The 144,179-nt window shown below is 40.9% G+C and overlaps 4 protein-coding genes across 8 annotated transcripts; 3 read left to right on the top strand and 1 right to left on the bottom strand.

The window, feature by feature from the left end:
• Window positions 1-39,929: 39,929 nt before the first annotated feature.
• On the top strand, window positions 39,930-63,559 carry farsb (phenylalanyl-tRNA synthetase subunit beta). 2 transcript variants are annotated; one of them, XM_034700474.1, is made up of 19 exons: window positions 39,936-40,024; window positions 42,001-42,056; window positions 42,565-42,621; window positions 42,855-43,009; window positions 43,282-43,354; window positions 43,498-43,613; window positions 44,259-44,409; window positions 44,500-44,608; window positions 44,846-44,916; window positions 45,011-45,072; window positions 45,327-45,378; window positions 46,900-46,961; window positions 47,164-47,371; window positions 47,465-47,545; window positions 48,459-48,551; window positions 49,546-49,663; window positions 51,319-51,471; window positions 62,009-62,156; window positions 62,563-63,559. In XM_034700474.1, exons 1-19 carry the CDS (start codon window positions 39,967-39,969, stop codon window positions 63,347-63,349), a joined length of 2,610 nt encoding a protein of 869 aa, XP_034556365.1. In that variant the 5' UTR covers window positions 39,936-39,966; the 3' UTR covers window positions 63,350-63,559. The 2 variants fall into 2 exon arrangements, with proteins under 2 accessions (XP_034556366.1, XP_034556365.1); XM_034700475.1 differs by lacking the exon at window positions 42,565-42,621 and having other exon boundaries at window positions 39,930-40,024; window positions 62,563-63,551.
• Window positions 63,560-64,100: 541 nt separating this feature from the next.
• On the bottom strand, window positions 64,101-78,136 carry sgpp2 (sphingosine-1-phosphate phosphatase 2). The gene is made up of 5 exons (XM_034700476.1): window positions 77,800-78,136; window positions 76,332-76,493; window positions 69,906-70,085; window positions 66,718-66,807; window positions 64,101-64,847 (listed from the first exon to the last, which is right to left on the bottom strand). Exons 1-5 carry the CDS (start codon window positions 78,001-78,003, stop codon window positions 64,302-64,304), a joined length of 1,182 nt encoding a protein of 393 aa, XP_034556367.1. The 5' UTR covers window positions 78,004-78,136; the 3' UTR covers window positions 64,101-64,301.
• Window positions 78,137-78,824: 688 nt separating this feature from the next.
• On the top strand, window positions 78,825-85,182 carry LOC117824957 (E3 ubiquitin-protein ligase rnf152-B). Its single transcript, XM_034700478.1, is given in 3 exon segments — window positions 78,825-78,901; window positions 81,980-82,263; window positions 82,265-85,182. Coding segments are annotated over 2 exon segments (771 nt in total). The 5' UTR covers window positions 78,825-78,901; window positions 81,980-82,212; the 3' UTR covers window positions 82,985-85,182.
• A 5,425-nt stretch (window positions 85,183-90,607) lies between these two features.
• On the top strand, window positions 90,608-119,896 carry pax3b (paired box 3b). 4 transcript variants are annotated; one of them, XM_034700832.1, is made up of 9 exons: window positions 90,608-91,084; window positions 91,630-91,865; window positions 92,006-92,063; window positions 92,530-92,673; window positions 107,561-107,760; window positions 108,653-108,818; window positions 109,993-110,207; window positions 113,593-113,877; window positions 118,304-119,896. In XM_034700832.1, exons 1-9 carry the CDS (start codon window positions 91,000-91,002, stop codon window positions 118,319-118,321), a joined length of 1,407 nt encoding a protein of 468 aa, XP_034556723.1. In that variant the 5' UTR covers window positions 90,608-90,999; the 3' UTR covers window positions 118,322-119,896. The 4 variants fall into 4 exon arrangements, with proteins under 4 accessions (XP_034556723.1, XP_034556722.1, XP_034556720.1 ...); XM_034700831.1 differs by having other exon boundaries at window positions 92,009-92,135; window positions 113,593-113,872; window positions 118,304-119,882; XM_034700829.1 differs by having other exon boundaries at window positions 92,006-92,135; window positions 113,593-113,872; window positions 118,304-119,882.
• Window positions 119,897-144,179: the final 24,283 nt, after the last annotated feature.

The raw sequence follows: 144,179 nt of genomic DNA, 5'->3' as shown, positions 1-144,179 counted from the left end.
GCAGAGGAGCAATATTGTTGATGGTAAAAACACAGGGGGGAATGATAGAAGAGAGGAGGGCTTGGGGAAGAAGGAAACAAGAAAGGCCTGGAGCAATGTTTAGGCGGGGAAGTAGGATAGAGGAGAGATGCAAAGACCAAGGATGAAGCCTGGAGGCAAGGGGAGGGAGAGGGAGGCAGAGGAGATGCACAGTACAAGGGAGGAAGGGAGGAAGGGGAAGCTGAATTAAAATGAGGAAATTTAGAAGGTAAGGGAATTTAAAAAGAACAAACAAAAGTGAGGATGCAAGAAGACGTTTTATGTCCAAGAGGAAATGAAGTACGGGAGAGAGAAAGGGGGGCTGATGGAGCGAGACATTGAGAGGTTTAAGAGCGCTGCTGCAGCCGCAGAGCTGGGGTAAGAGAACATGGGAACATGCTGGCTGTTCTGCCTGGCTGCATCTGCTCTGTCTTTAGGGAGAGCAGCTGAGGAGGAGAGTAAGAGGGTGAGGCAGAGGGGGAGGAGGAGGAGGAAGGATTGCTCTAGGTTTGAATTCAGAGCAGATATGGAAAGAGAGAGAGGTTAGCTAGAGAGAGAGAGAGACATTTGAGAGGAAGAGGGAGCGAGGGGAGAGGAAAGGCTTCATTGACGATGATGATGAACTGACTGTCAAGTTGTTAAAACCAAAAGTGGCCCACTGAGAGTCAAGAGGGAGCGCAAAGAGAGACAAATGGACAGAGACTGTGGGGGGAAAGGAGCACTTTAATAGTAGAAGCACAATGAAAGAAAGATTAAAGAAAGGCTGAGTGGAAAAAGAGTGAAGTGGGAGCAGCGTTCCAGGAGGCGTTTTTAGAAAGATTGAGTAGCAAGACAACGAAAAAAGACAAAGTAAGAGGGACAGTAAGTCACGAGAGGAACCGAGGAGAGAGAGAGAGAGAGGGAGGGAGAGGGAGACAGAGAAAAAATAAGGAGAGGAGAGAGAATCGTGTCAGAGTGATTGTGAGACGGCGAGGCAGTTGCTCTGGGCAGGGTGAGAGGAAGTGATGCGTGCCCTAACAGGAAGGAGCAGATCTCGGCAGCACGCGCCAATCAAACACCAGTCCTCCCAGGCGCCCTCCTTGACCACCAGCACAAACACACATATATTACCAGCACGTGCACACACACACACACACACACACACACCCGCATGGAGGCATTATGAAGTAATGAGGGGGGATCCTGGAACCGCCATGACAACAGACAATGAATGTACTTGCACAAAACACAGGATTAACTGGAGCATTGTGGAAGCTCACATGAGCCGCTCATACACACACACACACACACACACACACACACACACACACACACACACACACACACATGCACACACACACACACACACACACACACACACACACACACACACACACACACAAACAGGTCAGTTGGCAGGCCCTCAGTGGCATGACACAGTGTCCCAGCGATGTCTGGTTAGTTTCTTTGCCCCAGCGAGCCACAGTTTCTGTTCCTCTGCACTCACACGCAATCCAAACAACATATAGCTGTTCCGTGAGATGTGCATCCAGTTAATAGGAGCCTATAAAGTAAAGTGTACACAAACTGGGATGCAGACCTACATGTCACACATCCAACATTTAACAGAATCAGATTGGGTGTTCAACAGTTCTGTGTCTCTTTCTAAAAATACTTTGTGTTCTTAGGAGGACATTTAAGGTTTCTCAGACCAGGCTGAAACACTATAAATATTTATTTCTACTTGTGTCTTTTAACAGGTGATGTAGGATATCCCAAGAGGTTGCAAAAGGACTCAATGTGGAAACTATAGCATGGAATAGCTGCTGCCCAATGTTGTTTTTCTGTGGACTGTGTATGATTTTTTTCTCTGAGCAAGTTTAGGAGAGTCACAAATATTTATCTACAGGGACATTGAAGTATCTGTCCTTACCTGGCAGTGTTAAATGCTCAATTCTGATTGGTCAAAACCCCACAACAACGGTAGTTCTTAATAACAGTATTAACATTAGCTATATCATGATCACACTTGTCATATCAATTCAACCAGTGGAAAGGTGTTCCTTCATATTTCACCTCTGCCCGTCGACACTGTGGCAAAAACATTAGTTTCCGTCTCAAGCAGAGCAGCTTGAGGAGCTACTGGACCCCAACCATCTCTGAAAAGGTAAAGTGGAGCAACTTAAACCATGAAAGTTTTGAAATTTGCATCATTTATTTAAAAAAATGTGTCATCTTCAAAGCTCAGAGAAGAAGGAAAGCTGTATGAAGACATAAATCAACATAAGGCGTCCCGCTCATGTTCACCTTAGTGTGAATCATAACAAATAAGCAGGCTATTGAGTTGACTTGATTATGTATTGAAATCCTTAGTTTATTGATAATTCTTCACAGAATGAGGCTGACAATCCATTGTCATGCAATCATAACCTACCATAAAGCTGTACGGCCTATTTTGGAGCTGTATAAATAAATCATTCTATCAATGAAAGCATCTTTGCATTATTATTATTTTAATCAATGCTTTAACATTTATTTATCTTATTGAATTATTTATTTATCTATTTATTTCTTATATTCATCTGATCTTGTTGACGCTACCTTATTTCTAACTTTTCTTTCTAACCTTACTTATTTAATTAATTTTACTGTATTGATTTTATTTTATTTTTAAGTATTTATTCATAATCATACCTTTTATAATTTTACTATTGCTATTGCTTTCTGTCTCTCTGTTATTTTTTGAAGCACTTTGGGCTGCATGTTTATATGTATGAAAGGTGCTATCTAAATAAATTTGAGTTTAGATGAGTTTGTCTTATGGTGAGAAAAAAGCCCTCCACTCTGCATCAAGGTTCTGCTCACCCTTTCCAGATTCTAGTTTGCAACACCACCTGCTCACTGTACATTATCCTTATAGTCTCATCTCGTTGTAAAAATGTTCACATCAGCTTTGTTCCAATCCCTAGCTCCTGCAACCTGCTTGTTGAAGTGCCCTTAGGTGCCAGACACTGAACCTCTACTATAGTGCCAAGCCGGCAGTAGGTAAGTGTGCTTTAGTGGGATTAGTGAGTTCTGATGGTCATTTTGTATGGCATGGGTACCATCTGAGTATGAGTGGGTGAATGTGACATGTTGTATTAAAGCACTTTGAGTGGTCTCAAGTCTAGAAAAGTGCTACACGAGTGCACCCATTTACCTTTTTCCCCAACATGAGACAGTATTGAATTCATTTTGGGGGCTCTCTCTTCTTTCACCTGGGAGCCTGCAGCGTCCCCTGTGAAAACAATACAGCACTGAGAGTTATTTCTCCCCTCACCATCATCTTTTACTATACAGCTTACATCCAAGCATTTCTAACTATTATCTATACTGCCCATTCAGTGGGAGTCTGGAGCCACTCCCTGCAGTCATTAGGCAAGAGGCCGGGTACACCCTAGACTTGTCGCCTGTCTATCTCAGGGCTGACAAACAAACATTCACACTCGCATTCACTCATAAGGAATCATATTTCCCTGACTATATGAGTCACGCTTCATTCACACATGAGCTCACATTTCATAGAAAATTTTATAAATCCAGGTCCGGACGTTTTCCAGACTTTCCCCTCTCACATGCACCTCACAGTGAGAGCAGCACTACAATATGTACATGTGCATTTAAGCCCTATAAATACAAAAATGCATCTGGTTTCAAAGCAGCAAACTCTGCTCAATGTGAAAAACGTCATCACTCCGCCCACTCGCTCGTTGTGAATGTTCCTGCCTATTACCTGCTGCATACACAACGACTCACCCAGAGACGTTTTCCTAAGGGACTGAGAGGAGGAAGTGAGTCTCAAGTTAATCTTGAGACTTCACATGAAACGCACCTCGGCAATGTCTGGAATGTATCAGGAGTGCAGTGCACGTGTGAAATAGACCTTTTTATGAGGCTGTCCTCGTGTAAACAAGGCTTAAGACACACATGTAAATGTTTGTACTCAGTGCTGTCCACATGTGATAGGATCACCAAGGATGTTAATACCAGGTGAACAGGACCTTTGTGCCTCATAGAAGCCATGTGACTATATTACATTATCATTTTCTGTTCCTCTTCATAGGCTTCTTTAAAAATAAAAAGTGTAAAAACATTACCATTCAGCAGGAAAATATTCATTTAGCACGCTTATCTTGTTGAATCCTCTTATGTGACCTTCACGGTGTTATACAGGCTTCAAATGGCAGGTCATAATATGATGCATAAATAGCACATATTCAACCTGACGTGCCCTTTAAAGCAGCTCGACTCTTAATGTTTGAGCGGGCACTTACACCACATACTGTTAAAGTCATGAATATGAATGAATTCCTGTGATTTATGAGCTTTTAGTCTAACTTAATTAAGAGAATCTACTCTCTGCTGTTTTTCAACAATAGATATTAGACATAAGATGAAATTATCATTGATCAACTGATGTAAAAAAAGAACGAAGCATTTCCGTTCAGTCGTATTCATGCTCTCTAAGCACTCGATTTTTAAGTGTCTCGATGAATTATTAATCATTCTGAGGGAGTTTGTCTGTTGTTTCTGCGGTGACACTGCTTTTCAGGTCTTACAATTTAGTTGCGGTGTCAGCTTCACACAATGCACCTCATTCATAAAAAAAATCCTAATTTATTCTCACAATCTAAATACGTCTCAATGTTGTGGTTCAGTTACAAAAATCTCAATGTAAAGCACAGAGCTGAGCTAAATCCAGCTGCTGTTTCTAAATTAAGAAAAGGTTTGTAGATATATTTTTGTAGTTTCTTTGATTTATTTTCTTGCCGTGATGCTGCCAGAGGAGTACTTCAAAAGAGCTCACATCCTGTAATCTTGTTTAGCTATGTTTGGATTTATCCAGTGTTCTTCCAAATATACTGACCTATCAAAAGCTAGAAACAAAGTCCAGCCTTGCCTGAGGAACAATGCTGCATATCTGCAATTTATGTCTTATTTCTGTCATCACAGTCGTCGAAATGATTGCACGATGAAATCCAGGATAAAGTCAGAGAGCATGTTTTGTAAATGAGGCCCCAGTGTTTCCTTACATAATTCCCAGGAACAGAGGGACACTGGACATTAGACAGGTGCTCTTCCGCTGCACTGTGTCTGCTAAATGCTTGCAGAGAGAGAGCAACAAGGTGACTTACACTGACAAGCATACATATATAAGCACACACTGACATACAATACATCTCAGTGGACATATACACGTGCATGCACACATCCCTGCCCCCTTTGAACCTACTCTTCTCTTCCATCCTGGACCTCCTCCTCCTCTTTCGCCACACATAACAAACCAGAAAGATCCCCATCCATCTACATGACACACTCTCCTTATATAATCCTCACCACTAGAGATCATTACAGAGGCTTTAAAGCTCCAATCCGTCACTTTAACCGCATCCCCAGCCCCTGCCACTTTGTTTAGGGTAAGCTGAGCGATGTGGCACAGCAAAAAAATCTTGGAAGCCTGTTCTACCAACCATGCCAGGAAAGTGGCTCGAAATGACGAAATGATGCTCCTTACACAGTTTAATATCTCCAGGAAGAACAAAGAGACAAAAACCTGAAGGCTAATGCCTCATAACCGGACCTTCGGTTACAGCTTGTCTCAGACCAACTAGGGTATGGTTTTTGTGAGTGCTGTCTGTTGCTTAGATGCTGCACAGAGAAGGAAACAATGAGAGACAGAAAGGTGGGCAACGATATTTTTCCAGTACCAACCCAACAGTGTCAAAGTGCTCTGCTGGAAATAACTTCATGCACACTACAAAATCTATGATCTGATTAGTGTATTTCAATTGCTTCACTTTATATGAGTCACATTCACCTGACAAGCCCAGTTTAAAATCTTATTTCAAGGTATTATCAATCTAATATTGAGGAATTAAAGGTACATTTTTGTTTGTTTGTTTGTTTTTAGGTGGGGTCACATACACGGCTTGTCATGAGTAAGTGTGTAAATCATAAGGGTTGCCGCTCTGCTAGGCACCCTCATTAAGAAATTGTGACCTGCCAAGTGACTGCAGATGTAAATGAGCTTTAAGCTAACTCTGGTGCAATGCATCAAATGGTAAAATTAATGATCAGTATTGTACATGGTCCTTTTGTTTATGAAACAAATTTAATTGAATTAAATAACCGTCAACAGAACCAACAGCTAGGCTGTCAACTGAACCATTTCATTTAGATAATTTTAAGAACTCTAACCAAAACACAGATGTCGGTTGTAGATATTTTTATAGACCTGGGACGTCAGAAGGCCCATTCATTTTTGCACTATTCTGGGACATGACACATATGTGTTCTTTCACCTGCAGCAGCACCTAAAATTAGCTAAATGATGTGGTACAGATGACCCTGTCTGCAGGGGATGGTAGCCTAGCTTCCGCTCTGGTTCCCTGGCTGGTTTTAAACAAAGACTATTTCCAGCCTGTAGTGGATGGTATGCAATGAAAGTAGTTGGAGGAGCCGAAGCTCATTAATGTATATGGATAGCGAAGGCCAGCCCATTCATTCAACAGAAAGGCTTTCAAAGCGCAAACTGCTTAAAACGATAATCCTGGTTCTGATAGAGAGTTGTTAAGACACACAGTGCATCACAGTTGTTGTGCAGTTGCAAAGCAGTCCGGGTGCCCACGCTGACTCCTGTCCACCACTGACAGCACCCACAGTGAGCACATTAGCATCAAAACTGAACCATCGAAAGCAATGGTATAAGGTGGCCTGGAGGAACACAACAATGAGCTCAAGGTGTTGACTTGGCTTCCAAATTCCCTGGATCTCGTTCAAATCCAGCGTATGTTGGATGTGCCGGACAACCATGTCTGATCAATGGAGGCCTAACTCACGACTTCTAGGACTTTAAGGGTCTTCTGCTAACACGTTGGTGTCAGATACCCCAGCACTTCTTTTATGTGTCTGGTGGGGTCCATGTCTCGCGGCATCAGTGCTGTTTTTAGCGTGATCTGATGAAAGGGGAGCTCATTCAATATTAGACTGGAGGTCTTAATGTTATGGCCAATCAGTTGATTAGTTGGTTGTATCAATCTTCTCATATGATGCTGAAGTATCTGATAGGAAATAAGTAACTGATGTAAAACAAGTCAAAGAGAAACCTATGTTGCCCCAGACATTCAAGGAATTTTGGTTGAGACCCCCTTCCAATTTAGTGACATGCATGGACAAGGTTTGTAACCATTAGGCTAGCAGAGCCCAGGAGGGTATAGTAGACAACTAGAGATCAAGATAAGTTTGGGCTTTGCAGTAGGCTATGTCATTGGCTCAAAGACCTATAAAAGGTGCTGGTCAACAGCATTCTGGGAGTCAGCAGATTTGCAGAGCTGTCTTCCAGGCATTCCGCGGTGCTTGTCCGATACTGGTATTGTTTTCTTGTAATAAATGTATTACTAAATAAGCAAGTCAGTGTCACGAAGATTCCTTCTACATCTACACATCACGGGCGGTCCAGATACGACAATGCTCTGCAAGAAAGTACATTTTTCAAATTACAATAGCAACATCACTATTATAAAAGCACAAGAGATGCAAGTTTAACCGCAGCTATGCAGCAGAGTTGTGTGATCATACATGGCTGCGATGTTAGAAATAGTGGCTGACTTCCAAGAGCCGTTTACGATCCGTAGAAATATGTTTTCAACAAAAATGCCTCATAAGTATCATGTGACTCCTGAAAATCTCCAAACGTAAAGGAAACTTGCTTTCACTTTAACTCTGTTATTTCAAAGTTAGTCTGTCAGCATCAGCAGTTAGTCATCCGACTTTGGATGTAGCTACAAGCCAAAGCTCCATCAATAATTCTTGCCCTGGAGGGAGTCAGCAGTAAGACTGGCTGAGCCGACAGATGGACGGATGAGTCAGCTGCCTCTTCAATGGGAGAGAGCTAAATGTCAGGAGGACCTGAGAGAACCATTCATGACATTTGTGTGGTTGACCTCAGAGATGAAGGTGAAACGAGTCCATGTAGATTATCCACGCATACTCAATCTCTGCATTCAACACACTCATTATACATCCAAACACATTCATTCACAAATGTTTTCAAATATCAGCATCAAGGAGTAAATGTGGAAGAAGATGTGCTTGCATACATGACGGGATTATAGATGTGATGAACATGTTAATATGGAACAGATGATATAACATCTAGCAGGAATAATAAGTGACTTTCACAGTGCAGTCTGGTCCAGCATATGCTGGCCTTCCAGCCTCTTGTGAATCACCGGGTCGCTCTACAGGCCTACAACAAGGACAGCACAGACCACAGTCTGACTCCAGTCACAAGGGTACACCTTCAGCCTGCGTCTGCACATCCAGCAGATGGTGTGTGTGCGTGTGTGAGTGTGTGAGGTTATAGGGCTGGAGATGTAGGGTTGCATGCATGGATGCAAAAACGAACATGTGCCGTCATCTGTCTGTCTGCATGCTACTATCACTGCAGGGTTAAAATATTGCTTTATCATGTATATTTAACACGTTAACGTTACATTTGAAAATTACTTTCGCATCATTGTGCATCACATCTGAGAGAAAGGCTTGTGAATCCGACTGGGTTCATTTTAAAGTCACTGTATACTGAAGGCGCTCTTGTTTGACACCAGAAGATATACAAACACATGAGGGAGTAAATCATCTGTTGGGTAGCAGCAACCAAAACACTTCACTTCTTCTGACTGTTTAAACTCTAGGAAAGTTAAAAAGACAAGAATAAGTAGAGAAAATGGTGTGATAAAATTTGAGCTGCAATAATCCACTCTGAATTGGTGCTAAATTTAAAACAAATGACGATGAAATGCAGGACAGTATCTGTTTGATTATCTACTTTTATGTGCAAAGTGTGGATGGAATGTGTTTCTTTGGATACAGGCTGAGGGACTGTCAAGCTGTGGGTTGTCAAGGCTCCACTGTGTTTGTTCCACCCCTGAAAAATGGGAGAAATATCCTCTAAGGTTCCCCTGTTGCCAACTACTTTAGCTGAGTTTGCGTATCAAAACTTGTACAGGCATACAGAGACAGAATGTGTACCCTCTATTTGAGTTATAATAATACACTTGAAAAACCTGAAACAAAAGTCTAAAGCTGAATTCATTTCTGCAAAACTCCTGAAAACTTCCAGAAATTCCTGAGGTGAGCTGCATTTGTGAACGCAAACCTGGAATTTTTCCAGCTAGTCCCCCTGGAAAAATTCTAGGGTGAGAATATGTGAGAATGCAGGAGGAAATATTTGGAAAACAGATCAGTGGGCGGGGGTTTTGATGTTTAACCAGGGACAAGGACTATAAATAAGCCACAGCTAGAAGTCCCATATGCACTGACGGCATCGGTTGCACTTTGATTAGATGTAACAATGCCTTCATGTATTGTCCCTGTCAAATAAACTGAGAAATAAATAGATGTACCAGTCGACAGGTGCAAACCTGAAGATGCCAAAAAAAGATCCAAGGTCACATCACTTCTGTAAATCTAAAGTAATTTATTCATTGTTGTATTGTAATGTTATAGTATTTTGTAAGAATCAGTATTATACAGCATTAAAAAAAAAGGGGGAAGCAAAAGAAGGAGTACATACGTCTCTTCTGGAACATGGGGGGCTTTGGCACACAAGAGGCTTTGCTCCAGGGCTGAAGATGGGAAGTAGGATTTGAATTACGATGAGTTCCTCAGTTACGTCAGAAGAGACAGGAGCAATTGATCTCAAGCAGATTAAGGGCATATTGCAGATTGCAGATGAACTCAATCAATCAATCAATCAATCAATCAATTAATCTTTATTTTGTATAGCGCCAAATCACAACAAACGTCTCAAGGCGCATTTACAAACACAGCAGGTCTAGACCACTCTATGTCAAATTATGAACAAAGACCTGTCACAACTCTGCTCCTGGTTCTCAGTATTTTTCCACTCAGCTCTCGTCTGCTGCTCCCTGCCTGTCGGTCACGCCCACCTCATCAAGCATCACCTGAGCACCCAGCTGCAACTCATCTGCATCAAGCCAGTATTTATACCTCCTCTGTCCACCAACTCTTTGCCAGATTGTTCTCAGCTCTCATGCAAGACTTTCCAGCACTCCTTTTTGATTTGATTTCCCAGTTCCGACCTGTCTTTTGCCTTGTCCCTACTTGGATTGTTTTTTATTACGGACTGATACCTGCTTCTGATCCTGCTGCCTCCTCCACGACGTCCTCTGCTTATTCCCCCACGGTACTGTTGAGTGTTTCTACAATTAAAAGAAACAACTTGGATTTTCTGTTTTCACATGCTGCTTTTGGGTCCTAACACCGCCCGTCACAGAGACCCAACCACCTTAATCCACCATGAGCATTGCGCCTTGCAGTATTTAGCTAGTTACAGCGGCAAGGACAAACTTCCTTTTAACAGGCATAAACCTCGAGCAGAACCAGACTCATGTTAGACAGACATCTGCTGAGACTGAGTTGGGTCTGGAAAGAGGGATAGAGGAGAATAAGAGATAGAGGGTGCGGTGGTAGTGATGAGGCGAGGAGTAGTAGCTTTTTGCCGCTGGAGTCCAGCACGTCTGTATCAGCTGGAGTCTGGAACGTCTGCAGCAATGAAATGAAAGCAGAACAAGCTAACAACATTCTTTAGCAATTACATTTTTTCCATATGATTTTATGGTTTGAGCCATTTTTAATCATTGCATTATCTTTGTTACCTGATTGTCAGATCATAACACACTATGAATTAATATTCTTCTTTGAAACATTCTGTAGACAAAGCATCGTGTATTATCTCATAACTTAAACAGTGATGGAGAGAGTAACATTCAAACCTCTCTGGTGGAGGAGAGCGATACAAAATCAACAAATGAGGAATAGACCTGTGATGAAACCTTTTCAGAATCACTCTCGAAAAACAGGAAAACAATACAGGACTGAGACGCTGTAGTATAATGCATAATGCATAATGTGGTTTTACAACCAAGGCTTTTTATACATATGGTAATTAAGGAGTAACCCACACATTCAGTTCAGAACAACTTCATCCATTGCGTAGCCACAGAAAACAGACTCGCTTAAAGTCAAAGCAATTTCCTCCTCCTGCCATAATGCACTTAGAGGAGACAAACATAATTTTGAATCTGTGGAGGGGTGTTATGTCCTGTTTTTTCATTCTCTCTTCCTACACACACACTCATCCAGACACAAGAACTAAGTTACTAATTGCCCCATCTGTGTGAAAGGCCAACATAATAGAGGATGATTGGATGTGAGCTCCGTATGGCTGCTTTAAGGAAGAGGAGTTGTTATAAAAGGGGATAAATATAAGAGGAACAAGAGTTACTGAAGACAGAATACTGTTAGGCTTTTAATGAGAGATGGAGTATTGAAAGATGGGGTAATAAATAGGAGAAATGTATGAGCTACAGGAATACAGGACACTCATATAAATATAAACCTTGAATCAATCTGTATAAATGTCTGTTTCTTGTTTACAATCCTTAAACAGAAGAGCACACACAGCTCATCATTTGTCCAAACAAGCACAAGCGTGATGTGCTGGACCCTGCAGGAAAGAAGGAAGCGATGGGGAGATGAGATAGGAAGAGGGAGAAACAGACGATAGGGAGGGGGTGGTGAGAAAAGGGGACGATGTAATCATGAAATCACTGAGCAGATCAACTTTGACCTTCTTTGATCTTCACAAGGCCAGTGACCCCCGCAGGAAGTGAATGTATTTTCAGAAATGCATTTTACCTTGAGAAGCAAACACATAAAAACATATCCCTGTATTTCATGTGTGCCAATTCTTGACTGAATGAAAAGGTAAATGATATAAAAGCTCCCCAAAATAGAAGCCAAAACATCTGGAGCTTACCCTACTGACTGTCTGTAGAATAGGATTATAAAGCCTGCTTCTTCCATATTAACAGATGGAACATGGGTCAAACTTTGAAAATACTTTGAAAAACGTTCTCAAAAAAGGTTTCTGTCACTGCAGTTAGTTCTCATCATGACGATTTATGTTCAAGAACGTAAAGAACCCAGATCATACAGGCATGCCAATTGTGTGGACTTTTTTCACACTGTCTAACGTGCTTTTAAAGTATCTGAATAAAATGTTTAAATGAAAACACCTAAATCTCAGTTAGATAAGCACTGCCAGGTAGGCCTGTAGTGAGCTGCTTGGTACTGCGTCCTTTCAGTGATATAGTGTAGGGTTCAAATCCTGGACAGAGACATATTTGGTGGTTAACATTAAATATTTTCATCACAAAGGAGACAAGCTGAGCTTTTGAAGTGCGATTAAGGTATAAATAAAAAGGCTTCGAGAGACAAGCAGAGGCAAAGTGGACAGGGTTGCTGCCTTTCAATGCAAGGGTCCTGGGTTCAAACGCCAGAGGGGAGAAACTTTCCTGAAACTATAGTTTGAATATTACAAAAAACAGCTCTTCAAAGTATCCCTGTGGTGTTGAGGATAGGCCTGTTACCTTTCAATCTGATGGTTCTGGGTTCAAATCCCACTAAGGGCTTCCAATGTGAGATGGAAATGAAACACATTCCTCACAATGTGTGTGAGCTGTGCTTTTAAACTACTACAAAAAAATGTGAAATGAAAATACCTTAAGAGGCAAGCACTACAAAGTTGCCCTGTGGTGTGGTGCTTTTCAATCCAAGGGTCCTGAGTTTGAATCCTGGTGGGGATGGCCCATGGGTGATGGAAATGAAAAACATTCCTCACACTGTAGTTTGAGCAGTGCTTTTGAAGTACAATATCCAAATGGTGGAATGAAAACACACAGCTTTTCAAAGCAGCCCTGTGCTGTTGAGGATAGGCCTGCTACCTTTCAATCTGATGGTTCTGGGTTCAAATCCCACCAGTTTTGGCCTCACTTGGGATAATTGTTGCTGTTGTTCTGTCCATGGTTTTATACAGTCCATATTCAAATCGCAAAATCAAGGGCCTGACCTGAGGTGTAGTTTGGCTGAAGTTTTGTGCAGTGGAATGCAGAGGAGATGTGTCGTCCATCTTTATACAGTCTTGGTATCAATAAATGTCATAAAGACTCATGCAACAAGTCTTGAAACCAGGGGGTTAAATATAACTCAGATGATTAATTTTTCAGTGTAGAAAGGGAAAACAGGGAACAGATTTAATGCAGCCTCTAAAGACCAACTGAACAAGAAGGGCAGCTGGAGGTGATACATAACGTAAAAAAAGATGAGAAAGATGAGTTGAGAGGCTGATGGCTGCAATATGTGCCTCTTCCATTCTGTTGTCAGACTCGCATGACATGAAAATCACGGCTGAGCTCATATTAAGCATGAGCCTCGTTAATTAGCTTTCAACCTCGGTGCTTCAGCATGATAAAGTAGACTCTGATGGCACGCATGGACGGAGCATACACGAGGGGGAGGGATGAAGAGATGTGGAGAGGGGAAAAATAGAGAAAGAGAACCAGATAAGAGTTGTTGAATTTGCAAGAACAGCCCAGTTTTTGTTAATACTCTGAATTATATTCATGGATTTGCATATGACTCGGACTTTGGTGATATGAAAACAGGAGACAGTGAGAGCGATGAAAAGGAGGGTGAGGCAGATGAGGAAGGTGGAGCTATATGGATGGATGTGTGCACTATTTGGTGAAGGGGGAGAGCGGAAATTGAAGATACATTATGAGTATGTCAGAGAGGGAATAATGGGCAGAGGAAGAGGAGGATAGGACAGTGATAAAACTGTGAGGAAGGTTATGAAGGACAAAGACGGATACGCATATTGAGAAATGGGAGAAGACAGAGTGTGTGACGCAGATGAGGACTGACTTCTTTATGCTGTTATATGTGCACACAGCTGATCATATCCCACAACCATGATTAGGACTTATGTCACAATGAAGGGTGTTTGTGTCACACTGTGTGAGATGTGCTGTGTGATCTCTGTGTTGGATTTCAGCCAACAGTCACATGAAGAGTCAGTGAATCATAAAATGACATGTAACACTTTTTGAAGAGTAAAAGCAACAAATTGTTCTCCTTTCGGCTAATAATGTCAAAAACTGTATGCACAATGGACACAGCCACTGTGCTGTCACACATTGTTTGTTTGCTTGTGTACATAATTCCTTGAATTGAGCCTCTGCCATGTTGGTTCTCTGAAGCCAGGAGTGACCACATTTGAGAAGAGGGTGGGGTTAGAGAGGAGCAGAGGAGCAAGGGGTGGTCAAACGCTAAGCCATCAAAGCTAAACAGTCAAGGCCTATGGCTTATTCTTAAGCTAGTGAATCAGCTAGTTTACCTTCATGTCTTGCATAGTGTAGGATTCTGTTTGTGGTTGTCACTGACCACAGTTATTCATACATATTACTTAAAAAGGAGATGTGCTTGTTGAGCTCAGCTGGTAGAGCATGCGCCCCATGTAAAAAGGCTATAGAAAGATTTTCTGCATGTCATCCCCATAGACTTTGTGACTCAAGTTTATTGGATTTTGAATTTTTAACAACACATATCAACAACATACAGGACAAAATAGTGCCAAGCCGAAGAGTGAAAAAAAAAAAAAATCACGATAAAATGTGTGACTTTGACTGGCATGAAAAATAATAAAAAACAGACAGACAAGTAGACAAAACAACAAACAGAGAAGAAAAATACTGTATCAGACAATAAAGAAAAAATAACAATAATAAAATAATGCACAAATAATGAGAATGACAATATACCAGTATTAACAAGACATTTTGGACAAGTTAACAAGATGTCCAATGTACCACTGTCACATGCCTCTATCACTACCTCTGCCTTCCTATCTTAGATTATTTTAACTCACTTTAAACTAACATTTTAATGTAATTTTTAATATATTTCTAATTTTCCTTTTCTTTTCTGTTTTATCATATTTGTCATTTTAATTATGTTCTTTTATGCTTGTCTGAATGTCTCCAATGCTTTTAATGTGTTAATGTAAAGCACATTGAGTTGCCCTCGTGTATGAAATGCGCTATACAAATAAAGCTGCCTTGCCTTGCCTTGCCTTGCCCTCTACCCATACTTCACAAAAAGATATTTAATTAATGTTCGTCCAACAGTGTCCACACTGCTTCCTTTCAACGCACCATCGCCACACCTCCTGCATTCAGTTCAGAGCCCCAACAACCACACCGCAAAGTAAATGTCTTAATATTTTTACAAATACAAACAACTTGTTGTACAATGTACACGTCATATAGTCTGGCATTCAAAAAAACCAATCAGCTGGTGCCCAGAAGGTTCCCCTGTGGTGAGTGAAAATCCCCATAGACTTTGTAAATCGACGATGGCAGCCATATTGGACATTTTCTGTTTTACTGTTGAAAGCTCAAAAAATAATCGCATACAAATGGCAAGAAAGATAGCCGATTGTGTTGGATTGTTGCCTCAGATTGTATCTCAGCTGAAAAGTCAATAGGTGACCAATGCATATCGGGTGACTTTCAAGTGATATCAGGCTGAATTCATTACAGATCATGGAAACAAGAAACTGGTGACAGCATGACATGTTTTGGGTCATATTAAAGTACACAGTTGTCATGAATAATGATGGACTACGAATAGTAAAACCATGTCTTGATTCAGGCTGTAAATGTGTTTATACTGAAAAATGTGCATTAATGCCTTAAAGGTGTTTTTAAGGCTTTTGGAGCCAGCTTCTAGTGGACACAAGAAGAACTGCAGGTTTTTGCACTACTGCATTGACTTAATTTTCTTTATATATATATATATATATAGTTTCCCTCCTCTCTTTTTAACAAACAGCTGCCCTTTGATTGATTATGTGCATGATTGATTATGTGCATGATTATTTTATGATGATGAAAACAAAATAATGAAGACGTAACTGGATTCACCTGCTCAAAAACACTCGGTGTATTGCACCGCTCTACAGACAGTCATAGTTTAGCTTTGAGTGATTCAAAATGAGTAGAAGACCTATTTTAAGCCCAAAGAGTACACCACTCTACCCCAGGGTACAACTAACAGCTGTGCTTTTACACACTACAGTCAATGGTGTGTCTCTGATAACGCTCAAGTTCAGTAGGCCTGCACACAGTGAATCATATCACTGGTTTTTGGGAGGATATTCTGCCTTTATGCAATAGCAGCGAACATTGCTTGCCTTGTTGTCAGAGCAGATAAATGTAGCTCCAGCATAAATTAGCTATTTTTATCATATTTCACATTTTGGGTATATTTCTGTTTAAAGGAGTCCTGATTTAGCTTTGCTATCTATAAAATGCTCGGACTAAAGATGGGCTGTAAAAAAAAAAGTATCAAAGTCAACAGAACAGGACCAGAGACATCATCTTTCTTATTCCACACTTTCTTCTACCTTGATAAAAACTAACTACAGCAGGTTTTGGACAGTCGGTCAAACACAACACCAGTCCACCATCCTTCAGTTCCCTTATAAATACCTGCTGTAAATATCTCATTGCTGAAAATAATGCAAATTAAACACAGAGGAACATTGTTTAAAGATGAGACTGGCTGACAGAGAGAAGGGAAATCTTCTGTGATGTTTTGTTTCAAGTCATTTAACGCTAGCTTTCCTGATGGTTGGGCACAGAGGTAGTGAAAGTCTAGATGGGCCAGATCATTCAGCCTGGATTTCACATCATAACCTTCAGAAAATGTAATCAGTGCAGATGAGGAGTTGTCTGAGTGTTGTGTATGGAGTGTTGATGTGTACATTGAGAGGGGCTTACCACACACTGCAAAACTAAAATCTTGGCAAGTATGTTTGTCAAATATCTGGTCAAAATATCTCATTACAATTAATTTAACACATTCATCCTGACAAGCCCATGTTTCAAAATAGTTGGAGCAGTTTGGGAAATGATGGGCTCAGTTTCTGGAGTTTTAAAGTGACATGCTGTCCGACTTTTATTGCCTTTTTGGTTCATGATGGGCAGAATGTTTTCGATGGGTGGAAAGACAGGACTGCAGGCAGGGCAGTTTAGCACCCGATACCATATTCAGCTGTATGTGTTGTTCACATTGTTGTGCTTTTCCAAATATACAAACTTGCAAGGCCATGGGCACTCAACGTTCCCCATTCCATCACGGATCCTGGCTTTTGAACTATTAGCAAACCGGATGGTCCCTGTCCTCTAGAGTAGAGAACACAGTGTCCATGATTTTCAAAAATGTCAATTTTGATTTGTCAGACCACAGGATATTTTCTATTTCATCTCAATCCATCTTAAATGTGGTCACTGGTGTTTCTGGATCATGTTTGTATGTGGTATGTATGTAACATGCACCAAAGAAGAACTTTGGTGCATGTTACAGTTTTAACCTTCATTTGTGGATGCAGCGACAAACTGTGCTCACAGTCATTTCTGCCTTTACTGCAGTGCCTCCTTAGGGCTCATAGATCATGACAGTTTAGTATTTGTGCCTTTTTTGTAAAGTTCTCCTGATTTATCTGAATCTTTTAATTATCTTATGTACCGCAGTTGATGAAATCTCAAAATTCTTTGCAATTTTCTGCTGAGGAACATCATTCTGAAACTGTTAAACTATTTGCTCACAGATGGCCCTTTTCTATCGGCCCATCTTAGCCCTACTCTACTCGACTTGACTCGACTCTACTCAGTTTGTGTTGCGTTTCCACGGGCGCGGTACCTCGTGTCAGGTACCTGCTCTGCTCTGGTTCCAAGTGAGCTGAGCCGATACTAAAAGGTGGCGTCGACGGACTGCTGGCCACTGATTGGTCACAGAATGTCGTCACCGAGGAGTCAAGAGCACAACGCCCAATCGCGCCCAACACTGGAATCAAACCCGCCATTTTAAAAAAACGACATCAGTACTCTTTTGCTTTCCTCTCTCGCTTGGCCTGCGACAAAAGCCACAGACCAAGCAACAAGTACACCATGGCCTCCATGTCCTCCATTGTTTGTGATTGTTGTGTTTTTGTAGCGTTTACAATGACGTGAACGTGGTTTCGCGCAGCTGTGTTATGACGACCCCGCCCACCGTGAGTCGGTACTCGGGCTGGTGGAAAAGAAACCCAAACCGAGTAGAGTCGAGTAGAGCCAAGTCAAGTCAAGTAGGTATTGTGTAGTGTATAGTGGAAAAGGGCCAAGAGTCAACCTCTCCTCATCTTCACTTCTGAAAAACTCAGCCTCTCTGAGGTGCTCTAGATCTTAAAGAATCATCTCTACCACAGGTTATTGAAACTCCTGCCTCCTGCTCCACCTTCTTTCTAACTAGTGGCAGATACGTAGCTTGAGAACATTTTCAACATCTCTGTGATGCTGACACAAACCAGATGTTTGCAATTACTGTCTGTATGATGTTGCATTAAAGGATATTGAAGGCCACAGATCCACATTTATTTCTAAAGGGACAACTCAGAGCTCCATAGAATAGTAAACACAGCTGAAGTCATTAAAGCTAATCAGCCTGACACCCTGATCATGTGCCCTGATGAACGACAAAGTTTGACAGTAGTTGCTGTCAGTGTTTGCTAATTGGCACATCCCTGTCAAATTTACCCTTTTTTCATTTTATTAGCTGCAGCTGCTACACCCTACTGTGACAGTTTGAAAAAGCTCTGTGTATGTGCAGAAGCAGAAGTGTACTGACAAGTCACGTCAGTAATATTTATAAAGCCTAAAATCACAAGTTTGTCTCCGAGGACTTTTATTGACGTCACTTCCAGTCGGTGCAAAAAGATCTGGCTGCTTTTTACAGTCTGTTTGGGGAATTTTCCTGGGTCCTTGACACCACAGTGATAGACGGACGGCAGTGATGAGAAACATCCAAGCAGTTATTGCTTCAGCATTCTCCCCAGTGACAGCTCCAGATGGTGAGTGTTTGACGAGCATATTTCATTAAAAAGGTATCGAGCTATGGATACAGGCAGTTTGTCATGTTTGGAAAAAAAAAGAAATACATCATTTAATCTGCGGTGGAGTTTATTTCCCTCAAATTAAGCATGACCATGTCCTCATTATTTGTCGTAGAACATAATCCAACATTTGAAAAGAATTATGCTCTCTGAACTGTTAGAAGGAATACATTTTGTTAATACTTAGAGAAACCTACTTCTGAGATTTGGTGTAGTCCATGGAAACAAAATACACGTGCTTACCAAAATAGAAACAGCTTTAATCTGGTCGTCTAAATGAATGAGTTTTGGTAGACAGCAGAACCAATCTGTATTTCAGACAGAGGTTAGGTTTGGCTTAGCTTTGCCAGGCCTCCCACTGTGAGTCTCTGAGCAGGTGGTCATCATGTTTCTAATCAGCTTATCACCTGAAAGAGCAAAGGGTCCCTATTTTGGTTAGGAGCTGGGCAACAGAAAAACACAGATGGATTGGTTATGATTATGAAAAAGCTCCCCCCTTTAACAGATTTCATGCTTTTATGAACAACAGTTTTAAAATTTACTTTTATTGCACTCGACTGGGATTGGCAATACAGCAAATGTAGGATGTGCCAGGCCACCTAGTGGGCTGCAAGACCACCACCTGTAATTTAGGACATTACAATATTTTGGGGGGGAAATGACTCCAGATGTGTCCCGTTTGGATGGAGGTCTGGTTTACAGACAGGAGGGGAAAAATGATGACCTGACAGCTCATCAAAAGCAAAGCCAGAAACTTGCTGGTTGTATTGTAGGCCATAACGTCTACCTCCTCCATGCTAACAATTGGGACATGCTTCAAATTATAAAATGCATACTACTGTGAGCAACTTTCTGTTTGTGTTGATTTTGGCACCCCTTATGGACAATTGGACATATGCTTTGGAAAAGGGAAAACCAAAGGGTTTTCTTCCCCACCCTGTAAATAATCTCATCAAATACTTACCCCCCTCATCAGTGACAGGCATCAAAAATCACAGTATAGAAATTGCTTGCTTCTGTGGGTCTTAAGGAGGAATCACTGTTACCTTCAGTCCATCTCATAACCAGTTAAAAACTCCTCAAAAGGAGCTACAAAAACAGGTTTAATCTCATGTTGGAATTTGACTGTATAGAAAAGAAACAAAGGTGAAAAAACAAAGATGCACCTAGTTTTTTAATACAAAGCTTCAACAAGCAGAAGAGAGAGGCAATACTTAATCGCTGAACAGATGAGGTACAGAGAGTGAGTGGTGTTTGTAAGAAGAAAGAGGTGAACTGGAGAAACATTATTTTCAGATTTTTTCCCCAGTCCTTAAACACACAAAATACACATCTCCACACACCCAGCAGAAAGGTTCTGGGTTTTGTTTGTTTACAGCAGAAGCCATGGCACGTCCGGTCTGCTGTGAGTGTCTCCCTCTGCTTTGCCCTCCATCTCACCTGCAGCTCTTTACACAGCCATGACCCAGCAGCATGTTCTCATTCACAGGTCAGCAAATACTGACATTTCATCAAGACACTTCAGCTCCTCATTCTGACAGACAGGGTTTCCCTAAAGCGTCTTTTGTAGACAGACGAGGGCTGAGGAGGAAGACAGCAGTGTCACTGAGTCGCTCAAATCCTTTCAGTATGGCCCTGTTCCTGCTGTTGACTGAGCGTAACAGAGTTAAATGGCTTCTCTGTACCAGCACTAAATATGGGCTGATAATAAAATAGTAAAATGATCCTATTTTGTGGGTCATAAGACTTTTCTGTTGTACTGTCAAAAGAGGTATCTCAGTTCTTTAATCGTGTCAATTTAAAAATTCTGCAATTTTCACAATCCCACTGCCTGAGTCATGAGGTGTTGTGGTTTCTTACCTCGTTCATGCATCCAAGCAATCATTTGTCCAAGGTAACTGAAACTGGCACCTTCAGACATGTCTGCAATATATAGCTACACCAGAATTTCTTGGTTTGTTACATCCCCAGAGGAGAACTTGTTGATCTGTTTCTGGTGAGTCTCAGTTTCACTGTCAATAGTCACACAGCGGATTCATTCTGGCTTCACATGGCTAAAACATATTTTTACTTATTTGTTGATCATTTGATCTTGTGAGACAAAATGGAGAAATAAAATTGTATTGCTGCTAAGGGACTCTTATGAGTAGTGTGATCTTCTCATAATGGAGCAGCAGTGCCAACAAGTACATTACAATCTCCAAAGCTGACTTTAAGTCAAAGTTTACATAAATAGATGTAAAAGGTAGAATATTGTGGAAAGTTTCAGGGCTTCATACAGTCTTGCATAGTTAGAGTCAAAGACAATTTAACCAGATGATTTACTCAACAAATTGTCCAAAGCTCATAATTACTTATTTTACAATATAAAGAAGCAAATCATGAGCTGGATCCTTAATTTTGTTTCCCTTTCTGTTTATGAAATATATCAAATAATCCATTATTGAAAAATATGTCACCCTCTTGTTGTTGAAGTGGTCCAGCTGACTGTTTTAGCTGTATAGAGATAAATAATGAATGATATGAATTATGAGTGGAATTAATGGCTCTAAGAGTTTCACATATGTATGTAAAATCTTGTACATCTCATTAATTATTATTCCTAGTCTATTTATGGAAACTGAGTGCTGAGATTTTTATATGAGACATGTAGGAGACAAGTTTGGTGTTTCCCATTGTTGAGATCATAGTGAGACATACATGAAAGCTTTACTGTTAATTTATTCTTTATTAGGATCCCTATTAGCTTTCACAAAGTGGTCTCTGTAGTCTTCCTGGAGTCCACATAAAAGGGAAAAATAAGACAGACAGCTATCCGGAATCACACATTAATCCTAAAACAAAAATACAATAGAGGCCATAAATAACAATGAAAAATAAAAATACTTAATAAATGAAGTACCTCTGCAAATAACCAAAAACGAGCATTAACCTACAAAAAAATGTAAGCAAAAACAAAATGATCACAATCACATGACACCAAGACATAATGAAACAAACATTTTCAAAACAGTGATTCTATAACAAAATCTAGCACCACTCACATCTGCCTTCTATCTGAGAACTAGGAATGAGCATCTGTAAGACAATCGAACTCAGACTGTGAGACAGAGGTGTGAACCTGAAAAAGAAAAGTATGACCTTGTGGTTACTCTGAAATTAACAGGTCTTTGTGCAAAAAAACCACAAACATATTAAGGTAAAGATGTGTCAAGTAAAGTACAAAATGAAAGCTCTGTCAGGTCTGACCTCAAGAGGAGAAAAATACAATTTTAAAACACTTATTTGTTGAATGGAGGGTGGATTGATGATTGATCGATTGATTGGCTTTAATGACACAACATCAAGTAGACTTTTTGCTCAAGGTCATTTCTTTTTTAACCTAGTATAAACTGTTAGCAGCACTTGTATGCAGATATCTGTTAAAGAGACATTGTTGTCAGATATTGCCAATGGGGGCTGGAATGTGCATTCCACCTGCTTTTGCTCTCCATATGGACTGTATGTTCCTGCATACACCAAAGCCTGCTGATATATGAATGCTACTCAGACTTCAAACACAAGCTTTAACACTTCTTATACTAAAACGCATGCTCCTGTTTCAATAAATTTAAGGTAGAATCTGTAAAATGGAGCTTGGGTCCATTACACTGACATCTAAGATAACATAGGAGTCCTGTCTGAGAACACTGAGTGAAGCTGAACGCAGCAATGAAAAGTATTTATCAGATAGATTATTTGTAAGCAAACACATTGGGAGTGAGTTTGCTCAGAGAGGTTATTTAATCATAGTTTGAATAGTGGCAGATATTGCCTGGTTGACATGCAGCCCAGAGTCCATTATCAGCTTAATGAAGCTACAGCGGAGGAAAAAGACGCAGTCATGATTGATGAGACCATGAATGAACAGCCAGAATATGAACATGCTATTAGTTATTCATGATTTACAGCTCGATCCGGGAGTCATTTGGAATCTGTCTCTTTTTTTTCCGCTCTCTCTGGTTTGCTTTTGTGATGTGTATTTAAATGTGTGTGTGTCGTGTGTGTGTATGTGTGTATAAGGGCTGCATGTGTGCTTAATATGCACCACAGGCTCAACTCAATATTCTGCTGACAAAGACGGGGGGGGGGGGGGATTAGTGGAAAACGTGAACGGAAATGATAGCGCGTGTGCTGAATTTATACATTAAAAGACCTGACTAGCATGTGATGTTAGAGGTTATAGAGTGCAAACATGCATGGTGGTGGTAGTGATGGAAGGAGGAGGGAGGGCGGGATAAATCCGAGCCAGAAATGGTAAAGGAAAGAAAAAATGTGACAGGATATAGAATGACTCCAATGTATAATATATTAACCCTAATTTCCCATCTATTTATAGCCTTAATTTAAACTACAGCTTTTCATTTCCACCTGAAAGAGCTTCAGAACATATCCAGTCTCTCCATCATACACTTACTTATATTTACCTTGTCTGCCTCGTTAAATGAACCAACGGTAAACACAAGTATCATCCATGCGAGGAGTCATTGAGAAGTCACACAGCAGAGAAAACAAGCCAGGCAGACATTTTGAGGTTAGCATCGGTTTACAACTTACATCTGATGTATCATAGCCCACGTATCTGCCGTGCAGAAAAAAGCCTTTTATTTCTGTTGCATTATTCATCCGCTGCTATGTAGCTGACACTCTGAAAACTCTCTCCAACCTAAAGGGAATACTTGTACAGTATGTACAGTAGCTGTCTCAGAGAGAGAAACAAGAAGGAGATGGGAATATTTAAAAGCTCTTTGAGTATGATAATTAGAGTTGTAGGGTTTGAAGTAGCTAAGATTGAAATGTGCCGCTGAGACTAAGAGGGCACGTGTTTGTGCCGTGTCTTGCCATGAATCAAAATCAAAATCCATGAAAGGTTGTTTCTATTTATTAACAAAAGACTCAAACTAATTCAGTATTAAAAAAGATCTAAATGAACGATGATAGTGAGGATGATGATGGTGGTCAACAAAAAATATTCAAACCCACTCACCCGCTTTGTATGCCTCCCGCCACACAACTGAACCAGTAGATAAACCACACCCATGAACCCAAAACTGGAAATGAAATAATCATGATAAACAAACAAGATAAGACAATCAATACAATGGCCCCTACAATATAGGTGATGGACGAGTCACTTTCATACCTGCAGCATCATTTTCCAGTGTTCATTTGGGCAGTAATTTCAGTCTTTAGACGAACATGAACGCTAGTTTTGGTGACATTTTAGTCTTTTATGCACTTGTGTCTAGTTTTGGAGAATAAAAGGTCATCACATGTGAGTCATTACTTGTAGTTAACACCTTTCCTCTCTTTAAAGTAATTCAATGAGTCGATCAGAAATTGATACCAAGGTTGTTTTAAGTGTTTAAATCAGCAGCATTTCAAATACTTTTATTTGTGTCCTGTCTAGACGTCTTACTGTAATTGGATAATCTAGCCTGGACTCATCCACCAATGAAAAGATGCTGTGCTGTCCCTGATGGTCTACTAAGGTAGGTAAGGAAAGTGCATCACACACTGATGGAAATGGAAATGATTCTTTAAGTCAGAAAACTTAAAGTCACTGTGGGTATAATTTCTTCATTTGACTTCAAATGAAAGAGAAAAAGGCTGCACTGCACTTAAACGCCAGTCTCTAACTCTTCTTGTGGTGACAGGAGCTCAGGGCAGACATTCAGTTCACGGCGCTCGGCCTTCATCTTTGAGATGAACAAAGCTACAAAAATGTCATATTTTCAGATATTGTAGAAGCAGAGTGGAGGATTCTGACACATCTTCACCAACTTCTGAGGTGCATGAGAATAATAGAGAAGAGAAAGAAGAGAATAGAGGTTTCAAAATGTGCCTGTTTGACATCACACAAGCACAGTTTTAAATCCCTCCTCTGCACAGGTGATGCACCACTTATGGACCTAATAACTATAGGTCTCTCATTGGACACTCAACCAGGGACAATAATTGGCCTGAAGCCTCATGACCATTAGCCCAACCCACCTTTGTAGCAGCCCCATTGGCTGATATGTATGTGGATGCAAAAGATTAGATGTTTTTGATTGTTTTGTTGGGGTTTTGACCCTTTTAGTATTTTCGGAAATCCTGAATAGCTTGTAATTCGTAAAAAAGGCCACTACATTAAGAAAAAATGATATAGTATCTTAATCTATAATATAGATTAGGAAAATATGGATTATGAATGTCTGACAGTCCAACAATAACAATTTAGTCCCGTCTCACGAACAAAAAACAAAACATAATTTTGTCAGAGTTATTATCATCAACGATGAATTCCTGGTCCATTAACTAACACTGTAAATCACTGATTTTGTAGGTGAATGATTTTTGCAGCAAAATGTAGTTATAAAAAAAAATGTTAAAAGGATTCAGAAAAGCCAACACTACCTTGTTTTGGTTTCTAGTCTCAGATGAAAACTGTAATCTAACCTAACACCTCTCTTTCATGATCTCTGAACTGCAGCTTCTCAAGGTGTTCTCCACCTCCTTGTCTTCATGTGCACCAGCCAGGTTTTAAGTGTGTTGAATGCCACATTAATTGAAAAGCATTGATTTTCAGATGAATAAGCATTTCCTATTCTAACACAGCCTCCATCTAAGAGCATTCTCTGCCAGCTTGTGCTATTTTTGGCCGAGGTGCTAGTCTGAGTGACAACTCCCTACAAGATAATGGTTGCTGTATAATGGCTCGCTGTGTTTAACGGTGGGTGATGCTGGAGTGCTGTTCATCAAAATGGTAACTAATGCTGACAATGGAAATTAGTACAGACGTGTGGAAAAGAGAGATAACAAGACGATGATTACGTGCTCCTGTGGAGGTACACACGCACAGACACACACACACTCAGACACACACACGCACAGACATGGTTTGCAAAGGTGTCTGAATAATGAGTGAATGTGCAGAAGATAAGACAGCACGCATGGTAGTAATAGTCCAGCAATTGCACACGCTCTTACAGAAGTTGGTGTGTGTGTGTGTGTGTGTGTGTGTGTGTGTGTGTGTGTGTGTGCATGTGCGTGCGTTTGCGTGCGTGTGTGTGTTGTGTGTGTGTGTGTGTGTGTGTGTGTGTGTGTGTGTGTGTGTGTGTAGGCCAAATTAGGCTTTATCTTGAATACCTTAAGCTTTAGTAGGAGGAAGTTCATCCATGACCATTCTTTACCAATTAACCCACGAAAAATGAAAAACTTGACTCCACATTGTCCACTGACTTAATTGTTTTTTCTAAGAACCTGGGATACTGGTTCCATCACACAAATTCAACCAATCCCTGTGTATTGTTTTGATTTTGGGGGGCAAAATTTGACTTTCACCACAACTTTTTTTTTTTTAAATGAGACTTATCAACCTACCTCAGGTATGTCTTCAAACATTATAAGAACATGTAATGCAAAATACCTTTTTAAAATTATTATTTGCCGTGATGCAAATAGCTGCATCACCTTCACTCTGGTGTGACTGTTTCTCTTCATGAATCTCGTGAGTCGTAATTAACCTTAAACTACAAAGTCAAAGAATGGAGACTCTAGAGAGTTAACCCAAAGTAATAAATTCAATGATCGATGTCTTCTTGTTATTCTTTAACCAGTGAGAAAGTGATATATTTATTGACCAATCACAGGCTGTGTTCCCACCTACCCACTTATCTGGTCTGCTGCACATTTGAGTAAGAGTTGATCTCAGAGAGTAAAATGGTAATCCTCCTGTCCCCCAACATTGGCACAACCTTGTCCCATTATCACAGTTCTGTGACATTTAAACAGGACATTATAGGGCTGAAATATTTGAGATACTGGAGATAGGGAAAAGGTACCCATTTTATGAAGACACAGCATCCGATATAAGTGTTGCCAAGTGTAATAGGCAACATTTGTAGTGTCCTATCTGAATATTGATATGATAGTAATCCTCACTTACTATGGGACATAAGCATTTTATGGCATCTAAACATCATAACTGGCATCAACACTTGTCAAGGATCTTTCTGCAACAATCACAGAAAAAATGAAAAAAATCTGGAGGTGCTGACTAACTTTCCGGCAGTCTTCAGAAGTACAAGGTAAAAAATAAACAAAAAACTTGCATATACTCATAAATGTAATCATTTATTGGTTTGCTCTTTGTGCCCTCCAGTTGCCCTCCCAGTGACTGTCCATCAATATAAGCCTGTAGCAGCTGGCCCAGTATGACCGCCCACTAATGGCTCTCCTGCCAAGACTGTAGAGATTTACGGACTCCGCCGGTCTAGTGGGAGCAGGTCACAACAAAACAACCCTGACAGCCGCTAACGGTCTCTGGAAGGCACCAGCGGTTTGTGCATGTGAGTATGTGAACGTAATGCGCTCTTGTAAGTGTGTGTCCCTGCAGAAAGAGAAGGAAGAGGTGGGGGAAGAGAGAAAGAATGAGAGAGACAACCAGTGGCTAATGGCTTCCCCACAGGGCCATCACTTCCAACTCAGAGTAAAACGTGGGAAGACACAGGGGAGCAGCTATTAGGAAACCTCAGACTTCATCTTCTAACAAGCTCGGGGAAGCAGTTCTGCCTTTTCCAGCTTATGAGAAATAAAATAGCTATAATGATGAGCATTGCAGACAAAATGATCTGCTTATAAATGTTGAAGTCTTTTCACCATTGTGGTTTAACGCTGCCACTATATCTCTGCCAAGAACAAACTAACACTTTACCACTTATATAAGGGGAGGATGGAGCTGCATGAAGAGGATTGATGAAACTATTTCTTACACATTACTCCGTAAACCGTTGATTATTTCTACATTAAAGGTGACATATCATGCAAAATCGACTTTTTAATGGTTCTCTACCTGAAATATGTGTCCCTGGCATGTCTACAAACCCCCCAAGAATGAAAAAAATTCATTCTGCCCCTGTTCTGATTTCTCCACCTTTCTGTAAATGTGTGTGAAACGAGCCGTTTCAGACTTCCGTGTTTTTGTTACGTAACAATATCCGATCTGTCACGGAGTCAGAGCTCGGAGCTTGTTCAGCCCATAGACTGTATAAAATAATACTGAATCCCTCCTCCGTTTTTCATTCCCTGCACAAATGTGTGCTAACAAGGAGCTTAGGAGGGAGGCATGCTAGTTGTAGGCTGTCTTAATAAACACAAAGGTCGGTTTTACTCTCCACGTCTGCAGATTTGAAGATCTAGTGGATGATTTTTATTTACCATGGATAAGTGCTAGTGCTAGTTAGCATAGCTACATAGCTACTTGTCGTAGCTGTAGCTGTAACTGTGTACCAAGACACACGTCGACATACTGACAAACAAAACAACAAGAAACACTAAATCTGCGACCAATCCTTCATAAAAGGTCCTGCTGCCTTTCTGGTAGAGGTCGGTTTTACTCCCCACGTCTGCAGATTTGAAGATCTAGTGGATGATTTTTATTTATCATGGATAAGTGCTAGCGCTAGTTAGCATAGCCACATAGCTACATGTTCGTAGCTGTGTACCAAGACACATGTCGACATACTGATAAATAAAACAAAATCTATGACCAATCGTTCAGAAAGGTTCTGCTACAGGCGCCTCTCCGTCAGGATCAGATTCTGGATCAGATTCAGAGGGTTGAAGTAACGTGATCTCTGAGCAGCCGTGTATATTCAGCCAACATGTAAACATTAGATCAACGTGCTGGAGAGCCGAGGCACATCCACTTCCTGAGGGGGCGTGGTCAGAGAGAAAACAGAGTGTTCTGAGGAGGACTGAAGAAGAGGGATTTTCAGGCATGCCAAAATCTGATTTCAAAGTGTTTTTTTGAGCATAAACTTTAAAGACATGTTTTGGGGACCTCTTAGAGCAATTTATATTGATGAAAAAAGCGTGATATGTCACCTTTAATATCAGGGTCGATTTGTGATTTAGAAGATCATGCTCAGAACTAATGTAATGCATGAAAAGTGATGATAAACCTCCCTTTCTCAAACCAAAGGGATACCACAGGGCACTCTATTGGGTCCATCATTCTTAATTTCATTTACAAGCTATCTGAGCAATACAGCCATACGCTGCAAGAAGTTTGTATCTTTATTTTAAATCTATTTAAATCTCTATATTCTGGTTACCCATTTGGAGGAAATTGGTGGTGTTTTTTTTTCTTGGTTGAAGACTTCTTTTCCCATGAGTACCATCAACCAACAGTGTAAGGATATGTCTCTTGCCAAAGTTTGCATTTGTTGTTGAAGCAAACTAATGACATACAGATCTTTTTAATACTACTTTTGTTGTTTAAGACAACTTTTTGCAGGACATGCACACAGTTTAATTATTTTATCCTTAAAGAGCAGATATGCATGTTTTGCCCTTTGAGACAGCATAAACATGATGAAACAGCTTTGTTTTGATTTTTTTTGCATTGTTTGTAACGTTTGCTTTTTTGGGGGGGTATGTCTTTTTGTGTATTTGTATTTAGTTTTTGACATGTTCGAAATAAACACTTTGAAAATCTAAATCAAAAATCAAAACATCAAATCATATTCAAAGTCATTTTGCTCTTTTACCAAGTTCAGCTCTGGTAGTCAAGATTCTCCGCCAACAACAATACTTCAACATTAAATGTATGTTTCTTTGCTAATCCTGCTCCAGTATCAGCAATGAGTATAAAACATTATATAAAGAGAAATGCAATGATCTTTAAAAAAAACTCCTCCTGCTTGCTAACATACTCCTCACTGTCAAAGTGTATCTGTAGAGTTCTATACATTGAGTGAGGGCTGAATATCAGATTTTTGTGGGAAATCTGAACCAAACACTGGCACCCAAATTTGGTATGAAGAAATAACCAATCTTGTCGCTGATTAATCTAATTTTACTGTTTTACAGTAGGTCCTGAAGAGGCATCAGTGTAAATGACTGTTTCAAAATCTGTTGAAACTCCGATAGTTCCTTAAACAATATACTGTGCATGAAGGATTTCTTGATGCTAAGTGTGTCATTGAGTTTAATTTTTAGATATGTTCTTGTCTTTATAGAATAGAACCGATCATTTCAGCCCTTCTATAACCAGAAATGCTTTTGTCCAAGATGCTCTAGACATGTCCTTGTTCACCTCATGATTCAAACATTACGTATTGTACAGAAAGAAAATAAGTGAAATGCTAAAAGCACCGTCCTGTGTGAAAATAAGAGCTGTACTCTGGTTTTGCTTCATTAACAAAGTCCTAATTGGAGAGTGTTGAGGTACTTCATTGCAGCTTTTCGGAAGTGGATATAAGTCTTCTTGTAATCCCTCAGAAAACAATCTAATCCTCCTGCAGCCTTAGCGAGGACTCCAGGTGTCTGACCATCATATTTTCTTGCTTCTACTTATTATAAGATAATGAAGCTGGATCAGAGAGTTGAGTTTCCCTATGTGCTCAGAACAGTGCCTGTCTGTTTGTGGACTGCGCCACGTTGACCTCAAACTTTGAGCTGCTGCACGGTTCACTTTTCAAAGTCCATTAAAGCGAAATGAAAAATTCATGAGTGTAAACAAACATTTGGGGGCATGAATTTGGTGCACAGAACCAAACTTAAATGAGATGAATAATAATCCCATCAACAACACAGTGAGGTGGAGTTCAAAGAAAAGTGCTTTTGAACATGAATATTCTGGAGGGTTCAGTGGAAATGAATTGATATCCAGGCCAAAAAACATCGATTCTGTTTTGTTCTGTCCAACCAGAGCTGCATGCAAGATACACAATTAAAAAACTAAACAGATCAGAATCAATTAATGTCAATCTAAATGTAGAAAGATGCACATGGACACCCACTCAACATCACACACACTCACACACAGCAAGTGTTTTTTATTCCCTTGCACCATAACAACAGTCCATCGGTCGTTTCTGTGAAAGCATTAAAATTCTGGTCAAGTAAGCAATCTATCTATTTCTGCATTCACTCCCCAATCAATTCTCTAATTCCCTCTGCCAATCACTCTTTGCTTATTGGTCCATATATTCATTCAACCAACCCTCCAGTAATGTAATTTGCACGGGCAACACGCAGGCATCCACTTTCATGCCTTTTCTTTCCATCTCTTCTCAATCTGATTACCTCATACCAAGAAATACTGAGTCGCAAACAGTTCTCTTTTCCTTGGTTTTGCTTTTAACTCTATTAAAAATGTAAAAGAGTGCATTTTTGAGAGGGTATTAGAATAACATCTACATTTATCAACAATATTTTTTGTTTGATTGACGTTGAACCCTCTCTGTAAGCTTCCCCCTCTGCCGTTCCTTCCTTCCTCCGCCATTCCTTTGAAAACTCACGGGAGAAGTGCGAGCCGTGATTTCATTTACTAATTGTTTTTTCCAGCAGGTGTGAGCCGTCTGTCACGTCCTCCTCTCTGTGAGCGTCAGAGCCCAGGGAGGAGGGGGAGGAAGATGGAGAGTCCACAGATGTGTGTTTGTATTAGTGGGTGTGGTGTTGGTGTTTGTTTGTCAGCGGCACATCTGTCAGACAAGGTGTGTTTCAAGCTGTCTTGTTTCTTCGTGGTATTAAAAAGAAAATCTCGAGAAAGCTTGGAGGAAGATTGGATAAACAAGTGCTCTCGCCCTGGAGCTCTAAAAACAACATGTGTGCAGCAGGCGAGGGCTGGAGGCTAACAGCGTCAGGTTATTGATTCAGTTTGAGCACAATGTTTGTCTGCACCAACAGAAAATAATCTGAAATTATAATTGTACTGATACGTTTACTCCTCCTAATCCTTAACTATGACTGGTTTCTATTCAAGTTTTAAGTTTTAAGGACACAAGCGCTGTGCCAATTCAGAGGCTGCGTCTATTGAGGGACACATTTCAAGAACCATCATCTCACAGCTGTGTAACAAAGCTATCCCAATTTAAAGGCTTCTTCAAATGCAGCTGAGAAAAGATTCCTTTCTTTGGGCCAGGAGGGATGGCCAGACTCTTTCCAGAATTATCATGCATTAATCCAAACAAGATAGCGACTCTCAAACATACAATAAGTTGTAAGTATTTGGTATTCAACTCAATCAAAAACCTAATGATTCAAATGTGAATAAACAAAAGGGGCTTGGAAAAATATCTTCAGTGATAGGTTAAAGCCTGACACACAGTAAAAGCTCTTGTTAGTCTTGACAGATGAAAGATGGATGTGACCAGTGGAGGACAGTAACAGAGTAAATTTAATTGAGTACTGTACTTAAGTACATTTTTTGAGTATCTGTACTTTACTTGAGTATTATTTTTTGAGGAAACTTATTACTTTTACTCGACTACATTCAGAAGAAAATTATTGTACTTTTTACTCCACTACATTTCTATCAATACTCTATAGTTACTCACTACTTCTGCTTTGAAGTCAGCTCATGAATTTGCTTCTCTTTTCTGAAATCTGATCCCAAGACAGTAAAATGTGTTTGTGTAGTTTTGTTTGTCTCAGTGGTTTAGTCATACCTGTATATCGTGTGTCTCCACGGTTGAACGTGGAGAAAACACAGAGCAAATTTCACTCAGATCAGGCAGTTCATTTAGAGGTGGTAATGTTGGCTATAATTCTCCACATGAGCACCCATGGCCATATCTTCAGCCCGTGTTAGAGGTTTTTGAAATGCAGAATGATACGTATCGTATCGGGCTACATAAGATTTGTTTAATTCCAGATGAACATTTCAAAGTAAGTTGTCTGTGCTTGGAGTAACTCAGTTTTTATTCCATGGTATAGTTTTTAGAGATTTCAAGTAATGGTTTCTAGATAAACAGAATGTAACAGAATGTACTCCTATGTATTCTAATCTTCTCTGCTCTTATGTATTGTGAAAATACAATGTTTTGAGATTTTTTAAGAAGTACTTTGAATACTTCAGTATTTTTAAAAGCATGTACTCCAGGACTTAAACTCAAGTAATAATTTTGACAGAGCAACTTTCACTTGTATTGGAGTAATATTTGACCAGGAGTATCTATACATTGACTTAAGTAATGAAGCTGTGTACTTTGTCCACCGCTGGCTGTGACTAAACAACAGCACCTGCTATTGTCATAAATCAACAATAAATAGAAAATTACTTAAGACACAAACTCCTTACCCTGTCTTTTGTTTTGGTAGAACAGATTTAATGGGTTTTTTTCTCTACCTAAAATTAACCCCATGTCATGTCTTCCTCTCCTCCTCTCGGATGTAACTCATGTTGAACTGTGCTTCATGAGAGTTGAGTGAGGGAAAGATGTGAGAGGTGAACAGTTGCCAATCAGGCTGCAGGACAGCATTACATCCAGACTTCATTCAAAACCCTGGGAGCTCAAGCTAGCTTCCACCTGAGCAAAGGAAATATGCTCTGAACCTTTCATAACTGCTCACCATTTTACCTCTACACACACTTTTGCTGATTGAGTTCCTTTTGGGTGTAACAATACAAACCTAAGAAAGAAAAGAAGGCCCGCTCAGGCTGCCTTTGTGTGAAGCTCAGGTTTTTATGCTTTGCTACCCTCCTCATTCAAAGACTCTCGTCTCTGCTGTCTGAGCCTACTGGGCAGTTTATTTCCCTGACGCAGGTTACTCTGAATTCATTCCTGGCAGAATTGCAGCCCCTCCAAATACTTCCCTCTTTTTGCTGTCAGGCTTACCCTATTCATCTCTACTTTCATTTTTGTCCAACAGAATGTGTCTGTTGTTCAGCCCGTCTCTGCTCTCCCCTGTCATTTCAGGATTCACTTTGAGTCCTAGCACTCACCTGGAAAGAGCACAAACGATGGCTGATTACCTAACAGCTGCTGAGCTGTTGTGTAACAATTATTCTATTTTTGTTACACCTTATTTTGTTCTATCTTTTGTTTCTTTACTTTCATCTGCTTTTTTTGTCAGCTAAATTATGTGCTTTTAACTTTTGCCTTTTACCAGCAGTGACTTTTCATTAATTCTACGTAGAAAAAAGAGGAGGATCTTACTTAGTGTTATTAGTGGTATGACTTCTATCAAAGACTCTCCAAATTTGGAACAACGTGTATGAAATTCTGACGTGGATTTTACACTCTGTGATGAACAAAGTCTACAGAAAAGTTTATGATTCTGAACATGATGGCAGCTGCAGAAAAAAAACACCAAGTGAGCAGAGCCAGACTTCAAATAAAACCCAACTCAGTGCATCGTTTATACCAAAAGATGTTGCAATGAATCTATTGGAGGAACTCTCTGAGTCCTCTTTCAACCATAAAGAGACCCAGAGGAGCTTGAGTTAAACTCAGATATACAGAAAACTAATGTTATTTTGTTTTTATTGATTGTTGCATTGTTTTTTCATTTGGTTCAGGAAGCTTTTAGTTCATTGGTAGCCTCTAGTGTCTAAAAGAGAGACAAAAACTGTTTGTGAGCTCATCATGTGGTGACTTCAACAAATGTAAACATCATCTGTGTTTGTATAATCTGCATCTGACCTTAACTCATCCATCACAGTGTTTTTTCTTACCCTTCTCTCATAGAAGAGGAGGTATGCAGTGTCCTGCCTCAGCTTGCAGACACTGTCTGCTGCGGTGATGGTGACATGGTTGCCGTCATTATAGTGTAACCAGTTGTCACCTGCAGCATCTAAATTCACATGCGGGTGAACTGATGTAGTGTCCTAACAAGAAGCCAAGTTTCCATCAAATGTTAGTGCAAATTTCAAACAAGATTCCAGAAAATATCAGCAAAATAAGATTAAAGCACTAAGTGTGTGAGTGTAAAAACAATGAAGAAAACCTGATGAAAACCTAATTTTTTCATGTAGTGATGAGAAGAAGGTTACAGGTTCCTCATCAAAGAACACAAATCTCTGTCCCTGAATTATCTTTGATTGTTTTGTGATGATCATCTGAGTTTTAACACTTCTACTTCCAACCCATCATCAGGAAAGTTTCATGAAACTTAAAGCCAAATATTTTGTTTTGTATTGAACTTGTATTGACGCCAATTCTAATACTTTTTAATGCTCACTTCTTTATGAATATGACCCAAAAAGACAAAAGACATGGAAAGCATACTTTTGATGATTTGGTTTTCCTGTGATTTCAAATGTTTCTGCCTTTACTAAAAATGATATATGTTATATATATCTGAGGACCTAATAGAGGACCACATATGGGGTAGCGGGACCTTCACTGAGTGAATATTTTACCTCTGTTCCCTCCTCTGCCTAAGTGGCTGATGACACTAACTAGGCTGTACCAGCTTTCAGCCTGAGAGAAAACACACAAGACAACAGTTAGCTTCATGCACAAAACTGAAACACACACAAACACACACAATAATACACACAAACACAGTCCACATGTTCACACTCTGCATGTTCTCTGGTGTGGGTGTGAATGTTTTACCTGGCTAGAGGTCCCCATCAGCTCTCTGAAGAGCTCAACTGGGTCATGAGTTCATAGGTCGGAGTGAATTTGAACCTCTTCAGGTGTAGCATGAGGAACCTGTGGACAGGAAGCGAAGCAGTGGTGAGGGAAAATGAAGGCAGACTTCTTAAACTAAAGAAACACTGAAGATAAATAAACAGAACACAATCACTACATGTCTCTGCAACAAAAAGAGACTCAGGGAAGTTTGTGATGGATGTGATGTCACTTACTTTGGCATAGTCAGGAAGGTGGAGCACTGTGTTGATGTGGTGCATCCGCACTCACATCTAAATTCTAGCTTTGTCTCCTGCACAGAAAACATGAGCTCAGTTATGTTCTTTGTAACAAACCAACTAAAAACTCAGAAATAACAGCAGAGTGAAAATGTTCAGCTTCATATCAGTTAGTGTTGATGTTGATTCAACAAGAACTCCAGCTTCTCTTACCATCTGGTACTGCTGGAGCATCTGCTGCACCAAACCTCCAGGAAGCAGGTTGAGAGAGAGGCTAGTGAACTCCTCTTCTCTGACTGATCCAGAGCCACACCTGCACAATAACGCAAGAAACACTTGTAAACACACTGTGGTTCAACATGTGGAGCAAAGGCTTCCTGCTAGTGAGAAATCGTCAGCTACTTTGCCAGATTGCCCAAACTGTCCACGAATAACTAAGAGAGAACTACAATAACAAGATGTGGTTTTAAATTGTGTTTTCATTCTTCAGTGTTTTGAGAAGTGTGAATAAATTGCATATAACTTCTTTATCTGGAGCGGTGGCTCCTATCACATAAGAAATAAAGCTACTTGCATGTTTCATTACCCACATAGAGTAATAAACAGACAACATATATTTTCTGATTTGGTTCTTTAACGATAAGTAAAAAAGTAAAAATCAAAAAGTCAAACTACTGAGATCTGGAGAATATTTGGCATGCCACCCCCTGCTGTGTGTTTGTCTGCATGCGTTTAACCCACAGCACTTTCTGGTGTTCTGCATCCTGAATAACAGGTTACTCTCTATCGGGCAGCTGTATGTTTTCCCTTTGAAGGTTGCAACTTCCTTTAGTGGGGCAGCCAGGCTCTTCATCTGCTCCAGGATTGCTATTATGAGCTCGTGAGCATCCTGAACCAACAGACATAGGTTTTGTGAGATGAGCAGAAGAGGAGAAGTGAAAAATATGCCCACCAACATTTAAGAGTAGAAACGAGCCAACTCACTTTCTGGAAGGTGTCCGCAAACTCTGGTGCCTGGATGGAGAGGAACCCCTTGAACAGTTGAGAGCCTGAAGTTTATGGTGGGAGTCCCCCAGGCCACGAAGTCTGGCAATGTTCATAAAATGGCTGCAGAGGAAAATGGAATAAGAAGGTGTTATTTTCAATTTGGTCTCCAGGTTTGTGGATAAAAGCAAAGAGGACTACAGAAGCAGCTGTTTGAGAGCGGTGTTAAAGTCAGAGTTGACTTTTAGCTCAAACCAGGATCTTCTCTAAACCTAACCAAGAAGAGTTGGTGCCTAAAACTAAACCATTTGAGACAGAAAGAGAAAACAAGCAGTGCTCTCCTGTGAAAGATTTTTGGGTTCAACCTTTTGCTCTCCTTGCTAATCAAAGTACAGAGGGGAAGCAGTGTGTGTGTTTGTGTTTGCATGTGTGTGTATAACTGCTGTACCTCATTAGCTCAGCCTCTGGAATCAGCCCCCAGACCTCCTCCTGACTGTTGACGTCTCTCACAAAGTTGCCAAGTGTAAGTAGACTCTGGAGGCTGGAGTTCATATAACAAATCTGGTCTGGGTTTGGAAACCTGACACACAAACACAACAAATCACATCACACATCAACATCATGATTTCTAATGATCAAACACAAACTGAGGATCATTGTATTGAACTGTGGCTGCATAAATTGAAGTTGTGGATTCAGGTAATTCAGATCTACTCACCCCAGCCAGTTGAACTGCTGACCCCTGCAAATCTTTATGCTGCAGACCCACTGATTGATCTCTTTGTGGCTGAAGTCAAACTTGCTTCTTCTGCAGAGAGAGAGATAGAGAAGAAAGCTGTAAGTGTGTGAACACTTTGGGGACATTAATCTCACAGATTCAGATTTTAGAATATTTCTTTTGAGGGACAAAAAGTAGGTTACCACGACAGAAATCACAACTCAGATTAAGGTTGGGATTATTGAGCTGAGGCATGCAGAGACTGTGGGTGAGGTTAGGGAATGTCTTCGGGGACTTAAACAATAAAACACATGAATTTCCCATCACAAAAAGTTGTCTCTCAGTTGATGCAAACTTTTAGAACTTATTTTTGCTTCCATCACAATTTAAAACTTCCCTTTACTGGCAGAAAAAATCTTGATATTTTAATATTATCACACATGAGAAAATAATCCCAAGCAAAGAATCTAAGATAATTTTCACATTTTTAAACATCAAACTGTACTCACAGACTGAAACAGAAAGTGTGTTTACTTGCTATCTGAACAAAATGTGTGTCTTTATCAATCAAATGCTTCTTTAATTCTTCAATTCTGTGTCCAGCAGCACTCTCTCTCACTCCCTCTTGACCTCTGTTAGTCTCTGTATTGTCTGCAACAGCTTTAGGATAAAAATGTTCTCTAGATCTGTGATCTGTGCTTTGTGAAGTACTTTTATTTTGTATGACACTGCCCCCTCCTGGTTATTTAGCAGTATTGATATAGGAGAAGTTTCACTCAGAGATAATCCTGTGTGGTGGAGTTTAGACTGCTGCAGCATCTCCTGCTGCAAAACTATCTTAAACATTGTTGACTTTCGCACTGTTTCTCTGTTAGAACTAAGTTTCTGACCTTTTGTTAGAGACAAAGCTAGAATAAACATAGTAAAGTTTGTTTTAAGGAACATTTGAAACTAGTCAGTTGACAGCTGTCAAAGCTGTCAAAGCTGTGAACTGAAGGCTAGCAGTACGACTCAGCATTTTGAGTTTTGTGGTCTTATTTTAGGCCCTATCTTCTGTAGTTGATTTTTAAATTTACAATGCATTCTACTTGCTGCTATTTGCTATTTTTAAGCATAAAGAAACGATGTGCTTGTGCTTACTAGACTTGTGCTGACTGTTAGCTAGCTGTATTGATTATAATATCAGAAACTCATTTAAAGTAAACTATAATCTGTAATTTTTCAAGTTCCCATTGCTACACACAAATCTGACAATTTGACCCTTACATTTGTTTTAAAGTGCAATATGAATACTGCTGCCTTTAGTAGATACAGTATTTACATTAAAGCTCCCATGAATAATTTGTAACTGGTAATAAAACAGTCTGAATTGAATACTGACGCCTCTATATGACATGCAACACTCAGCTCTCTTACTTATCACCCAGCTGTTTTAAATACTTCATTCTGTTTGGTCAAAATCCCATAACAGTGATAAAATCGAACAACTAGCTGAGAGACAACCTGATCACACACATCATATTAAATCAAACTGAGTAAAGCAGCCTGGCTCATTTCACTTCTACCTGTTGACACTGTGGTAAAAATAGTTTCACTCTGGTCTTGAGAGTTGGGAAATGTTGAATGTTCACACAGAGGTTCAATGAACCTAGCATCATTTATGTATGGTGTTTCATTTGAGCAAATCTGGACTTTTCACCTGAGACACTCAGCAGTTGGAGCTGCTGGTGAGACTTTCAGAGACATTCATGGTCAGGATGAACCTTAATAACTCTGCAGATACCTTCACTTCTCTCTTAGATGCAACATTGTTGTGTATTCATAAAAAGTATAATGGATAATGTATAGTGAGTTCTTTTTTCATCAAAGTTTTTATTACACATTCATTGAAATAAAAAGTCAACATACAACAGATAGATTGTCCCCATGTGTTCACAGCCGTTTTACAGCATGCTGATCCCTGTACTTTAATCTGCAGCGCCACCATGAGGTTGATATTCTGGATGAAATGTATTTGCAAGGAAATAAGTCACCATGATATTCACTGCAGATATCCTGGGAACCGGGCAGTTCATTTAGAGGTGGTAATGATGGCTAATTCTCCACATGAGAAACCATGGTAATTTCTTCAGCCTGTGTTAAAATGAGGAATGATACATATCATTTGAAATGTTCTCCCTATTTCCCACTCTGCCCAAACATACAAAAATTCACTGTCCAACCAATAAAGTGTGTTGAGCTACATAACGTTTGTTTCATTCCAGAAGAACATTTCAAACTAAGTTGCCTGTGCTTGGAGTAAGTTGCAGTTTTTATTCCATGGTATAGTTTTTAGAGACTTCAAGTATTTTTTTCTAAATAAACAGAATGTAACAGAATTTATTTCTAAGTATTCTTGACTGCACTCATGCTTTGTGAAAATACAACGTTTAGAGATTTTTTAAGAAGTACTTTGAGTACTTAAGTATTTTTAAAAGCAAGTACTCTAGTACTTTAACTCAAGTAATAACCTGACAGAACAACTTTCACTTGTATTGGAGTAATATTTGACACGGAGTATACTTTGACTTAAGTAATGAAGCTGTGTTCTTTGTCCCCCACTGATTATACATATTCATCCAAGGTAAATGGGAGGGACATGGTTTATAATAAAGAAGATTTTCAGTCAGGCTCCGCTTCAGACAGCTCGAGTCGGCTCTGGGGTCCTTTTCCACTGGTGTGAGGAGGATCAGCAGCAACATGCCGACTGTCGGAGTAAAGAGGGATCTCCTTTTCAAAGCTTTGGGCAGAACTTACAGTAAGTCAATGTCACTACATATTCAAGTGAAGGACAAGTTTCCTATCTGTGTTAAAGATCTTATTTCGGCTGTGAAACACGGAGGTAAGAGAATCACCTGAAGTGACTAGCATAGTGGTTAGCAGCCAGTTAGCAGCCCTCACGAGCGGCTCTAGTTTACTGTTTTATTTAGCTTTATTTAAAATATAATGAATGATTTTTACAGTCATTTTAAACAAAATCCATGCCGAATAAATGTTCCTATTGTTAATTATTTTTTTACATGTTCATTGCATAGGTAAAGTAGTTATTGTGGATGGCCAGGTCTCTAAGTTGGATGTCAGCTGTATTGCATCATTTCCTCCTGTCATTTAAATCTGAGGAGGAGCTGCTGACACAAAGCAAGGCGAAAATCATTGTTGTTTTTACATATTTTTCAAGAAAAACTATAGCCTTTTTCTTCATGTAGTTATTTTAGACATTATTATAGCTTTGTCTGCCTATCCTGTTCCTGTCACTCAAAATGATCTTTGTAAAGGATGCTATTCTGTCAGGTGTGATAGAGCAATACTGAACCTTCTATAACACCATGTTCATTAACATAGATAGATAGATAGATAGATAGATAGATAGATAGATAGATAGATAGATAGATCTTTATTGTCCTTAGCAAGGAAAATTGTTGCCACATTCTGTACAAGCATACTTACATGGAGAAACATAAATAATATATATTTTTATTATACAATTTTATTTTATTGAGTGCAAGGGTCTAAATACATCAGTACATTCTGTGATTCAAATAATTAGTCATCTTAATTTTAATATATATATAAATATATAAATAAAAACACAACAAACAAGTAAAAACAAAACAAAGAAATCATATTTCATTTCATAGATCCTGTTTGTGTTATTCATTCACATTACAGTTACATTACATTGATCTCACGGGTAGTTTGTAGAGAAACATGAATAATGAACAACCACCCAACCTCTCACAACCATTGGTGCACATCATCCCACACATCTCACATATGTCCCTTAACTTCTTCATCCAGGGATAAAAAGGTGAGATCATGCTTTTAGAAAGGTGTTGTCACTGGTCCATCTGTGATCCTCTCCAGGAGAAATCTATCCCACATGTCTTTCGGGAAAAGTCTACACTTATCAGAGACTCAGAGAAATGAGTTTAATACTTATACTTCAAATCGTTTGTTGACATCGCTGAAACAACCATACACCTGCTTTGGAGCTTCCCATTTGCTGCAGTTAAAATCGATATGTTATCAATTTTTTTATTCAGTCTATTGAACATAGGACAATTCCCTTTAATCAACCTTTTAAGGTTTGAAGGTTGTTTATTGTAATGCCATCAAATACTGTCACATGAGGTGGAACAAAATTTGGACTCAGGTCCTGGTTAAAACCAAATAAGAAAAACAAGACAATAAGAAAACAAATAAAGGCAATAAAGAGCATTGAGACAACCGATCGCAGAAACCATAACAACAATCATAAATAGATATAATTTATGCATGTGTGAAGAATACATTTTTATTTTAGCAGTATGCGTCAATGTAAATATCCCAGAATTTCATCCAAATTTCAATCTGCTTCAAGTTTTAAAACAGAACAGAAAACACATCTTCAGATCTTTTCATTATATAAGCAACATTTCACAGCCTTAAAAGTACATTTTGCAACAGAAAACTAATATTTTAATTGTTCAGAAACAAAGTGCAAATTACATAAACACTATTCAGAGCTCTTAAAACCCTAAAGCCTTTGGGACTCTTTATTTTTGTGAGTATTATAATTTTTTAAACTGCCACTTTTCCGACTTTATGTCTTATTGACTTTAATTTTTTTTCCTCTCTCGATCTGTGGCATAAGTGTTTGTTCATAACTTCACTTATGTATAATTGTCAGTGGCTACAAGTTGAGGTAAAATGTACAAAGCTCTTTTAATAACATCTGTTTGCTTCTTGTTTCAGCCGATGAGGAGTTTGACGAACTGTGCTTTGAGTTCGGGCTGGAGCTGGATGAAATTGTAAGTAAACCTAATAAAATCGATCAAATGACAGTATGTATCTATTTTACATGATTATATTGTTTTATTTTTACACTGTTACTTAGAACAGTAACTGTGGATGATGTCAGTCGTTACAAATAACAATTCAAAATGTCCAACGTGAGTAAGTTCTGCTGGTGATCCAGCCTCCAGGTTGTTCAAAATTAAAATTAAGGCATCAAATGAGAACAGTTTCTTAAGTTTCAGGTCATTTCCAAATTTCTTTCCAAGTAAAGGGAGCACCATAAAAACCTTTCCCCCCTGTTCAGTTCTGACTGTCAGTCTGATAGTCCTGTACTCTTATGTCTGGTGTTGACTGGTCTGGTGACCTGAAATAGACAAATACACAAAAATATGCTTGTGGCTTATTACATGTGTAGATGAGGCAGTCCGTCCAAACACATGCAGTGAACATGCATGTTAAAGACATCGCCATAGTCCAGCAGAGACATAGAAGTGACAGCAGTCTGTTTTTTGGGGCTCTAAGGAAAGGCAGGATTTGATTCTACAACATGAAGCTATCTTCAGTTTTACCAACTGCTCGGTGAGTAATGTAATGTAAAAGAGAGATTCATTGATTCAGTTACTAAGATATCTGTAGTGAGATACAGACTCAATCTGTGTACCTTGAGAAGTGGAGATTAAAGACGGGCTTTGTTTTGTCTAATACACGCTATGAAAAAACCCCAAGAATACTGTAGGGTTATTGTAAAATACAAAAAAACAACACACCACAACACGATGTTTCCAGTTTACTGATACTTTGCTTCATTGCAGACCTCAGAGAAGGAGATAATCAGCCGAGAGCAGGGGGACTCCAAGGCATCAGGGGCATCTGACGTCATCCTGTACAAGATTGATGTTCCAGCTAATCGCTATGACCTGCTGTGTCTGGAGGGGCTGGTGCGTGGGCTGCAGGTCTTCAAGAACAAGTGAGTGCTGACACACTGCTCTGGATGCAACAGTCTAATTGAGGGATATTTGCCAACAGTGTAGTACGCTGAGGCTGAACAGTTTGTTTCAGTGCTGCCTCAGAAGAGAAGCATAGATAATAAGTCAGTGTTGAAGGTTGATATGTTTACTATTAAAACAAGTTATTCTGTTTTGATGGTGTTAAAACAAACATAAATTACATGGTCCTGCTCCAGTGTGGGTTTGTATCATTTGAGTCACTGCTTCTATTGAGATTGAATTTGTGTTGCAGGTTGGAGGCACCTCGCTACAAACGTGTCAGCCCGGCCGGCAGGGAGCCTCAAAAGCTGATCATAACTAAGGAGGTGGGTTTTAATATTTCTGATTTATATGGGAAAACTAATCTGCCCTGTACATATCAGTTGTTTGTTTAAGGTAAATCAGATACATTTGTGTATTGTCGTAGTGACAACTTTAAATCTCTTAATAGTGAGTTTGTTCTTTGCAGACAGCGGCAGTGCGACCGTATGCCGTGGCAGCTGTGTTGAGGAACATTACCTTCACACAGGAGCGCTACGACAGCTTCATCGAGCTGCAGGAGAAACTCCATCAGAACATCTGCAGGTCAGATTATCTTTTAACTCAGAGTAAGAAAACGAAGCAGGATTAAGTTCTGTAATCCTGAATGAATGGTATGTAATAGATGCTGTTATACAACAAAGACAAAATGCATTATCTGTGCTTGTTTCAAGCTTGTAGGTAGTTTGTCCAGTAATATCATTTGGATGGTTCAAAAATATTATAATGTGGTGTTATGTTTGGTCTACCTGTCAACAAACCTTCCTGCCCACATTCAGCCTGTGCAGAATATGAGTGGTAGAAGTGCCGACACAGTTTGAACTAAATACTGAAATGTAAACAGAGAGGCATGAATGCCAAGGGGAAACTTCAAGTAAGTTTATCTGTGATTGACAACATGTTGTTTATCACTTTAATTAAAGCTTCTTTGTTGAGTTATTTTTAGATTTTCAGTCATGCATTTACAAAGGTTTCATATACATATAAAGGACTCGCATTCTCACTCTCTTCAAGCCTGATGCCAATGCAGCCTGTGAGGGTCTGGAGCTCAGGTTCTCAGCGTGGAGAACAGGAACAATGAGGCTGTTGCTTTGACATGTGACAGTCCTGGTTTGGACTCTTTATGTTACACTGCTTGATTTTAAAATAGTTGCTGTTGTGAGAAAATCCCTCTTTATACTGTTTGTGCAGAAAGAGGAGCATAGTGGCCATCGGGACCCATGACCTGGACACCATCAGTGGCCCTTTCACGTACACCGCCAAACCTCCCGGAGACATCTGCTTCAAACCTCTCAATCAGACCAAGGAGTACACGGCCACCCAGCTCATGACCCTCTACAAGGTGAGCCGCTCACAGCCTTCAAAGCTGATGAAGGGAGCAGTTTGTCTGTTTAAGCACAGCTCACCTGGTGTTGTTCTTTCCCCCTCACAGACAGACAGCCACCTGAGGCATTACCTTCACATTATTGAAGACAAGCCAGTGTACCCCGTCATCTACGACAGCAACGGTGTCGTCCTGTCCATGCCTCCCATCATCAACGGTGAGTTCTGTCTCTGTCCTTGTGTGTCTGTCTTTATTTACAGCTTTAGTTTTTGGAGCATGAGTCCATTCAATGGCTCTATTTATCTTATATTAACTGATCATACTGTAATGTCCATGTCTTCTATTGCTCCATGTTGATTGTAAACAACAAAGTAAATGTTCAAACTAAAGAATTTAAAGATCATAACTTCACCCTCTGTCTTATGATTAATAAAACTTTGTTTCTCTCCTCCAGGTAACCACTCAAAAATCACCCTCCAGACAAAGAATGTCTTTGTTGAGTGCACAGCCACAGACCTGACGAAGGTACCGCTGAGAGCATAACTGAACATCTATTATTTATACATCAGTCAGTTTCATTGAAGGGAAACTGATCACAGTATCATCTTCTTCTCTCCAGGCAAAGATCGTGTTGGACATGATGGTGACGATGTTCAGCGAGTACTGTTCACAGCCCTTCACGTGAGTCACATGTCCGTTTCTGTGGCACCGACTGACAACACCCAAATATGATCTGTAGCTATTCAACGCATTTGGCATTGTTTGACATGGAAAAAGTTTAGTTTTTTTTTAAAGATTAATTGATAATTGATCGGCAACATTTCCAAAGATCAATTACAGAAAATACTTGAACTTTACATCCCTAGACGGAACTGTAGAGTTTTTTGCAGGAGTGTGTTTCACAGTGAGCGTGATGTTTCTTCTGTCTCTTTCAGGGTGGAGGAAGCTGAGGTGGTGTACCCTGACGGCAAGATCCATAAATACCCGGTACTGTAGTCACTGCTGTTCTCTTACTCTTGAAAAATATATGTGCTTGTTTCCTTTTGAGCCAACAATGAATCAGATATGCTAATAATTTGTTAACAAAGTGATGACATTAAAGCTGGGGTTGGTAATCAGATTTAGATACACTTTTTGTTATACTTGTTAAAATGATCTTTATGTCCTGATGGCAATCAATACATAATGTGTTCTTAAAAAAGAGTGAAGAAGAGCTGCTATCTACAGCCGGAGTAAACCTGGGAAAACACCAACCAATCACCGTTTTTAGGTCCCAAAATTTTAAACCAATCAAATCCCGTCCTGCCGTTCTGCCCGCCTCCTGTGCGTACATTTCCTCAGCGTGCACTCTCCGTCCCCTGCCTCTATTTACTACCCCTCTCACCCGACCTCGGGCCTGTCCCCTCTGACCCGATGAGGATGCTTTGCTCAGAACTGTAGTCCGGATCAGAGTCTGGATAGGGGGCACTGACAAGCAGAAGAATGAATGACATTTACTAAGTCCTACAGAAAATGTATCTGTATCGTAGTGTCTGCCCGGACGCTGTAGGGATGACGAGTCGATTCGTGAACACGTTGATCTTTAATAACCGGTCACTGTCGGTCGTGATCACGCCAACCAACAAAGCAACAATCAATATTTGAATGAATGAAGAGCTTCTCCTCTTGTCTCTCCTCTCTCCCGCTCGCCTCGCACACTCTTTTACACATCCTCTTCTTGATGCTGCATTCACTAACTGTCAATTGTAGGAATTAAGAACATCTTCACTGAACACGTTTAACAAACAGTAGAGCTGTTACAGTATTATATGTGTTATAACTTTTCTCCTGATATCGTGTCACCAGTACAACTGGGTAATGCTAGCATGACAGTTGTGAGTACTAACAGCAGCCATGTTTGTTTGTGTTTTTAACTTTCACTATGAGAATGTTTTGGTGAAGACTGGTTTTTAATCAGTCACGATCACATGGTCATGAATCAGCGGTGCTCGTGCATGTGAGCGGGGGCATCGTTTTGGAGGAGCTCCGAGGGGAGGAGTTAGACGGAGTCCTGAAGACATGCTACATTCAAATTCATGCTAGTTTACCAAGACTACCAACCCTAGCTTTAAGCTGACATGGAACAGTTACTAAAAAATGAAATGATAAAACAAGCATCAACAAAAAAAAAATTATGTTGCATTGAAAGCTTTAAAACTTGCTTTCCTGCACAGTTCACCTCTCAGGAACTCACATTTTATTCAGTTGTTTTTATGAGTTTCACACCACTAAATGCTCTGTGAACAAAGAGTGGTGCTGTTTGCTTTCTATGTGATACTCCTCCATTTCATTCAGTAGTTTTTGTGATAATTGAAGCTGCTCCAGGAGTTGCCAGCTGACGGTGCACTGTGCCAAAAATCTGTCTGTAGTCGATGCTGTGCCAGAGAAAGTTATGTTTTTGTAAATGTGTTGTGAACTTTGTCTCCTTTCTTCTAATTCTCTGCTGTTGTGTCCTTGTTCTTACTCCAGGAGCTGGCTTACAGGAAGGAGAAGTTGTCCAGCGAGTTCATCAACAAAAAAGTTGGCATCAAGTAAGTCCTTTGTGTCTGCTCTGTGTAACAATGTAACTACATTCAATAAATAAAAACGCTGGTTCAGGAACTGTTGGCATGCAGTTCTCGGTTCATGTGTCAAAAGTTGTGCAGATCATTTCTGAGCAAATTCCCAAACACGTAATCTCACCTGAATCAAAGTGTTTCGTATTGAGCAGTCCCTGTTTCTTTCTCCTGAAAGTGAGTCCACAGAGAAAATCGCCCAGCTCCTGACCAGGATGTGCCTGCGCTCCCAGGTGACCGGTGTCGGCGATGAGATTGAGGTTGAGATCCCTCCCACACGCTCAGACGTCATCCACGCCTGTGATATCATGGAGGACGCTGCTATGGCGTACGGATTCAACAACATCACCCGCACCACACCGCGCACCTACACTGTGGCCAACCAGGTGAGTTTGTGTTCTCCTGCATGTTTGATGTATCTGATACACTTATCATTGCATATCTTCTAAAATCAGGTGTCTTTTCATGTTTGTTCACAGTTTCCAATGAATAAACTGACGGAGCTGTTGAGACAAGACCTGGCAGCTGCTGGATTCACAGAAGCCCTCAACTTTGCCCTGGTAAGAAAAGACACATTGGTTTATCTGATGTTTGAAGTTTTCTTTGAATCCAAATTCACGGATTTAGGTTTAGAGTTTAGAGTAATTTAATACTTTGGTATCCATCCCAAATTCAACTCTTTCACAATTTTGCCCATATTTTCTTTTTGTTGTTGATAATTTCCTTGTTACTGCTTTTTGTCAGGATTTGACGAGCTAGCAATCACAGCTTTATAGTTACCATCTCTTTAAGCCAGAAGTCACCATGTCTTTCTCCAAAAATTATCAAACTACCTCCCTGAGGAGATAAGTCACGCAGTCAGTGACATCTTTAAAATCTCTTCTTAAAACCCATTTTTACAGACTTTCTTTTATGAGATTTCATCCTTCTAACTGCTTTTACTTCTGTTTTATTATTTTTTATAGCTTTTATCCAACTAATTAATTGTTTCATATGTATTTTATTTTATTATTTTATTTTATTATTTATTGTTTTAATTAATTTTTATTTATTTCTTTCATTTATCATTTTAATGTTCCTAATTTATCACTTTTTCTAATTTTGCTGATGTGATGTCGTCGTCTCGTTCTGAAAACCTTGTATTGTCTTTTTAATGCTTTTATTTACTTTATTTTCATTTATTTAATTTATTTATCCTTGAAAAACCTCTTGAACAATGTTTTAAAACAAATTTATTGGCCTATTGTCACACCACGTCATTCTGTTTAATTTACGTTTATTCTTTTTAACCTCACGTTGTTTTTTGTTTTGCTTTGTTAAAAATTCCTCCTCCCTGTCTGTCAAAAGGTTTACTTTGTTATTCGAACCATGTTTTGTCTGTCAGAGCACTTTGTAAACATTTGTTTTTAAAGGTGCTTTATATATAAAGTTATTATTATTATTGTAACTAATGTCTCCTTTTTCTTCCTGCAGTGTTCCAAAGAAGATATCGCCGACAAGCTGGGGAAGAAGATCTCAGACACCATGGCTGTTCATATCTCAAACCCCAAGACCGCTGAATTCCAGGTAAAGAAGAACCCAGGACAGATCGTAGGAGTAAAACTCATCAGTGTTTTCATATCAAAGGCTACATTTATATATTTTATATATATATTTGCTTTTCAAATGACTAAAGTGTAGAGGTGAAGGCAGTAGTGGTATTCTTGATCTTCCAGTCAAGATCTTTGCTTTCTTTCAGGAAAGTGTCACATCAACAGAATTTGACGTATTATAGAGGACACACTGTGACTGATAGATTTAATTAGAAAGTCGGTGTGTCTGTTGGCATTTCCAAAGTCTCAGTTTCTGTCTGTAAACACAAAAACCAGACCCCAAACCTGAGTACCAAAAGGATTCAGCTGTGTTTCCTGCAGTCTTTGTTTTAGGGTCTCTGAAACAGAGCTGATACTTGAGGTGAACTTGTCAGAAGATGTGCTTTTTAAGCAAATATCTCTCTGTGTTGAAAGCAGTGAGGCAGTTCGGTAATGACTGGGTCAATGTTTGAAAGAAGACAGTTTATATATTTATCTACTTTGAGTAATCATCTTACCTGAAAGCAAAATTTTGATTATGTTCCTATCCCAAATCATTCAAACACAGTAAATCATGTGGTCAGAGAGCCGTCCTCTATCCTTTTCATCTCAAACAACACTCGGTCTGTCTGTGAATCAGTTTCCTTTTATAGAGGACATCGTGCCACAAAGCCTGAAATTGCTCTAAAAGGCTTTCATCTGAATTGATCTCAAGACAGGAAAAAAGATGCTAATCTAAAAGGCGTGCTGTTTCCTCTGGAACAGCTGCACACTGATTTCTGACTCAGAGGGCTGAGCTTCAGTTTATCTTTGTGTCATTACTCTTTATTAAACCCTTCCAATGCTTTACTTCAGGAAACAGATGAAACATGTTGCTACTAAATAACATAATTATTATATTTTCCAAAACCTATAAAAGTTGTTGTATTGTTCCTGAGGAGGGCGCTTAAAGCTGTGTGTCCTTTCTCTCCACTCTTTCTCACCACCAGGTGGCGCGCACCACCTTACTGCCGGGCCTGCTGAAAACCATCGCTGCCAACAGGAAGATGCCCCTTCCCCTCAAACTGTTTGAGATCTCTGATGTGGTGCTGAAGGATGAGACCAAAGGTAGGCGCGTGTGTGTGAAGTGAAGTGAAGGAGAAATCATTCACTATTACATAACACAAACATGCTGTGCCCAAAAAACCTTTAATACTGACTCTGAAATCCTGCTGCTGCTGAGCTAATATTTGGACAGCTGCTGACAATATTTAGTGTAGGTGTAATCTGGTATTATGAAAGGAAGCAATACAACAATATTACAGAGAGACACTAATAAGTTAGTTCATTGCTGCTTGTTAAAGGACTCTAAATAACCCTGAGACAGCAGAATACTAAATTACTGCTCACATAATCAATAAAAAAAATGGTGACATCGAAGTGTTTTATTGTAAGGCTGAAACATATGGGTGAAAATTTGGATGTGAGACACTTTCTCGATTTATTAATATTGATATTTGTCATAATAATTGAATCATAATTCAGCCACAAGAGTCTCCTCATGATAAAGCAAGACAGCAAAAAATATTATTATAATATATATATATATATATTTTTTTTTAATTGTGTAACTTCAGAATTAAGCCCTATTTTCATTACTTCATTTTATAGTTGTATGCTTTACTTTAAAGTGAAGATTACTGATCAATCAATCAATCAATCAATCAATCAATCAATCAATCAATCAATCAATCAATCAATAAGACCTTCTCCATTAAAGTTGAATATTTCTGTGACACTCTGTAACAGAAAGGAGATGTCAGGAGGGGCTGCAAGCTGAGCTGCTGTATAACATTAGCTACATTTTCACTGTTTCTTTGGCGTCCAGTAGAGAGGTTCTTTTTTTTTTTTAAGGCTGAATTGTTTACAGAGGTCTCCTCCTTTCCAAAGCAAACAAACCCTGTTATTCAAACCAATAATGGACAGTAAATAAAGAGTTTAATAATCAGTGATTATTTGGTGCTCTTTGATGAGGCTCTGGGGGCTGCAAGATGAGCTGTCGGTAATACGAGAGCAGTCATTTTTTTCATTCTAAATTTATTCAATAAAAATGTATTCATTAATTCTTTATATATTTATATATATATTATTGCATTTTCATGGATATAGATTCATAATAATAATCGGAGCTCTGTCTCCAGTTGCACACATAGGTGAAGTGTTGCCAGTCAAAGTATTTTGACAATATACCAAATCTGCTGGATGCTAATCAGTCCAATTGCAGACGTTCAAAGTTCATAACACCATCCCAAGTGCTGTGGAAGTTCTGGAGGGCGCCATTTACACTGTATTGAATCTTTTCCAATTGAAAATAAGACAATATTACGGATGAGAGGAGTGTGGACGGGTGGAGCAGTGTTAAGTAATATATTCTTTTGACTCAGAGATGCTGGATGACTCCGTCTCTGCAGCAGGTTACATGAATATGACCAAACCTAAAAATAGAGATTGAAATAGCCTGCAAACTCAAAGAGTAGTCTGCTGTGTGATGTGCTTTTTAAACTCTAGATATCCTATCAAAAATGACCAATTCAGTCTAATAAAATCTAACTTTTTTTCTTAAACTATTCAGTAACTCTCATGAAGTGATCAAATCATGTTTATAGTTCCAATTATCACAACACAAACAGGGACTGTAGACATGATTTATTTCTCAGTCTCTGGTGTATTCCTGTTTATAACATCTCTAACACTCCCTCCTCCTCCTACAACCCACTAACCAGATGTTGGTGCTAGGAACAGCCGGCGTTTCTGTGCCGTTTACTACAACAAGAGTCCGGGCTTTGAGGTGATCCACGGCCTTCTGGACCGAACCATGCAGCTGCTGGAGGTGAAGTCAGCCCGAGGGGACGGATACCACATCCAGGCTTCAGAAGGTAAAGGCCTGAGAAACAACTGATCATGTCTATAGGAATAAACACTGAGAGGCTGCTGTGCATGTTAATATCTAAAGACTGGATTAATCCAGGGAGGAGACAATCCTTGTGACAGATTTAACCCAGGACCTCTTTATGATCATGCCAAGCTGATGAAACCAATGAATTTGGGTCACGTGAGGTTGATGGGAAGGTTTAGTTGAGATTATGTAAATCCTGTCTATGACTAGCAGGGATTTCACTGTTGTGTTCTATACACAGCATTATGCAGCCAGTTTCATGGCTGTCTAACATGCAACATTTTGCTGCAGTGTGCTGCGCTGATGGTTAGTGTTAATCTGATCAATGAAGGGAATGGGCAAGAACATGTTAGACGAGAAAACCATATAAAGATATGTAGATACACTCACAGTTAAAAGATTGGACTCACCTTCTCATTCAATGGTTTTTATATATTTTAATTATTTTCAACATTGTAGATTAATACTGAAGACATCAAAACTATGAAATAATCTGGTTCTTCCATAATCTGGATTACAACAGTAGTCAAATAGGGCTATCCATTGTGTACCAACCCTACCTCTGAACAATACAACTGATGGTCTCAAACACATTAAGAAGGCAAGTGAACTCTTGACAAGGCTCATGTTAATTAGAAACCATTCCAGGAGACCACTTCATGAAGCAGACTGAGAGAATACCAAGAGTGTGCAAAGCTGTCATGAAGGAAAAGAGGAAAGAGAAGGAAAAGAGTCTAAAATATAAAAGATATTCTGCTTTGTTTAACACTTTTTTGTTAATGAAATAATTCCATATATGTTCTTGTTCATTGTTTTGATGACTTTGGTATTAATCTACAGTGTTTCCAGTAATTAAAATAAATAGAAACCCTTTAATACTGACTTTTAATTAGAGCTTGACAGAAAGGTCAGCAACATAGCTAGTAACTTATTTATTCATATTTTGTTGGACCTTCTGCTGCATGTTATGTAGCTAGAGTCATAAGAAATTAAAGTGTGATAATTACAGATATTAGTATTGAAGCAGAATTCAAATAGTAAGTAACAGCAAACCCAAAATATGTCAGGATATATTCACTTAAACATTAGTTGCACTATCCTTCAATCAGAACAGCTCAAGACGTTTGTCAGCATCATGAAGCTGACATTTAAAAACCTTAATAACTGAGATTAAGTGTTACAATTATCTTTTAAAATCAAAATAAATGTGTAGTATATATTTATATGTATTTAATTGTGTTTTGGGGCTTTAATGTCTTTGCTGTCAGATTGGACTGAGTCGGAAACTAAACAGAAAGTGGGGAATGACACGCAGAAAAGGGCCGCTGGTCTAAATCCACAGGTTGCTGACTGTGGGGACTACAGCCTCTGTACATGAGGCATGCTCAGCTAAACTGGTGCCCAATACGTAATATATTAACAAAGATTTACTTTGAAAAGCTTGCTGAAATGTGTTAATTAGCCAAAAAGTGCCTTAAAGTGAAAAATAAAAATCAAGAGCTGGATTAAAGCAGCAGAGTTTCACACAGCTGACACAGTGTGATTCACATATGATTTAATTTTTCTTGTACCTGTTAAAACTGTAAGTGAAACACATGTAAACAACAACAAAGGCAGCTTACAATGATTGATCCCTGCATGGTTGATTTTACAACAAAAATGTAGACGGTTAGTTTTGGCCGCAACTGTAGGCAGATCTAGGACATCATTCCCTTATTCCCTCCTGTAGATGCCTGTGTAGTATTCTCCTTACCTGGCAGACATGTAAACAAACAAATACTCTAAATGCTGCGTTTCACTTTTATTGGAATCTGACCCGGTGGCTGGTGTGTGAGGCTTTAAAAATAAACACACAGAATGAGTCAGTTCTCTTTCTGTTAGTCTGCTTTGAAGAAAGCTGACTTAAAGGAGCTCAGCTCTGGGGTGAAGGACCTGATATGTGTTTTATTTGTTGGGACATTTCAAACTGAAGCTTGTAATTCTTTTAATTCTGTACTCAGAAATGTTGTCAGAGTCTATGTATCAAAAGAAGGAAGCCTGCTCTTAAAAGACATCAGATCTGTACCCTAAAATAGAAATTGCACAGTTCCACATCCATTTAATGTTTTTTCAATTAACTTTAATGCCATCACTGCAGCTCTTAATGTCTCACATGGTCATAACAGCTGCAAAACATCACTTTAAAGTTTCAGAGATCTAAGAGATCTTTGTCCCGACGAGAGAAAGTCATCAACTTAACCTTATAAATCAGAATAACCGTGAAGTCTTTAAGATGCTTCAAATAGCTTTGGTTAGCAGTGCTCTGGCATTGTTCGGCTTGTTTTCCGGCTCAGATTGTTCGTGAACTAGGAGCCAAGAAATACTTAAAATAACTTCACGATGTGTTGAACGCTGTGGAGATTTTCAAAGGTGGCTCAGTCAGACCTGTTGCATCAGACCTCCAACACTTTGATTCTTCACATGACTTTTACTCCAAACTGGGCCAGTGACATGCCAGCTGTGGTTACATCCTGTGTTCTCTGATCAGTGCGACAATCACAGCACAATGCTCCGTTCATCATCAGCCTTTAATCTTATCATTATCAGTACAGTGCAAGTTATATCCACAGCACAGAAATCAACAACATTTCGTTCCTCTATCGCATTACTATCAGAGGAGTTCTCTGTGTTTGGCAGCACTCTTGTGTAGCCATCAGAATCTGAATTGGGAAGGAAGAAGTTTGAATCAGAACATCAGTAGTTTTTAGATGATCAGTCATGTGGAGGGAGGGGCTGCTGGTGATCGGAACAGCAATGAAAGAGATTACAACATTTGTGTTCTCTCTATAGCGATGCAGCTTGAGCAGCTGGACATGTCTATAAAATATACAATATAAAATCTGTTCTTTGCAGTTTGGATTGAAGCATGGGAAGTGTTTTGGTTTCTGTTTGTAGCATGTAGTAATGACCAATCACGTACCAGCAGTCTTTGGGGTATGCAGGGACAAAAGTATGTTTAAAGAACAAAAGCAGGTAGAACCCAATCCACCGTAATCTGACATCAATTTATAAATCTCTATAAAGAGCTGTCTGCATGCGAGTGCAGCTAACTATCCGCTCAAGATGTAAAATTTTGATAAATCTGCATCACGCTGTCATGAAAGCCAACCAGGACTTAGATTTCTCAACTTCCTGCAATGCATCAAACCTATTCAATCTCTGATCACCTAACAAGCATTTAAAACAAATGTTCATGTTAATTTTACAAATCTGCATCTTGATGTTGTTTCTGCAAACCTAGGAACCATCAATAACAAAAAACTAGTTTCGTTGAGTCTTCAAACTGCTAAAGTAAGCCAGAGTGAGGCCAGTGTGTAACTTACTGTTTACAGTGAAGCTGAGACTCACCAGACACAGATGAACAGGTGCTCCTCCAGGGAATGTAATGAACTGGGAATCGAGTGGAGAATTCTGCTTTGATTTCGATCTGTTCACATTGTCACCTCTCAAGTTGCTGAATAGACTCTACACAATGCAGAGAACTGAAGAACAAGTCATGGCCGGAAGTCATCTATAGCACGGCTGGTGACACTGTATGTACAGAGATGCTGCCCATTGTTTCCAGAGGTGAATACGGTCATCAGACAGCTGATGACTCACCAGCTTTTTGTGTATACTAATGTGGAACATCAATCCTTATAACTCTGGAGTGTGTTGACATGTGGCTGACACAAAAACCTGCAAGACGTTGTAGTTTAACAGCAGATCGTTCAGTTCAGTCTCGTCTCTCTGATGCACCTGATCCACCTCTGTGAGGTTTAGAGAGGCTCCGAGGAACAGCACAAGCTGATCTGTATGCATTTGGATCCCATACTCCCAGAGAGACTTTCATACATCATTTGGGGGCTTGGATTTTTATGCTCAGTCCTTCCACTTTCCTCTCCTCCTCTAACTCTCCCTCTCTCTCCTTGGCTTACATGCTCCAAGGTCACGCTGCAGGATACCCACTCTGACTGCAAATCAATGGGCTCAAGTATCAGGGAATGAGGGCAGTGAGGAGAGAAGGAGAGGAAGAAGGGATGAGACTGGAGAGGAAGTTAGGGGAGGGATGGGAGTTGACGGGAGAGACAAGGCAAAGACTGGAGGTGTACAAAAAAAAGGGCTACAAGAGCGTGTAGAGTCTGCAGTGGGAGTCACGTCACCCTCTGCAGTGCTGAGCAGCAAGACAGGCTGGCACATACAACACCCACCCACGGGTGCTTAGACTGTCCATCTGACAGGCACACTCTACAAAGGGAGCTGAAGTGGACTCAGTCTGCATTAATGCACAACTCACCGGACACACACTCCCACTCAGTCTACCTCCTCTTCTATTTTCTCCTCACTGTGTGCACCATTAGCATGAACCTCCTCCCTGACACACACACACATGTCAGCGTGTCCTTAACCCCATTACAAGGTCTTGACCCCAGATTGAGAGCTCACCTGATGCAGACCCACACTGCAGGATGTGTCCATCAGTGCTATGGCTAACTCACCGTTGCAGGCTCGGCAGAGTGGCTCAGGGAATACAGGTCAGCCAAGTTTCCTCCACTCAGTGGGAAGAGAGGATGAAATAACGAGTCAGGGGATCAGGAGTGGAGGAAGAAACCACTTAGAAGACAGATGCCTGCGTTTCACTTAACAACTGTGTCCAATGCGGAGTCTTGGCCTGGATACCCTCTGTTACTATAGAGACCAGGGGTTCATATGACTCCTTTTGTTCAATAATTGACCATAAGTGTTCTCTACAAGGTTAGCTCTGACGCTGGTCTCAGCCTCCAGTAACTCATGGTTCTTCAACTGGTGCTTTAAATTGAAAATGCGGTATTGACATTTGACAACCTTGACCTATAAGTTCATATGAGACACTTCTACATGTTGCTTTGTTGATATCTTAAGCTCAGTAGTTTCTAGAAGATCTTTTAACATGATTTTCATGCCATAATTAATCTCAGCCTCCACTTTTGCACTTTTACATTGAACCTCAACAGCGTAATACTGTTGGCCAAAAAAGTGATTTTACCATAGACTGTATAAATAATGGACGTAGTATCCGTGACGTCACCCATCTGTTTCTGAAGCGCTGTTTTGAGGCCAATCGGGGGTGGCGGCCATATTGGAAATGTTGAACTCAACATAACTGCTGTCAAGCAATTGTGATGTAAAGAGGCGGGCTTTGAGCCTCCTCGCCAACAGCTACAGTGTTCCAGCCTGTCAATAAAGTCAGCTGGGCCTCTCATAATGGAAAACTCGTAATCTTAATATCTTTGATATTGCTGCGTTATAAAAAAAATTCACCCCCCTACAGTGTGTGCCGATCAAGAAATGAGCTATCCAGACTACACTCGTTTTTTGTACCAGGCTGTAAACATGTTTATTTCTGCTGTAAAGATCGGCTTTTTTGAATTGGTGTGTATGTGGTTTCTGGTACTTCTGGAGCCAGCCTCAAGCGGACACTCAATGAACAGCAGTTTTTAAAACTTCCGCATTGGCCTCAATTCTTGCTGCTGGAGGTTGCCGCTTGGATTTCACACAGCACTTTTGCATTGCAGAATCACAGCTGGCACTTACACCCTAGTACAAGTTCAAGACGGGACTTTTAAGCTTCTGTTACGCTTCGCTTTGCCGCTGAGATGACATCTGAGGTCAATCAATCAACCCGTGTTTATATAGTACTGAATCACAACAAATTTTATCTTAAGTCTCTTTCCAGAGCAGGTCTAGACCGTACTCTGTGTCTTAACAAAGACCCAACATCAAGACAGGATCAGATCCAGTCCCATCTTACAGACAGGACTCAGTCTGATCTCATCTTAATCCACCATGAGCAGAGCACTTTGCAGCATTTAGCAATATACAGGGGCAAGGACAAACTTCCTTTAACAGGCAGAAACCTCCAGCAGGACCAAACTCATGTTAGACACACATCTACTGAGACTGTGTTGGAGAGAGGGAGATGAAGAGAGAGATGATAGTGGTATCAGTGGTATCTGTATCGGCCCTGAAAAAAAACTATATTCGTAATAAACTCTGTCAGCCATCGTCTTGTGACACAATCATACAGCTATGTTGGAACTTTGAGCAGATTTTGATGATTGCCTTGTCCCTGTACGCCTCAGTTATGCCGGGATCAGCCAGTTATGAGGTCCGTACCTTCCATGATTACATCTGCATAAAAATCATTTGTGCTCTCCCACTGTATAATCAGGACATTGTCATCCGTCAGTCATTCCTGTGCAGGCTGCTTGGAGTGATTTCAGCAGCAGAGTGTCTCTCACTCTCCTCTCACACCATGCATTTCTCTGCAGGTGTGAGCGAGGCACTGAGGCTGCTTGTTTTGATCATAAACCAAGATTCAACAAACAGACTAATCCAGGAAACACAGAAGTCAGATCTGTTCTATCAGCGTGTGAGTAAATCTGAAATATGCCATCGTCTTTTTCAGCGCACAATAAATTAAAGTCCCTCCAGTTATGGAATAAAAAAAACTACATATTGAGTATGTATAGTTACACACAGCTACACATTTACAGAAATACTGAAAAATACTGCTAAAATCGTTTCCTATCAATCAATCAGACTTTATTTATAAAGAGCTTTTCATACAATGACATTGTGCTGTACACAAAAAAAACGTAGAATAGAACAAATAAAAAAGAAAGAAAGATATATATATATATATATAAAAATATATATATATATATATATATATAAAAATAAAAAGACGCCCCCTGCCTAATCCCAACCCCAGCCCGATCCCAAACCAACCCCACTATCCTAAGGTTAACAAAATACATGCAACAATTAACAATGAAAATAAAATGAAAATAAAAAAGAAGTTGCTGAGGATACGATGATATCTTAATGAGGAAACACTGGAGGAAACATAGGAAACTCAACACAGGAAATTAAACTCACCAAAATAAAATACATTTCTAATATAATAAAACACTAAAATATCAAACCATTAAAAGAAAATAAGATGCTATACTTACAAAATAAATGAATAAATAAAATAAAAAGTGACTAAAATTTGAACTAGATGATAAATAAATAAATAAAGTAAGGTAAAATAAAACCGTTATAAGAATAAAACCCAGTTTAAAGCAATATTAAAGAGGTCGGTCTAGAGTTTGCTTTTAAAAATCACCCTACCCTACCCTCAGATCTTCAGGTAGGGTTTTCCACAGGCGTGGGCCGTGATGATAAAAAGCTGCCTCACTGTGAGTCTTTGTTCTATCTTTTGGTACAATTAAAAGTCCACTACCTGAAGACCTGATTGCTCTAACAGGCTCATATGATGAAAGCAAATCTGAGCAAGGAGCAAGACCATGAAGACATTTAAAAACTTATAAAATAATCTTAAAATGTATTCTAAAAGAAGAGTGATTTGAATGTCTTAATTCATCATTGATGCCAGAACAAGCTCAAGCAGCAAAATCAATGATTACTTCACCAAACAGAAGACACAGAAAAGAACAAAGGAGTGAATTATAACCACGACATGCTGCAGAACATGTTGACACTGACGCATAACATCTCACCAGGATGCTCCACGCTCTGCTACGTGCTCTGCTCCACACTCTGCTACGTGCTCTGCTCCACACTCTGCTACGTGCTCTGCTCCACACTCTGCTACGTGCTCTGCTCCACGCTCTGCTCCAAGCTCTGCTCTCTGCATGTTCTCCACTCGGCTTGCCATGGCAATATCAGGCAGCCTAATGGGTTACTCGATACAATGGGCTCCCTCTCTAACGGTGCTGAGAGCTCTGCAGAAAGTTGGTGGAGAGTGGGCGAAAGTGGCCCGGCTCAAGTGTAGGATTTTCATTGACTGATTGGTTATTTAAGATGTACCAGAGCTATTTATATGGTTGCCATGGCATCGCACTCATGGTACAAGTAGATGACGTGTGCAGACGCAAGACGGACCGAGCGTGTGCATGAAATAAGTGGCTGAATATCTCTGCTTTTGTTTCTCTCACACACACACACACACACACACACACACACACACACACACACACACACACACACACACACACACTCACACTCACACTCACACTCACTCTATAAAGTACAGCCCATGTGTGTTGTAAGCCTTTGTACAACATGATGAGTGAACATCTAAGCGGTGGGCTCTGGAAGCCATTAGCAAGGCAGCGTGGGAAGAAGCAGTGCACTATGGGAGAATGCCATGTCTCCATGTGTGTGGGGCTGTTGTCACGGCAACCCCTGTATCTTGTTAAAGCTCTGACGAGTGTGTCGTTCTGCTGGTTTTGCGTGTCAGTGTGTTCGGAACACAGTGGGCAAAACGCCTCTCACGTGGACGAGAGTGTCGCCGTCATGTCTCTGTCGATGGACGGCTTCTCTTTCCTCTGGACGGAAGTGACCTTCACTCTTCCTGACACACACACACACACACACACACACACACACACACACACACACACACACACACACACACACACACACACACACACACACACACACACACACACACACACACACACACACACACACACACACTGGAGCATCAGATTTTAATCAGAAGAGGACGTGTGTCTTAAATTGATGGATACATAGAATCTAATTATAGCCGAATGGCCTGCGGAGGTAGTTGCTGGAAAGTAATGACCTGTGACATTTTCACATAAAGCTTGCTGCTCTTTCAGTGATTGATACTAAACAACAGAGATGCAGTTAGATCTCTGTTTATCAAAGCTTTTCTTTTTTTCACTTCCTGGTGCTCAGGACGTGATTAATTTTTAGGCTTCGTTTTTGTTTGCTCCACAATGATCGGTTTATTCCAGCGTGGTCACATGAACGACTGTCAAAAGAAAATCAAGGAACGAGAGGCAGCGCAGCACTACCCACACTACATGATGGAATCATGATCTGTGAGACAATGTGCAAAAATCAGCTGCCCACAATGCTTCACAGCCGGGATATCATTAGTACTTGATTTGCAGAAGCATTCCGTCTTCTTTGAAAAGGCAAAGATTCTCAAAGTGCAGCTCAACAGTGTCAGGAAGACGATCCAAAAGACACAGATCAAACAGATGGTTTGTTTGTAACCGGTTCAAAATAGTTTGTGAGGATACATTCTGCCCCGAGCAAACAGAGGTGATGATTTTTGTTAAAAAGGAGCTACAAGTGTAAGTGTTGAACCTTGAAAGTATTAGCTCTGTGAGAAGTCAGTGTCAGGTGTACCTGGGATTCACTTCATGATAGAACCCTGAAATCCTGTCTTTACTGTCCTCACATTTAACCCTACCAACTTGACTCCCTGTAGAGATCAGAGCTATGTAAGTCATGATGTATAATGAGCAGGTTGTTAAGCTTATTAGAACCCTGACAGGGTAAGCAGGACCCTGACATAAAGCTGAGGTGTTTGGCCTTTTGATTTAGGATGCTAATGGAAACTTGACGTTTTTACCACAGTGTCAACAGGCAGAGGTGAAATGTGCCGCACTCCTTTCCAAGACTTGATTTGATATGCAGTGATCAGTTTGTCTGTGGTGCCACCTTTGAGGTTTTCACCAATCAGAATTGAGTATTTAATACCGCAGGGTAACAAACTTTTGGATCATCTCACAGGTTCTTTATTTCATTATTGCATGTTACATTTTTCCTTTCTATCATTCTTTTCGAGCTGTTTTAATGAGGGCTCTTAAGAAACACAACTTTATGGTAATGGTATCGTCTGATGCTTACCTTGTTGATGGATACCTGACGATAAATAATTAATTTGGCACTCTGCAATTAAAGTAACCCAATGTTAGATAAAAGAACCACTTCTTAAATTTGAAAAGATCAGATTAAAAGTAATTTTGTACATTTGGACAGTTGAAGTTGTGCTCTCTCAGACATGTTTTTGTAATTAACAATCCTTTTGATCCACGGCCATGATGGGGAATCGGTAACTACAAATAAACTATTAAGCAACAACAATAACGCACATCTGCTTTAAGCTAAATTGTTATTTTGACATGAGAATCAGTATCAGCCCTCATTTCCTCAAACATGCATCAATAGTTCTGGGATTTCCATGTGAATACAAGTGTCTGATCCAGCCTTGTTTGCAGTTTTGCAGACGACCTTTCCAAGAAGTCTTTTACAGAAATAGCAAACATAGCGTAACTTTCTTGGAGATGATATTAACTGCCTGCTAATGTTTGAGTTGGTTTTTTTTTGCATATTATTCTTTTAAAGTTATATTTTTGGGGCTTTTACACCATTATTTATAGAGGAGAGGACAGTGGATAGTGTAGGAAACTGGGAGAGAGTGGGGGGAATGACATGCAGGAAAGAGGCAGCAGGCTGGATTTGAATCCGGGCCACCTGCTACATGGGCGCGCAACTTAACCAATAGGCTAAGTCTGCGTCCTCTTTGCATATTATCCTTAACTAAGGGTTAGTTCTCAGATGTCCTATGTAAAAATAACAAGGGTTACAGATATGATTAACTAACCATCACTGTTTTGTTTTGCTCTTAGATTCCACCTTTTTCCCGGGGCGCTGCGCAGAGATCTTGGTCCATGGAAAGAGCGTGGGCCGCCTCGGGGTCCTCCACCCGGATGTCATCAACCGCTTCGAGCTGACCATGCCCTGCTCGGCACTGGAGATGGACATCGAGCCTTTCCTGTGATTTCCCCGTCTTTAACTTAAACTCTAACACAGTTTACATTCTCAGATCAAAACACGATGCAATAAAATTCATAAGTAAATATTTAAGGCTAAAAACTGTTAAAACATATTCTGCTTTCAGGCTTATTTGTTTGCTAGATATAAAAATAAGGGCCAAACTGCAGCATGAATCTGTGGAGCTGGTGTGTTTTTATATCAGAAGCAAGGCTGTTTTTACTGAAGTCAGAATAATTAAAAATTAACAAGACTCCATTGTGTTCTTGACGTGAATGGTGTGCATCTGTGTGTGGGCTTGTGCATGCATGCCTGTTCCTAATTTAGCTTACTTGTGCCTTGGGGTTGGAGCATGTTAATTAAACTCAGTGACTCATTACCTGTTGCTTTGTTGCCTTGGTTCTTCCAGTGGCCACACTGCAGAAACCACCCTCACACACGACGTCCCCATGCAGGAAGTCATCAAGCACAACTTCCCCACGCAAGATGATTCCTCGCAGACCGCGTCGTCCCGCCCCACTTCCACAAAAACTGTGTTTGGTGACATGAGCACGCCCGCTGGCCTTAAAGCTCTTAATGACTTTCTGGCAGACAAAAGCTACATAGAGGGCTTTGTGGCGTCCCAGGCAGACACAGCAATGTTTGACGCCATCCCTTCTGCTCCCTCGCCGACCTTCTGCCACCTCATGCGCTGGTATAACCACATCAGGTCCTTCCAGAGGGAACGAGCCAGCCTCCCTTCAGCTAAGAGTCAGTTTGTACTCCCAGCTTCCACCCAAGCCCCGACAAAGAACACCAGCGACGACGACGATGACGACATGGACCTATTTGGCTCAGACGATGAAGAAGAGAGCGCAGAGGCGGCCAGAATCAAGGAGCAGCGCCTTGCTGAGTACGCCGCCAAGAAGTCCAAGAAGCCAGCTCTCATCGCCAAGTCCTCCATCCTGCTCGATGTCAAGCCCTGGGACGACGAGACGGACATGAGCAAGCTGGAGGAGTGCGTCCGAAGCGTTGGCATGGAAGGACTGCTGTGGGGGCAGTCCAAGCTGGTCCCGGTTGGCTACGGCATCAAGAAGCTCCAGATAGGCTGCGTGGTGGAGGACGATAAAGTGGGCACGGACCTGCTGGAGGAAGCCATCACCGCCTTCGAGGAATATGTTCAGTCTGTGGACGTGGCTGCCTTCAACAAGATCTGAAGCACACGGATACGGACTGAACTCCCTGAATGGTTCCATCTGATGTCTCTGATGTCATCTGACAGTCTCTGTGAAAGATGAAGAAAAATGTCCAACGTCCATGTAAAGCAACAACCACTGCTCAGGTTCTTTATTGAAGAGACTGTTTATCTTTTCATAGAAACTTGCATTCAAAGATCAAATAAAGCCATTCTAACTTTTGAACAAGTACTCTGAATTGTGTTTCTTGTGAAGCTCGTCTTTGTCGGGTAACAAGTTCACAGACGTCACTCTTCCTGCTGAGGCTTTACCGTCAATCCAAAAAGAAATAGCAGCAGCTCGGAGCCTCCCATATGAAAGTGAAGTGAGCAGATAACAAGCCGTCTTGAAAATTCAGTCTGACAGGTGCTCCGGCATTCCTTCAACAGCTACTATAGCAAAAAGGAGGTTAACCCTTTCTGTGCTGCTTCCTTGAGAAAGTGTAACCAGGCTTTTACAAGGTGTAGAAAATGGCCTGTTCAAACCTGCGGTGATGTGACCTAAAGGACAGATACTCACAGGTTCCATAGAAATTTAATTTCAAAGTTTCAGTTGAACTGGTTTTAAAAGGATTGTCCAGACTGGTGCTGGCTTGTCTGGCTGAAGGTGGGGTTCTCACAGTGGGAAAAAAAGATTTTTGACATGAAGCTTCTCAAATACAATTTGTGACAGAGTGAAAACATCTTCGACTAAACAATTAACAGCTTTAACAAATTGGAAGAGAAGCCAAAACTCCTTTATGGAAGCAAAGTCTTTAATTTGCTTTCAGCCGGCTCAGTTACAAGAACACTTTGGTAAATCATCGCAGGCAGAAGCTCTGTGTATGAGAAAGTTAAAATGTTATAAACATCATGAGACACAATGAAATAAATATGACATTATTGCAAGATCCTATCACTGTACTGTACATCAGTCTTCTTTAAATGATAGCCGGTCATAGCAGCCCCAGCAGGAGGAAAACTCTGTTGACCAGTATTGAATTCATCAGTCCCACAGACGTGTATGTAACAAACTTCGATGGCACTTCAATCTCTCTCCTCCTCCTGGCACTGTCGTCACTTTTTGGCACGCTGTACCACGAGTACAGCGCCCGCAGGCTCAATGTCTTTACAACCTGACGAGTTCCCACTACTGCTACAACTCCGACAAGGAAGCGTGCAAAGGTCCGTACCAGAGCACCTCCTGTCAGGGCGGGCAGGGGTACAGGTAACCCCTCCTGGGGCTCAAAAGTCTGCCCCAGCTGCACATTCACCCAGTATCCGATTGAACACCCGGCACCCGCTCCGAGGATGGTGGTGGTGTCCCCTCGGGTGGTGCTGTAGTGGTCTAGCTCTGGGTAGGTGTAGCTGAGGAGGAGGGGCAGAAACAACGCCACGACGGGGGAGATGGGGCTGGTGAGCTGGAAGCGGTCCAAGGTTTCCCAGTAAGGGTAGGTGAGGAAGGTGAGGGTGAGTGAAATAAAAACACCGCAGATCACATCCTGAAAGCAGAAGAAGGACAGAGTTTTACATCTGATGCTCAGAGTAATACCAACACAGTGACACATTATTTAAACACTTTCACTGTAGTAAAGCAGGTGTGCAAAATGCATCACTTTATCTCTTTAAAGTACTTTTTTAATTTTAAGTTTAAAACAAAATTTTACTGCCAGGGATGGATTTGAAGATCAATACCGCCTCTTTACTGTACAATAAAGAAATCCAGCATGTTAGCTGAGCTTTGTTTAGGAAAGTGAAGACAGTTAACCTGGTTTTACTGAAACAAAGTGCACCAGCAGTACCTCTGAATTATAAATTAAATAAATGAAAGATATAACTATAAAAACAAAGTTTTTTCATATGTTTCCACCTGTAAACCCACAACCAGTCACTTTTGTATTTACCGTTGGCAGGTTTTTTTTTGTTGTTGTTGACCTTTGTGTACCACACGCAGGTGCACATGTATGTGTGATCACACTACAGGTGCTTTATCAGGATGGAGGAACACTATTTAATTACTTAACACATTTACCTGCATACTTTTAGCATGTTCCTTCATCTCAATATTGAACATAATTAACACCACATTATTATATCTGGTGGTGTCAAAGTATTTTTACCCCAACTGTGAAGACAAGGCTATTATCAGCTATTGAAACTTCTATGCTTGAGTTCTTTGTTTTGCTATTAGGTTGACTTTGCTGTGATCATGTGACTTTTTTTTTGTTGATTTACAATGTTATAGCTATTATTAATTCTTAGTGAGGAGATCTCAAGCTGAGGCCTTGCTGTCACACATGAGGGACAGAGGCTGCCTGTATTACTTTATAATTGTGAACTGTCTTAATGCGGCCTCTGCACATACACTCTGGTTCACTCCTGGATCTGGCCCAACCCAAAGATGACCCAAGGAGGACTGACTTCCAATCTCCATACATGGACTTGGTATTCTGGCATTTGTTTGTTTTAAGAGACTCTGTGTCTGAACTCTTTTAATATTCTACCTTTAAATCAATTTTTAATCCTTGTTTTTAATAAATTAAACTTTTCACATACCTAAGTCTGCGTGCTGAGAACAGTTTTAAAAGTACAAACCTGAGGATTCATCCCGTTACATGATGGTACTGTAACATTTATTTTGGGATGGATAGAACTGATCCTGAAAATGTGCTGGTGCTGAAAACAAAAATTGATCTTACTATTTCCAGTAGAGGTTTAAAACTGGGACGAGTTGTGGATGTTTAAATGCATGCTGTTTATTAGCTCTACTGATATTTTAGGATTTAGGACACCCAGCTTGAAACTGGGACAAACCAGAAAAACCAGGGATGGCTGGTCCCCAAACATTATTGATATTAGTTACTAACACTGGTAGGTGGTCTGTGTTAGCTTTGACCACGGTGAACAGTCTGTCCCTGGGTCCTATCTTTCTGCGATGTTGACTCACTGCAATAATCAATCTTACCGTCTCTAGCAGGACTCGTGAAGCAGCGATTTTACTGAGGAGGCCACTCTGATAAACGTGTCCTTAAAACTAACCGATCTGATAAATTACATAACTATATAACATGACATCAAGAGTTCAGGGTGAGGAAGGCAACAGGAAGTGAACGCTGCAATAAGAGTCTTGGATCAAAGCCCCAGCCAGACAGTTAACCAGACATGGATATGAATTATAAATCCAGCGTTGAGCTTGAATGTTTTATGCCTTAGTAGGTGTGTGTGTGTGTGTGTGTGTGTGTGTGTGTGTGTGTGTGTGTGTGTGTGTGTGTGTGTGTGTGTGTGTGTGTGTGTGTGTGTGTGTGTGTGTGTGTGTGTGTGTGTGTGTGTGTGTGTGTGTGTGTGTGTGTGTGAAGAAGGTCTTAGGCTCACCAAAACTGAGTGCATGCCAGTGTAGAGGCGGCTCAGACACACCAAGGATGACAGCGTCACAGCAATCAGCAGACCCACCTCGAACTGGAACTGAGGAACAGAACACACACCCCTGTATCACTGACCATCACAGATAAGTGGATAACTAAGACACAGTGACACACACCTCTCCCTGATCAGGCTGATACCAGATGGAACCTGTGCCACATCACATGTGCCTTAAATTCCTCTCACATTTTCCTGAAAACATGAGAGTATTTAACATTTAGAACTTTTTTTCTTGTTACTTTGTGATCATAAAATCAATTCATCAATCCTCCTCATGGCGACGTGTAGCTCCTCTTGCCGCCAGTGTTCCATTCTGCTGCGTTGACATACCGCCTGCCTTCAAGTCACTGCTCCTTTTGTCCTTCTACTGTCCCTCCATCCTCTCTCCCCTCCCTCCTTTACCTACGGCGGCAGGTTTTGTTTCCCCCTCCATTTCAATAACAGTGAGAAGAGAGGCCTTGTGTATTCTTTCACCTCCTCCACCCTCCCCCTCCTCCTCTCTTGCCTTTTTTCCTGTGTCTTTTCCTGTCTTTTGCAGCTGGAAGCCCATTCAGTGGTAGTTCATGAAGAGAGGGGTTATTTTGAATGGTCACAAAGGATGCTGGGGACAGGAGGGGGGTCACTCTGTGATTGACTGTCGCGACCTCCGACCTGCTCCGGGAACTGGCCGAGTCGCCCCGGGGCCCTGCAGTTATTCAGGAGCCTCTGTAACACCCGGCGACTCATCTAAAGCTATGCGTGTTCTTTTCTTTCAGGGGAATCCTTCAGGAATGTCAGGCACTCCAGTCTCTTACTGTACATGAAGTGTCTCGGGGTTGTTGAGAGAGGATTTCTGTGGCCTTAAGAAGCCCCTTCAGGATCTGATGTGACAGCTGAGAGACGAAGAGGCCGTAAACTACTCACTACCCTCTCAGTTCTTCTTTAAAACACAACGCCACGTTAAGACAGCCGATGATTGAGCCACTGAGTGTTTTATTGACTTGGCAGCAGAGTGGCGGAGATAAAGAGGGGAAGAGTCAGGAGGAGGGAGGTGGAGACGCGGACTGACAGTCATTGACTCAGTCGAGTCTATCAGAAGACCAAACAGCAGCTCGACGGGTGTGGCTGATGGTGACTGATGGTGACTGCTGGCCCCGCCCCTCCCTGCCCATTGTCCAACAGCTCCATCAGGACTCAGTGATGGACAGCGGGGCCACTCCCTTCATCCCACTCATAGACTGGTAGGCTGGCTTCCATCCACCGGCTCCATGTGCCTACAAACTGTACTGAATTCAACACTATGGGTCCTTTCACACATGCACAGTGCTCCCAAAAGTTGCCTGACAAATCTGGGTGAGGTGCATGTGCAAATGCAAACAGCTGAATCCCTTTACCCTGACTTTACCCAGCCTTCATCCTCCAACCTCCAGAGAAAAGTAAATGGCTATTCAGGGTGACAGTCAAGAACTTTTTCACTGCTCTCTCCTCTTTACAACTCACCTCAGTTGACTGTACAACGTTTCCTACTCTTGCTATTGTCTTGTGGAAATTTCCTGAAACATGATGTAGTGATACCAACACTGAGGCAGTCACTATTGTGGAAGACTGTTCCTCCTCCTGCAAGCTCTACCCATCCAAACTGAGTGCATTGAGATGTGAGAGCAGATCTGACATGGATAATCTTCACTCTGAGGTTCATGTGTGACGGGACAGTTCCTTAAACATATCAGGACCTGAATGTCTTGAGGTTATCTAAGACAGGGGTTCCCAAACTTGTCTTGTGACCCACAATGTCCCTCAAAGTGATTTAATATGGCTTCATTTAGCTGGTCTGCAGAAAATGAGCTTACCTGTATGAGCATGTGTCTGTGTTTCCTGTGCCGTTATGAATTAATCTACTGCTACTGATGCTTTTGATAATTAACTGTTCACTAACCCTAAACTTAGGAGTCATCTGGCAGAAAGAAAGGCAGAAAACTCATTACATTTTCTATTTTCAAGGTTTTATTTAAAGTTTAGCTACTATTTTTGTCAATATTTTTTTACTATAATAGGTAAAATGTACTATTTTTAGATAATTAAAAAAAATAATAATTCTGGAATGCATCTGACAACACTCCATTTGTGTCTCGCGACCCTCCAGGGCCTGGCCCACACTTTGGGAATCTCTGATCTAAGATATGACAAGAGTTTTTGATTTGAGTGAAGCTGCTCATAGAGACCGGCGAATTTACCTTGCGCCTCGCCAAACTTAAAATAATCCATGTAATTCAATAGTGATTGAACAGAACTGCTTATGAGATACCTTGCATCATAATTACAGCTCAGCCTCCTTAGCTTCCTCGCTCTAATGAGGTTTGAGTACATCATTTGCAGTCAGCAGAGGCAGTAGCATCATTTTTCACTGTAATGACTGCTGTGATCATTGACAATCATCATTAACGCCATCTCAAAAGAAGACTGGTGGTGCAGCTCTGTCAGTTTTTATCTGCGTGTTGTGATTCAATGTAATTCTACTTAACAGAAAACATTGTGGGACAGAAATAGATGACAATGTGGGTTTATCTTCTAACATGTAACACCCACAGGAAAGATGGCTTTCAGTCCCAGGGGATAAAATGTTTCGATATCTCAGAAGTAGGAAAAAAACAGCAGATCTTGTAATTTTTTTCAGCATGGAGGCACGTTTTTTAACTTTTAAGAGTGTCAACCTCAATTAAAGGTTGAATAGTTATACTTGCAGCTCTTTAATGCTGCTTTTGGTACAGTGTTGCTGTGAGCTCACTGCTAACATCACTACTCCTACAGCAAAGCAAATGTTTGCAATGTTAGTGATTGATCTGATTTGGAAAATAAAGAGACACATCAAACTTGTCTGGATTTGAGATGAGCTTAGTCACGTGTAAATCGTGGACTTGATCACTGTTTACGATGCACTGACTCTGAGTTAATGACTCTCCTACTTCTTAGCTGATGCAGTTACCTGTTTGGGTCTGAACCAGGTCCTTTAGCTGGTGACAGAGATGCAGATAAAACAACCTCACAGTGCATGATTTATTCTTTAAGCATCATATGCTCCAAAATATTATATCTGTCACAATTCTATTTGTGACCGAGTTCTGATGCGCTGTACATTCATCACAGCTGTCGGTGACTCTCACCTGTAGCCTGGAGGGAGCACTTAGTAGAAGTGTGAATGAGATGGCAGTGGCAGCCATGGCGTGGGTGGAGGGCAGACCGTACTCAGCATCGACTCTTGGCTCCAGCTTGACCACAGGAGGAGAGCGAGGACGAGGCAGCTTCAGTATGTCTTTCATCACCTGGCCCACGTACATCACCACCTGAGAGAGGACAGAGGATAGGTGTCTCTAAGAAAAGGGTAACACTCATAGATTGTCTAAATCATGAATGCGGTCTCTGTGACATGCTCATTGAAGCCCAAAGTGGCGATGGAATAGTGACTCAGACTAACGCTCACTGCAAGGAACTCAAAACTCAGCAAGTGTTTTTGTCTTATTTCTAATCAAAAAAGAATGTATCAGACCTATTATAAGCCACATTCCCCTGATAAGCCCAGACCAATATCTTATTTCAAGATGTTAAAACCCAAAAGTAAGACATAATAACTTGTAATGAGTGCAGAAATCATACTCATCCCATGTAAAGTTGTCAAACTTTATAGGAGAAAAATAATCAATTTGAGTCTGATGTTTGAGACAGGTATGGTTAATAATGCTTACTTCTCTAATCATGACAACAGTTACGGAGCTACAGATATTTGAGTTATGTTAAGACCAAGCGACAACCTCTGGCCGTGAGAATTGAAGCCAATGCAGAAGTGTTAAAACTGCAGTTCATCGAGTGTCTGCTTGAGGCTGGCTCCAGAAGTACCAGAAACCACATACACACATATTCAAAAAAGCCGATCTTTACAGCAGAAATAAACATGTTTACAGCCTGGTACGAAAAACAAGTGTAGTCTGGATAGTTCATTTCTCGATCAGCACACACTGTACAGGGGGTACATTTTTTCATAACGCTGCAATTTTGAAGATATTAAGATTACAAGTTTCCATTATGAGAGGCCCAGCTGACTTGATTGACAGGCGGGAACACTGTAGCTGTTGGCGAGGAGGCTCAAACCCCGCCTCTTTACCTCACACTCGCTCGACAGCAGTTAATGTTGAGTTTAACATTTCCAATATGGCTGCTGCTCACAATTTGCTTCAAAACAGCTCTTCAGAAACAGATGGGTGACGTCACAGATACTACGTCCATTATTTATACAGTCTATGGTTAAGCCTGAACATTATGCATAATAAAGTGCTGGTTGCTTCTTTGCTCACAGTTCACCAACATCTACATGAATCCCAATATAAGGAAAATGTTTTCTGTAGTGCCTGGTATCCTTCTAGGGAACCACTTAACCTTGAGTAATGCAGAGAATATAAATAGAGTCATTGGATTTATAAAGTATTAGAGGAATATTTCTCAGATTCATTGCATTTATCCAACAAAAGGGCGAGATCAGAGCGCTGCTGTGTCCTCGTCATAAAAGCAGAAATCACAGATAAGGACAGCGATTATATAATAAAGAGTAGAGGAGCTAAAATCTTGGTCATACTTAGCTCTCAAACCAACCACACAGTCCTTTAAATAAATAATCCCCATTCCCCTAAAAAAGGAAGTGAAAATACTGTACAGTGATGGGGACCCACCCTGGTGCAAAGTGCAGATGCTGCAGTCGCACGGAAGCAAAATCTATTGTAAGAAACTGAGAAATGAAGGAGGGGAGGGGGCAGTGGGGGGATTGGGGGGGGTTGCTGATGCAGCGTCTTCGGCCGGCTGGGTCAGACAGAGGGCTCTTGACACAATGATACACTTAGTGCAAGGTGTGTGTGTGTGGGTGTGGTGGTGTTATATGTATGTGTATGTGAGCATCCTGCCAAATCTGCTGCCTATTCTCTTTCATGAGATCCCCAGCGGCTTGAAGAGGGGCAGCCTGCTCCAGCTCCAGCTCCAGCTCCAGGTTTATTTAAAGCTCTGCCTTGTATATTTAATGAATGGCTGTCTTAGCGCAGAGCAGGGAGGCAGGGCGCCGAGAGCGAGCAGGACACTAATGTGTGTGTTTAAGGGAGAGAATGGAGAGGTAGTTATTACCGTCTCTACTGACACTGTAATAAGGAGATGCTAGTTACCATGGCAAGTGAGATTTAAAAGTACATCTTCTGACCTGCTGTTAGTGTGGCAATTTGTAGTGACAGATAGTCATGCAGATAAAGAGGGGAGGAAAATGATAGAGAGAAAGATTGAAATTAAGGAAAACTGCTGGCCTGGCTCCTTTAAAAATACACCCAACAGGACATCCACAGCTCATTAATACATGTACCTAGTTTTTGCAGCGCCAACATGCTTCTTTTTAGCATGCTGTCGTGTCTTTTAGTAACATTTCTACCACCCGTGGAGCCACTTGACTGACATCACAGCCCTCTGCTTACCAAACAGACATGAAGCTTACAGATACAACTTCAATGATCCCTCAGGTGGGTACAGTCCACAGCAGAACAGATTCTTGAGTAAATTTGAGGCAGGCTAACATGGCTGTAGAAAATGAATGACTCTTTTGTCAGTGCTTGTTATGTATTTTTATCTCAACGTTCCTCCTCTACTTTGTAAATCCACAGGAGCCTGAATCTGTCAACAGAGCTGTCAGTCAATCAATCATCTTTTTAACATCCAATAACTACTTAAAAAATCTGCATGATAAGAACTGTTATGACTGAAACTAGTTTGAGAAAAATTGAATTGACTTGTCTTGGTAATTAATTTTCCAGTTTGACCCATGCTCCATCTGTTATAATGGAGGAGGCAGGCTTTAACATGCAGCTGGTCACTAGGGGGAGGTCTACATGATATGGCTTCACTCAGGATGCCTCGTTATTGACGCGTTATGAAAAAATTCACCCCCCGTACAATGTGTGCCGATCAAGCGGCAAACTCCGGTCTCAAATGATGAAGCCAATGCGGAAGTGCTATAAACTGCAATACATCGAAAATCCGCTTGAGGCTGGCTGCAGAAACACCGGAAACCACATAGATATGAATGGGAAAAAGACGATCTTTGCAGCATTAATAAACATGTTTACAGCCTGGTTCAAAAAACGTCTTGGCCCTACGAAGCTAATCTCTCTAATGGAACACTGTACGGGGGGTGAATTTTTTTCTAACGTGACGGTTAAGAAGATATTAGGATTACGAGTTTTGCCCAAATAAGGACATGACTGACGTGACTCCCGGTCGGGAACACACAGCCATTGGCTAAGAGGCTCACACTATGTCACACTCTGCCTAGATGAGTTCCGCATTACCAATATGGCTGCTGCCGTCGATTTGCTTCAAAACAGCTCTCAGGAACACATGGGTGACGTCACAGATACTACGTCCATATTTTATACAGTCTATGGTGCCGATCGAGAAATGAACTATCCAGGCTACACTCGTCTTTTGTACCAGGCTGTAAACATGTTTATTTCTGCTGTAAAGATCGTCTTTTTTGAATGTGTGTGTATGTGGTTTCTGGTACTTCCGGAGCCAGCCTCAAGCGGACACTCAATGAACTGCAGTTTTTTACACTTTTTAACAAATGCATTGGCTTCAATTCTCGCGGAGGTTGCCGCTTAACAAATACACAAAGAGAGGGTGTCCACATACTTTTAGTCACAGTAGTTTGAGAGGCATGAAACACAGTAAGGCCAGAACAAAATCAAACCTTCACTAAGTATTCTCAGGATATCCAGTTGTGGCAGATGGTTGTCCAGCACCTGCGAGTCTGGTTCTGCTTGAGGTTTCTGCCTCTCAAAATTAAGTTTCTCCTTCTTGCTGTTGCTGTTTGCCCACTCATGGTGTATTAATGTTGGGTCTTTAACAAGTACAATACAGTATTTCAGCTCTTTTTAGAAAGCACTCTAAGATAACAATAATGTCTTGTTCACTCCAGAGGCTAAATTCTTCTTTTCCACCTCCCACTTCTCTACAGTTGTGCCTGAATGTAAAGCGTACCATTATAATTCCTGCCTCTATCTACTCTGTATCTACACACACACACCCAGACAGAATAATTGGGACCATGAAGTGGACAATAAACAGAGCAGAGAACAATGGTGAAGCCATTTAGCATGTCTGGCCCCATCCATTCACTACACAACAAGCCATTCTGTGAGCACACCATCCACTGCGTTCTCCCTCGGCCCTCACACAATGAATAAGCCTACCAGTTCAAGTGCTTGCATGATATGATACCCTCGCCTCGCCCCCTGCTCACACAATCAACACAAAAATCATATTCAGCTGGCTCCAGTGAAGTCTGAGTGTCATTGGTGTCTTTAGATGAGATGCATCAAAGAAAGGTCTGCTCTCATTTAGAGTTAAAGACAGGTCAAGACACACACAGATGGATACATGGGCCAGAGTGTGCCAGAGTGTGCCTCGAGAACAAGTGTATTGATTGAAGCGAGTGCAGCTTTGGACTTTGATCTGTCAACATGTAGATGAGAGTCAGTGTGTGTGGGGACCAAGAGGTTGCTCTGCAGGCCAGTGTTTAGATGAAGAAAATACACAATATGTTGTTTCTTGGTGAAATCTGTGCTCAAAGAATTACTTTTCTGAAAGCTACTCACTAACACGAGGATAATTAACTTAACTGCAAGGGTCAAATCTGGCCACATAAAACATTTTATAGAAGTCTGTTACAGCTTGAAGTTTAACTGACTGTAAAACTTGGTTGACCTGCACAATGGGTTCTATAAAAAAATGCACTGCTAGCTGCTCTTTGTGCAAACATTTAGAGCATAGTTTCTTCTATACTTATGGCTTATGAGCCAGTATGTCAAATCCACACAGCATCATTTCTAGGGCTGAACTAAAGCAACTCATTTTCTGGTCATTTAAATGGAAATTTAAATTCTAACAATTCTAATGTCACGCAGTCATTGTCCACCTTTTCAACAGCATGTTACTGGACAATGCTAATTGGACTGAACACTTCAATCAGGGAAAATCTTCACTTTTATACAGGTTATGCATTTATGTACAGAATCTTCTCACAGAGATTGATCCAGGAGTGAAGCTGGTCATATAACTTCAAAATGTGTTGTTTTGTTTTGTGGGAACAAAGTGATTTTTTGGCTGTAACAAAAATCTGACGTCATTAATTGAAACATTTCCTGCAGTTTCCCTCTAAACATTCTTGAGTAAAGCACGTCATAGTGACCTGTATGTCATTATGTAAAAGACCATCTGTGGATTTTTTATATTCCTAATAGCACATGATTTGCATAACACTATGCTACAAGAACCCCATACAACACTGTAAGTAATTCATGACCATATGGTTAATGACAGTTGTTGTTCTCTAAGTCAAACAAAGTCACCCTTCAAAGTAAAGGCACCAGAGAGTAGTTAAGGGCACAAAGGGAAATGTGTGTATGATGTGTGTGTGTGTGTGTCTCTCTGTCATTGATTTGGCCTGTACCTCCTTTTCTCATGCACACAAGTCTTACTTTGCATGGGTGCACTTCAGTCGCTGGCGTGATTTGCCAGTTTTGCATGTGAGACAGAGGAGAATGAGTGCACAACCCTGGGTGAACCTTAGATAACTCCGCCCACACAATGGCAGGGTGCTGTTAGAAGTTACAAGTGTGGGGTGAAGCCCCCCGAGGGCTGACAGACCAAATGTTCAGTCCAAAGAGAGAGAAAGCTCAGGGCGTTGATGAGGCCAATAAAGCACTCTGCTGGTAGACCAGGGGGAGGAGAACACAGAGTGAAGCTGGTAATGTCTAACTAAAGGAAGGGCAATGAGTGTGTTTAGCGGGCGAGGTGGGGAGTGGGAGCATGTGTGTGTGTTGGTGTTTATGTGTGTTTGAAGGAGTTCATGCAGGGGCCTGGTGCAGCAAGGATGCCAGAAGAATGGTATCTCTTGCCCTGGGGGGCCAAACGAGGGGTTCAGACATAGGGCACCCACCAAGTTCTCGGGGCAGGGACACAAAGGGCACAAACACACACACACACACACACACACACACACACACACACACACACACACACACACACACACACACACACACACACACACACACACACACACACTTTAGGGTGTGTGGCGGTCTCAGTTGGCCTGTTTGTCTCTGTCAGATACATTCCTTCTGGGATCACATTTGACATGTTTTAAGGGTCTCTTGTCGTAGTGTGCTGGATCCTGTCAGAATAAACATCTAAAGGGGAGATCTTAGCACTCTATTCTCACTGATGTGTCCTCATGTGTGGCCTCTTACCATGTCAGGGGCCGCGGTCAGGCTGGCCCCCATGGCCCCCCATGCCCGGGGATATATATGATGGTGTCAGAGACAGGTCATGGATGAAAGGAGGTTGAAAGGTGACGAGAGGGAGACGAAGGGCAAAGAAGAGAGGTGTCATTGTGGGACGTACGCACATCTGACTGAAAACTTGCATTTGTGTACGCTGTGGTGGTCGTACTGACATGAACACACACATACAAACACACACAAGTTCTCTCCATAGGTGTGACTTACAGTCCACATGTTGACCAGGCGTCGGCACAGGAATGGGTCCAGGCTCCAGTGTATGCAGGGCAGACAGGTGATGTAGAAGATTTCATGCCCCAGGCCTGCAGACAACAGGAACAGGAAGTGCAGTAGCCAGTTCTTCACTTCATACTGTGGCTGGCTTCTGTCCTGGAGATCATAAAAACAGATAAACAGTAAATATGAGCACCTCAGGAACAAGCGGCTCCTGGAATGGTACCAGCGATCAGATCAGCGAATATTGCAGTCACACCCTTTATTGGCTGACCCAAATTGACCTCTTTTCAAGCTAGGCCACATTTTACAGGGCGGATCCTGAGGGGTAGCCTGTGGGCATATATGGGGAGCTGTGATTTCATTTCTCACTATCTCATTCACCTTTTTTCTGTAACACTAATAAGTGTTCAGGAGTTAACATGCCACAGTACTCAGTATTCTGTATTCTAACCATAACAGGTAGAGTATCCACATTTCTCTGAACCAGGAATTGGCTTATCCATTTTTCAAATACCAGGATGTCTGCATTTGCATTACATAACTTTGATACCCCAAAACCTGACCATAATCAGGATACTAGTGAGTATGTAGCATCGTTTGCCCGCCATTGTTTTTCCTTCTGCTTGGTTTTTCCATACAGCCTGAAGAGGCATGAACGCAGATGCAGACTTGCCTGTGATACTAACTGGATTAGTGTTTGTTTGACCAGAGAAATTACTGCTTCATGTCAAGCTGAAGCCAGACAATCAGCGGACTCATTTTAAGGTCCTGACCCTGGCAGGCACTCCTGAACAACAGGGTAGAAGTCAAGGGATGGACTGACTAAAGAGCCTCTTATATATTTCAACATAGAGGCCTAATAAACATTGCAACTAGAGGCTTCATTAACAGCCACAGTATGATAAATACTCGTCATAATAAATTAAACAATGGACATGTTTAACACCAATCTACAAATGCTGCATTTAAATGATCAGAGAACTGACAAATCCTAAAACCTGAATCAAACTTGTATTAAGTCGTTTGCACATCGTTACTGGATTAAATAATTTGTTTGTCAAAGGAAAGGGAGACAGACAAGAATGTAAACATCCTCAAAGCAAGTCGTTGTGCAGATGGGATCTAGTGATGACAGAGGCACCCAGACAAACGAGAAAAGCCAGTCACCGTTTGGTTTGCATACTCTCTGAATAAATGTAAAGGTTTCTTTTAGCAGGTTCTCATAAAATACACTTTTAGAACTGTTTATAGAATTGTATTGCAGTGCACCACAACAAAGCAAAGTACAGTTTTTTACCCAAAATATTCAAATGTATTGTATTATTTTTATACTAGGGTTAGACTTTCATGGAATCAATGCAGACAGGTAACATTTAGTTTCTATTTATGACGACACTTAAATTAAAATGTTCCATACTCTTGATCTGATAGAGGGGGTAAGCTTCAGTTAAAGACTCACAACAGCAGCATGTCCATTCTCCTTTTGTGTATAATTTGAGTTCTTATCCTGGTGGTCCCCCTGCCAACGTGCTCCGGGGGTTCCGGTCTGAGCGCGCGTTCCACCTCGGCTGTGATTCGTGGCTTCGACAAGGACGAGTCCGCATCCTCTCTGGAACCGGGCCACGAGCTCCGAATCATGCAGGTAAGCCAGAAGCTGGAGCATGTCAGGGGGAAGAGACACAGGTGTGGTGGTGGTAGAAGCGGGCTGCTGTGTTTCTGAGCAGGAGAGGTAAAAGAAGCAGGACGCAGAGCTCTGTGCAGGTGCGCACGACAGGTGTGCGTAGAGGGGCGGGGCTTGTATAGGGCGGAATTAGTTATTTTGAGTAGTGACCTTTGGGCTGGGATTGTTGAGCAAGCAGAAGAGAGATTTATTGTCTGTCCATAGCAGAGGCTCATAAAGACCCACCTAGCTTCCATTCGAGTAAATGCTCCAGAGTCATACTACCTGTCATAGTTACACAAAACTGTGGGATAATTTACAAGAATGTTAGGACCAACAAACTCCACAATGTTCCAATGTTTAAGTGCAGATCCCCTCCTTTTGTGTCTTCTTCTGTAGTCCACAAGTTCATTTTGCCCTTTCACCTCTCCTTTTAAGTCGTCCAACAATTCCCCAGAGGGAAAGGTGTGTCACTAATTCAGGCTCGCTTATAAGCATCCTATTCCATCCCATTATTTATCATGTCATTTTGTGAATATTTATTCCCATGGTGTTTTATTTTCTGTCTCTGTATAGAATGATTTAACTGAACTATCACACAACTATCTTTCCTCTTGTTTAAAGAATGATTGTTTCTACATTAAGCCATGTGTTTGTATTTTTATCTGTGTGAGAGCTGGAGGATACGGAAACCTGAAATGGTCATACACCTATAGCCCTTTCAAAAATTCAGTTGTTTTTTCAAGATCTGGACATGGCGTCAGATGATGTATGTAGAGATAAAAAAAAAAATTCTTTTGACGACAGGATACTTTTCTGATGATCTAGACAACACCACAGTAAGCTAACTGTGATAGCCTGGACCACAACATGCCCTGCTGCCACTGCCCACCTTGATGAGGTAAGTTACAATCCTGTTTGTAATGTGCTTTTGCAATTACAATTGTAATTAAGCACATGGCTTAGACTTCATGTGTTAAGGGGATACTTTGTTTTTTAAAGTGGGGTTGTATGAGCTACTTGTCCATATTTAGTGTATTACCCACAGGAGATGCTGGTCAGCTCTGCCCTTTGTTGAGAAACCTGCTGAAGAACCATAGTGTAAGCTATTCCATCAGCTGCTGCAGGTGGGGTCCCCTGAAACACGTGATGTCACTAAGTTAAAAAAAAACATGACCCATGTCATTGTTGATGTCAAAACCAATCAGTGTTAGCTTGGTTTGTTGCTTTCGAAGCCGGCAGACCCGCACAGCAGGTCAGTGCACTGCAGGCGGAGGAACATGAATGTGTTGCATCTGCAAATAGAGCAAAAGCAAATGAGCTTTCCAGTGGTGAAGTAGAGCGCTTCATATATATTTTAAATATGATGTACAATTAGAACTGTTAATGTTTGGGTCAGAGTTCTTAAAATTACCCAAATTACCTGATTGAGATGACTCCATCTGTAGAGGTTGATATCTAGCATGCGTGCTGGTTCTCCACCCGGTTTCTCAAAAAAAAGTCCAAGGAGACCAAGATCCCCTGTGGGTAATCCACTTACTGCTGACAAGTACTTTATACAACTCTATTTCAAACTAGGGGTATGTGTGTTGAGTTGACTTAATCATCTTTACCCTCACTAGCAACAGAATCACTAGTCAGATAAGCAAGTTATTAATACTTTTATAATCATAGGCCTGAAGTGCCGGTCATATGTTGTGTCTAAGCTGTCACAGCCACCTGCAACTCCCCAGAGCTAAAGCTCCAGTTGTTGGTGAATACCAGTATGCTATCAAGGTCTTCTATCTGGATATAAACAAGCAGAGTTGACTGACTCCATCTTGTAGTGCGTCATGTTTGTTAGTAGTTTGATTTAGAAAATGGAGAGAAAGTTGTTTTAGTTTGTTTCCGGTTAACAGCCTACACTGTGTAACAAGCAGAGGCATGTATGTCAGCCTGCAGGGAGGACTGAAGCCTGTTGGTGATAGCTTTGCGAACGTTACCCACATTCAGAAAACCAGTTTGACACTGTTAACTTGCAGACCCTGTGATACTTGTTTAGCCATGTTAGATAACAGATTTAACTTGTTTCTGAGTATCCTACCTTAAGATGAATCAGTTAGTCAGTATTTCAATCTCAGTTTGAACAAAAAGGAAACTTGTTGCTTTGGAACATCCATACTTTAAACAACAACAAAAAATTTCCCTTTAGTCCAACTCTGGAGAAAACCACTGAAAAAACAATTTGATTCCATTGACTGAAACAAATAAATGCTTGCCTGGGGCCTCACTTTTCAGTGCCAGAGGAAAATATAGTTCATTCTTTTGTCATAAACTCTACAAACTGGATGATATCACACACCAAGCATTAATGTTTAAGTGTACCTCAAATAAGCTTGAGGAGAATTTCCCAGGTGTCTTTTCTGTGATGCAAAATATCTATAAAGTTGAACTGCAAGAATGTAGGTGACCCCTAAAATCAGAACAATCTCCAGAAGGTAAATATTCATTTGCAGCTTTCTCAAGTGTTCTTTCTTACAGCTGAGAAAGCTTGGAACAAGTTGCCACCAAACACAGATGATATCACTTTGATGGGAATGAAGCTCAGAACATTTGTACTTGAAAATAACACGTGACCACGGCAGGCATGTGTATTATTGTCTCCAGCTCTCAGCTTTGAACCCAATTTATTATCTCATTGAAATCTCTGAGAACATTTTTTAATGTTTTTGTTTTTGAACTTCTGCTTTATCAGCAACAGGCCCTGTGGAAATCTGAAAAGGTCATGTGCACACTTGAGAGCAAAGATGCTTTCTGAACCGAGCTCATTTGGTGACTTTTTTTGTGATTTCCTTGCAGCACCATGCCGAGAGGCCTGGAGCACCCACACTCCACATGATCCTGTTATGATTTATTGAAGAAATGCGGAACTCTCAGGCTGCTTCCTTTTATCCAAATTACTGCGCAATGTAGTCAGCTGTCACCTCCCAATTCAATATGTAATGTAAGACAATCCAGGCCTTTGTTTTTGTGGAACTTTGTCCAGCACATTGTGTGAGTTTAGCTGCTCTTTGTTACAGGAAACAGAGAATTGACGCCCCCAGTTGACCAAATTAGCGCATCCTGTGGTCTGGCAGGGTCTTCGTAAATGGGATCGAGTATGACTGTCAAAGCTGCTCCCACAGAGCACAGACAACAAGTACACACACACGCACAAACTCACACCCTCTTTAACGGGACATGAAGGCAATTGTCTCTCTCTCTCTCTCTCTCTCTCTCTCTCTCTCTCTCTCTCTCTCTCTCTCTCTCTCTCTCTCTCTCTCTCTCTCTTTCTCTCTGCTGTGTGAGAGAGACCATCTTTCATTGTTTTCTACAATGTCAAAGATTAAGGTAATCGTTTGTCACACTTCGGGGAAGATATCACTGATGAGATGTTTATTTTTGGTTTCCCTTACAGTAAGAAAAAGAGGAAAACAGGTTGACTTCTGAATTTTCTCTTAGGACAAGAAAAGCTGGCAATTTATTTAAGTAGAAAAGAAGAGAATGGAAAATGGGCGGAAGTGTGATTGTTTGATAGTTTTTAAGAACCTTGTCAAAGCTTGAGTATTGTTGGAGTACAGATATTATGTAAAAATGGAAGATCTAGCTGCTTTTCAGAATACATGGGACTATGATGGTGCTCTGTTTTCTTTAAAGGACTCTAAAATAATTTTTGCAGATGTGTTAATATAACCTAAGTCCAGCTTTGATGTTTGGTTGTATCTCATGATTTTCTTTGTTGCAAGATTGTAAATAATTTTATCAGAATAAATGGATTTTAAAAACTCAAAAATCTCTATCTGTCTGTCTCTCTCTCTCTCTCTCTCTCTCTCTCTCTCTCTCTCTCTCTCTCTCTCTCTCTCTCTCTCTCTCCTTTATTCTCTCTCTCTGTGGGTTGTGGGATGTTCGGATGAGCTCGCGCACCGGAGTCACCACCATTACATCATCTATTCCCACACAGCCGAGCACCGAATGAGATCCCGATCGTTCAGACCCAGCAGCAGACAGACGCACGCACCGATCTGCAGAACGGACGCGCAGGGGATTATAATAACAACAACACACATCAACCATGTCCACGGGGATGATGGCGTTTCAATGAGCGCGGGGGAGAGGAGGGGGGAGAGGAGGAGAGACGTGCACCGTCATCAGCATCTGTCCGCCAGCTCCCTTTGTGTTCACCGGAGAATGTGAATGGCGAAAGATGACATGGCAGAGGTAGATTTGGCATCAAACGGAGCGGAACCCCCCCGGCGAGGCCTCCACGGTGTTCCCCTACGAGGAGTACGAATGCAAAATCTGCTACAATTATTTCGACCTTGACCGCCGGGCTCCTAAGATCCTCGAGTGCCTGCACACGTTTTGTGAGGAGTGCCTGAACACGCTGCACCTCCGGGAGGAGCGGCCATGGCGCATCAGCTGCCCCATCTGCCGTCATAGGACTCCAGTGCCGGATTATCGAATACAAAACCTGCCTAACAACACCAAGGTGACGGAGGATTTCCCCCTCTATATCGACTCGGACCCCCTGCCTCAGGACGCTTTACCTCCGTACCCTCCCCCGCTGCACCCAGCTCTCGTCGCCCTCCGCCGGGAGGAGGCGTCGGGGACGTCCAGCGCCAGCCAGGCGACCCCGTCCACCACAGTGTCCACGGCCACGACCCTCTCCCAGGACTCGGTGCGCTACGACAGCTGTCAGAGCTGCAAGAGAGTTGCTCTGACCACCGGCTGCGTGTGCGTGATCTTCTCCTTCCTGTCCATGCTGGTTCTGCTGTTCATGGGCCTGATCTTTGTGCACAGTCACAGCATCCCCCCCTCGCCGGCGGGACCCATTTGCTTATCGGTAGCCAGCATCCTGGCCATGTTCTCGGTGGTCGTCACATGGCTCATCTGCTGGCTCAAATATAGACCGGACCATGAGACAGGCCGCTCCTCCGCCACCAGTAACTCCCGGAGAAACGCCTGACAGGCTGCTGGCTGTAGTGATGGAGATGTTGTGCTATGGCTGTGTGATCATGTAAATAATGACACCTGAGACTCCTGCTCCCTTTACTTTTTCTAGGAACAAATCTCGTCCAAAATGGCCTTTTATCAGTATAGCAAACACCCAAAGGCCTTCATGTTGTTTGGAGCAATAGGCCGACATGATCCTTGGTATTCTTATCCTTAACTTATGCACTTGAATGCACAGCAGGCTCAGCTGACTGTCGGGGGGCTGTCTTGATGGGTGAGCTGGTCTAAGACTTGGACGGTGTTGATCTGAGCTGAGGTTTGTGTGATGACTGAATGTGAAGTGCTTATTTCTGGGGTTCAATTCCCACTCCACACTACCCTGATAAATAATATGCATATCCCACAATGCCACTCACTGTATGATAACGGTCCATGATGAGTCACTCTTATATCTCAACAAAGCACTGTTGTATTGTACAGATAGTACTATTTGGCAATGTTCACCACTGAGTTTTCAGGTGATGGCTTTTGGTTTTCAAGGAGGCGTTTTTGTTTGTATGAGAAGCCTCTGAAGTGTAATTCTGTTACAAAGAAGTCACACCCACAATCCAAACTGTAAATAATCCACAGGGAAGCTGAATGGTTCTGGATAGGTGAGATCTAACCCTTGTGCTTTAACTTATCCTCCAGAATGGCACCGTTTCCTCTTTCATAACAAAAGTTGCACCTTTTTCAGGTTTTTCGAAGCGATTTAAGGAGATAGCTTTTGCTTTTGACCCTGTGTGTGCTTTGTTTGTGCATGTGAGGCTACTGTAAGGTCAAGGCTTTGTGTTTTTACCTTTTTTTAACAAAAGGGACATAGTGTTTCCTGAGCCGTGTGCCTCACTTTGTTGTTGAATGAAGCAAAACTTCACTGTAATCAAAAGCAAATCCATGCACGGGCCTCCTGCAGACACCCAGACGGCATCCAGCTGGAGTGTCGGCAGGGATTTCCTCTCTCTGTCACATCATTCACACACCGGAAGTCGAAAACAGGGTTTTCCATCAGCTGGAGCTGCCTCCCCTCCCACTTTGCACCTTTTTGTTATTTATGTAAAATGCTGGTCTTTAGATCAGGCTTAGAAAACAAGTCAGTAGAGATAACCGTGAGGACAAGTGTGTTAACAGGACTGATCCAGGCTCAAGTCCAACATCAGCTGCTGCCATGAAGTTCATTCCTCTTCCTCCTTCAGATTCACATTACAGAATCTAAAGTGTCTGTTTCATCTTATCAGAGGATATATTTGGTGTCCTTTTGACTCCTCAGAGATTGGCAGGAGTCATAATTACCTCTGGTAATGTGCACAGTTGCCTGAGCTGAGTGGCTGGAAATACCAGGAGGCATATAACACGATTTGAAAACTGCAATGGGGCTGGGGAAGATTGAATTAATCTCTGCACTAACAAAATCCAAATATTAGATTTCCCTAAACTTGAAACATTAAAATTCAGTTACTATTCAGTAACTATGGAATTGTATCTAAAAATGTATTGTAGGTCTGCAAAAAAGAGAAAAAAAGGAGAAATTTTGTGAATGAAGTCAGCCTCAAATAACACAGCTTAACCAAAACAGCTTATTTCTCATCATGACTATAACTGCCAATCTAAAGGTAAATGCACTGTTGTTTAATTGTTGCTACAATCTATACAACTATTTATTTATAACTCCTGCATATTTCAAAGAAGTGATTTGTGGTGTAATCAAGACCCTCATGATAACAAACAGACCTTCAAGCATGTGAATTGCACTCTTAGCTCCCTGACCTTTCAGTCGGCATTTCTTAGAGATATCAGAGATAAATTGGAAACCAAAGTGGTTTCTTGCCCTACACACTTACAGTGTTCCTCCCTGACTGCACCAGGAAAAAGCAAAGAAAAAAAAAACATTTCAACCCTCCCTACTTGAATCCCATGCTTGCTTCAATCATCCCGCTCAACCTTTTCCCCAGCCGTCAGGTGATGCACTTTCACCCTCTTATTTGACACAAGTAACTGGGTCTACCTTTGACTTATGTGAGCATACTGTATTTATTTCAGAGGACCTAGAAGATGTTGTTGGTTTTTATGAGAATCTGTGGTTGTTGTTGAAGTACCAAACGTATTTGCACAGAGAAATGTTCTTTATGTGCTGTTTTACATACATAAACACATTTCAGTAATAAAGGAAACATGACTACCTATTGCATTCATTCTTTGTCCTACAACAGCTGATAGGTTAGCATGTCACCCAGGTAGGTATCATATATTACCAGGGGCATGCCCACAGGGATGACCAGGGCTGGAACAAGCCACCTTGAAATCTGACTTGCCAATCCAGGTGCCACCCTAAAAAGCTAGCTATGATTGGCTACTTACAAAAAAAACAACAATTCTTAAGGTTCGGCGAGTGCGAGCACAGTGAAATTAGTTTACCTACATCCACCAGATCTCAGAAGATGTGTGCATTGCCAAAATGCTGTTTTTCTTTTTAAAGTCAAATAATCACACAGAAATATAAAAGGTATGTTATACTTATATGATAGTCATTAAAGTTGATAGAAGACTGTGGTGGTAAATGCCACTGATTTGTGTGTATGTGTGTATGCACATACCCTGGCCACCCCTGCCTATGTGGGTGCCTCAGTTGAGCCATCCTAGTCAGAAAAGTCTTGGCACGCCCCTGATGACATCATGGTTGGTAACAAACCTAACATACTGCATCGCCTATAGGCATGACTGGGAAAATGGTGCCATGTCATATTTGTAGGCCTCATCTTCAGTCACTGAAGTCTAAAGAGAACAATATTACAAGTCTATCTATCTATCTATCTATCTATCTATCTATCTATCTATCTATCTATCTATCTATCTATCTATCTATCTATCTATCTATCTATCTATCTATCTATCTATCTATCTATCTATCCATCCATCCATCCATCCATCCATCCATCCATCCATCCATCCACCCATACATCTATCCATCCACATGGACAGTTTATTTATTCACTTTTAAGCACACTTTTTTTCCATAGCTCTGGAGCTTCCCTGCTGTGCATCAAACACTCCCCCTGCTGGCTGATAAAGGATACTACATGCTATTAAAAAATAGAAAAGAACACCCACCCTTCCTCTAAATTCATTTCTCATGTTGGTCTGTTTGCTTAAACTTCTTGTGGCTTAAACTTGATTAAAAGTCAACATATATTTTTATTATGGGCTGTTTGATGATGCATCATTAATATTTGAGCCTGAGATTTCCTGTATGAGTTTACTTGTTCATACAAGGCTTTCCTGTTAGTTGATGTGAACCAAGTCATTCAGCAACAGGTTTCCCACTTATAAGAAAACAGAACAGATACACCCAGTGTTGACCATCAGCATCTTAGGTTACTGTGGTTACAGATAAAGGCTCCTTTTTATGTATTTACCAAAAGTTTCACGCCACACAAAGGTACAGTCTACTGACTACCTATCTGTAAATATTCTCAGCACCTTGTGGACAGATATCTGTTAGATGATTGGTCAGTTTGTTGCAGCAGCAAAACACTACATCTTATTGAATCTTGGCCTTCACTGTATTTTTCAATCAGGATTGGTTTCACTGATTTGGAAAATAGTGTAAGGCAAATGTGTGTTTACAGATTATCCATGACAACAAACAGAATCAGTCGACATGTTTGCGTAAGGACTCCGGGCTGATGAATGTAAATGCCTCTCAATCAACATGTTGCTCTATGAAGCTGTACTGTGATTATGTTTACCTTTTAACAAGAAGTTTCCATTCACTGTACGTGACACTGTCAGTCAGCAGGAACAATAACACTGCAGAGCAGAAAAACAAACATAGCTTCAAACTTTTAGCATATTTTCCTCGTTTTGAATCATAACAACATAGGCCTTATATCCTGAAATTAAATGGGGCCTTCTTCTGCATCAAGCCCAGAAACCTTTGTGATATTGCTTTAAAATATAAATGTTTTATCTTATTTAAGTGTGTTTTTTAAACTCATTAGCATTCAAATGAGCTATGGTTGGAAATGACCTACCTCGCCTTATTGTGGGCTAGTTTGATTTTACAAAGCTTGGTAGGCTACTGTAGCCCAGGCCTTCTCCGGACGTATGCTTTGCTTTGATGTTTCCGTTTAAGGTAACTAATAACTTTCTGCTCATATCACATTTCAGAAAAATATATACTTTTATTATTAACATTTTTTTGAAAGCCATGAAGTTTTTTTCTAGATCCAGAAGTCAACACAGGAATGACAAGCTCCTGAAATACATATTTATTTAAAACAACCAAGCAGTAGTTAGATAGTTCTGGTTAAGCAATATATGTTATCAACTAGTTAATATAAAAATAACAAGCCTAACTTTTGTTGGAGTAAAGGCCACTGATAGGCTAATTTTGATAATTCTACCTTGCATTCAGTTTCCTTTCCTCTTATGGACGGTGGTTTTATTTTAGGCCAAATGCATGACTCTCAAGTAGTTTTACTTTTACATCAATAGAAAAAAGACAGAAGACTTCTTCCACACCTGCATGGAAGCCTAGTTGCCAACTTTATGCGTGGAAACGTTAGATTTCTTGACAACACACTTGTAAAGCAAACGCGTTACATGCCACTACAGACCCTACAAATAAAAACCCACTGATCATTAATTATCAGAACAAATAGGCCTAGTAGTAGTATACTAGTAGTATTCTAGGTATAAACTGATCTGTTTACACCCTGACCCAGCTGTGCACCGTCTTCTCAATGTGAGTCAAATAGAATTATTTAATTTATAAATAGCCTATCCCATTTGTCCCCGTGTGAATTATTACCATATTAGTGTGAAATGAAAACTAATTGATTCGACAGATCTGTGTTTGTGAATGTCCTCCACGCAGAGCATGCGAGGTTACTAATTTATTTCTCATCAAGCGAGATTTCTGACTTTGAATTTCATCCTCCGGTAATGGATTGGACACGGAGATTCAGTGTCGCTTTAAAGAGAGGGCCGAGGTATGCATCGTGACTCTCTGTTTTCCATTTGCCCTCTCTGTTTTTCTTTTTTTTTCTGTAATATCCAATTTCAAATAGATCAATGACACTCCTAAATCGTCACGTTCGTCTGCGTAAAGACTGATGATCTCTTTCTTTGAGGAATAAGTCTACAAAAGAAAACAAATAGCTATACGCCTAAGTGCGTAAAGTTGAGCCTTAAATTTGTATTAAAACTGCATACATCTATACAAGTTAATAAAATACTGTATTTATAAGTATGGTTTATAAAACGACCCCATTAGAGACTCAAATAATCAACAACTACAGAAGGGTAAACAAACCATTCTTCTGTTTTATTACAAATGTAAAATCAGTCTAAAACAAACTCACGTTTCCCCTCTTTTTGTCCCGATCATTCATTTAGTCATGATAATAATCTTCAGTGTGAGGATAATCACGTCTTCCTCAGCAGGTGAAAGACCCCCTGTTAGCCATGCTTATTTTAAACCCAGCGCCCAGCCTTTGTCCTCGTGCGTTTTTTAGTCAAGCCAACTTTTGAAGTGCGTTTTTTCCCCAAAGCAGCTAAAAGAGGCGAATGTTAATTGAAACCTACTTAGCCTGTGGGACATCTCTTCACTGTGCGTAAATTAAGGTGAATGACAGGGACTGCGGTGGGTCCCCCGCTGGGTCCCCGTTATTGCTCCGTGGACCATAGGTGAGTGAGCTAAGACATGAAAGGGCTGATCAGGTGCTGGGGGTGAATTTCAGCCCGAGTTGTGCACGAGTCACGCGGAGGTTTCAGGGCTTTATTACAGCTGATGAGCAGAAAAGGCTTTTCCAAATGTACTCTCTTCCACGGGCCCTTTTTTTCGCAAGCATGGGTCAATTATTAACACAAATAGATGCTTAAAATGTGTCAAATTGTGTACTTTGATTATTGTGACCTAGGTGTACCATGATTTCTTATCCACTGGGCCGAGACGAGGAAGGATCGGCAAAGCAGGTATTCTCCAAGTGTCCAACAACAGTTTTCGGAAATTTCAATGAGGCCGAAAAACTTTTCATATCTCTCTCCGTCTGTGTGCAAAGGCAAAAAATGACGCTACAACTGAGAGGATGGAGTTGCCTTTCTTTAGGTGATGGACAGTGAAGTGGGCTAAAACGAGCATTGTCTGATTTCAAAGCTCAGGAGCGGAACCTTTGCTTCGGTGATTGATTAGGGATTGAAGGATGCTGTGACCCACGATACACAAAGAGTTTCAGGGACTATCTCTACAAGACACAGCTACTTACTCTATCCCTTTTCATTATGGGCGGTGGTATTATTAATTATTACACATTTGGGGATGTACCTACTTCTTTACCAGAGCTAGACTGGCTTTACGGCCGCCCTGGCGTCGTATCCTGCTGTGGCGCACGTCCCCCTTCAGACTGTTCTCGGCTGGTTCTTGCGCAGTCTGAAAACCACAATAAATTCCTTGAGGTGCACACACTTTAGCACCATTTGTGTCATATATGAGGCCATGGGGTGGAAACAAATTAGGGGTCGTGTGAGAAAGCAAGCATTTAACAGGTTGAGGGTGATTTTACGCAAAGAATACTGACCAAATTGAAGATGCTGGATTTGTAATATTTTTTTCTTGTTATATATCTGCAAAGACAATAACATGTTTTAAGCTTCATCTCACAAGGCTACAGCTTGCTGTAATTTAGATGTAGCAGAAATCCAGCTTTGGACTTTTTATTCACACATTTGAAAGCAGGAATGACTCAACTTAATATGTGCATATAGACGTTAACAGTGTACGTAAAATAACCTAAATTATAGCCATTCAGTCATCACTGAATTTATTCAAGTGACTTGATTGATAGTTTTGGTGTCAATTTATTGATTCATAGAGGAAGCAAGTGGTCAGTTAAGATAAATAAAATGCAACAAAACACTCCATTTGAAACGCAATGCATGAGTCGAACTGTATTTAGGCTACAGTTCACCCTGAACTCAGCTCTTATCTTAAAGCGATGCTGTTGTATTGGATTAATATGCTTGGCAATAATTTTTTCCTACATTTTTGGACGTCACGAGCAAGCATCGTGTATCCTATTGTTTTTATATCATTATATCATTGCACACAACTGTTTTGCTTCCTGTAAGGCAGTGGACACCAACAATCCAAAAGTATAATTGCCATGTCTTTGTGTTAAATAAACTTATCCAATTACAGTATGGACCATAATTTAACCTATATGTATAATGTGCAAGAAATGGCACACATCAAGACCAGCAGGCCTACATCAATGCAAATAAGTTAAGTGAGCTACTACCAATTTATCACATCCTCGCTCATTAAGCAGCTTCAGTCTTTTTCTAAAGCTTTATTTCACTCAACAACGACAGCACAAATTTAGAAACTTGTTGTTCAAACAGTACACGCCATGACTGCTGTAGCTCTTGTATTTTTTTTTTTTAATTGACGCCCCTGTCCCGTCCTAGCAGAATTGTGACAGCGTCTCTAATTGGAGGAAAGTTTTCACCCTCAGCCAATCATCGCACTACGCTGCGTACCGGGTGTACCAGCTCGACCAATCACAGCCGGGATGCGCTGACGGGGAGAGAGAAGAGCTTAGCCACTTTTGACGGTCTGCTCTCACTTTGTACCGGTGTCAACAAACAACAACAACAATTATTTCGACCTATCTACGCCGCCATTGAAACCACATCTCCAGTAGGCTTTTACGCATGGCGAATTAAACTGAGGATACAGATCATTTTCTACTTTTTCACGCCCAAAAGTCCAACTGCTTTCCTCTTTTGTCGTCACATAAAACTCCTCGGAGGGTAAAGGCTGCCCGGGACCCTGGTGCTGGTGCTGGTCTGCACCCCTTCTCGGACGTTTCTGCGCAGGCTTACAGGGACGGTTTTTTGACGGCGTCTTCCAGCTGCAAACTCGGTGTTGGAAGAGCAGCAGCAGCCTCCTCGTTTGGAGGAGGTATTTACAATCTCTGGGGTGTTGGAGGTATGACTGCGTTGGCGGGGTCAATACCCAGGATGATGCGACCCACGCTGGCTCAGAACTACCCCCGCAGTGGCTTCCCGCTGGAAGGTACAGCATCACAAGACCAACACGGAGTTTACAGCCAGGAGTGTTAAGAGCAGTTATTTTAAGTTCCTGTGCATGTTGTTCAAAAGTCAGTCCTGGTTTAATCAGTGATAGCATGTCTTGTATCAAACGTATGACCTAAAAGCTGGGAGTCTACTGGACCGCTACAGTTTTAGAATGCATCATAACCTAGCAGTTGTTTTTATCTGCTTGCTTAACTTTGTATCACTTTCTTACCTCACATATTTTGTCAGAATTTGCAACTTTGTCTGTTTAATTTATTGTTTGGATGCATCTTCTAAATCTCAGGCTTTATATTTTTTATCTGTGTAATTGTCTAACTGTTGTATTTCATTAAATTGTAATAAGCTTTAGATTTGTTATCTGCAGCTTCAGCTAAGGCCAGTATTTAGTTGTTTATGTAAGCTGTTGAGGTGCATTCAGGGTCAGTTTTAATGTATTTTCCCCTCGTGTCGTTATGTAGCCATAACAGTATGCACTTGGATAACTTTATTTACAAGTCCCTCTCATATTTTGATTAAATGCAGTGTCTACCCCGCTGGGTCAAGGCCGGGTGAACCAGCTCGGAGGTGTTTTCATAAATGGAAGACCTTTGCCCAACCACATCCGTCATAAAATCGTGGAGATGGCCCACCACGGCATCAGGCCGTGCGTAATCTCTCGGCAGCTCCGGGTCTCCCACGGCTGCGTGTCCAAGATCCTGTGCCGGTACCAGGAGACGGGCTCCATCAGACCCGGGGCCATCGGTGGCAGCAAACCCAAGGTACAGACCAGGAGAGCAGATCGAACAAGTCATTTTGCAATGAGGCATTTCACAATAACACGTTTTTTAAAATGAAATCTTGATGCCTCTGTAGTGGCCAAAGCAAAGTGAGTAAACTGTGATTTTTCTGACTTGTGAAGCAGGGAACAACGCCGGATGTGGACAAGAGAATTGAAGAATACAAGCGGGAAAACCCGGGTATGTTTAGCTGGGAGATTCGGGATAAATTACTGAAGGATGGGATTTGTGACCGCAACAACGTCCCTACAGGTAAAAAGGGCAGAAATAAACTTAATTACACTATTAAAGGCAATCATTGAAATTAACATCATTTACAAATGGACGTCATCCATTTTTGATGAAACAATTCTAACTCATATCAACTACGATCATCAGGAATTTAGATTTTTATTAAATCAAATTAAACAATAAGTAAAGTTACATCTCCAACTTCTTAAGTAAATCTTACAAATCATTCTTTTTTTCTGTTTTAATGCTTAGACAATTTAATAAACTTTACTATTTTACTCTGCGTGTGTGTTGAATTTACCAATAATTCCACGATGATTTCACGTCATCCAAATTTTGTTTTTTTTTATATCAAAGTTCCACTTTTGTTTTCTATCTTCTTAATTTTCCCTCATTGAATGATTTCTCCTCGCAGTGAGCTCCATCAGTCGCATCATGCGGAGTAAATTTGGGGGCAAAGGCGACGAAGATGATGATGAAGATGAGATCGAGAAGAAAGAACTGGAGGAGAGCGACCGGAGGGCCAAGCACAGCATTGAAGGCATCTTAGGAGACAGATGTGAGTAAACTGCTCGTGTGACATTGTGGCTCAGGTGTGGGGAAAGGTAGTTGGCGCTCAAACCAGTGTTATCTTTTTTCATATCAGTGGCTGCACACACATTAAGAGCCCAGAGCGATTACATCAGATCTCAGCTGTAGAGAACTTTTCCGGCTGTGCTGTGAGGGATATAAAGTCATGGTGAAATGGAACCGGCTGTTTCTCTGTTAGGGATCATTTCTGGAGTAAATTAAAATATAAAAATATATTTTGCAAGTAAATCTCTTCAGAAAATGTGAATTAACTGCTCTGAATTTCCACTTTTCAACCTGTTGATTGCTTTGAGCAGTGTGTAAGACACAATTGTTTTATAGTAGTAAGTTCAGCATGCTGTAAAGTTGTTGGCTGGGGGTGGAGAGTGTGTGTCTTCCTTTGTGAAGAATTCTTTATCGACCGTATCTACCCGGCTAATGTTTTTCCCATGAGGCCATACCGTAAATCAAACAGCAGGTGATGGCCCTGTGCGGGAAAGGAGTGCGTGTGTGTTCGTGAATGTGTGTGTGTGTGTGTGTGTATTCAGCCTGGGTTTAAAAGCCTTGTGGATGAATAGCTATGTTACAGTAAGTCTGCATACTGCAAATTTTAACATTTCAACCTGTGGATTGCAATGGCGCAGCCGTCCACAGCATTAGGCTTTAATTTCCTCCCATCACTTTAAAAGTATTTTACTTAATAAATTATGGAAACATGGATCACATTTCTCTTGGCCAGAGCTCGTGAGAATGTTTATTTATTTATTTTATGCAACGAATCGATTTTTATTAGTGTTTCAAACGGCAGCGTCCACTGTAAAAAGTGACCACCTGTAAACTACAACCAGAATAGAAAGGACTTTACAAAGAAGTTTAATGAATTTAAAGAATTTGCCAGGTCGTTTAAGCTTCGATGTGGGCTTTAAAATGGGGTTAAATATTCCCATTAACAGTTCAGAAAGGTGATTTGTGCATAAAACAAGTGTCTCATTCCTCCAGACTTTATTCCCATCAAGCTGAGATACTTTAACAGATATTTTATGATGCAGGTTAAAGATGTTTTTAATCAGTTTAAACTGTGTAAAGCGGGATGTGTTGCACACTTTGTTTTTCTTCTGTTTATTCGACACTGTCCTTATTAAACTTTACAGTGTGGTTTGGCACACTGCTTTGTACATTTTAATTTCAGTAGCCTATTTTTCCCTCATTCATTCATTATTTTACCTGCGTCATTACAATGGGAAATCGTTACTCTTAACTGCTTGTTTAGTTTGGCACTTAAATGCCTAACATCTCCATGATGGGCCGTCTTAAAAAGTTTGGCTGGCAGTCATTCGTGGATCTGCAGAAACCAAACTGTGCTGATAATGTGTTTGTAATCCTTGACTCGATTAAACCAACATGGATTTTTTTTTCTTTACTCTGTTTGAGTTAAAATTTCCTTTCAGTTTAGTTCATATGCTCAGAATGTGAAAGGGGGAGGCTAAATCCTGGGAAAACACAGGAGGTGAAGTACGTGTCAACTCACTCTCAGTTTAACTTTAGAGTTGGCGGTAATGAGATACATTTTAAATGAGCTTTTGTTATTTCATATTTTAATACAAAATTGGAAATTAATGTATTTAATCCCTCACCTTATACCAGAAACTAAACGCCCCCTCATAAAGGAGTAGTTCAAATATTTTCCATCCCCTCATTTGGGTTTTTTGAAATAGTTAAAGCAGCAAAATGTCAATATTTAACCCTTCATTTCCCTGTTAGCACCTTTCTTCATTTTATTATTAATAAACTAGGAGAGAAGAGAAAAGACTCGGATCTGAAGAGACAAAATGTCCCCCAGATGAGTTGATCAAACATTTGTTCAACGGTTTCCAACTCCTCACAAAGACACGCCTCGCGCGCACAACAGGACGCTCACGGATGAACTTGATAGACAAAGACGCGAGAGTCTATTTGGGGCTCACGCTTGGGCTGCGCACGGACAAAAGGCCAGCTTGGAAACAGCTTTGGGTCGGCGCTAAAGAAGAAGGCAACCTGTTTATAATTCAGTCAGAGGGAAAGAAAAAAAGAAAGGGGAGAGGAGAGCTCCTCCACAGAAAAGCTCCGACTAAACACACTAAGAGGCCGCAATGAAGGATGAATTATTCAGGAAAGCTCCGGCACGGTTTAGAGAGAGAAAATGGCCGTTTTCACCTACAAAATGTTTCCTTTTGGGGTCGGCTAAAGAAGCTCACAGCCATTCAGAGGGACAATTGAGGCCTCTAAAATCCACTCACGTATTGCCTGAGGATGCGTGCTCGCTCCCTGAACCAGAGTCGCACGCGGTCACACACGTGTACGCGCACAAATAAACATTTAACACTTAGCTCGAGACTCTGAGGAGTAATTAGCCTTTTCGAGAGAACCAAACAGTTTAGGATACTGCAGGCTAAGCTTCATTATAATTTCGAGAGCTCGCACATACTTTAGGATACAATGACATAGAAAAATAAGGTTATTAAACCAACAAATCAGTAAGACAATTTCCAAATTATAATCAACAGTCTCTATTAAGTCTTCAAATAAAAACTTGAAAGCGCACATGTATTTCGCAGATGTTTTTCGACGTCAGTAAACTTTTAATAACGTCCAGTTTGATTTCCATTTCAAACAGAAAAGTTACACAGCCAGCTCCAGTATCTTTTGCTGAGTCTTAATTGCTGTCTGTCATAATATTCAGACATTAATTGGCCAACAAAACAAAGTGTAGCTCTCTTCCCTGAAACGCTGCGCTCGTAACACTGAGCGTCTGTAACTCATGATCTATTATTGATTCTTTGATGAGCGGCCGCTTTGCCCCCTCGAACATTAATAACGTCCTCTAAATGATGTCGATATTGTGCTATGTCACATTTAATGACGGAGGGAGTGTATTAAAGAGTGTTTTCGGTGAATGGGGACCAATGTTCTCCCCGGAGAGCCCCGGTCTGGCCCGGAGCGCAGCCTCACAATGGGGGCCCCGGCCACCCGTCCAGCGCAGCGCACTACTCCGAAAACTCAACCTACCCCCCCTTCACCTCCTCCTCTCTCTTCTTCTTCTTCTTCTTCGCCACTTGCTCCCCAAATCTCTTCAAGCAGATTAAATCGACTCTTTTATTTCATCTCACTTTCATCTGGAGAGCAACACCGCCCCTCTCCCTCTGTTTCCTACTCTTCCTCAGTGTGTCTCTCAGCCTGCGGCGCACAGCGCGCTTCATATCTGAGCTCCATCCTCCGGAGCGCACAAAGGAAAGTCAGTGCAGTTACTTAAAGTTTCTGATTCAGTTATTTATCAACAGTCTGCGGATTGAACACGTCTTAGCTTTTTACACTGTTTTAAAATGCATGTTTAAAAACGGTTCAAATCAGAAAAGAGCATCATGAAAAAGAAGGAATTGTTTAGTTAGTCGCCTCTATTTTTATGAAGCTATCTCATTGCATTATAACTATTGTTGCAACTTTTTAATGTAAGAACACTCGAATTAATAGTTTGACTATAAATCAAACAGCCTCAATGAAATTTACCCAGTATTCGATGCAAAACAAAACATTCAGCAGATTTTTTCCAGCACCTCTTGGTCTCTTCAGTTTGAATGCAACTTCTTTAAATGCTAGCTTTAGAACATTAATATTTGCATTAATGTGGTCTAAGTTTTTGGTCCCTACAAAAGGCTCCACATCTTGTGGGAGCAGCCTGTTGCTGCATTAATTAAATACTTAGTAGCATAATAAGATGTAAAACGTTGACTTATAAAAATAAATCAAACCACATTTTCTCTAACCCGTTTGCAAACAGTAAATAAGTTAATACAGAAAGGAATTCATACTCAAAAATCCCCCTCTTCATTTTTTAATCAAATATTTTGATATTTGGCAGTAACATTTGCCCTGCAGGCCTGTTGCTGGGCTGCACCACACTCCCAGCATCACAGTCATTAACCCTGCAGACAAAGTTAATGATTAAAACAGTCACGGTGTCCCGCCTCCTCCCTCCTCCTGCTTCACATTTTCACAGTGTATCTTTTTGAGTCCCCACTTCGTTAGGTGAAATTAGCCAGATAATACAGAGGAGCCTTGTTGAGGGCTGATACATTTCCATTTAGGCTGGCAGTGTGTGTGCGTACACACATACTAATACACACAACCACATGGATACACACACACACACACATTCCACTCTGCAATGCAAACAGTCAAAGGGATAACTTTATTTGGTGAAAGGGGATCCTGGAAAGGGCTAATTGAATAAGCCCGGGATCTTTGAAAAACCCCTACCATGGTGAGTGCAGTCATCATGTCATAATTAGGTTTATTGAGGCGCATTCCTTCAATCTGCCTCCATTCCCCCGGGCTCATTGTATCCGAGGCCCAGGCCAATGGCCGGGGGACAAAGGGGGAACCATGAGCAGACAATACATGAAAGAGCCATAAAGATTTAGCCTGCTTTGTCACAGAAACCGAGTAGGACTGTGTTTGTATAAATAATGCCAATGAAAGGAGATCTTGGGTTCCTCTGCCACTCGGGGTGAAGGATGGCGTGCTGCAAATGTGATATGTGGGCACACACTGACTGGACCAGTGCCAGGTCAGAGGAGAGGAGAGGAGAGGAGAGGAGAGGAGAGGAGTGGAGTGGAGTGGAGAGGAGAGGAGAGGAGAGGAGTGATAGGAAGGATTGGAAGAAGAGGTGGAGAATATGTTTTGTGCATTCAGTGTGTGATGGTGTTTGCAGAGACTGACATCCACATGAACCTTTGTACTTCAGCTTGCAGTTGCTATTTTGACATAAGTGACACAAACGCTCAGGCTTTAAAGGTTTACTGAAAAAAGTATAGACAATAAGAAATAGTGTGTTTTGACCTATTCATTTTACTATATATATTAGAATTAAAGGAACATATTTTTTACCATGGACATGCCTGATCAATCAGAAATGTCTGACTGTAAAAATGGCGCTACATTTTTTTGTTTGGATTGTGACCAGTGGATGTCTTTGGTCTTACATCGAACATAAAAAAGCATGCATAATGTTGCTTTTGGCAATAATATTTGGTAAAGGAAACCATACATCATGAGAGACAGAAACCCAACAATGACAAAGAGACAGACGAAGGAACATTGTCTGTCATTTATCATCTGTCATGTCGATTGAAACATCCCTCTGTAGACAAAACTACATCATGTCTCCTTGGTCATCCTGTCCTGTACATTTGTTCTCAGTATTCCCAATTAGACAGTTCGCTCCTGCTTTCTTTCATCTGATAATTGCACTTCACATGTCAAACTTTGCTGTAAGCATGTAAACACAGGCTCATTGGTCAGCTCTCTGCAAACCACCTTTTTAGAGTAACAACAGTGAGAGGGATTCCAAATAACTACATAGACACAGGGAACTTCACACTGATGATCTGTTTTGCTTTCATATGTCCAACAGGACTGTTTCATATCCTCTCTAAAACTCCCCATAGTTAGATTGAACTGAAATATCAAGAATATAACCAGCTGATAAATTCAGAGTGTAAATAATTGCTAGAATCCCCAAATGTTGTCAGTTTTCTTTCTATCTCATCAGCTCTGACACTCACAGAACCAATAAGCTCTCCATGGATTTTATTATAGCTATTGGTGAAAATTGGCCTGAGCCAAGTGTCTGCTGAAGAGGGCTCTGTGTGTCCAGTGAAAGAATGAATGTGTCACTCAGTGAGTCCCTGGGCATGAGGGCAAAGGGGGGCACCAGGGTGCAAGTGGCGAGCTCCAAATCACTCTCCTCTACCCCGGGGCTCTCTGTCCCTCTCTCCTCGTCCCGCACTCCTCCCTCTCTCATGAGTTTTTTCTAATAAGCCCATGCATGATGACTATTCAAGCATGAAAACATAGTTATCTGCAAATGAATGGCTGCTCTATGCTTCATTAAAGCCTCTTTTTCCTTTCACACTCTTATTGTGACCCTCTGATATCAATTCAAAGGGCAATTAATGAATGCACACCAACTTTGAAGTCAGGGTGATTTCGGAGAGGGGAGGGGGGCCCGAGCGTGTGTGTGTATGTGTGTGTAGGTTGGGAAGGGGCAGGGGGTATTTGGGGTATTCCCCCTTCAAGACCCAGCCTTCACCCGTGATGGACTAGCCACATTGAGCCGAGAGCGAGCGAGCCCCAAAAGACGGTTTGAAGGGAGTGAAAGAGTGAAAAGGCCCAGCGAAGGTCAAGTAGAATGGCTCGCCTTAGAATAAGGCCCCTCTTTATCTGCTGCAAGTATGCACTATAGGCACAACAGCTGGGAGGGGGAGTTAAGGGGGAAGGGGGGTGAGGTTGTTTTTTAAATGTGCGTGAGTGTGTTTGTGTGTGTGTGTGTCTGAGAGAGCAAAAAAGAATAAAGAATGTGAGTGCATGTGTTTTTCCTCTCATGCATCTATCTGTGTTTGTGAGCAGGGTTGCTTCTATGTGTCGTTGTGTTTGAGTGTGTGTGTGTGTGCGTGTGAGTGTATAGTGGGGTTAGGGCTGGGTGTCAAAGTTTGCAGAGGCCAGTCAGAGGCCAGTAAATGCACCGTCTATGCAGCTGATGGGGGGACAGGCAGCTGTCAATCAGCTGACTGATGAAGCCTGACTTTCATTCACAGCTTTGTTAACTAATTAGCGCCGTAGCTTTTGTGAGGTGTCAGGAAAAGATGCTTAAAATGTGTGTTTATCTGCGAGTATCATTTGCAGCGACCCAACTTGAATGCATCTTGCAGATGCAGGATTGTGGCTTTTGATAGATTGGATTTCACACCTGATCAGATTGATCTTTAAGCTTTACAGCATTAAGCGGCTACATGCAGTGTGCGATAAAAAATAATCAATTTTCTTCAGGGTTTCTTGAATGAATGCACGGCCTTGTAGAACATGATCACAGGTGTTTCCTTGTTTAAATAAGAATTCTCTGCCAAACCGAGAGTTTCTTGGTAATATTTACCATCTGAAAGTTCAGGTAGGAAACTCAGATCCACCCATTCCATGAATGCAGCATTATTCAGTACGTTTCAGCAATTCTTAATGTCTCACTTAATTTTTATTTTACTTGCATTTGTGCAAAATAGTTAAATTAAATTGCACAAGATCAAAATCCTTATTTTCTAGGCATTACTTCTTCATTAAGGGAATATATGACAGTCTTATATTTCCTCTGCAACTCACATCATTTCATACAATGATTAGAGGCTCATGTAGTCTGTAGAGCAGCAGGAGAAGCCGGGTAATAAGCAGGGGCAGTAATAAGCACTGGGGTCTAGTCTCACCCTGTCATGATTTCATGTCACGATACATGATTCAAAGAACCATTGGTTTGTCAAAAGTTGCAGTTTGAAGAGCTCACTTTGGACTTAGTGCAACTGTGATGAGCATATTTCACAACTTTTCTGACCTTGTATAGACTTATTAAATAAGTTATTAAAAAAATCTGCAGATCAATGAGCTTATCGCTGCATCCAAATATTTCCCTTCCAGTTTGACTCACCGAATCACTTCTTCACGACTCTTCGTGGTGGCGCTAATGACATCAATCTTGAACTTTGGCATTTAGGGGCATTTTGTATTCTTTGATAAATCAGATCTGGTGATGTATCATTATATGGTTGTTGTGCAATTTATTTCATGATATTATCACTATTGAGTGCCATGTTGCAAGTTACCCTGTGATTCACGCCTCAATATGAAATAATGTAACTTGACTAAAACTTCAGCCTCGTCCCTGAACATAATTTTCCTTGAGATGCGTCAGATACATTTTCAGTGGTAGTGTTTTGTCCATGAAAAAAAAACTCCCATGGTCTGTGGCTACTTCACTACCTCATCAAACGACTTATTTTCTCATTGTCTTGATAAAGAGCCCCCACGTGGCAGAAATGACATACTGTGCCTTTAAGAGAGAGACAAAACTGTCAAACATCCTTCAAGTCTGGTGAAAAAAAGAGAAACTGACAGTTAACCTTCTAACAACCTGCATTATTAGACTCCAACAAGTTCCCCACTGACTGGAGCTGTAAGTTAAAAGACAGAGAAGAAGTGCAGGGTCACAGGGCCGTGGAGGGTCACTCTCCCCCAGCGCTGCACAGGAAACAGGGTTAGAAACACATTTAGCTACAAGTGACAGGTAACCATTTCCTCATAACCCTCCCACGTACTCTACAACAATCCTAATCCTTCTTGTGACCTCTTAAAAACCCTGTCATGTCTTTATTTATATGAACTTTTTTGCAAAGTCACAACCTGATGTGACAAAACCTCTACACCAGACAGACACATGCAGCTCTGACACATTCACAAGCAGCTGTGAAGGATCAAACTCCTCCTTAGCAAGTCAAGTGAGTTTGCCCTCCAAACCCCGCCTCTAACACGCACACACACGTATACAACATGCACTCGCACACCATCTTTTTCTCTTAACGCAGCAGAAAGAGCCACAGATGGGTCCATAAGCTGTCAGTAAAGCCATTATCCGGCCCAGCATCTGCCTGTCTTGACTTCTATATACTGTTTAATGCAGTCGGCCAGTCACTTAGTCCCCCGACTGCTGAATGGGAGCAGCATGGTCGGCCCGCCCAAATAAATGCTGCGTTTGTCTCCTCTGCCTTTTGTTTTGTGTTTTTTTGGGAGAGGGGTAGGTGGAGTGAATGAGGGGGGCTATATGTCACAGGCTCAATTTAACCTTCACTATTAACCAAAGACCCCAGAAGAGTTACTGGGATGTCCGAGGAGGGGTGTAAATAGCGCACATATGGTCAGTCAATTCCCCCAAGTGTCTGAAACCCAAGTTTGACACATCCCCATTCACTCCCCCTCTATCTCCGTCGCACGTACACACATGCATACATGCTCAACGCGTACTGTCCCATGTCTCTGCGGACATATTTAAGCCTTTGTGTCCCCACTCGACCCCCCTCCCCTGAAAGAAATCAGCAAATCTTTCCAACAGTCTGTTTTTAAGCTAAATCCTCCTTTCTCCTCCTCTCTCTCCTCCTTGTTTTTCTCTCTTCCCTGGGATGGCGTTGCACGGCGGGATCCATTTTGGGCTTTCTTGGCTCTGGAGACGGTTGTTTTGGCTCAGAGTCCCGTGCACTGTGTGCCTCTCAGGGGTTTCAGTTTGGTTAAATTAAACAGTTTTCTTTTCTCCACTAACCCCCTTTCCTCCACCCCCTCCAACTGCTCTTCTCTTATTTTGCGGCTTAATGCTCCTCGGCTCCCGGGCAATCTTGTCGAGGCCTTCTCCCACTCAGATAATTTTACCCTTTCAAGGCTCTTATTTCCCTCATATTTCGATCATCTGACAAGAGAGCCGGCCCCCGCTCCTTTAAGCTGAGGTGAAGCAAAAGTATACAGAGCAAAGTCAAGTGTTTACCGGGGCTATAAATACTGTGTTTTAAGATATAGCATAAGTATACAGGCAGGGAGAGATATGAGGGTTAGAGTGGATAATTTGATTGGCCGAGGCTATTTGACGGTGCCAAATCGATGTGATCAGATCTTAAAGATAGCGAGGCGATGACGGCAAAGGGGGCACTCTGAAACCACAGGTTTTTACAAGGTTGGAAAAGATCCGGGGGAGCAGGGGGGAAAGGTTTCACCCTCTTTTCTCCACATCTACTCCTCCCTGTCTTTCTCTTTGTCTCATAACATACATATACCAAACACTGGCGTGGCTCTCTGTTCCCTGGCCACAAAGATAAGTTTGAAAAGCATTGTGTGTGTGTTTATTCTTGACAACACTTAGAGCCATGTGACAAAGGGTATAGCACAGTTAATGGACGCTAAAGTAGGGACGCCTCAGGGCTGACAAGTTCGATTAACGTAGCCTGTAAGTGCGTGTAGGATCAGGGGAAGCCCAGCGCTGTGTTCGAGTCATGTGCTCTGAGTTCAACTCTCTTTGTGTTGATGAGCTCATGAGCCAAACTGTGAGGAGCTTCAGGGGTGAGAGGGCGGCTGGCTGCACTGCATGTTGGCACGAGATTGCCTCCAAAACAGCCTTTTTACATCCCATGTGTCACCCTGTGAATCCACATTGCTTACTTTTTTAAGTTGTTTTACACTATACTTTAAAACTTCATCTCACCAAGATATTCAAGATACAGGAGCTACCAGGCAAAGAAACGGCTTTCAGAAACAGCCATCAAATTAGAATTTTTATTTTAAGTATTTTCAGTGTATTAGCAGTTCTATTGTAAAATGAACTGAGGAATAAAACATAATCTTTTCTAATACTAGTATCTTCAAAACAGTTTCCCTGTACCCGCTGAGACTTTAGGGGCATAATGTGTAGAAGTGATAATGTTTAGCGATATCAAGCAGTCAAATTCTAGATTTAAACTCTCCCCTGTTCAACACTCCTAATGGTGAAGCTCCACAAACAATGATGAAGGTTTCAAGGACACAAGTCAGCTGTGATTAATATGCTCCTCCATTTGTTTTGTTCTGACCATAATCATCGGCGTCCAATCACTAAATATAAAAACAATTAGTTTGTCCGTTACCGTAGAAACATGGCGGTGCAAGATGGCAGCCTCCGTGGAAGGTGACTTGCTTCTTCCTCAAAAACAACAACATTTTATTGAACAATATTATACTCAATTTCTACCAAGTTCTACACACTGCAGCTTTGGGTTCACAGGGTCTGCACACATGAAACTCAAATTTTTGCAACTTTTTATTTCCTTAAAAAAATAAAATCCATCCCCATCCTGACCTCGACAAGTGTTCATGCCTTGTAGAGGTTCCACAAACAGTGTATTACGCCTCTACCAACAAAACAACAACAACAGGATGCCAGATAGAGTATCCCCACGGGTACATTTACATCAGTTACAACGGGCCCTGTGCCCCTCTCTGCTGCCCCTCTCACCCCTCAGGTGCTCTTCCAGTTCCCTATGAAGGATGAGGGTGTATTTTTTTTCAGGGGGAAGGGCTAGAATGCCCCCGGCTGTGCCCCCATCTACTCTAACCCCCCCCCTCCCTCTCACCCAAAGCCCTCTGCGGAGCCTCTTTATGTCCCCCCTCCAGCTCCCCCGTGGGGCAGGTGACAGCCCTCTGCTGTGAAGGGCCAAGGGAGCCATGACGGATTCCACAGATGGAGCGTGGAAATCGCCGGCAAAGACCTTCGGCTCTGTGGAGCAACAAAGAGCCTGAGAGTCACAGAGAGAAATATGGCTGGAAAGAGAGGGAGAGAGAGAGAGAGAGAGTGATGGGGAGAGGGGAGACAAAGAGAGGGTGAGAATGAGGGAGAGAGAAGAGGGAGGAGAAGGTTGTACTTGTTTAAAAAGGGTGGCGTGCCGGAGTGCAAAAAGTGCGATTATCGGGCAAGTCAAGAGTTTGCTCTTGTTTGGCATAGAGAATCTGAAGTCTGATGTTGTTATGCACTTTTTGAATGTCTAATTGCGTTCATTTATATCTCCTTTAAGTCAAAAGAGCTTATTATGTTGTTAAGAACTAAACTAAAACTGGATAAACTAACAGCCATGACTGCCTGAAAAGATCTGATTATATCACGACCAGACTCCTGAGACTCCGGAGGTGCCACTCTGTCGCTTCTTTTGAAAAGTTCTCGAGACCCCGGTAGCAGTCATAACCGATAGGTAATTCCAAAGTGATTAAGGATTTTCCCGTCCTCCTCAGCTTTCCCAGGGCACAAATCCCTGTGAAATGCTGAGGAACGTGCATGCTGCTAAAGTCTGAGATGGGGGGGAGAGAAAAAGCATTCCTCGCAGCCCTCCTCCATGCAGGAACTGGAGGGGGAGGCTACAAAAGGCCTCATCTCTTGTTTTTCAGCCATCCTGTCCAAAAGTCCAAAGCCTCCACAACCCCACACCCCAAATTCCTTACACTCACCAGTCCTGTAACACCAACGTCGTTTAAGATGTTCGCCAGTTTGTTGATTGGTTGAGAGTGGCCTGAGCCATTTTGAAAGTTTTTGTTTTCAAAAAATGACACGAAAAAGTCTCGAAACAGTCGGTATGATTGAAGTATGTACTAGTTCTCTGCATTCGTTTGACGACATGTCCACACTTTCTCTGCTATAGTTCCTTAAAAGATGCTGAACACACGTTTTTATAAAGAGCGGGAAATCTATGAGTGCAAAATGCAATATATTCAGCAGAAGCTTAAGGCAATGTCTCCATTTCTCTAGCTCCCCCTTGGAAAATATTTTACTTATTGCCTCCCTCATGCTTGAATGTTTCTTTACCAATTTGCTGCTAATGCATGTTAAGTTGACTCCCACTGCTATTGGTGTTGCGAGGAGAAAATCGCCAAAGGGGCAGAGAGGATCAGTTTCACATGAGGGGCCCTGAGCTATTTGGATTCTCTTGTATTTTATTGTTGCTTCTGAGGGGGAACTAATACAGTGTTGCACACAAAACTTCCCCTGCACTGAGGGGGAATTAATTAAGTGTAACACAAAAAGTGGGCGCCTTGACCGTGGTGAACCTTAGAAGGGAGCCAATGGAGTGTTTGAAGCAGTGAGTTAAAAACCAAGCTGCTGGTTTATTGAACGTAGTCACAATAGTATTAAACTGATCTAAGACAGAGATGAAGAGTAGAGACACAAAAGCTGTCAGGACTCCTAACATCACTGCAGCTCACTCAGGCTGAACATTACGAATGAAGATCAGCAAAAAATGGACTGCAGATATACAGACCCAATTTCAAAAAGTTGGAGCACTGTGAAAAATGTTCATAGAAAAATAATTTGCAAATCATTTCAAATATAATCTAATTGAAAATAGTGCAAATGCAACACATCGAATGTTGACATTGACACTTTTAGAAAACAAAATGTTTTGTTTGTTAATTTGGTATCAGCAGCACGTTTTTAAAAATGTTTGGACAGTACCTTTAGGAGCTGTCACAACTTCGTACAGAAACCAGGAGCTCTTTGTAATATGGGGAAACATTATTCTGAACTTGTTGCTCACAGCCTCTCAAAGAGTGGTAAATGTATTTCCATCTTTTCTTTCTGAGACTCAGACTCTCTGAATGACCTTTTTAAACCCGGTCATGTTACGAATCTGGTGCAAGTTAACCTGATTAGTTGGGAGATGTTCCTCTGAGAATAATTTTTTTTAACCATTACATAACTTTTTCAGTGTTTGTTGTCCCAACTTTGTGAAGCATGTTGCTGGAATCAAATTTAAAATGTGCATTATTTTAAATTATTAAACAATAAAATTGTTCAATTCTAACATTTGATATGTTGTCTTAACTCTATGTTAAATCAAATAAGGAGTTTAAATTATTAGCACGCCATCAAAATCTGTATTTATCACCATTTTACATCACTTTACAACCTTTTTGGGAGTGGGGTTGTAGAAGTTGTGAGTTTTTTGTCAAATTAAGTTTACTCTTACAATTGCTAAAACAATTAAATACAACATTTAAACACATCACATTTTGGTGACAGTTTCCCATCATTTGCTGTTTTTCTCAGAATTATATTGCCAGAACTTAAAATTAACTATTAGTCAGATAAACTTCCTGATAAATTAAGACTTTTTCCAGACTTTTTATATTTTGGAAGCATGAAACTCTATTTTGGGGTCATTTTCATAATAAAAAAAACCCATCAAAATGTACAAGTAACTAAATTTAATAAAAATGATAATTGAGCCCAAAGTTTTGATAAAAATGTTAATTTTAGTTAAACTTTTCATACTCGAGGTACGAGTTTGGTACAAGTCAAGTGTGTTACATCTATAGCAATACAAATATATATATGAATGTGTGTGTGTGTGTGTGTGTGTGCGTGTGTGTGTGTGTGTGCGTGCATGCGTATGTGTGTGTGTCTATGATATGCATACATATTTACACCCATGAACAGAATGATGCCAAAACAACTTTGAAGAGAAAATTCCAACAAAAAAAATTCAAATATACATTCATATATTGTTTTTTTCAGCTTCAATTTGTGTGTTAACGCTTCCTAAGAGAAGTGGGTGTCCAAACGTTTTTGGCACAATCAATGGAGAAAGAACCTCTGCAAGAGGTTTTGCATTATGACCTAAACTGTCGTTCAGTATTGTGAGACTCTCACAATTCAAAGCTAATTCATAGTGTGCCTCATAAGTGACTGATATTATTATAAGGTTAATCCTGAACATCAGTCTCTTTATGGCTCAGTGATGAGATCTTCCATATAAAAGATGTTAAACTTTATTTATGTGGACAAAGAGGAGTTCTGCTGAGATGAATTATGTGACTTTTTATCACTGTAAACGAGCGCTCTTCTTTTCTCCTGAAACTTGTTATGCTCCTTAAAGACTCCAGCCTTGACCAGCCGTGTCTGAAGACCTGAAACTGACTCACTATGAGACCTAATTATCACCTTCAGCTCTGCTATTCAAATCAGAGAGGAGACAAAGAGAGCTAAGTTTAGCTTGACATTAGATGACTGACCTGCATCCTCCAGGCCAAACTGTTAGTCTTTTACCCAGGCGACAGCTTACGATTGCCATCTCCTCAAACACACACTCACACAGACACATACACACCAAGGCGCGCTCAAAGAATGGACCCTGGATCCAAATTAGCCTTTTGTGTGGCTTTTAGTCCACCAGCCCCCCTGTGGTGTACTGGGAATCCAGTCTGGTGGGATTATTCCAGAGGCTCAGAATATTTTTTTCTGAATGGAGGTCTGTTTGTCCACAAGAGCCTGAGGACGAGCAATGTCTGCTGGTGCTGAAGAGTGTGAGGGGGTGTTTCAAGGAAAAACACGTGTAAATGAGTGTGTTGAAGAATTAAATTGTGATCATTTCCTAGTTTACAACATTAACTTTTGCGCAGTTGAACGTCTCATATTTGTAAAAAATCTCATCTTATTTTCCTCTTCTGTGTCTCAACAGCGAGTCACTCTGACGAGGGTTCAGAAGTGGAGTCAGAACCCGATCTGCCTCTCAAGAGGAAGCAGCGCCGCAGTCGGACCACCTTCACGGCAGAGCAGCTGGAGGAGCTGGAGCGGGCCTTCGAGAGGACCCACTACCCCGACATCTACACCCGGGAGGAGCTCGCGCAGAGGGCCAAACTCACCGAGGCTAGAGTCCAGGTACCAGAGGGCAGATGTGAATTCTGTATATCTATCAGCAGCATCTTCAAAATGCCAGGATTTCAGGGACTGTAGAGAGATGAAAACACATTCTAGCTTGTGAAACACTGGAATTCATATGATGGATTTATCACAGGGTTTCACGAGATCCATGGTTGTAAATTTTATCTCAGCCTTACAGGGAACCATGAAATCCTCCAACAGAAGTACAAAAATACTTTAACACTCTGCTCACACTCTCACCTCTGCCTGACTTAACACACTAATATGCACAAGATGACCTATCCTCCCCAAGTACATCCCTCACACTGTGGCTTTATACACTCTGACCATTTAAAGGCAACCTGTAGATCTCTGCTTGCTCCATACACACACTTAAACACACTGAAACACACACATCTCACCCCCACTCCCAGGGGCACAATCTGGACATTCCCTGTTTCTGATCCAGAGTCCAGTAAACTCTCCACAGGCTCCATATGGGAAGTGGAAGCAAGCCCAGCGTGAGGCCTGTCCATATGGACACGGCATGTCACTCACACACTCGGTGCAACCAGCCATGATACACTCCTCTCACACACACACACACACACACACACACACACACACACACACACACACACACACACACACACACACACACACACACACACACACACACACACACACACACACACACACACACACACACACATAGTTTTTCTCACATTATCTCACTGTGCTCTTCAGCTTCACACCCTGACAGAGGTGTGAGAGAAGCTCTTGTTCAGTCGATGTAAACATGTTAAACATTCAAACAATAAAAAAAGAATAATACAACAGTGAGATTGTGTAAGATGACTGCGTTTAAAGGCTTAAGGATGCTTAAACATCTTCATCATTACTCTTTCAGGTTTGGTTCAGCAACAGGCGGGCGAGGTGGAGGAAACAAGCAGGAGCAAATCAACTGATGGCATTTAATCACCTGATCCCCGGCGGTTTCCCACCTTCAGCCATGTCCAGCATCCCCCCTTACCAGCTCTCTGACAGCTCCTACCCCCCTTCATCTATAGCACAAGGTAAGAGATAGAAGTACACACAGAAGGAAACATATTCTGTTCTTCAGTATCAGTCATTTGAGCTCAGGATTTAATTGATGCAAATAATTATCTAACATTTATTGATTCTATTTTACAAATGAGGTTACTCAGGGTTAGTGTGCACAATGGAAATGTATGAAAAGTAAGTAATGTGATTAAAGTAATTTTCAGGTCTGGATGAAAATGGAAAAATGAAATAGGGTATGAAATAATGTCCAGGTTTTCAGACTCTGAAACTTAAAAAAACAAAAAGCAGTGTTTCTCATGGGGCCGTAGTGTGCGTAAGAGGGCAGACCAGATTGAACTTGATTGTTGTCCGAAGTCAGACAGGAAGGTAAACTTGTCTTTATGAACAAAACAACCTTGTGCATTATAACTGTGCCTAATCCAGACATCCGCCACTAATTTACTTTGAAAGAAAATACCTTCGCGTTGCACAAAACATCAAAAATACTCAAATAATAAGCCCGTCTGAGCCTGCGAGCTCTGCAGTACCCAGAATGTAAACCATGGATTTACATGGATACGTGTAAATAGATGGATTTTTAAAACCATGGAGTTTTGTTACAATAATGTTGAGTATGTTCTAAAACAAATCAACAGAGAACTCTGAGGAAGTATGACTTTTCTACCAAAGTTTGAAATCTTTTGGTTATTTAATGTTGTTGCAGAACATTGAAGCAGCATTTGATGCTCATTCTTCATCATTTGATTTTGAAATTACAGTGAACATTGCATGAGGAAACTTCTGAAAATATTTTTTTATTTAAAACAATTTCAGAATATTTACTCCTGATACATTTTTGACACATTTTATTCTTTTTTTTTTTTAAGTTATATTTTTGGCCGTTTTTGCCTTTATTGATATGACTGCTGTAGATAGACAGGAAGTGTGGGGAGTAGAGTGGGGGGAGACATCCAGCAAATGGTCGAGGCTGACCTCTGCAACAAGGACTATGGCCTCTGTATGTGGGGCACTTAGACCGTTAGGCCAGCAGCGGCCCTGGACATGTTTGAAAAAGTTTGAGTATTAGTTTCCAGTTATTTAGCCTCAATGGGATGTTTTAATTCTACTTCCTGTTCCTCACAGTTAAACTACTTAACAGTTACATTTTATTTAAACCGGACAACTTTACTCTGTGTACTTCAACAGTGTCGGAGCCCCACAGCACGGTGCATCGGCCTCAGCCTCTCCCTCCCTCCTCAGGCCACCAAGCCTCAGGTGGAGGTGGGCAGGGAGAAGGAGGCTCTCCGTACTGCCTCGCCTCCGGACGTCACTCCTTCTCAGGCTACTCGGACAGCTTTGTGGGCCCCGGAGGACCCGCCAATCCCATGAACCCGGCCATCGGAAATGGACTCTCCCCACAGGTGTGACGACCGCAGAAAAGATGTGTGCTTAAGCTGTTTGAAGACGGACATTAAATGGGGGTGAAGCAGAACGTACTGCTGACACAATCTCTCAGTTAAAGACTTTTCCACCGACAGAAAGTAAAATGAATCAGATGGAGAGAGAGGGAAACACATCTCTATAACACTTTTAACAAAAAGATTTTATAGTATGAAACTATTAGCTCTCTTCTTGATGAAACAAGTCTTTTATTTAAAAAACTGATGTTGGATTAGTTTAGTTTTAAGTAAAACACAAAGATAATACCAGTAAGATTTACGTTATCTTTCTGTATTGTGTATTATTTTGACAGGTATAACACTTATTTGTTTGACAGAACACTCCTCTAGAGACAAAGATAATTGTACCTGCATGGATAAAACCTGTAACATGCACCACTAAAGCCAGGGCAGGAGAGGATTTAAACTTGATTTCAAAGAGTTTAGATACACAGATTTACCCGCTCTGACACACAGCTTCCCATCAACAAATCAGGAGCTTCACAAAGTCAAACACTCCTCTCTATCTAGTGATATTTAACACAGGTGTGAAGTAGAATATTGTACACACTTACTGCCCAACGATTCATGACCTGTACGCTCTGTGGTTGCTCACTCCTTCTCACTGCTGGAGGAGAAAAGAGATATGACTCCACGAGGACAGAGGACAATTGAGTGTGTGACAAATGAGAAGCGAAAAGACAATTACAGCCAATTATCCAGGCATGAAGTCCCAAGGTCTCTGAACCTACATGACGGGCACAGCAGAGGAGACAGACAGAGGAAAGAGGGAGAGAGACCCTAACAGGCAGAAAATGAGATTTCAGCTTGGCGCAGGCTGACTCCTCAGAGAGCGGGCCGCAGCAGTGTGAAGACAGAAACACATTTGCACGAAATGCACGTAGCTCAGCGTAATTACAGAGACACGCACTCATATAGAAGTGTAGATAATTGATCAACTGCATGACGTTTGGAGGATCAGTTAAGGATTTTGCAACATCTTTTGCACAAATATTACACGACATGGTTGAGCAGCATAGCTAAGTCAACTTTTCAACCTTCTGTTGAGATTAGAAGATTGAATACTGCATTTTCTTGTATTTTTTTACAATGTGGGTCGAAGGAGCAATTCTGATCTGCAAATAAGTTCATACTTTTAGCTGTATAATACTATCTGAAGCGTGTCCTTTGATTCGTACATGCTCTCAAACATACAGAGACATTCTGCTGAATGCATAAAACATGAACAAACTAAGTGAACACACTTTACAGCTGTACGTATAAGTGCACACACACAGCTTCACTGTTCGGCTTTATTACAGCCTTAAGGGGAGTTTCCTCATGATTGCATTCTTCAAATGTTTGCTTCGACAGTCCTACATCTGAAAGCAAAGTTTCTAATTTATTTGTATATATTTCATACAGCGGGAGAGGAATGTCCTGTCTCATATGTTTCCACAAAATCCCGACATTCTTCCTGCTAACTCCTTGACGCTCAGATTAAGGCCTCTGGCGACAACAGTTCTCCGATATGAAACATTCTGGGTGCCCCGGCCAGCAGGCATTTCATGAAGCTCAGAGGAGAGAGAGGGATGATGGGTAGAGGTTTGGTTGGAAAGATAAGGAGAAAAATAGAAGAAAGAAAGTCACCACAGTAGAATGAGTCTTTTTCTGAGCATGTTTTCCTGCTCTCTGTGGTTTGTTTAAGCGTATCCTTACTTTCTTTCAAAGCAAACCCTGTGAACGCAGGTTAATTTTTAAGGAAAATGTTACCGGGCATGAGAGGAAACAAAACTCCCCTCTCCAAATCAACATGGACTCCTCCGTTCACCTCCCCTACTTGGGAAATGATTTAAGCAGGACCATGTGTGTGTGTGGATGTAGAATAATATGTCACTTAGAGGGCCAAGAGGACCAAAAGAGCAGCATACCTGCTTCTTATTAGGACAACTGGAGGAGCCCAGAGGCCTGTGCTCTGTGTGGAAGGAGGCGGGATGTGATACATTTTAGAGGTAGCAGGTTCAGTTCTAAGTGATAAGACCGGCCTCGATTTCTTATTAACGGTTAACTGAGCACTTTGATGATGGACAGGTAAATCCAGCCAGCGCTGAAGGAGGGAGGTTGATGCTATCGGGTCTGTTTTGAAACCAGTTGAAACGCCGTGCCCCACGGCTCTTTTCCGTCCTTTAACAGGCCAAAGAATATTCCCCCCCCAAATTTGATTATCTGGTCGCTAATAAAGAACAGGTCAAGAGCTAACGGCTTTCTCAAACTGCAAATCTATTCTGTAGTCGAACAGAGCCGAGCTCACACAGACCTTCCTTTCTGTGTTATCTTTGTCGGCATATCTTTCTGGGAGATAACTTATCGTGTGCCATGGGTTTTTGGAGCAGTGTCAAAAAGGAATTTAAGAATAAGTGGAGCCGTGGATCTGAGACAAATTGCTTAATTCTTCCTCTCTGGTGCTATCTCTGTCTGGGGCCGGCTTGCTGGAAACCTTTTGATGTCCGCGACAGGGGGATTTCCTACGTGTGTCTGAGAGTGTGTCTTTGTCCACATATTACACACCACCCTGTGCTTGCACACTTAAACTAAGTGTATTTAATGTGTTATAAAACTGTGTTGGAAACCAGAAACACAATAAAAAACATGTCTGCTGTTTGAAGACTTCAAAAAAACTTAGTCTCAGACTTCAGTCTGAGATTCTCAGGCACTGAAGACATTTTAAAAACTGACTCAAAGTTGAGCAAAGACATGGTATCTTACAGGATTTCAATACTCAGGACTACATACACAGCAGCTCTTTTCATGTGCAGTGGTTTGCTTTATCTGAGGCATTATTTCACAACAGCTCTCCTTGAAGTCTCCTCTGTTTCACAGTTCAGTTCATGGGAATATCATTATTAGCATGAGCCAAGATTTAAGAGTTATACAATTTGACAGGTTATATTTTATTGCAACATCAAGACCACAAAAAGTCTTACTTGAGAAACCCGTGACTGAGTTTTGAACTGCCTTAGAATCAAAATGTGGAGATGAATCTCGAAAATATCTCATGATTTTAATATTATGACGAAGAAATAACTTGAAAAATGGTTTGGTGTTAGGCTGGCACTAAAACATTACATAAGTCCCCACTTTTTACAAACTGGGTTTGAGAGTAAGGTTCAGTCTAATCAACATGATGAAAACACATCACAAATTGCAAAAGATATAATAACATTTTTCTCAACACTTATGTGAAACAGATGCTTTACCACGCTCGCTGCTGCAGTACAGCAATATTCAAACCATTCATAGCTCTGATAAAATTAAAATGTCTTAATAAATCATATTAAACTTTGCATTCTTTCATGTCCTCCATCAGGTGATGGGTCTTCTTAACCCAGGTGGCGTTCCACACCAGCCCCAAAGCGACTACGCCATCTCCCCCCTCACAGGCGGCCTTGAGCCCCCTGCCGGCATGGCCGCAAGCTGCAGCCAGCGCATGGACCACATCAAGGGACTGGAGGGTCTCACCAGCGTTCCCTCCATGTCTGCTCTGCCCTCTCTGCCCAGCTCCCAGTCCTACTGTCCCCCGTCCTACAGCTCACCGGGCTACACCGTCGACCACATGGCGTCCTACCAGTACGGCCAGTACGGACAAAGTAAGGTCAATAAACTTCACGTTTTTTTATCCTCACCTTTAATCATCACACCCCAACCTGCAGGGGGGGGGGGGGGGGGGGGGGGGGGGGGGGGGGGGGGGGGGGGATCAAACAAACGTAATGTGATATAATAATTATCTTGGCACTATTAACTCCTGACAAAAAGTTTGGAAAAAAGGAAGTTGATGAGCAAACAGGAGAAGCAAATGAACTGAAAGAACAATCCCCCAAAAGATTCGGTTTAACACCAAGAATATGTAAATGAGTATTTTATAAATATGCTCTTAACAGTTACAGAATAATCTTCTGCATCCATTTTATTTTAAAGACTCTGTAAGACTAAATGTCGCAACATTTGGTCCTCCTACCCACTGATGACAGAAATATTCAGATCCCCTCATCAAGTCAAGGTAACAATAAGAACATATGAACTACCAATACATATCTAATGTAAGCGCAGGTATACTCCCGGTAGAGCTTCCTGAAACATACTCTGGGTATTATAATCTATGTCTTGTATCTTAAATCACAATATTGAAATCTTAATCTTCAGTCACAGAAACTGTAGCTGTTAAATCAACATGGTGAAAGAAAGAGTGTGAGAGAGTAGAAGTATGAAGACGCATACAGTAATGTATCAATACACCTAAAATGTGAACTGAAATATAAATTCTACATTATAATATTTTCAGCTAGTTTATTATCTTGAGGTTTAACGTGTTTAATAGCTTGAAGACATTTAGATCAGAGAGTAACAGTGATGGTTTCCCGGCTGAATACATTTGTGTCAGAAGTATTTTAGTGTTCTGACTGAAGTTTCAATTTAAAATACAACTATCCCCTGCAGTCTGATAGTTCTATACACAAACAGAACAAACTTACATTGCTTCTGATTCAGAAGCCTGTTTTGGATCCGAGTAAGCAGAAGAAAGCAAAGCGACAAAACTTTTCCAACAACAGAATAAAGGTGACCGTCTTTACGCAGATTCATTGACAGTCTTGCTGTTTCATAGCATTACAAGTAATGATAAAAAATATTCAATCGTGACATAAATGAGGCTGGTAAAATAAAAAAAAAAACATCCAACATTTTTTATCCCCCGTCTTACAAGATATTTAATTGAACTGATGGCGCTTAAGTCACCTGATTTCAGAGAGAGTTTTCAGGCTGCTGACATCCAGTGAAGCTTTTCGAGCCACTCTCTTCTTCAGCGCTGCTTCCTGCCTCTGAAATTAATCTGCAATACTGCTGTAATTAATAATCAGACATTTAAGACAAGCGTTGCAGATTACAGTTGTTTGATGAGCAGTTTTTATAGAGAGCAGGTTCATTTTACGAGCACAAGAACATGCCGCCATGTTGTCATTTGACGTTTTAATGAGGATTACTGTTGAGTTTCTTGTAATGATTAAAACTCAGGAAGCAGCAGCCTCGTCTTCGAGTTATTGGTCCATTTAATGTTAAATCTAATTTAATTTGTACACATAAGAAAAGCTTGATTTATCATCCAGCACTACATATAAATGATTCATTTTAAAGCCTTCAGATGTGGCTCTCACACTTGTTACATGATTGATGCGACCTCCTGAGTTATGACCATCAGAGTATAAAAAACAGCCATAATTATTATGAGAAAGGTTTGTTCAAGGGCTGTAAAATTATGTTGTGACCACAGCCACAGGGTTATCTTTGACCATAAGCGATTTGACGGCCCGTCCGGTTTCCTAATGCAAACTGCTTCCTGGTTCTGTCGTGACCTTTCACTGATTTTCAGAGGAGGAATAGAGAAGAAAAACGAGTCAGCCGATACAGTGTACAGTTAGCGGGTGTTCCTGTAGTCCAGTGCCCTGACACACATAACATGTAACCGCACATTCCTGGCTTTGATTCCACAAATGGAAAAACAGCAGTTGTACATTTTTTCTTTCGGGGTCCAATCATGCAGTCTCAAGTGTTGGGGTTAATTGTGCAGATCTGATTCCTCCTATGAAGCGATCAGCCGAGTGCTGATACTGAAATCTGCGGTTAGGTCCTCTGCAGAGTCAGCTCCCATCAGGGGAAAGCAGAGCTGATAGCCCTCCTCAGACTGTTTGCCCTCAGAGATTACTTACCTGTGTATCAGTGAGAGGCTCTTTTCACTTCACATTACTGTTACTTCAAGGGTTAAAATCAACATCAAACACGCCTCCAACAAAACTTTGGAAACAGCGTCGTTCTCCGTCACCGCGTGATTACAGCGGCTGCCGTTTCCAATTTTCAGTCCACAGGGGGTTGACCAATCAGGTTCATCCAGTGACCTTGTGGCAACCTCGAGACAACCGTTCAAAGAGCATGGCAACAATCCAGTCAGTCTGACAGCGGCAAGTATCAAATGAATATCAGCTTAATATGCGAGAGAAGCAAATGTCTAATGAAATATCTCGGTGAAATATCTCAGAGTGAACAGAATTAAGAATTAGGGCGGTACACATTCAGCAACTCAAGCATGTGGCTTTATGCACACACACACACACAAGCTAAAAGTGTAGCCACAAGGACGGCACACGCAGCAACACACCTCCACAATGCTACAAACCCATGCAGTCCATCTTGATGTGATTAATCAGTGCGACTGGATAGCCGGTGTGCGGTTGGGTTTGGAGCGGCAGAGGAAAGGTCCTTTCTGGGGGTGGATGGATCCTAATAGCCTCTGGCAGGGCAGCTATTAGAAACAGGTGCTCGCTCTGAGGTCAGCTGGGGAAGCAGTGCTGGATAGTGCCGCTCCAGGTTCCTGTGTAAGAGGCGGTGTACTGCATGTACTGCAGACGACACATAGCTCTCACTGGGCCACTGCACGGAAACTACGGCGATAATCCATGAAACGCTTGTTTGTTTTTTGAGGTAATGTCTCTGTTGCTAAGCACGCATTAAAGAGGTGTTTCTGCACAGAGCTCACCTTCCAACCAGCAACCCTGTAGTTGTTCTCTTTGCAAAGTCTGTTGTAGAGTCTTTACGTCTTCAGTCATGGCAGCAGTCAAAACTTCCACTAACAACGCAGGTCTTCCAGGGACCAGAGACATACAAGCATAGACTGTATTAAATATGGGCGTAATTCCACTGATGTCACCAGACAGTTTCTGAAGAGGCTATGTGAAGCCAAATGTTGATTGGATATGCTGACTCCAACTAACTTTTAACTAAACAATGATCAGGCAAAGAGGTCGAGTTGAGCCCTATGAGTCCTGGCAAAAAAGTACAACACCCCCACCTGTTAATCAAATCAGCCACATTCCAGTCATGCCTTAATATACTGGCCCTTAGTCTTTGTATAATTAATACAAATTATATCAAAAATAAAAATAAACGGGCGCTGGTGGCCTAGCGGTCTAAGCGCCCCACATAGAGGCTGTAGTCCTCGTCGGAGAGGTCTGTGGTTCATCTCTTCAGCTGTCCTGTCAATAAAGGCAAAAAAAAGCCCAAAAATACAACTTAAAAATAAAACTTAAAAATAAAACTTAAAAATAAAACTTAAAAATAAAAAACGTTTCCGTATTGGAGCTTTTTTAAAAATGTGTTACAAATAAATAAGGTAAAGAGACAAGAACCACTCTTTATGTATTCTGTGAAAACAGATATTTTAATATTGTCTCCAATGGGGTTTTCTTGGCTTTTGGAGCCACCCTCAAGTGGACACTCAAGGAACTGCAGTTTTTTCCCTTTAATGTTGGCTCCATTTTTCTACACCAGAGGTTGTCGCTTGCATAAATATATATTCCAGTCCAACCTGTAATCCTCACTGCGCTACAGAAGTGCAGCGCAAATCACCACAAAGGTGATATCATGAGGCTAAACATATATTCTTTTCAATATATGTTTTTATTATTTTATCATTTTTAGAACAAAACAACTAAATTCAAGGCGCATTTTGTCATTTTGCTGATTTTCAGATGAAGATATGTACTGTCACCCCTTCCCCCAAGCACAGGAAAGAAAAAATAATAAAGAAATTAAATCATAATAATAATAATGACATGTAAAAAAGTAAGATTACCAAGAACATAAGAAACAAACAAAAAGAAGAGATAAAAAAACTAAAACAGTCAAGTATTACGTTAAACATATTTACAAGGTGTAGATCAATCTTCTCTGGGATTACAACAAAGCAGTTAATAACTTTCTAAACAGGCGACTTGAGTACGATTCACCATGTTCACTTAATAATTCAGATAATTAAAGGAATAGGCACAATTCTGTTCTCACATCTCCCTCCGCTGACCTTACATCACAGCTGTTGTTAGCACATGTATGCTATGCTAACAATAGCCATGTGTTAGCAGAACAGTGCTAAAGCATATGCCTTTGATTTACTGCAGCCGTACATCTCTTTTATCATCCTTCAACCTTTTTTCCTGGCATTAATTTCACACCTGTTTCTCCCTTCCTCTGTACAGGTGCCCTTCCTTATCTGAGGCATGAGATCACCTGATCCTGACACTCTACAGAGGGATGTTTGTTTGTACAGCCTTGATGGAAATCCTTCATTATTGGGACCAAAATTTTGCTACAGTTCACCCGGACATGTTCTCTAGAGCGGGACAACATATTATCAGTTCTTTGTGGAGTGAAAAGAAAGAAGAAGGGACCACAAGAAGGAATATCAGACCAAAAACTGTGACTTTGAATATTAAACATCAGTACTGATGATGATGATGAGAGATGTCAGCGACCACATTCAGCATCATGAGGAGGAAGATCCAGCGACCAAATTCCATCTGTGGACTCAAGTCTATCGTCACAGACTTCCAGCTTTGAGATGATACTCAAGGAAGCCTGTTTACATATCTAAGGGCCATAGGAGTGTATGTAAAAGCTCCAAACTAATCCCTGAACTGTATCTGCAGACAGAGGAAAAAGAAAAGGGCTGTGTTGATTCCTTTTCATTTATTTGGAGAGAAATTCCTCAGACAGAGCAAACAAACCGGAGCAAACAAGTCTGGGTTTTATTGTATCCAAAACTCTAATGTACAACCCAGCTGTACTGCAGAGAGACTTCTTCAAACATTCCTCCTCCCCCCTGCGTCTCCTCTCTCTCCTCTCCCCTTTCTGTCTCATTGAAGTGTTTAGATGGTGAGGCAGGGATCCCGGCCTTTTGTAGTTTTTAAAGAGGAACTCAGAAGAGGTCAAAGGGTGACTTTAGGGAAAGTGACAGATGAGAGAGTAGTCGAGGAGGGCGGCTAGAGAAGTGGCTTTAAAAGGGAGGGGGAGGAGGGAGGGATAGGCAAGATCGATCACAGGGTTAAAAAAAAAAAACTTTAAAGATCCTCTCCCTGCGAGAAAAAGCCGCCAGGTCACAAGTCACGACTGAGAGACACTCGAGAAACCGAGAGTAAAGACAGACTTTCTCCCAGCTGACCAGAAGTGCAATATCACAGATCTCAGATTCTCCTTTAAAATAATAAAAAAATGAAAACGTGCCTCTTTAAAGTCTTACGAAACACTCTGGATCCACTCTCTGGATCTTGTTGGAAGGTCTGCAAAGGAGCAACACGTGCCTTTAAAGGCTTTCAGGTCCAAAACAAACATGAAACATTGTAATATCGCCGTAACAGGACACGGAGGGGACCACTCTGTAAGTCATGAGGAAAAGAATGAATCAAGGGAACGCCAATGGAAACAGAGAGCAGGAATGATGAAGCCAAAACTGAATCTTATTTTATTTTTTTATGTTGCTTGGGACCATTTTGCAGGAAATGATGATTTTACACATTTTGGACATATTTATTGTCACAAATGTCCTGCATCTGATAGTATGTTAAAGTCCCCACCATGTACAAGTAAGGATCCTTTATCCATCACACCTTAGGATAACAGAGTGCCTCCATAAGCACTTCTGCTCTGTACATCTGTGTATGTTAGAAAGACCAGTCTTTTCATTCCTTTGGTATATTTTTTGGTATTATTGGACGAAGCAATATGACATAACGTCATGTGTATGAGCGCATTATCTCTACTATTTATAATAAAATAAAAACTCTGAAAATAGCTGCTGTTTGTGTTCGTTCTCCCTTCAGCTGGTGGTTTCCACTAAAAGGAGTCTTTGTGTTTATTTTTTGCCACAACATGAGAAGAAACAGAAAGGAGTGACTGTGATTCACTCTGTAGAAGATTCCAATTCAGAGACAACTGTGTACTTTTGGAGACACTCACATGAACCCTCCAACCAAAATAGGCCGAGCCAAATGGGGATCACCAGACATTATTTGACGCTGAAAACAACAGTCTTTCTCATGGATGGTTGTAAATGCCCAGACATCTGCATTGGTGAGTATTAATACCCTGGCTGGCCCCTGCTACTGTAACAAACTGACTTTTGTTTAACAACCTCTCCGAGCCTTACAGCGCTTTGGACAAACACCCCCTCCAAAAACCTCTGCAACCCATCCACCCTGCTTACACACACAAGCCTGAGTGTGTGTTTGTGCACCACATGCATTCATACATTATGTTCATGCTCACACATTTAGTCTTTTTCTGCATGTGTGTGTGTTCATGCAGCCTGAGGGTATTAAGCCTAATTATAACATTCTTCTGATTAATCGTGTCTGCTCACAGGCCTTGGAGGGCCGTCGCTGTGTGCAGCTCTTGCAGCGAGACCACACACTCTATAAATAAAGTCTAAGTCAATAACAACGTGAAGGATCACTCGTAGTCTTGTCAGCTCTGTTTGCTAAGCTTGAATAATTCAACCAATGACAGGACACAAAGACACACTCTCTTGAGAAGTACAAGAAGCAGCGCTCTAATCACCTGCAGCGCACACAATCATTCCTGCAGACGTGCACACACTGCTTCTAGGAACAGCACACACTTGCACACACTGTTTGCTTTCTTAATCAGTCTGTACCATTAAAGATGAAGACAAATCACACCTGCAAATACCAAAGCTTAAGCATTACTTTTATTAATGAACCCTGCCCTGCTCTGAGAAGCCTATTATTTCTTTAATACGCCCCAGAGTGTAGTTAAATGGAGCTATTTTAATGGTATTTCATAGCGCCAGATAATGACAGATTTTTGGATTACACAGCTTCGCCTGGCAGCAGAGCGGCCAACAGGTTCTTTTGCTCCACACACAAAGCTACATTCAAAATAATCCAACTAAAATAAGCAGATTTTTGTTCTTAATTTATTATTTTTCACTAATTGGGTAAAACTGTCCAAAAACCACAAATATACAAAACTGCCTTTGGTCATGCGTCCTCGTTAGCCTTAATAATGTATCAAAGGAACTCTAAAGGTCTGGAAATTACACTCCAAGTGACCCAGGTCCTAAACCTACAGATAAAAAATTATACATTATTTTCACGTTATTGTTTGATATAATAAAAGATACACACATCCTATTAAAATTATGTAAAAAAAGTTGCAAATCATTTAATATTCATGTGAATTGACGTCCGACAGGAGCATTTATGTTAGCTTAACGCAGTCATTCGTTCTAATCAAAGCAGCATGATTTGCATCTTTTAAAAAGCTGAGACCCAGGGAATAAAAGTACAAAGATGATGCCAGCTTACTCCCCTCCCCAATCACGTATTTTGAACATTAACCTCTGCATTGAAGCTCCTGTGAGGAACTTTCAGATTTGTTTTGATTTTGGCAAACCTTTGGACAAAGTAGATAGTCTAATCACTCTGTCCTCTACATAAATAAGTAGTGCTTTATGTCAAGATGAATAGATAAATAAATAAAAAAGAATGATGCTCTCTATTAGGAGTCCAAATTTTATCTCACAGTAAAATATTTTCCATGGAAATTTTTTTATAGAAGCTGTTTTGACAACGATAACCGCCTCATCAACTCAGTCCCAGTGACGGTGGTTATTGAAAAAGAATTGCTGCTGTTTCCTGAAATGCAGGACTGGATCTTGCTTCAATTTTCACTATCAGAGATGTTTGGGGTCCCGTAGTTCCTCAGGCTGCTCTCACATCTGTGCCTGTCATTTCACCCGACTCTCCCAATCAGTCTTAGATGGCAACTCATGTTTTTGTCACAGTGTCAACAGGCAGAGGTAAAATATGCCAGACTTGATGTGTGTGATCAATCAATTTTGAACAATCAGAATCTAATATTTAAACAGCTGAGTAACAAGAGAGATGAGTAAGACATATAAATAGAGTGTATCTTCTCACTATCCATCATGTTTGTCATTCTGGGGAACCAGCTGTTTTTTTTCATCATTTCATTTTTGTATGAAGCACAGTAATAGGCTTTACAAATCAATTACAGCAATGTAAAAACGTAAGTTATCATCTTTTGGACATTATATTTGACCTTCCTCTGCAAAGTAGTTTAGCCACGAGAAGAAATATCCTCACTGACTAAATACAGTAGCATCCATTCTTGAGTATTTTGTTATAAAGCAGCACACAGCATGTAACATCCCTCTTTGCTGGCTTGGTTCACACTCACATGCATTCCTGTAGAGTGTGATTGTTGGCTCTGTGTTATGGTGCAATAATTCTTTAAGGTGTTAATTTTATGTTGTGTGTGTGTGTGTGGTGTGATCTGATGGCCTGCTGAAGGAAATATGCTCCTGCTGCTCTGCTTCACACTTTTGAGAGAAATTCATGTTAACAAAGAAGATAGCTAAACATGTCTAAACACTCATAACAACACATAACATAGTAACCCCCACTCTGTATTCCCTGTCCCCACACACACACACACACACACGGACACACACACACAAACACACTGGCAAGCACGCATGCACACACGCACGCACACACTCACACACACACACACACACACACACACACACACACACACACACTGAGATGGTCACTCATGTGATCCAGTAACTCAGATCTTGGACAACCCCCCCAGGTTGAAGAATTTGGTTTTTTCCCCGGTGTTGTGATCTAACACGACCCACAGATCACGTTAGCAGCTGCTTCTGTCATTCTGTGCTCAATCTCTGTGTGTGAGTTTTTGAGTGTGTGTGTGTGTGTGAGATTGTCTTTGTCTCTACCATGTGTGCTATTGCCCTTCGTTTGGCACACACTATAAAAATCTTAAAAATGACTGTGTTGTGAGATAGAAACCCGTTGGCCCGTGGACTCGGATTTGTACAGAACGTTTTCAGTTTGAATCTGAGGACCAGCTGGACAATGTTTGCATGCTCTCCCGCTGCCGCAGATGTTCTGGTTTTGTTTTACAGCCCAGAAAAGAAAAGAAAAAGCATAATATTGTGAGAAAAATCAAAGACATTTAATGCCGTATAGATCTCAAAGTGTTTTCTGTGATTCCTTAAAATAATAATAATGAATTGATGTATCAACTAGACCCAATATGACATGAGTCCCTGAGCTTTTAGCTTTTCTTTAAAATAACTGCAGTTAAAAAAAGATGTGGATAAAACATGGCTTCTTGTTTCGAATCGACCGCTTGAAACAAACATCTAAACATGAGATGCTGTGTTTGCAGGATGAGACACAGGTCAATTAGATTACAGTTCATAACCCCGATTTCAAAAAGTTGGGACACTGTGTAACAAGTTCCTAAAAAAATTTTTTGAATGGTTTGAAAATCTTTTTAAGCTTTTATTTAGTAGGGATGGGCTTTCATGCCAAATACTATTCGATAATCATTGGCATCTATTTGACGATTCTTTGAATAATCACCAGCAGCATGACAAGGGGCTGCTAGTAGCAGGCACTGCTATTTTTGCCTGGTTCTTTATGTCAGTGTTTCTGTGGCGCGGCGTGGTGTGTGTGTTTAGATTAGTTTAGATTAGAAATTTTATTTGTCCACAATGTGGAAAATTGCCTTCGGCTTCACAGACAAACAGACAATACAGGATTTTTAGACACATTTTACATTTTATAGCTTTGCTCAGTCTCTGGAAATACATGTATAATAGTGTGAGAATCAGAAACGGAGAAATCGCCACAACTGTCACTATGCGGTTATCAAACAGCTTTCAAATGCTCTATAGCCAACGGCTGGCGGGAATACCGTATTTCAACCAGACACCGGTGAAAACGATGAAAAATTGTACTTTTAAAATGAGAAAATGTTCGAAGTGACTCTTTGATTTTTACAAAATGAACGAATATTCGAAAATCATTGCCCAGCCCTAATATTTAGCTAAAAGTAGTGGAAAGCTAACATATCAAATGCAGAAAATGAAAAAAACGAAAAAAACAATAAGAATCATATAATCAATTTAAATTTGATGCCAGCAACAAGTTTGGACAGAGACAACAAAACATGGAAAAAATTGTAATGTTAAAAAACAAAACACCTGGAGGAACATCTCCCAACTAATGAGGTTAATCTGCAACAGGTTAGTAACATGACCGGGCATAAAAAATACAACCCAGATGGGCTCAGATGTAAAGATTCACCACTCTGTGAGAGACTGGGTGAGAATAGTTCAACAAGTTCAGAATAATGTTCCTCAGCATATTAACATTAATATTTAATAATAAGAGGAATTTGGGGATTTCATCATCTATAGAACATAATATCATTAAAATTTTCTGAGAGTCTGTAAAACTTTCTGTGCAAAAGGAACAAGGAGGAAAAACCAGTAGTGATGATCCTCGACCCTGAGGCGGCACTAAATTAAAACAGATATGACTCTGTTGTGGAAATCACTACATGGGCTCAAAATCACATCAAAAAACCATTGTCTGTCAACAGAGTTTATCGCTGTATCCACAAATGTTGGTTAAAACTGTATCATGCAAAAGGGAAACCATGTATAGACATGATCCAGAAACACTGGTGAGTGCCTCCTCTGGGCCCTCAAGACTGGACTCCTCAAGCCAGTTCAAGATGGACATAAGCAAAGTCTTCAGTTTTAACCTGTATTGTTTCGTCACTTGATGCATATCTTAGCATTATATGGTCCTTTTTATGTCCTTATTTTCAAATAAGGTAAAAACAGGGTGGGAGGCCATTTTTTCGAGGTGTCTCCTGCATACCCCGTCCTGCCATACAACCCCTGTACACACACTTAACCCCTGACACTCCCCAGTGTTCACACACTCTGTCATCACGGGTCCTGGCTGCTGCTGACCTTAGCACAAACACATGCTGGGGACAACTTAACCTCTGGACCCCCAGACGGAAAAACACATCGATGGAGGAGAGGAAGGGCATCGGAGCTGGAGGAGGGGGAGGGGGCGGGGTGAGATGATGAGGGACTGGTGTGTGTGAATGAGACTGACAGACAACAGATGATACACAACTGTACATTTACCCATATCTATTGAACTCGAATACATCTCTTTTGCCTCACGAAACCTTGTGTACCAAATTTTCTAGGATCATTGATTCAGTCTAACCCACACAACAATGCAGAAACGGTTGAAGACGCCCAAACAGGCATGCCAGGCCAGTCGGTCAAGCTTTTTCTTGAGTGCGCAGGAATTATAAACAGTGTTATTCAAACTGTGTATGGAGTGGTGAGTTAAAAAACGATTGAGTGTGAAATATCTATTCGCCCCCAAGCCGTGGTTTGATGATGAGGTACAGCTAGTTTCCTTGTAAACATGCAATCAAAGCTTACAGCAGAAATAAACCCAGTAGCAAACCACCCTGTGCATGTGCAATAAATATAAACAACAATTGCAGTGCTCTAGTTCAGATAATGACAGTGTTTCCCAAAACTTTCCTTTTTGATGTCTATACAAATACAGACAAAACAGAGTTGGGCTAGACAACTTGAAACACTGCATAACTGAGTCAAAACCAGAAAAATAAAGGTATCAGAAGATTAACATCCGACACCAGCACAGTGTTTCAGTCTTTTCCTCTACTTTTCACCAACTTCTGCAGAAAAATAACATAAGACCAAGCAACAAGTCCCCTGAAGGTTTTTGTGCATTCATTCTGCTATGCTGTGCCTCTCGTAATAGAAAACTTGTAATCCTTATATCTTCGAAATTGCCATGTTATGAAAAATTCATCCCCGTACAGTGTGTGTCGATCAACAAATTAGCTATCCAGAATACACTTCCTTTTTGTACCAGGATGTAAACATGTTTATTTCTGCTGTAAAGATCGGCTTTTTTGATTTGGTGTGTATGTGGTTTCCGGTACTTCCGGAGCCAGCCTCAAGTGGACACTCTATGAACTGCAGTTTTTGACGCTTCCTCAGTGGCTTCAATTCACATGGTTGCAGCTTGGTTTAAAAGCAGCAGAAACCACATACACACCAGTTCAAAGAAGCCAATCTTTACAAGAAAAAAAAAACAAGTTCAAAGCCTGGTTGAAAACACGGATTTGTTGGTTTGATGCTCATTCGTCCCATCATTATACTGCCATGTGTTTTATATTGACAGCAAAGCATTAAAGAGGTTTAACAGTCCTGTCTTGATCATGATGTTAAAAAAGGTGTTACATAGTTTTTATCTGTAACACCTTTTCCATCAATAGTCTGTGATGATTCTGGAAACAGAGGACAGATAGCCTGGCCTCTTCAGAATGACTTTGTGATGTTGAAACATGGTTGGACTATTTTCTTAAGATGTTTTGTAATGTGTAATAAAAGCTTGTCATTGTTGGAAATAGTTGCCATCACTCCAGTTCAAACTGGCCACTGCTGCTGTTCTATGCAAAACAGGAAACAGACCATTTACAGCCATTCTCAAGCCAACACTAATGAGTGTTTGATACTCAAGTTTCCTATTTTCTACTGAATATGAGTTACAATAACGGGACATCCAGTACAGCCAGGAGACAGCAGCAATGCAGTCAAGCAAAGCCAAACAGAAAGCAGGATTGACCTGATCCCTCTTTTTGTGGAATCATAAGATGAGTGGGAGGTGACGCAAAGGAGGGAGAGTAGAGGATTGCAGACAACAGTGATTTTTGTGTGTCTGTGGAGGTGATGTATGGGAGCTGCAGCTTGCTTGTAGGGGTAAAAAGACAACCAGCAGACGGTGACGTAGATTAGGGGAAAGGGCTGAGGGAATTAAGTCAGACTGGAATTTATATTAAATGATGGTTAGCAAAATAAGAGCAAGTGACTGCATCAATGTGACTACAAGAAAGCTGTGCAGCAGAACATTGGCACTGTTCTGGTTTGATACTTACCAACAAAATCAAGTGTGTGTCAGTGTGGTGGCACTGAAACTGTCAAGGGTTAAAGACCTCCATCAATACATTTGACCCAGAGGAGAATTGTTAAAAGCATGACACAAAAACACGCCACTAACAGTTTTAATACTTGATGTCACTGAGCCCTGATCGCAGGCACAAACAGTGAAGAACTGAAAACATCATAACCTAAAACAGACTTCTTTGCAGGACTTTCTCCTTTACTTCCATGAATAACAACTATCGAAGCACGTCTTGTTTTTCCTGGAAAAAAAAATCCTCTCAGTCACAGGAAATGATGATTTTATTTTTTGGGATTTGTTGGGATTTCATGAGCAGTGAAAGTCACTGAGAAGTAGAAAAACTCAAAGGTTGTAATATGAATAATAAAAATCAAATGTAACAGACATGTGAGCTCTGGTGCTGCGGGGAATGTTAGATGAATGCTTCAATGTTTTGAGAAATATGCAAATGCTCTGTCTTGGAAAGTGTTTGATGAGAAGTTTAACACCACTGAAAGTCTTAATGTTACGCTGGGTCATCAGGCAGTTAGTTTAGCATTACAAAAGCACTGAAAAAAAGCTGGCTTGGTGCCAACGGTAGCTATCTTTGGACAGAGCAAGGCTAGCTGTAGCCATTTTTAGTCATGATGTACAAAGCTTTTCTCACAATGAATTCAATAGTGAACAGATTAATTTAAGTGGTATTATAACCGTTAAAAGATGCCCGTCGTGTCTCAACCTCCTGTCTTTGTACAAAGAAGAAACTTAAATATTTGTAGTGTCTTTCTCTGGTGACGTCTGTGCAGTACAGATTGGCTGCTGGAGCAGCTGGAGCTGCAGTATTGAAGTTGTCCAACACCAAAAAATCACAGGTGGCTTACCAACTAGATCCAAGGATCCCTCAAATGAGCATCGTCTGCAGCAGAAACATATTTCGTGTCTGTTTGTAGGAAACACTCACAGTTATGAATGTCCAATGACTGTAGTCTTTGTGACATCCCCTCTGTCTGTTCCTCCCCTTCTCTGCTGTTCTTGGACGAATCATGCATTTGTCTGCAGAGATGACACTCATCATGTACACAACTTTTAACAGCATCAAATAAACAATTTAAATTAAACTTTAGAGAAAAAAAATCCACATGGATACATTTTCTGTGAAAAGATACAGAAACTATGTTTAGAAAAAAATACTTTATATATATATATGTATATATAAGTATATGTATTTTAATTTCAAAGTTTTGCCTCATGCTCCATCCATTTACATTTAGGCAGCAGACTGTATGCCCTTTTCTGCAGCCAGTCAGCAAAGAGAGCACCAACTGTTTTGGCTTCACTTTGGGGGAGCTGTTATGTCCTCCAGCATGACATACATAATACACATGTTACACCCATCATGTCTCATATATTAAATAGCTCTGTATTTTGTGTGTCTTCCTGAGACATGTGGCTGAATGATGACTCATCTTAAGCTTACCTTTGCTGGCTTATCACTATAAAAACATTCTGATTATGAAGGAAAGTCGAGAGTATGATTCTTATTTTGTGAAGATGTAAGACAGAGATAGACCCCCTCTATTCTTTTTTTGTCACCATATTTGGACTACATCCAAACCCTGAAGATCTAGTGAGCGCTCAAACAAAGGCATTATCTGTTCCCTTGATTTTGGATGAGTTTCAGTTTTAGCTGCTGGGCGCATGGGCACACGTAAAGCAGCACCAATCAGATGCCTAATTCGTTACAGTTTAAACATGTATCTGGTTTTGTTGCTTCAAACATGACAACGTGGTTTTAATGCAGAAGGACTGTGGAGAGTCCTTGAAGTGGATACGACTCTACGTCAGGGTTTGCATTGTTGTAATTTTGTAAGAGAGGACCATGTGACCCATCTGAGACTCATAATGAACCATCATCATGTTCATCTCTAAATAGAAAAAGAGGACTTTCTGGATTCAAATGCATGCTGGGAAGATAAGAAGATAGTCATTTCACTTTAAGTTGCATGACTGACCTTGCAAACTTATCTTATTACAATAACTTGATCATTTAATGATATTTGATGTAACTAATGTAATTTACAGCAGGTAGGAATCTGTAATAAAGTTAACATGGAGTCTACTCTCAAAGTGGATTTGCTTGAACCCCACATCAAAGGCAAAATAAATAACCGATAACAAATAAAGATCTTATGAAGAAAAACTGCAAGACCATCCCAAGCCGAATTTATCCTTTAAAGACTTTTACTCTCACTAATATAACAACTTGCAATCATTGATTATAATCATTACTGCAAGTAATGAAATCCGACATTTTAGATGGTCAGTCCTTCAGAAAAAATAAAGAAAAGTACAGTTTGAGTAAACGTAGGTAAAAAAAAGGAAACATTGCTCATGTCTCTTTAACAGAGTCACATGTTACATATTGTAAAGCTATTGCACAGTGCTCCTCTGTACAAACGCTCTGTGGTACTGTTATATCATACTGTGACATGAATCAAACCCAGTTGTTAATATCCCTCCATGAATCTTGTTCTTTATTTGCCCTCTTCTTTTCACCGTCTCAGTGCCGTTGCTTTGTGATTGACAGGAGAGTGCATATGTGTGCATATTTGGGTCCTTGTGGCTGCAGACTTTGCAACAGAATCACTCAGGAGTTACAGCCAGTGTTGTGAGGTTTGGCCAAAAGTCTGAGGACAAACCAGCTACCCTGAATCTGTGGTTACGTCATTGTGCTGAGTGTGAAACTTGAAAAGACGTGGAACAGAAATGAATGAATGAATGATGAAGATCAGAGTTAATTACCAGGAAGAAGGAAAGGGGAAAGTTGGTTGTAATTTAGACACACATTCTGCAATACAGAGTTTGTGGCATTGGAGGTAAAATGTGTAATCTCTAAGAGAGCAAAGAGAGATGAGGGGTGAAGATGGACATGCAGAGTAACTTCCAGATCAAGAACAATCAGAGTTTTTGTTCAGCAGATGGACAGGCGCGGGTGTAAACAGAGGATTCTACCTACTCAGAAACATGTAACCTCTCTGCTTTGGGATGGATGGTGGAGCTGGCTGAGCTGGCTGAGCTGGGAGGTATGCCGAGTGTTTTTTGGAGAGGTATGCGATGTAAAACGGTGGAAGTGGGATAGCAGCTGAGGCTGTCCAGCGCCCATGAATCAGGCTGAGGCACCGTGAAGATCAGCCCTCATAGGAGCCAGATGGGCTCTTGGCTCTAAATGGCTGAGCTGGAGGATCACACACACAGACTCTCTCACACACAGAGACAGCAGCAAGATGGGAACAAACAGGGTCTTACATGAATTGCAGACAGTGTTGAAGTACTCCAGTTCATGACTCAGAGAGATGGACTCAGGACCCAAACACTGATGACTCTGACTTGTACTAGCTTTGACTGCATTAGTACTCGTTGTTTTTGTTGGATTCTTTATGTTTAGGCCCAACTAATTTATTCAGTCTTAAGCAAGGGCTTGCACATTTTCCTGCATGCACATTCACGTGCTGTCTTATTCAAAGATTTTACAGAAAGAAACGCAAACATGTGCAATATCTAAAAGAATAATGGAGGGAAGGATGGGGAGAAACTCAAACTTTCAGAGATATCTGTTCAGAAGGCTCCCAGAAAAGTAATTAAGATTAGTTAGACTGTTGATTATGTTACTGCTAGCAAACAAATGGTAATGGTAGCAACTAAAGTGACACCACTAGGCCCAATATGTTTAGTTAGTTAGTTAGAATTCTTATTAATAGTGGGTGGACTGCAGTGATCCTACTGCAGCAGAATCAATGAGTGCATCTCCACATTAAGAAAAGCACAGTGCATATCTACACTACACACAGCACTGTAACATTATTGATAATCTAAATCTCCTGACCCTTTGATCGGATGAGTCAGAATCTGATGTTCATAAATAAAATGTGTCTACACATCCACTAGGTCTCACACAGTCAGTCCAGGCTTGTACAGTGAATAGTCAGGAGTTAAAAAGCTTACCTCTCAGACTCAGGTGATGGGGACACAACTCAGACTTAAATACTGAGGACTCAGGTCTCGACTTGAACCAAAGACCAAAAGAAACTGATGGAAACATGACATGACATTAGAAAAACTGCATTTAATTCAACTTAAAGTGTTATGTCATCTGTGAGCCAGTAAAACATTAAACCTGAGTGTCTAAAATATGTTTCCCTTTAATTTATTGTTAGCTTAATTAGGTTTAATCATTGATTTATTATCTTCTCCACACATAAAATGTCACAAATTGATGAATTTTAAATCAAATAAAATAGATGGGAGCACAAGCATAAAATTGAGACACATGATTTGTGTGACAAAGAAACAAACATAAAAATTGATATAATAATATATCAAATGTCAAGTTAAGTTATTTTTAGCCTCATATTTGAAGGGGGAAATAATGTGGAGACAGAGGAGTGGTATAAGGAATAAGAGATAAGATAGTCCTTTACTCGTCCCACAACGGACAATAATTAAAAAGTTATTAGCAATTAAAATTAAAATTAAAGAGGTAAAAAAATAAGCATATCTTACACACACACACACACACACACACACACACACACACACACACACACACACACACACACACACACACACACACACACATATATATGTGTGTGTATATGTATAATTGGTTATTGAGTCTGACCACTGCAGGAAGAAAAGACTTGCGATATCTCTCCGTGAGACAACGACATGCAGACTGCTACACTTACATTTTGCATCTAAAAGTCAGAGATAAGTTTGTGACTGACTAACAAAAACATTGTGTTCATTCTTTGTTGTTGCAGTAATGTTATTTGGTTAACGTTGGACAGAAACCTAGGAGGGAAAAAAGTGAAAAAAGAAAAACATCCAAACTGTGGGAGCAGATCCTCTGCCCTCAGATCATCTGAGCAGCTCAGTGTTTCAATGGGGCCTGAAAAGTGCACGTCTGCTGCAATGAATGGTTTCCTAAAGCCCATCATCCCTGTCTGCTTGACTTAAGTTAGACAGACTGTGACTGATTTCAGCCCATAGAGAACCCATATGATCCCAGTTTACAGCCAACACAAGAGATGGGCCGAGGAGAAAGAGCCGCACTGTGTGGACTCAGATTATTATCAAGCTGTGTGTGATGCTGCTGTGGAGATATTCCTAGAAACATATACACCCTTAACTAGATGTTTATTTGTAGACGTTTTAAGCCTTGTTTTGTCAATATAAAAAATGACTAAGTTAGAGGAAGGAAAACAGAAAAATAAATAACATGAATGTAAAGTTTCATTGAAGTATATTGGAAAAATAATCTATCAAACTTTAAACTGATTTAAAGAGAATTAACAGAGGAAACTAATTTGAACAGCTTTAACAATACACACATATCATTTACTTAAAATAACAAATGTTTGGTTTTAATGACTTGGTTCTTAAAAGCAGATTTGGGGATGTCTTTTATGACAAGAACCAAAATAACATCTTCACAAGTTACATAATATGATCCATTGATCACGGCTAATTACATGTTGTGTGCAACCGTTTTAAACACTGTGACAAAGCCCAAAGACTCATTGACAGCTATACTAACGTCTGGGCAGCATTTGGATTGTGTGGTGTGCCTTGTAATGAGGAAACATTTGATGGTAATAGTGGATTAATAGAAAAGGAAGCCTTTCAGATAGAAAAGGATTTTCTGCTTTCCTTAAGAATTTCCAATTTTGTGCTTACTTCAAGTACAACAGCCATCTTGAATAATAAGGCATCAAAATGTTCATTTTAAAGGAGATTTTTCTTTTTCCTTTCCAAAACATAATGTATCCCCCTTTAACTTGGAATTGGAAATTACGCTGGGACCATGAAGGCAGCATTATCCACAGCCCCATGTTTCCTGCTGTGGGGGCTTCCTGCTCTCAAACACATTCGCTGCTGGACACTGACCTCTGCTGGCTGAATGTTGCAACAACCTGTGACTTCACCTGAGTTATACAACACCCAACTAAATTATTTATGACTACAGGTCATCACAGAACATATAACAGGCCGTTACCCTGTGTATGTTGTACAATAAAAAACATCTTTGGGTATGGATGATATTATGCTGAACTCTAAAGTTATCTAGAGGGTAAGAGAGGTCACACTGACATCTCAATCCAGCTATTGTTTGTTTCAGAGAAAAAAATGCAAAGTGTTTCATATGCACTAGTGTTGGGGGATGCTCTATTGATGTCATACTGATTTTAAATACACTACATCAATGTTGAGGCAGCTGAAATAACCAAACTGTCAGAATCTATAAGTCCGGCTTCAAAAACCCACCGAATAACATTATAGAACTCACTGTCTGACACCAGGCCCTCCAAAATGAACAGCTATGACTTGCAAATGACGTGCCTCCGGCCCAGTAGGTGTCTAGATGTCTCTTGCCCAAGCTGAGAATATATTTGCCAGGCATAGCAAAAGTGAGAGGAGCATAACTTTCCTTAAGTTTTTGAAAAAGGAATCAAGTTAAAATGTTGATAAAAAGATGAAATATGAGAATACATTTTTTTGACAACTTTAAGTATCTCAAAATCTAAATGAATAAAGATAAAGATCTTCCTCCTTTCATTTCTTTTAAAAGCCTGGCCCTTTAATCTGTTCTAAAACCCTCATGACATCATCCTTTCAGGGTTTTTCTCATCATGCTGGACAAGTTAAGAGACTGTATTCACATGCTTATAAGTACACCCCATGATGAATGAACTGCTCAATATTTTTTTGTTTTAAGTTACAGTATTATTTAAGAATGTAATTTTTGGGAGTGATAAAAAAAACTTCAAGCTATCCCCAGCAGTTATTTTTAGAATCTTCTACAGCCAGAAGTTTTCCTCTGAATCATACTTAATTTCTTGTTTTTATTGCTTGATAGTGTTTAAAGCTTGGTATAATAATGTTGATGATGATACTAAAACCATTGTGCTTTGAATGCCACAGGTATTTAATGCGGCTCAGATGACAAGCCAACAGAGATATGCACTTTTTGTCGCCTAACTTTGATAAGAAAAAATAATTGTTGGACAGCCCTGCTTATATTAAGATATGCTTACATGTTTCTTGTATGAATTTGCACCTGTTCTAAATATCCTTCCTATATTAAAAAGGTTATACAAAAACAAACCATGTCATATTAAGATTTAGTCCCAACACATCCAGGACAGTTTCCTGGATGTGTTGGGATTAAATCTTAATATGACTAAATTAGTGCAACATGTTAGATTTATCTCTGAGGTGTGACATCATTCATATTACCTGACTAACCACAGAAAGAAAGGTTGCCCCTACTCCTGTCTGTCCTCACTATCTTTACAGCAGGGTGGGTTAAACCCAACAAGCCCACCAGGTGGCAGTGGTATCCTGCTGTTGCCTGGATCTGATGAACCGGTTAACCCCAACTTTCCCCCCCAGAGGGAGAGAATCCTCAACCTCCCAGCACTGAAACAGAGATCTGAGCCTGTCTGTGCTGCTCTCGCTCTGACACTAGATGCTGCCTGACGGAGCTCTGGGATGTAATGTATCTATAAATGTATGTGCGTGTGAATATTTCAAGATGTCTGTAGGATGAAGTCGTCAAAGAATGCATCTGGATTCCTTTTCCCCTCCTCACATCTTAAAGATTTTACACACCTCCTCTCTGCATAGTGTTGGTTGGAGCTGCATGTATGTGTGCGATGCTGCCATCTCCTGGGCTCTGCCACCCTGCCCAGACTACTAATGCCCTACCTGCTTCTCATTAGCATGTCCCGTTTGAGTCCGGCCATCTGCACCAGCTGGTTCACAAACCCTCTGCCAACCGTTTGATGTCGACGGAGAAGCTCGGCGACGTGCACTCGACGGCGTCCCAAAGCCAGACTTAAAAAGACCTCTTTGCTTTGTAGTTTTTTTTTTTTTCTAGGAAGCCAGAGGAAAGTCCTGATGTTTTCATCCCGACTGGCAGGCTTAAAGGGGACCTAGGTGGGTTTGGATGGCATCAGGCACAGGTACTTCTCCGAGTGTTTGCACAGTTTCAGCCGTCTTAGATGTGCTGGATTTGTCTTGGCAGATGCTTAAAGAGAAAGTGGAAGAGGTGATGTAGTGGTAAACAGAGAGGCGGGGGATGCAGGCTGAAAGTACAAAATGTCTTCCTGTTTCTTGGATACAGCCTAGTTTGAAAATTCAACATCTCAGAATCTTTCCATAACTTGTCAGTGTCAACCATCGAGGTTAAGTGAAAACTGATAAATCATCTCTGTGGCCTGGAATAATCGCAGGACACATAAGTAGATATTTATGAATTTGTACAACATTAAAGGCTGTTTTTGTAACACAGAGTTGTTTTTTATCTTGCAAGCAAGAAAAGTGAGATCATGTCCTGAATGTTTCTGGTGTTTTAGGGTGGAATACGTCTGATTACAAACAGACACTAAAGTGGATTTTAAATGGAACAAACTGGAGTCTGCTGAGGCTGGATAAACTTCATGCCATCAAAATATATACGAATAAGACCGACCATCAATCTTTGCTCCGTAAACCTTACCGCTGAAAATGCAAACATGTGCTTACTTTTATGTTTACATCCAAATGAAAGGTCAAACTGATCGATGTTTGAAGGTAACCCACCAGACAAAACCAAATTCCATTCTCTACTACTAAGAGTGCGTTTTTGCAACAGCTGTTGAGATTTAATCCTGTACTTATCCCTAAACTGATAAGTTTTCACTGTTAATGGTGTTCACATTTCCTTTTGTCACTGAATTTAACGACCATCACACCAGACAACTTTTGGTACTAAATGTTATCTATGCACTCAGGAGGTATTGAAAATGTACTGAATGTAAATACCCAGTTTTATCCAAACCAAATATAGTAATCCACAAAATAAAGACTGGAATATTTAGAGGCATAATAAAAGCAGCAAATCAGTAAAAGTTGTGGTGAATGAAGAGTGTCTGCGGTCAGTGTTTGTGAAAGTCTGGTGACAGCTGCCCTAAAGATGTGTATACTGGAGGTGAGTGGGGTCATGTTTTTAGTGCTCAACACAGTGAAAAATTGCATTTGAAATATTCAGCAGTGGTAACTCTTTAAAAAAACATGCACCTGTTAGTCTGGAACACTGTGTTCAGTTTTATTGAGACTTTGTCTTTTACTGAAAGGAGCTCCAATGAAAACTGATGAATCTGATGGTAAACTTGACTCTCAAAATAAACAAATAATCATGATTTATCCTTCACTTAAAATCGCTGCATTGTCTTTTATTTTTTAACACTGCTTTGGAGGCAGCTTTACTATGCAGCATTTGAGTCTAAGACAGTGCTCCACCCTCCATAAAAATCAAGTGTGTCAAAGATCATATTGCACATATCTTTCCGTATCATATTAAATTGTATTGTATGGAAGAGGCAGCCTTGTCTCATATTGTATCTATCATTTTAAATCAGACAGTACTGTATAGACTTGTATGAAATCAAATCATATCATAACATATCATATTATATCATATGGAATCAGACAGTCATATACTGTATCACATCAGTTGGCATCATATCGTATCATATAGTATCATAACCTGATGTACTGTATTGTGTCAAATCAGACAGTCTTGTCTTGTGTCAAATTGAGTATCATCTAGTATGGCATCATATTGTTTCTATTGTATTGTATAGAATAAAACAGTATTGTCTTGTCACACAATGTCTCGTCCTGTATCTCATTGGACAGCCTCATATTCTATCATACTTTGTTGTTTGGTATCGTATTGAATCCGTTGGTAATGCCTTCTCTCATCTTGTATTGTCTTGTATCGTCTCTTCTTGCATCAAATCTTATCATATCATAGCTAATGAGGCAATAGAGTATCAGATTAGATCAGACAGCATTTTCTTGTATCATAGCGTATCGTAGCATATCTTATCATATCATATCATATGGTTTCATAGCGAAGTGCATCCTATCAAATCAGTAAGTAAAGGCTTGTATTGTGTTGTATCAGACAGCACTTCTTGTTCTTGTACCGTATCGTATATAATAATATATTGCATCATATCCCAATGCATGGTATCATATCATATGGAATCAGGCTTAAACAGTATTGTGTCATCTTGTCTCGTATAATCTTATATCCAACCATATTGTTTCCTATTGTATTGATCACCTATCCTCTCAGATCAAATCCAAGTGGACAATGTCATCTTGTCTCGTCTCCTAGTGTATCACATCATATTGTATGGTAACTAGCAGAGTGAGGTGACTCTTTCAGACACTGCCTGTTCCAAAGAGACACGATGTTGACGCTAAAATGCTGAACCCAAGACTTGAAAATCAGAACTACTCACATCACGGTGACTAGCTCACTACATATGCACATCTCTGGTTTTGAACACTGAATCTATGTCATCAGATCATTTAATTCACAAACTATTCCCTCTGGGTTTTTTATATGAGCTGTGTTTGCATCAGTGAACAAGTCAGTCACTATTTTCCCCACTCTGATGTCACTCTGGTCTGTGGGACATGCTGAGGGTTACTTTTGGATGTCTGCAAGGTGGGTAAACACGTGTTCAGAGATACTGGATACGGGTATAATAAACCCACAGGCACCAGCTGACACATGACCAAACTAATCCTGTTCCCTATCTCTCCATCTACCTCTCTCTCCTTCTCTCTGCTGGCTCCCCACCCTCATCGCTCCATCATCTCCCAAACAAAACTGCACAAAGTGGAGGATCTAAATGAGGAACGAGTGAGAGGGGACGGGAGGACGATGAGGGGAGTGTTGGGAGGCCGCTCTCTAAACATGATAATGGCCGACCCTCCATCATGTGCAGCCTCGCAGGGCCTGCAGCCGCCAGACCTGCATTGCTGGAGACCCACAAAACATAAAGATAAATTAATCATTGCCTTCTTCGGCTGTGTTCCTCTTCACTCTGTCTCTCTCCTCCATACTCTTTCTCTCACCTCATCCTCTCTATCCTCTTAATATAGATGTTACTATCAACCCTTGGCTTTCTGCAGCACTCTTTCCTTCTCTTACCCTTCTCCATCTTCCACATGTATCTCCCTTGCAGCTTAAATCCTCCCCCCACCCTCCCCTCTGCTGCGCTGTACTGATGTGTAATGCTGACCCACTTTATTTGACGGGAAGCGAGAAAGAAGGAAGCCACGACTGAGGGTTAGGAAAGATGGAAGAAAGGGAGGAAAGGACATCACAGCTCTCCTCCTCTTCCTCTCCTCTCCTCTCCTCCTCTTCCTCTCCTCATGTCCCACAGTGCTGTGTTTAAGGTAAATATTTTTACAGCACCACTCAGCACAAGGACTTCTGGGACCTGGCCCCCCTTCTCGCCAACCTCTTCTCACCGCAAAATCAAATATTCATATGCCCTCCCACCATCTCCCTCTCGTCATCTCTCCATTTCCCAGTGTGTTTAACCCCCCACATCGTGTCATTTCAGGTTCTGTCACTCCCACTAGAGCTTTTTCGCCCCCTCGCTTTTCACATCTCCATACTTCAAGCTCCCATATCTCCTATAATCATATACCATTCTCTCCATACCAGTGCGAGGGAGTGTGTGTCATGTACAGGTCACACTTCACATGCAGTTAGCACATCAGGTGGGAGGGAGCTGCTTCCATCAGCAGGTAGATAACAAAAGCCGTGCAACACCCCTACTTCATGATATGCATGCAATGACAAAACACTACTGATGCATTTGAAGTGAAGAGGAAAGAAGTAAAATAATGATACAGAACCGAAGCATGCACAGTGGATGCACAATGCACTGCACAAACCCCCATTTTCTGATCTCCTCTCTCCTTCTCATCACCTGACAGTAACTTATATAGTCCTACGAAAACTTTGTGTGGACCCTGTTGGAACCCAAGGAATTTTAGTGATGATATAGCAACGTTTCAGGAAAAGAAGCACACCTCAACCACGCCCTTTCCGGCGCTGTTATAATTTAAACCAATCCCTCTCCTCCTATGCTCTCCTCCCATTCGTTCTCAGATTACGCACAGAACCGTAGCACGCATACGCGCACAATTGCAAAAAGCTGCCAAGCTGCACAGCGCATCAGTCCTCAAGTTAGATTACAATGTAATATCAAGTCTACTCACTCAGAGAACGGACTCCGTCCCTCTGTCAACGACTCCACGCTTCGGATCCAGACCACGCCGTCCAGCATACAAACAGTGAGTCCAGCATTCCACAACGTTTCCTGCGTAATCATCATTCAATCCGATCCATCTTTCCCGTCAAAGAAAGTTTATATCATCCAATAAATCCTCCTCGTCTCTAAAACCTCCAACATCAGAAAAGAGAGGAAGGTCAGATCAACACCGCCACTGTCATTATTCATTATCCCTCCATGACCGCTGAGAACGGCTTTGGTCACCCCGGTCATCGCCACAGTTTCCCTGGCCGCACAAATTGAAGCTGCTGCAGCGTCTCCATGCCCAAGGCTGTGGTCACGCGTCCAAAGACATTCAAATATAAAGAAAGTCCACTTAAAAGACAGTAAAATAAACTTTTCTACATGTATCACGTCCGCATGTTTCCACCGCTGTATTTACGACCCGCTTCCGGGTCACCTGACTTCAATAAGCCCCGACGCCAGCGCGACAATAAATAAATAAATAAATTAATAAATACAATTAATAAATAAATAATTTCCCTCATAATTTCTTTATTCTAGTGAATCCTAATTTGGAGGGTTTAATGTGTCCCAAAGTTCATGAAATTTCCACACACATCAAGCTTTGCCAAATTGGCTCCACAGCGCCCTCTTCAACATCCAAACTGTTAAGACCAAGCGGCACAAATATGAGTCCAATGCGGAAGTGCTAAAACTGCAGTTCATCGAGGATCCACTTGAACTGGCTCCAGAAGTCCGGGGAACCACATACACACCAACTGAAAAAAGCCAATCTTTATGGCAGAAATAAACATGTTTACAGCCTGGTACAAAAAACAAGTGTAGTCTGGATAGCTCATTTCTCGATCAACACACAATGTACGGAGGATAATTTTTTTCAAATGCGGCAATTTCGAAGATATTAAGATAACAAGTCTTCCGATGAGAGGCACAGCTGACTTTATTGACAGGCGGGAACACTGTAGCTGTTGGAGAGGAGGCTCAAATTCCACCTCTTTATGATTGGCCTCAAAACAGTGCTTCAGAAACAGATGGGTGATGTCACGGATACTACATCCATATTTTATACAGTCTATGATTCCAAGGCTCCACTTCAAGTCACAATATGTTCGTATCAACAATTAAATGGCAATTATTCTGAATTTAATTGAGAAAAACATCTCACTTACTGCTCTCAGCTAACTGCAGTCCCTTTCAGCCATATGTAGCTTTTAGTTTCTTGTATCTGTTTTAAAACCTACAGCTTCCTTTTTTTCAGTCTCACTGCTCCCACAAACCTGCAGATGATGGAAAGATGGGTAGAGTTAGGGAGTGGATGAACTAAGCAACAAGCTGGTGAAGACACAGGCGTATTTTTGAGACATTCCTGAGAATGTCTAAGCGTCAATTTATCGTGAAAACTGTATTTTAATCAGTAAGGGACTTCTGTGCATACGGTGGGATGACAAGTGCTGTAAAGAAAGATACGGAAATGGTGGTAATCACATTTTTTAATGGAAGAACATAGATTCAAATCTGGTTTCAACAGGAAGGAAAAAAAAGTAAGAGACAGAGTGAGGGCGACTCTAGGGGCATCTGAAGGAAAGGATAGAAGTCTGCTGGGTGGAGGACAGACAAGCACTTGGCAAACCTGTCTCTCCCTCTATGAATATTTGATGCAAGGGACTAAAACCAGCACCGTGAACTCTAAAAAAGTGTGACAGCTGAAAATGCTTCGAGAGAGCGGCTTACAGCAGCCATCACAGAGCAAAACTCAGGGAGAGCTGCTACTTGGAGAGGCGTCTGGGAGAGGGAGGACAAGCAAGAGAGTCGGCACGTGAGCGTGTAGAAACATGGCAGGGTCGAGACACTGCAAACTGTAGCGGTAGACACACACACACTTACACACAAATCTGTGTTTGAGGGGATTTGGGAAAACAGAAGCAGCCAGATGAAAGGGGGATAAAAGTGAAGGCCTGTGTGAATCCTTCTCTAAAACATATGATTAAATTTTGACGTACACTACCGTTCAAAAGTTTGGGGTCACCCAGACAATTTTGTGTTTTTCATGAAAACTCACACTTTTATTTATCAAATGAGTTACAAAATGAATAGAAAATATAGTCAAGACATTGAGAATGTTAAAAATAATGATTTTTAGTTGAAATAATAATTTTGTCCTTCAAACTTTTCTTTCATCAAAGAATGCTCCCTTTGCAGCAATTACAGCATTGCAGACTTTTGGCATTCTAGCTGTTTATTTGTTGAGGGAATCTGAAGAAATTTCACCCCATGCTTCCTGAAGCACCTCCCACAAGTTGGATTGGCTTGATGGGCACTTCTTGCGTACCATACGGTCAAGCTGCTCCCACAACAGCTCAATGGGGTTGAGATCTGGTGACTGCGCTGTCCACTCCACTACAGACAGGATACCAGCTTCCTGCTTCTTCCCTAAATAGTTCTTGCATAATCTGGAAGTGTGCTTTGGATCATTGTCCTGTTGTAGGAGGAAATTGGCTCCAATCAAGCGCTGTCCACAGGGTATGGCATGGCATTGCAAAATTGAGTGATAGCCTTCATTATTCAAAATCCCTTTTATCTTTTACAAATCTCCCACTTTACCTGCACCAAAGCAGCCCCAGCCCATCACATTACCTCCACCATGCTTAACAGATTGCGTCAGGCACTCTTCCAGCATCTTTTCACTTGTTCTGCGTCTCACAAATGTTCTTCTGTGTGATCCAAACACCTGAAACTGTCTGTCCATAACACTTTTTTCCAATCTTCCTCTGTCCAATGTCTGTGTTCTTTTACCCATTTTAATCTTTTCCTTTTATTGGCCAGTCTCAGATATGGCCTTTTCTCTGCCACTCTGCCTAGAATGCCAGCATCCCAGAGTCACCTCTTCACTGTAGACGTTGATACTGGTGTTTTGCAGGTACCATTTAATGAAGCTGCCAGTTCAGGACCTGTGAGGCATCTATTTCTCAAACTAGAGACTCTACTGTACTTGTCTCCTTGTTCAGTTGTGCACCGGGGTCTCCCACTTCTCTTTCTACTCTGGATAGAGCCTGTTTCTGCTGTTCTCTGAAGGGAGTAGTACACATCGTTGTAGGAAATGTTCAGTTTCTTGAAAATTTCTCGCATGGAATATCCTTCATTTCTAAGAACAAGAATAGACTGTCGAGTTTCATATGAAAGTTCTCTTTTTCTGGCCATTTTGAGAGTATAATCGAACCCACAAATGTGATGATCCAGATACTCAACTAGCTCAAAGAAAGGCCTGTTTTATAGCTTCTTTAACCAGCAAAACCCTTTTCAGCTGTGCTAACGTAACTGCACAAGGGTTTTCAAGTTGTTTCTAATCATCCATTAGCTTTCTAACGCGATTAGCAAACACAATGTACCATTAGAACACTGGAGTGATGGTTGCTGGAAATGAGCCTCTATACACCTTTGTAGATATTCCATTAAAAACCAGACGTTTGCAGCTAGAATAGTCATCTACAGCATTAACAATGTATAGAGTGTATTTCTGATTAATTTAATGTTATCTTCATTGAAAAAAAACAGTGCTTTTCTTTCAAAAATAAGGACATTTCTAAGTGACCCTACACTTTTGAACGATAGTATAAATTTACGGCAGTTTGATTGGAAGAAAATAACTCAAATGCTGGGATCTTTACTCATCTGAAAATTCCATCACTGCTCTTGCCTTCCTCTTTAAGAAGTTAGACCTGCCCCATTGTCCTTATTTTGAGAGTTTTTGTCTATCCTTGTGGGGACATCAGGTCATTACAAAATGTACTGGAACACACACGCAGGTTTGCACACACTGACACACCGTGGGCAGGCAGGGCCATTGAAATATTGATGGAGGCTCTCTCCTCGCCTTAATGAAAAATCATCCGCCGATGAATGTTTCATCCCTCCAGATGCATGCATCACCTCGCCATTTTTAACAGATGAGGCGATTCGCTGTAGAAACACAAACAGTGGAGGAACGGATCTCACCACAATTTGTTGCTCTCAGCGCACAAAAGAGAGGAAAGAGCTGGAGGAGACTTTAAACAGGAAGAGATGAAAGCAGAGGAGGAAGGAGGACAGCATCACATCACATCCCCTCACTGACAGATTTTTCCCACACTATTTAACAAAAAGCAGAGAGCTATTAATGATGTAGACTGTCAGAGAGGGAATTTTCACATGATTTCGGGCTGCCATTTAGAGATCACTTCACAATGCTTCATCAACCCTCTCGAGATGCAGACTCTTGATGTTCCAGCTCTGCACAGCACAACACTTCATGGATCTAAACATACAAGAGATGAAACAGAAATCAAAAGAACTAAAGCTCTGTAATGAAGACCCATTCTGCTTTGTGTTGGACTGATTGACTGGTTCGTCTAGTATGTTGTCAATGTTTGAACCATGCAACAATTGCAATGCAAATACAGTCACCATTTCTTAACTTTCCTCCTCCTGCATGGGCTACCCGGCCGCCCCCACCTTATCTGATCTGAGCAGTGTTTACTGAGTTGTAAGAGTAAAAGAGTAAAAATCACTCTGTGAGGTGGATGTGTGAAAATATCAGAGCCTGAATGATTGGAAATACTCTAGAAAATGTCAGGAGTTCATGTGTGAGAGGGGCTCTACACTAACTGCTTTGTGAGGCTGTAGATACAACAGTGCTGTACGGTAAAGGTTAATGTTAGCAGTGACAATGTTTCTAGTTGAAGAGCTAATTTTCACCATGCTCACCAACTGAGTTAACACTTCAACTTTGAAACACAAGTACATGTTGACTTACCAGTGAATCCAGTGATCACTTTTATGATAAATAGGTTAGGTTTAGGGTTAGGTTGATGTGTGATAAATTACGTTAAATACTTAAAATTGACTCTTAAGAGTTCCCTCATCTTCATCTAATGGTAGAAATTCCATCTGTAAGAACATGGGTGAAGTTATGATCAAAATATTTGAAGACTCATAATTTTACATCAGGATGTAAAACAACCCGGTCTGAGTATGCACAGATGTTCAACAGTCAACTGGGTAGA

Source organism: Notolabrus celidotus, chromosome 14 (assembly GCF_009762535.1).
Source record: "Notolabrus celidotus isolate fNotCel1 chromosome 14, fNotCel1.pri, whole genome shotgun sequence".
NCBI lineage: Eukaryota > Metazoa > Chordata > Actinopteri > Labriformes > Labridae > Notolabrus > Notolabrus celidotus.
Note: the sequence above shows the minus strand (reverse complement) of the source record. Positions and strands in the feature narration are given on the sequence as shown.

Excerpts from the sequence above, each read along its gene's own strand:
- sgpp2 (XM_034700476.1), bottom strand. The coding sequence starts at position 78,003 with ATGCTCCAGCTTCTGGCTTACCTGCATGATTCGGAGCTCGTGGCCCGG. Across the intron at positions 70,086-76,331 it reads GCCTGGTCAACATGTGGACT|GTGGTGATGTACGTGGGCCA; the intron begins GTAAGTCACACC and ends GTCCTCTCTCAG. Across the intron at positions 64,848-66,717 it reads CTGGCATGCACTCAGTTTTG|GATGTGATCTGCGGTGTTTT; the intron begins GTGAGCCTAAGA and ends TTCTGCTTTCAG.
- pax3b (XM_034700829.1), top strand. The coding sequence starts at position 91,000 with ATGACTGCGTTGGCGGGGTCAATACCCAGGATGATGCGACCCACGCTG. Across the intron at positions 92,136-92,529 it reads CCGCAACAACGTCCCTACAG|TGAGCTCCATCAGTCGCATC; the intron begins GTAAAAAGGGCA and ends TTCTCCTCGCAG. Across the intron at positions 113,873-118,303 it reads GTACGGCCAGTACGGACAAA|GTGCCCTTCCTTATCTGAGG; the intron begins GTAAGGTCAATA and ends TCCTCTGTACAG.
- farsb (XM_034700474.1), top strand. The coding sequence starts at position 39,967 with ATGCCGACTGTCGGAGTAAAGAGGGATCTCCTTTTCAAAGCTTTGGGC. Across the intron at positions 43,614-44,258 it reads CTCCATCAGAACATCTGCAG|AAAGAGGAGCATAGTGGCCA; the intron begins GTCAGATTATCT and ends CTGTTTGTGCAG. Across the intron at positions 45,073-45,326 it reads TACTGTTCACAGCCCTTCAC|GGTGGAGGAAGCTGAGGTGG; the intron begins GTGAGTCACATG and ends TGTCTCTTTCAG.